This window comes from Phyllobates terribilis, unplaced genomic scaffold, assembly GCF_046119375.1.
Source record: "Phyllobates terribilis strain yellow unplaced genomic scaffold, ASM4611937v1 Scaffold_1__5_contigs__length_1240528914, whole genome shotgun sequence".
In the NCBI taxonomy this organism is placed as follows: Eukaryota; Metazoa; Chordata; class Amphibia; order Anura; family Dendrobatidae; genus Phyllobates; species Phyllobates terribilis.
The window spans coordinates 572,760,389-572,904,567 of NW_027362761.1; the positions used below are offsets into that span (position 1 = coordinate 572,760,389).

Consider the following 144,179-nt stretch of genomic DNA (forward strand, 5'->3'; position numbering starts at 1 on the left):
ATCTGTGAGGCAGGAGAGTCACCATGTCTGTGAGGCAGGAGAGTCACGGTGTCTGTAAGGCAGGAGAGTCACCGTGTTTGTGAGACAGGAGAGTCACTGTGTCTGTGAGGCAGGAGAGTCACTGTGTTTGTGAAGTACGAGAGTCACCGTGTTTGTGAGGCAGGAGAGTCACCGTATCAGTGAGGCAAGAGAGTCACCGTGTCTGTGAGACAGGAGAGTCACCGTGTCTGTGAGGCAGGAGAGTCACCGTGTCTGTGAGACAGGAGAGTCACCGTGTCTGTCAGGCAAGAGAGTCACTGTGTCTGTGAGGCAGGAGAGTCACTGTGTTTGTGAAGTAAGGGAGTCACTGTGTCTGTGAGGCAGGAGAGTCGTGGTGTCTGTGAGGTAGGAGAGTCACCGTGTCTGTGAGGCAGGAGAGTCACCGTGTCTGTAAGGCAGGAGAGTCACTGTGTCTGTGAGGCAGGAGAGTCACTGTGTTTGTGAAGTAAGGGAGTCACTGTGTCTGTGAGGCAGGAGAGTCACTGTGTTTGTGAAGTAAGGGAGTCACTGTGTCTGTGAGGTAGGAGAGTCACCGTGTCTGTGAGGCAGGAGAGTCGCGGTGTCTGTGAGGCAGGAGACATATATCCATGTTTTTCTTAATATCTGACATGAAATCAGAATAAACCTTTCCCGTTTTAGGTCAATTAGGATTACCATCATTTTTAATATTTGCCAAATGCCAGAATAATGAAAGAGAGAGAATGTTTTAAGGCATTTTTATTACTTACTGCAAAGTCAAAAGTTTCCATACATTTCATTAGTATTTGATACCATTGCCCTTAAACTGAATGACTTGGGTCAAACGTTTGGGATCTCCTTCCACAAGCTTCTCACAATAGTTGGTCGGAATTTGGGCCCATTCCTCCTGACAAAACTGGTGTAACTGATCCAGGTTTGTAGGTCGCCTTGCTCGCAGCCTTTTCAGCTTTACCCAGAAATTTTCAATAGGATTGAGATCAGGGCTTTGTGATGGCCACTCCAGAACATTGACTTTGTTATTCTTAAGCCACTTTGTTACTATTTTGTCAGTATGCTTTGGGTCATTGTCCATTTGGAAGACCCATTTCCACCCAAGCTTTAACTTCCTGGCTGATGTCTTGAGATGTTGCTTCAGTATAGCCACATAATCTTCTTTTCTCATGATGTCATCTATTTTGTGAAGTGCACCAGTCCCTTCTACAGCAAAATAACCCCACAACATGATGCTGCCACCCCCGTGTTTCACAGTTGGGATGGTGTTCTTAGGCTTCCAAGCTACTCCCTTTGTCCTCCAAACGTAACGATGGTCATTATGGCCAAAAAGTTCAATTTTAGTTTCATCAGACCACAGGACATGTCTCCAAAAATTAAGGTCTTTGTTCCTGTGTGCATTTGCAAAAATTAACCCGGCTTTTTTTATGTTTCTTTTGGAGTAATGGCTTCTTCGTGGCAGAGTGACCTTTCAGCCCATGTTGATACAGTACTCGTTTCACTGTGGTTATTGACCACCTATTGTACAAGCTTCCGCCATCATCTTCACAAGGTCCTTTGCTTTTGTCCTTGGGTTGACATGCACATGTCAGACCAAAGCACGTTCATCTCTGGGACACAGAACCTGTCTCCTTCCTGAACGGTATGATGGCTGGACATTCCCATCTTGTTTGTACTTCTGTATAAGTGTTTGTACAGATCAACGAGGCACCTTCAGGTATCTTTATATTGTATCCAAGGATGAGCCAGACTTCTGCAAGTCCACAATTCTCTTCCTGATATCTTGGCTGATTTCTTTAGACTTTTCCATGATGCTACACAAAAAAGCAGTGTGTTTCAGGTGTGCATTAAAATACATCCACAGGTGTGTCTCTAATTAACTCAGATGTTGCAAAAAAAAAAACCTATCAGAAGCTTCCAAACACATAACACCATCATATGGGCAGTCCAGAATTGTTTAAAGGCATAGTAATCTTAGTGCATGTAAACTTTTGACTTTGCAGTAAGTAATAAAAATGCCTTTAAACATTCTCTCTCGCTCATTATTCTGGCATTTGTCAAATCGAACTTCCTGGGAAAATTTAGAGTAGATAGTGAACTCGAATTTCAAAACAATTTGCTCATCTCTACTGAATATCCATTAGTGAAAGCACAATTTGTAGAACAGGGACAGCTTTAAGTGGCTGCAAATCTTTAAAGCACTGATTGATTTTTAGGCAAAGCACATTTTTTTAAGAACTATACAGGGGTATTACGTGAAGGTATGGGAGCATTAAACGTCAAACTTGCAATTTAAAGAGGTAATTAGTCCAGCCTACAAAAATTATCACCAACCCAATGGATCCTCATCTCTGGGAGTATCACTATTCGGGGTCACAAATAATCTCCAGAACAGGGTGCCGCTCTGACGATCGGTGGGAGTTAGAGTTAAATGGAGTAACAAGTTGTCGGTAATCCTGAATCTGTCCTTGTTAGATTAAGCCCAGCCAAACTGCGATATTAATCTTGTCATTTATCCTTTTTACCTAAACCTAAGATTTTAGGGTGTCTTATAGTGAGGTAATCAAGGTTATAGTCAGCAAATTTCATAATACAAACTGCATAAGTTACAAAATAGATCTTAGACCTGTTGAGGTTGGTGTGTTTATTGTGAAAATACATGTCAGAATTACTGTATATTGCTAATAACCTCCTAAAATGCTCATTTTAATATGAAATTCTAATTTTAATATTGGGCAAGACAAATTTAGAAAACAATTATACAGCCATTGTGATGTGTATTGTCACAGTAAGTACAACAGCCTCACCAAGTCTAGGATCTATTTAATAGTGCATGCAGTCTGGATCTGCTTTGCTTTTATACCTTTTTTTTTTTTTTTTATGCCATTCTAGTCCAGGTTTACATTAGTAAAATGGGGTGTGGTTTTTCGGACACTGCTTTTCACAGCGGTCTGGGCATTATTCATTGATTGTCATTTTTATAATTTTTTTTTAAAGGGAATAAATTTTACTTTATAAAGTAAGAAAGAGGAGAGGAAAGAAAGTGAAATGGGGAAAATGGAGAGGAGAGGGAAAAAACAAATGAAAAGAAAAAGGGGAGAGAGCGAAAGAGATGAAAGAATAGATGGGAGAAAAAGAGAAGAGAGGAGAGAAAAAGAGGGATGAAAAGAGAAAGAAGAAGGGGGAGTAGAGAGGATAAAAAAAAAGATGAAAGAAAAGGAGGGAGGGGAAAGAATTGGGGCAAACAAAGATATGATTGATGGGAGAAAGACAGAAGGGAAAATATAAGGAAGAGAAGAGGCGACCACAGTGAGAAGAGAGGAATGGAGAGAGAAGAAATATGAAAAAGGAGAAGAGGGGAGACAAAGGAGAAAGTAGAGATGAGAGAAAGGAGAAGAGGGGAGACGAGACGAGAGGTGAAAGAGGGTAAAGAACAGATGCAAGACAAAAGAAGACACAGGCAAGAGACAAGAAGATGGGAGAGCGAAGAGAGACGGGCAAGGTAGAGTGAGAAGAGAGGAAGGAAGAGAGGAGATAGAAGAGGATAAAGAGAGGAGGACAAAGAATAGAGGTCAGATGAAAATAGAGATGAGAGGATAGAGAGTCAGAAGGGAGGAGTAGAGGGAGAGTAGAGAAAAAGGTAAGCAGTGAGAAGTAGAGACGAGAAACGAAAGAAGAGGAGAAAAAAACTTGAGGAAAGACCAAAATAAAGACAAGAGGAGAGAGAAAAGAGAAAGAGGGGAAAGAAAAGAGAAGAGACAGAGCAAGAGAAGTCATACACCAGCAAGAAGAGGAGGAAAGAGGGGAGACCAAAGAGACAAAAACAGAGTGGCAAGAAACGGTGAGAAAAGATGAGCAGAAAGAGGCGGGAGAAAGGAGAGAGGGAGGAAAAAGAAGAGGAGAGATGCGGAAAAGAGGAAGGAGAGAGAGACTGAAGGGAAGAGAAAGGGAGAGAAGGGAGGAGAGGTGGACAGAGAAGAGGGGATAGAAAAGAGAAAGGAGAGATGAGAGACAAAAGAAAGGAGATAAGAGAAGCGGTGATAGAGAAGAGGGATGAAGGAAGAAAGAGGGGAGATGATTAAATGAGAGATGAGACAAAGAGACAGACCGGGTGGGTGGTAAGAAGAGATGAGTGAATGAATCACTGTTGTCGAATCAAATTTGTTGTATATTTCACAAAAACTTCAGATTCAAACAGAATCCTCATTTTTCGTGATCTGGGATCTGGATAGATCTAAAACTATAATAAACGTTTTGTCATGGCAACTTTGATTCAGGTGAATTTTATTTGGACCGAATGACATTTGCCTGCTAATTAGAGTGAATTTTGGGAAATTTGCTCTTCTCCAGCAGAAAGTAGAGATTGGAGATGCAACAGAATTAGCTTCTTTTTTTTTTTTTAAACTCTGCCAAAAGAAGAGGTTAAGCCCACCATTACAAATGGCAGTGCCCCTGCTAACCTAAAAGATACACCATATGGAGGAAAGTATTGGAACACACGTCTTAATCATTAAATTCAACTTTCTTATTTGGCCCCATTGCCCCCGGTGTACAGCCTCCATCCTCATGGCCCCCCAGTGTACAGCCTCCATCCTCATGGCCCCCCAGTGTACAGCCTCCATCCTCATGGCCCCCCAGTGTACAGCCTCGGCCCCCCTGCCCCATAACTGCAGAGTCCAGACCTCCTCTGGTATAACATCAGCACAAATCTCCCCCTCCTCCCCGAGGGCTTCATGGCAGAGCAGCTGAATGCAGCCGTACATCACCAAGCACAATGCTGAGCGTCGGATGGAGTGGTGTAAAGCACACTGTTATTGGCCAACATAAGGCTCTGTAGGCTGTGATTGTGTTCAGTGCAATTTTATTTTGATGTGAACAGGGACATACAGATCCATTAGAGCGAGCACTGCTGCTTTTTATCTGCTCTACATCCATGTCACCTCTATTCATCCTCCTGGAGTTCCCCTCATCCTAAGCAGTTCACCCTCTTTGGTAAAGCTCGCTGTCTCCAGCAGGGTCTTATCCAGCTGCACATCTTCTCCAACCTGCGACCTCATCCCATTACTCCTGAATAAGGAAACATTTACAGATGTATATCGAGAAACAGCGCAAAACCAGTCACTCCATGTGGAGACCGGCGCACCAGCGTCTGCCCAGGAGTAGGTGTCAGGCCGGACACTGAAGGGCCGATGGAAACTGGGAAGGAAAAGGAATCAGGTCTAATGGTAGAGAAAGGAGACAGGACAGGGCAGCAGAGAGTTGTTCTAACAGTTTCTCTGTATAGATTACCTGCCTCATACAAGAATTAGCTCCGGGGGTCCCGCAGAACACAACCCCATATGGAGATGGACTTTGGAGCCGATCTCTTATCGAGGGGGTTAATTTCTTATGGATAATTCAGTATCTACATTATCATATGGTGACAGAAAGGCGGTACTAGGGAGAGATGAGGAGGCAGTACTATCTGTGCCTACAGTACAGGGAGAGACTGGGAGGCAGTACTATCTGTGCCTACAGTACAGGGAGAGACTGGGAGGCAGTACTATCTGTGCCTACAGTACAGGGAGAGACTGGGAGGCAGTACTATCTGTGCCTACAGTATAGGGAGAGACTGCGAGGCAGTACTATCTGTGCCTACTTTATTTTAGGGAAAGATTGAGAAGGAATACGATCTGCTCCTGTATTATAGGAAGAGACTGGGAGGCAGTACTATCTGTACCTACAGTATCATAATGAAAACCTGGGAGGCAGTACCATCTGTATTATAGGAAGAGACTGGGAGGCAGTACTATCTGTACCTACATTAGAGGGAGAGACTGGGAGATAGTATTATCTAACATTATAGGAAGAAATGGGGAGGCAGTACTATCTGTACCTATGTTATTCTAGGGATAGACAGAGAAGGAATACTATCTGCACCTGTACTGTAGGAAGAGACAGGGAGGCAGTACTATCTGTACCTACAGTGTTAGAATGAAAGCCTGGGAAACCGTACTACTATCTGTATTATAGGAAGATACTGGGAGGCAACACTACCTGAAACCAGATAAATATAAAGACTGGGAGGCAGAACCATCTATACCAACATCATTATAGGGACAGACTGGGAGGCAGTACCATCTATACCAACATCATTATAGGGACAGACTGGAAGGCAGTACTACATGTAATATAAGGAAAAAAACTGGGAGGCAGTAATATCTGTTCCTACATTATTACAGGGAGGCAGTACTTTCTGTACCTGCATTACATTATTCAAGGAAAAGAGAGGCGATACTATCTGTAGTTAGCGTTACTTATATTATTCTAACGATAGCACTTTGTATGAGAGACAGTGATATCTTGGGGGGGGGGGGGGGGATAACATTTTTGGGGTTGGGGGGTTTCTTTCTACACTTTTTACTAACGGGTGTTCAGAAGTCTATAACCACAAGGGGGCAGCATTTCCTACAGTCATATACTCCGGCTGACTAGCTGCTGCGGAGGGCTTTCATTGTGCGCGCGGAGGATGGGGGCTGAGACGCGCGCAAGGAGGAGGGGGGGGGGGGTATATTCCACAAGAAGCAGCTTCAAAGAAGTGATTTCATGATGCACCTGCTGTCAATTGTGACACCTGAGAACAATAACGGGGACCCAAAAAATTTTTTTTTTTTTTTTTTTTTTAAATCAATTCTGTCTGGAACCAATATATATAACAAGATGCTCATTAAAGTCCTGAGACACAAAAGTGATTTGGCAAAAGTAGTTCTATTTATTTACAAATGGGCGGAGGCAGATTCCAATAAAACCACAGTTATGAAACTTAACAAAAAAGAGCAACAACAAAAAAAAAAAAAAAGTTTATTTGAGAATTATATTCTGAATGGGACATTAAAACTTTTTTCGGAAAATGCTTCTTGTGGTGACGACCCAAAGTGTGTAACAGCGACTTTCCTCCCGACGTACATCCGCTCAGTGGCTCTCTCCTTTCTTGCCTACAACCTGGAAGGAGAGTCAAAAGAAGTTGGAAAAACATTAAAAAAAAAAAAAAAAAAAAAGGGAACATTAACAAAACAAAGCACATGAAAAAATAAAAACATAAGTTTTGGTTGTAAAGAAAATCCCAGGAGTCCGTGCCTCCTCCTCCTCTTCCTCACTGTCCTGTGACTGGCTGTGAGACAACCAGCTGCAGCAGGAGCCTCCCCCCTCTGCAATAAACATATGCTGGGAGCCAAATCAGGAGGAGATTAACCCTTGTGTTTAGGATTTCTGCCACAAAACAAATGCAGAAAAACCAGACAAAAAGGGTCTAAGGGGGAGGTCGTCTATTACATTTATTTATTCGATTTCTAAGTTTAGCGTTTCTTTAACCCTCTATTACCGCATTTTATAAATGTTCAGATGACCATTTGGGATTTTTAGCTTTTGCTGCTTAAAACATGTTAATTTTTTATTTTTTATTTTTTTTTTTATTCTTAAAAAATAAAAAGTTGTGTTTTTGTTACATCACTTTTACAGAAATCGCATCCATGGGAGTGCCAAGAGGTGCGCCCACACATTGATGACCAATCCCAAAAGGACACACCATCATCTATGAAAAGCTAGAGTATTTTTTACAGCACTTTTGCTTGTTTTTTTTTTTTGGGGGGGGGCTGTTTTTTTTAAATAAATAAATAATAAAAAAAAAAAGTGTTAGCATTTAATAACTACATTTTTGTTGTGCAAAGAAATTATTCCAAATAAATGTAAACCCCTTCATGACATGGTGACTTTTTTTTTGGGATGTTCGTTTTTTTTCTCCTCTTCTTCCAAGAGCAATAATTTTTTTCCAAAGAAAAATTACTCCAGTAATAGCAACAGTCCAAACGATAGCCGGCACCCATATCTTCTGAAAAAAAAAAAATAGATCTTTTTTGTCCCTTTTTAACCACTGGATCAATAAAATGGTTGAACTCAACAGTACAGAAATTAAAAAAAAGAGGCAGAAAATAAATATTTACTGCGCTCTTAGGCAACATGTTTCAGATGTCTCTACATGGTACTTTGTCAAAGGACCATGCAGGTCTGAAACATATAGCCTGTGAGCCTGTTCAACCATTCCTTTAAGAAGATGCAAGTGCCGGGTATCATTTGGACTGTTAGCTCTGTCGACTAATAAGAAAAGTTATGTCAGGATTTTTTTTGTGTGCCAGGCGGTGGTTTTTATTGCTACCATTTTGGATTACATAGAAGATGTTTTGATCACTTTATTTTGCATTTTTCGCGATGTTGTTGTGACCCATAAAAATGTCAATTCTGGATCTGGCGACTCAAAGATTTTCTATTTACTTTATGGATTAAATAACTAACATTTTCCTAAATATATATATATATATATCTATATCTATCTATCACATGTGCAGGAATACCGAACAGACTTTTTTTCTTACGATCTTTTAGTCGCTTTTTATTGCAAAATTTGGGGGAGAAGAGTGGGAAGCAACAGGCGAAAAAAAAAAAAACAATTCTGGGATGTATGTATATTTGGAGTTAAATATTTCTATATTTTTCACATTGGACTTTTGCGGATGTGGCAATGGCAAATAAAAAAAAATAAATAAACTTCTCTCTTAACTTTTGTACTGGGAGAAGGAGGAGTAGTTCATGCTTTGTTTCTAGAAACCGTACGAATTTTTCGTAAAATTTACATTTTAAGGAGTTAAAAAAGTAGCACTTGAGCCGAGATTTCGTTTTACCCAAGTGCCGTTTTGGTAAGCTGGAGCAGAATTTTCCACATCTGAATATTCTTCCTTTTTTGCAAAATATCGAGTGTAATGTGAATGGTTCCCATATCCAACCCCCCCCCTGACTCACCCTCTTGAAGTCGTTCATATTCGTCGCCTGTACGGGGGTCCCAATAAAAGTGAAGTATGTGATTCTTGTCGCCTCCTCGTCACCCTGATTGGACTGGACAAATAGCTGAAAGAAGAATGATTAGCGGCCGGTTAGGAAGACACTGGGGGATAGACGTGATAAATCTGGTGTGAACGCACTTTTGTGGGATCAGGTGGCCGAGCAATAAAAGACATAATTTAATTAGTTCACATATCAATTAGCCGAGCAGATTTCACAGATTTTGCAAATTGGAGCTGTCCTAGCAAAGTCATTCTGGAGCAGCCACCTGTGTGCCGCGCCGCAGAATGGGTTATTTAAAGGCTGGTGGATGATACGGAGCGGAAATGAAACTTAAAAATAATTTATCTATGAGAGCTGGAGCAATGAAGCACGCTAATGAGGCCGACGCGGCCCCGCCAATTAGGAAAAAAAAAGGACCTTCACAGAACGGCCCTTACTGCCCGCAAAGTTTCTGAGCTGAGTTTATATTGTAGAGGATTTTACTAAAATAATAAATAAAAATTAAATCTTATAAATGAAATTAAATAACTACGTCAATTTACCTTGTGGATGTCCATGCACAGTTCCGCCCCCTCCCCCCCCCCCCCCAATGATGATCATTATGAGACCTCAGCCGTCAGTCACCAGGACAGAATCAGAGTTCTTCTGCTGCTCGGTTGATGAAGGTCTCGACACAGTAAGTCAAAACTTTTGACATATCGAAAAAAAGTTTTTGGAAAACTTTTTCTAGAACTTTTGAAAAAAAAAAAGTTGCCAAACCAAAAGGAACAGGTATAAAGAAATAAGCGTTCCTTATCACTCTGATCTCCCACGGCCCCTGTGGTCTCCTCCGGGATTGTCCTGTCCATCAGTGGCCTTAAGGGTCAAGTGACTGAAAGGACGGGGAACCCTCTGAAGTATTTCATAGCAATCTTTTCACACTACCAAGTTATCAAAAGTCTTGGAAGATCCTTTGATCTCAAAATAAAAACTGAAAATTATAAAAAAACTAAAAAATTAAAATGCGGCTTCAGACGACTACAACATTCTACTATACGGCAAGAAGCTGAGATATGGGGAGCTGTTTGTTGCAGACCTCATACTTTAGTCGCCTATGACGTGGAGGAAACTCTTATTTTTAGGGGTTTTTTTTAAACTTGGTAGATCCAAATGATAAAGACCTCGGAGATGTGAAAGTTATGGCGAGACAGCAATGTTCTCTCTATGTCCCCGACAAACAGATATATGTATTCAGCTTCCTGAACCCCACGTTATAGGGTATAAAACGTGATAATATGTCATCACGTAATGATTGCTGGAGGTCTGACCTCGTACACCCCCCACCGAACCCAAAAATTAAAGTTGTGCACTTTTTCACCTTTGGTGAACCGATCCCACCAAGATAAAAGGGATAATTTCCATCCTCAGAAATGGACATTGTTGGTTAGTACTTATACATACAAACAATTTTTCATTTTACTCCTTATTAAAATTTTCAGCCGTTCAGATATATGAAAAACGCACTTTTATTCACAGCTCGTTGCCTTGGAGACAGACCGCCGTTGCTAAGCAGCGAGACATGCGGAGTGTTTACAAACTCTTTACCGGTGGTCGGTCTCCAAGGCAACGAATGAGCTGTAAACAAAAGTGTTAATATCTCAAGAACGGCTTAACACTTTAATAAGCAGTAAATTGCAAAAGGTCTTGTTTTTCCAAGCCCTATTCAACAATAGAGTGTAAAAACTAAAACCTTCTATGCAAGGCATGCTGGGAATTGTAGTACAGCATCAGCTAAAGAGCAATGGAGTAAGATGAAAGATATTCTAAAAAAAAAATAAAATAAAAAAAAAAATTGCTGAAGTGTTACTGACCACGGCTGACTTACCGTTACACTGTTTACGTTCTGGAACTTCACGTAGCGGAGCTGCACGATGCCGTCCTCCTTAATGTCGTCCGCCGTCATCTCCAGCGCTTGGGTCGGTTCGCTCCTCACGGCTTCATCAAAATCCATGGAGCGCGGGAGGTTTATGAAGATTTTTACAAACTTTGGACCTTGACCTGCGGAGAGGAACACTGTTATTTTTAGCTCCATATTCGTTTTCAATCCTCAATCAGATACATTTCAGGACGGCAGAAGTTCCTGCCACAACTCTCCAGAGGATAACCGATCGCAGCAGTCAGACCGCCGGGATGCCGCAGTCACGATAAACAGCAGCATCTAAGGGGTTAACTGCTGCAACCGGAGCTAGCCGTGATCATACCTTCTGATCACAGGGGGGCGATGGGGTTACAGCAGCCAGGGGTTTACTGAAGCCCCCCAGTTTCCATCATGTTTGTACTCCCACTTCATAGGAGGGGGCCATTACTAAAGTATTGGAGTGCAGTGTACAGTTCATCGCAGGGTTCAAGTTCTGTAACAGAACAAATTACAGATCCAAAAAAGAAAATTCAGATCAAAATAAAAAATTACATAAAGTGGAATCCCGAGTGACTGAAGCTGTACTGAGCATGAGCGACCACGGCCCAAGTCACTCTCTATAGCAGCGGTGGTCACACATGCTCAATATTGATCCAAATCAGACATGTAACTTTGGGCTCCCATTCTTGGGATCAGTAAGGTCCTCAGCAGGTTCTCCATAAAAGCTACATCGGCAGACAGGACGGCCGCTTCCTCCCTCCACTGACGCCACACCGGCAGACAGGACGGCCGCTTCCTCCCTCCACTGACGCCACACCGGCAGACAGGACGGCCGCTTCCTCCCTCCACTGACGCCACACCGGCAGAGACTACAGACGCTCCCTCCCCCGCTGATGGCACAACAGCAGAGGGGGCGGCCAGTTCATCCCCCGCTAACGCCACACCAGAGTAGAGGGTGGCCGCTTCCTCCTCCGCTGACGCCACACCAGTGGAGAGTGCGACTTCGGCCCAATTCACTCTCCATAGCAGCAGTGGTCACACATGCTTAACATTAATCCATTCACATACGAAACTTTGGGCCTCCATTCTTGGGAACAGTAGGGTCCTCAGCACGTTCTCCACAGATGATGCAGGACACAGAGGACGGCCGCTTCCTCCCCCACTGGCGCCACACCGGCGGACAGGACGACCGCTTCCTCCCCCACTGGCGCCACACCGGCCGCTTCCTCCCCCACTGACGCCACACCGGCGGACAGGACGGCCGCTTCCTCCCCCACTGGCGCCACACCGGCGGACAGGACGGCCGCTTCCTCCCCCACTGGCGCCACACCGGCGGACAGGACGGCCGCTTCCTCCCCCACTGGCGCCACACCGGCGGACAGGACGGCCGCTTCCTCCCCCAGATGACGGTACACCGGGGAGACAATGGTCATCTCCTCCCTCCGCTGACACCACACCGGCATAGACGACGGCTGCTTCCTTCCTCCCCCTGCTGATGCCACACTGGCAGAGACAACGGCGATTTCTTCGCTCCACTGATGCCACACTGGCAGAGAGAGCAGCCCCTTCCCATATCACATAGGAGACGTTGGCTACTCTCCTACTTTAGGTCAAACAGAAAAAGACAAAGACAGCCATTTCCTCCCTCATTGCAGATCAATGCCAAAAAATCTTAGCAGACAAATAGTTTATGCCTCCGATTGCAGAACTAATACACTGATTATTTTTGCACATGAATGGAACTGGTACTCGAAAAATGAACGACTGAGGCCAAAACGGAGGAAACCAGTGCCGCGTCCCAACCAGTGATACAAGTCAGAAGTGATCTCTACACTTTGTGACACAAGGGCTTCACGTAAGGTGCCGGTGTAATACACTCACCGTTATCTGGACCTTGGAGCTTCATGGAGTACAACTTCACCGGCTGGTTGAAAGCTACAGTAATCAGGAGCTGGGGGGCAAAAATAGAGGGGAAAAATAGATAAGTTTGCAAAAAAAAAAAAAACAGGCGAGACCATAAAATAATCCTGTGACTGACAGAAGAGCAATTTGATTCGCGCTGCCCTGGTCCGGCGTCCAGTCCGCTCCTCCGTGGCAGCCGCTGCTTCTGGCATCCTGGGTGCCTCTGGGGCTCATTATACCCTGAAGCGCGACCCACAATATGGCGTCACAGAGCCTAGTAAGCTCCAGCTATCGGGACGCAGAAGTGAAGACCGGCTGCCACAGAGGAGCGGACCGGATGCCGGACCAGGGCAGCAAGGGTCGACCCTACAGGAATAAAAACACAGCATTTAGCTCTGGACACAATCTATGAAGAATACAGTGCTTTGTCATTATGGCGCTTTGGGTAAGACTTCATGGATGTCCTGTGCCATCCTAAAGCCCCTGATTGGATGACCCTCCGATTCAACCATTAAAGTCTTTGATCGTGCCGTGGTCACTCTTGGCCGTAGCGATCTAAGGAGACTATCCCCTTTCGAAAAACAAGGTTTCCCAGTGACCCAATACCACCATGTGAGAGACAAAAACGAGAAGAAAAAAAAAAACACACCTTGTCAGTAACTCCTTCCTGAGACATGACGTTTGAATCACTGCCTTTTTTTAAAAAAAAATATTGAAAAAAAACTAATACTTTGTGCCGCCATTCCCGATCTATAAAACTAAAATGAATTAACCCCTTCACCACCTTGGGATTTTCTGTTTTGCTCTCTTTCCCAGAGCTATAACTTTTTTTTTTTAATTTTTCCATCAATACGGCCGTGTGAGGGAGAGTTGTACTTTACTTTTGAATGACATCATTGATTTTTACCATAAAGTGTACTGGAAAACAAATTCCAAGAGTGGTGGAATTGCAAAAAAAAAAGTGCAATTATTATTTTTTTTTTTAAACCACGTTCACTGTTCACTATATGGTAAAACTGACCCGCCATTATGATTCTTCAGGTCATTACGAGTTTGCTGATACCAAACATGTACAGGTTCTTTTTTATTTAAGCAGTGACATTTTTTTTAAAAAGTTTGTAAAAAAAAAAAAAAAAAAAAAAAAAAAAAGCGCCATTTTCCGAGACCTGTAGAGTCTCCATTTTTCGGGATCTGGGGCCGGGTGAGGGCTTATTTTTTTGCGCACCGAGCAGCTGTTTTTATTGATACCATTTTGGGGTAGACTCAATGTTTTGATCGCTCGTTATTGCAATGTTGCAGCGACCAAAAAAAATTTAAAAAAAATTCTGGCGTTTTGATTTTCTCTCTCGTTACGCCGTTTACTGATCGGATTAATTCTTTTTACATTTTGATAGATCTCTTGGGGGGGGGGGGGGGGGGTTCTTTTCCAGACCCTGGATTGTCATGCCAAGTCATCAGCGCCCCGCAATCACGTGACAGGGGCGCAGATAGGCGGGGTTCGCAACGCGCTTAAATTGATAGCGGCATTTAACATGTTAACAGCCGCGGATGGATCGCAATTCCACCCGCAGCTGTTAAGGTCACCTGTGGATGTGGACAGGTATGTGCAGATGCCATGTCGTTAGCGCCGCACACCTCCCTACGTGGTGATTTGATAATTCCCTTTAACTGCTCTATTTCCCTAAATGATTGGCCGGTATTGATCGCCATTATCCCTCTTAGGCCGCGAGCTCCATGACTGATAGCAGGTGCTAACTTTTGACAATCACCCTTGTCCAATAGGAATTACAAAGAAGGGTGCACAAATATAGGCTTCCTTCCGCCACATATAAAATGTCTGCACCGTGTAAAGTGCCGCCACTCACCTGCTCATCGCAGTCCGATTCTAGAAACGTCGGATCCTTCCGTAAACAGTTTTCAAACCCGTGCTCGTCGCTTTCATTAAGACATTCACACCCGGCTTTATTAATAAAGGGCATTAAATCCATCTACAAGGGAAAGCGAGGAGCCGAGGTCATCAGAGAAACACGAGGACATAAAAGATCTAAACCAACACAAAGCGGCACAAGCAGCAGATGTGTAACAGCAAAAATCCAGGCATTGCAGCTAAAACAGTTAATTACTGGGGACCCCCCACCACGTAGATCCTACTGATCACTAAAATTGGATTTACACAGGAAGGTGGTGTGTAAAGCGATGTTCATACTAAGCGTTTTCTCCAGCACTTTTTTCTGCAGCAAAACCCGATCTCCTGCCAGGAAGGTTTCTTCAGTATTTGGCTTGTTTTTTTGCTGCGTTTTTTCCACTGTCCTTTAGTCTGTTTATGCATGTACACGGTATATAAAAGTTTAGTAAAAAAAATAAATAAATCAAATCTCAATTTTAATTCATCAGGTTTTGGCATAAAAAAATGCTGCAAAAACCTGATTTTTTCACCACTCATTACTTCTAATGGGTGAAAAACACAAAAAAAAAAACGCTGAAAGAAGTGACATGCTCTACTCTACATAAAAATCATGCAAAGCACAAAATACTGTCGAAATAAAAACCAAGGTGTGTGCATGAGATTTCTGGAATATCAGACTTTGCTGATACTGTAAAACGCAGTAGAAAATTTGCATACAAAAAAAAACAAAAAAAAAAACCACACACTGAAAAAACGTCATGTGTGAACATCGCCTTAATAGTGCAGTAATGAAGCGTTTGTGGTGTCATTCCAGAGTCTATAAGGCTCTGCTGCCTGCTTGGAATGGTGGCAACTTGCACGCTTGACCACCACTTCTATAAAAATCCTCAAGAGAAGGGGGCCGGCGCGGCAAAGGGTAAAAGAACAACAACAACAACAACAAGGGGGGCCGGCGCAGCAAAGAGAAAAACGAACAACAACAAGGGGGGCCAGCGCAGCAAAGAGAAAAACGAACAACAACAAGGGGGGCCGGCGTGGCAAAGAGAAAAACGAACAACAACAAGGGGGGCCGGCGCGGCAAAGAGAAAAACGAACAACAACAAGGGGGGCCGGCGCGGCAAAGAGAAAAAGAACAACAACAAGGGGGGCCGGCGCAGCAAAGAGAAAAAGAACAACAACAAGGGGGGCCGGCGCAGCAAAAAGAAGAACATGGCCATCCTTTGACTCGGTGTAGTTTTGCAACAGTTGGAAAGGTTTAGGTTGGTGACCACCACAACGTGACGCCCCCCTGAGTTTTATCATCATCGTCCTATTACTTACGTAGCCTTTGGGGATATCGGTGTCCTCGTTGTTCCCGGGGTCATTTTCTAGGTGCTGTTTGATCTTATCCTCGAGGCCGGTGGCGTCCGCCCCCTGGTACTGGTCGATTTTCACTTTATTTCGAAAGAATAAAAAGGTAGGTGTTGCCGATATGTTATTGGCTGCAGCTGTACCCTAAAATTTAAAAAAAAATTAAAAAAAAATATTGGAGGCAGAGAAAAGACTAAAATCAGGATTCATAATAAATCAGACAGACAATCACATACAAATCACTAGGGCTGCATTCACAGACACTTCCATTTCTACATTAGTGTAATTTTTTTCTCCAACGTGTCGTTCGTTCTGAATCAGTTTTTTTCTCATCCGATTACATAAACTGAAACAGGTAAAAGGAATTTTTTTATTTTTTTGGAATCTATGGACTTTCACCGATGCAGTTATTAAAAATGGATGGAACAATTAAGGTCAAAGTCTGCCTCCGTTATCCATCCGTTTCATACACATTTCCATAGACTTTAATGGCAGTCAGATCTGCTTTCAGGATTCTCCGGCGCTGGCAAAGCAGGTGGTCACACGACAGCAAGTATGGAATCACGTGTCGCGAAGACGAGGGTGGCCTCGCTCAATTCGCTTGCATTGACCAAGGCCGGACACGTCTAGTCGGAATGTGGCCGGAAGTTTGCAAATCACATAACCCCTTTAAGACTGGTTTCACACATTACACATTTGATTTTGTAGCACTTTACTGCGCCTGCAAAGTAGAAGTGTTTTAATTCAATCTTATCTAAGGGGGTAACGTTTTTCCTTGTGGGGAGTGACAAGCCAGGCCTGACATGTCAGAGTGAGGAGACTTCAGCTATGCGTCCTGTTTTTTTTTTTTAGTTTTTGGAACACCCTGTGAGTCAACGTGTAACACCACCACAGAAGGAAGGAGGAGTTAGAATGGAGGAAATAATGAAGGGTGCTGACATAGGTCTGGAAAATCCAGTTACCGGTTAGAAATTATTTTTCCCTTCCCCACGACAGCACCATGGAGAGATTAGAGGAATGCCTTATGGAGGGACCACTGCTTGCAGGACTTTCCTCCCAAAAGAAAAGTCAGCAGAGCCCAAGTCCAGCCTATAAAAATAAAAAAAAAAAAAGGTGGAAGGTGAGGACCACGTAGCTGCCCTAACCAATCTGCCCAAGAGAGGAATTAGCCTGCTTTGCCCAAGATGTGGACACAGCCCTGGGGGAGTGCGCTTGCAAGTTTCCCGGAGGACCTAGACCCCTTGACGTTTATGCCAGTAAAAATTCCCATTTTGACCCATCTAGCCAGAAACCCTTTTGACACCACCTGGCCTTTGCCCTGAAAGAACACAAAGGGAAGTAGACTTTCTGAAACCACTCATTGATTCTATCTGTTGTAGAAGACACCTCCTTATGGCTATTATTACTAACGGCCTTCAGCTCAATCTCGAGCCATGACGACTTGATGGATGAACGCTCTGTAGGAAGAGATTTTGTGCAAGCCTAGATAAGTCCACCAGGGTCTTCTCCGCCACTATCTTGATTTTATCAAGCCATCGGGTTGCTGGTCTTAGTCTTTGCCTTGTTCCATCTATTCTTCCAACCATGATGTCCTTCTCCAGTGATTGGATACATCATATGAAGAGAGCAAAGTTGTAACTTGGTGATACTTGCTTCGAATGACATGTCTGGCTTGATTTGCTCCAATACTGATTTGTTTATTCTTCATTCCATCCATGGTATTGATATCATCCTTCTCCAACACATTTCGAAGGCGTTGATTCTTCATCATCCAGGTCTAGCATCCATATGTTACTACAGAAAAGACCAAACTATATACGAGCAGTGTCTTCATCGTCAGTGAAATGTTCCTCGATTTGAAGACCTTGTCCAGTGACTTCTTGGCTGATTTGCCCATAGCTAATTTCGCATTGACTTCCGGTGTCGTCGCTGCATCTTGAGCCATCATCGATCTGAATAGGCTAAAGTCCTTTACAACTTTCAATTTGTCGCCATCCATCTCAATTGTATCCCGGTTGTACCTAGAAGTAGTCAATATCTTTGTCAGTTTTGTGTTGAGTAGAAGTCCCCTGCTCAAATTTTTCCAGCTTGGCACTCCGTAAGTCCTTCATTCCATCCACGCTTGTTGCCATCAATGATGTATCTTCTGTGCATTTAATCCCTTCATAACCTGCGCCGTACATGTACGGCGCATATCGTTTCTCCCCCTTTTATGCAGGCTCTGGCACTGAGCCCGCATCTTTCCCAGCACATGACAGCTGATCGGTCGGCGCTCATAGCTAGAGAGCATTTTTTTGCTCTGCAAGAACCCCCTTTTGCCCCATTCATACTAAGACAAAAAAAAAATATATAAAAATATTATATTATATTATATTATATTATATTATATATGGTATCGCCGAGTTCAGAATCACCCGATCAATAAATAAAAAGAATTAATCCGATCGGTAAACTGCGTAAAGACGAAAAAAAAAAAAGAATCAAAAACGGAATTACCGTATTTTTTGGACTATAAGACGCACCGGACCATAAGACGCACCTAGGTTTTAAAGGAGGAAAATAGGAAAAGAAAATGCAAGCAAAAAATGTGGTAATGATGCCCTGTTATTGGGGGGGGGGGGGGGGGGGTCTGCTGCTAACACTGGTATTGGGGTAATGTCCCCCAATTCTGTTAATATCTTCCATCCTGGTATGCATGGCCCCTCCTTCCTGGTATAAGAGGCCCCCATTCCATCCTGGTATGTATGGCACCCTCTGAGCCCCCATCCTGGTATATATGGCACCCCTTGAGCCCCACCACACTGCTTATAAAAAATAAATAAATAAATAAATAAAAAACACCCACTCATACTCACCTCCTCTCTCCTCCAGGGCTGTCCCGCTCTTCTGCCGACACACTCTCACTGTGTGAGCCGCGCATGGCAGGGTGCGCATGGCGTCCCTGCCATGTGCCCTCACACAGTGTGAAATGCTGTGCTGGAATAGTCACTGCTCCCCACGCCGGGACTGTGTGTGTAGGGAGCAGTGACCATTCAGTCTGTTCAATAGCCGGCACAATGAACCGGCAGTGTGGCTCCTGCTGCTGCTCTGCGGTCAGTGTGCCTGTTATTAAAGACCATGAATATTTACTACAACACATGGGAATGGGTTGTAGGGAACATTCATGAGCTTTAACAGCGGGCACACAGACCGCAGAGCTGCAGCAGGAGCCGTGCTGTGGCTCCAGTGTGTTGGCTATTAAGAAAAATTAATATTCATTGCTCTCCACGCCCATGGGCGTGGGGAGCAGGGAATATTCATTTTCTTTAGTAGAGGGCACAGGGTAGGCTGCAGCAGGCGGCTGCTGCCTCCTGTGCACCGCTGATCCCCCGCTGCCGCTCCCCCATACCCACCACCACGCACAGCCATGCATATAGTATTCGGACTATAAGACGCACTCCCCACTTTCCTCCAAAATTTTGGAGGAAGAAAGTGCGTCTTATAGTCCGAAAAATACGTTACTTTTTTTGGGCAGTGCAACATTGCAATAACGGGCGATCAAACCATCATACCTGCCCCAAAACGGTATCAATAAAAAAGTCAGCTCAGTGCACAAAAAATGTGCCCTCACCTGGCTCCAGATCCCGAAAAAAAATGGTGATTTTTTTTTTTAAAAAAAACTTACTTTAGTGAAAACAAACTCAAAAGAGAACCTACACGTTTATTATCTACAAACTTGTAATGACCTGAAAAATCATAATGACACGTCAGTTTTCGCATTTATTTCATGAACATAGTGAAAAAAAAAAAAATTACACTTTTTTTGCAATTTCATCGCACTTGGAATTTTTTTCCTGTTTTCCAGTACACGATATGGTAAAATCTATGGTGTCGTTCAAAATTACAAATTGGCTGTGTAAGGCTGTGTGCCCACTATGCGTTTTTGAAGCGTTTCCGCAGCGGCAATTCTGTTGCAGAAAAGCTTAAAAAAAACGCTTGGTAGAAGGACTGCAATGTTCCCCAATGATAATCCGCATGTGCTGTGCACGTTGCGGAAATTTCTGCTGCGGATCATCATTGCGGAAAAATAAGCAGCACTACCAATCATTTTGCGTAATCGCGGCATTTTCGCCGTCATTGAATCGCTTAATAAACGCATGACTACATGTCCACTTGAGAATATTAAGCGACTCAATGTGCGGATGGTACCCGGGTCTGGAGAAGAGGAGACTCTCATCCAGACCTGAGTACCACAGTACCTGTAAAAAAAAAAAAAAAAATTAACATTATTCTCATCTTCCAATGACCCCCGGTCTCCTTCTCCGATGCCTCTGGTCTTCCCGGTGTCTCGCGGTTGTGTAAAAGGACCTTCCATGACGTAATTTAGTCATGCGACGGGTCACGTGACCGCCGACAGGGAAATCGCATGATCAAAACGCATGCGTTTTTTTCTGCCAGGGAGATGCATAAACGCTGGAGCATTTCTGCATCGTGCGCACTTAGCCTAAGGGCTTTTTTTTTTTTTTTTTGCGGGACACGTTGAGGGAAAAATAAAGTTATGCTTCTGGGAAGAAGGGGAGCAAAAAATGAAAGCGCAAAAACGGAAAAGGGCCGCGGCGTGAAAGGGTTTTGATCGTCCAGCAATTTTGATTCCTTTTTTTCGGCAAGTCCAGCTTCCCTGAAAATAGCTTCTGCATATAAACTGAAGAGAAATGGTGGCCGGATGCAGCCTTGTCTGACGCCTCGCTCTACTTTGAACCATGCCGTGCCGTCGTGTTCTGTACGGACTGTTGAGTGTACAATTCCCTTTCCTTCTCATTCTTGGGGTTATTGCAGAATGAAGGTAGTACTATCTCATGGGACCTATGAAAAACTGAGGCCACTTTAGGGAGAGAGGCTGGGTCAGGTCTAAGTAGGACAATCTGGAAGGAAACTCGTAAAGGGTTGTTTTGTTGATAGGGCCTGCAGCTCTCCAGTCCTTCTGGTTGATGTAAAGGCTTCTAAAAATGAAGTCTTAATGGTTAATATCCTGATTGGGAATTCTGATAATGGTTCGAATGGGGCTCTGGTCAAGGCCTTCAGGACTAGGTTGAGGTCCCAAGGTGGGGGGGGGGGGGATCCATGGCTGATGCAGTATAGTCGAGCGACCCACTGCTGTTAGATTAAAAAGAACCCCCAGGGCCGAGATCTGGACTTTAAAGGGTATTTAAGACCCTTTTCCTACCCCTTTTATAGGAACTCCAGAATGACTGACCAGGGAACCGGGTTATTTTTATAAACGATTTAACCCTGAAAAATGTAGGATTTTTTTTTCAAAATTCTAGCCTAAATATTAGTAGTGATCTTCCTAAAAGTCATTAAAGGTACAGCTTACATTTTTTTGAGAATTCTTTGGCCTCTAAAAGCTCTTGCTCAAACGCCACACCGTCAGATGTAGACCCCTCATGTTGGGATGGAGGATAGGCCCTTGAGAAAGTAGGTTTGGGACTTCTGGAAGGACCCATGGGTCCTCCACTGCCATCACGAGTAGCCACGTGAACCAATGCCTTCTGGGTCAGAAAGGTGCAACTAGTACTATTTTTGCCTGAGCTGTCCGAATCTTCCTCAGCACTATTGGAATTAGTGAGATGGGAGGGTAGGCGTAGACTAACCCCCTGGGCCATTTTTGAACGACTGCATCCACCCCATAGGGGAAATTCCCTTTGGTCTAGGGAAGAAAAAATAAATAAAAATTCCAAAATGTGTTTATTCAGTTTGCAAAACAGGTCCATTAAAGTCTTCCCCCATCTGCAGGACATTTCCTGGCATATTACTGGGTTTAGAGACCACTCGTCCAGAGGTAGTCTGCTTCTAAGTTTTCTTTCCTTTTTAGGTAACTCACTGACAACGACCGAGAGTTTCCTTCATCTAAGGCTATCATCTCCCTTGCTTCTGTCATGAGTTTTTTGGATCTTGTGCCCCCTTGCTGGTTCACATATGCCACTACCGACCAGTTGTCCGACGACACTTTTACGTTGTCTACCCTTTCTCCTGGCAAAGTTCCTAGTAGAGAGAGTTTTACTGGCACTAGTTCTTTCATGTTTGACGATGACTTTTCCAGATTTGGCAGCCTACCCCCTTGGAGAAACTTGCCCTCTGTGTGGGTCTGTACTGATGATTTGGGGGTTTTTATTTCCCATGGGACCCCCCCGGGAGAGGTTCTTTTTTGTAGAGCCACCACTTTAGGGATTCCTGTATAATCCTTTGTAATTCTTAAGATTCTTCCATTCAAGTTCGCTTTGATTCCTTCTCCCTTTCTTAAGATTTCCCACTGAAGTCTACGAAAGTGGACTTAGGTCCAAGTCACCGCAGGAATCCAAGATGTTAAGGATCCTAGTACTGACGTTGCTTTCCTCAGAGTGGTCACCGGGTTGGCGATTATTTCAGATGCTGACTTTCCTTATTTTAGAATCTAGCAATATTGCCAGAAATGTTAGCCTCCATTCTGGGGTGGACTTGGATTTTTTTTCATTTATTAACCACCCCAGCGAGACTAATATTTGACTTGATTTACAGTCCTTCTGCAACCTGACCATGATTTTCCTACTATTAGAAAATAGTCCAGGTATGGGATGAATAAAAGGTCTCTCTCCCTGATAGGAGCTCACATTTCTGCCACCAATTTTGTGAACACCCTTGGAGCCATTGAAAGGCTAAAGGGGAGAGCCTCGAATTGTAAGTGGACTAGACATCCCTGAATGTTGATCGCCACTCATTTGTGGTGCTTCTGAAATATCGGAACATGATAATAGAATCCTGGAGATCTATGGTCGCCATAAAGCATCCCAGAAACAGAAGTTTTACTGCCGACTCAGTTGTTTCCATTTTTTAAAATGTTTTGTTACCAAGAACGGATTTAAATTTTTTAGGTTTAGAATTGTCCTGAAGGATAGGTCCAGTTTGATTCCTAAAAAGAGAAAACTGTAAAAATCCCTTCCTTTGTCTTCCTCTGGGACCGGGGTAAGCACTACCTTCTCTATTAGCTACAAAACTTGCCGTTCTTGGGCCTGTTGACCTATCCTTGAGCGCTGGTCTTCCATGACCATGAACCTTTCTGGGGGGGGGGGGGGGATACCAAACTCTAGCTTTAACCCTTCACCAATGGTGTCCAAGTTCCACTGGCTTAAAGATATATTTTCCGAGGCAGGAAAAAAAAAACAACTTTAAGTCTTCCACCTACCAGGGTTCTGGCGTCATTGTCTCCCGCATCTTTTGGGAAGCCCTGATAAAAATAAAAAAAAACACTATCCCCCAGGGATTTCTTTCCTCTGTTTCTGGACCCTTTCTGGTCCCTTTGTCTCGGGGACACGACTTGTCTTGTTCTTCTTCTATGGTCGAAAGGGTTTTTTGAACTTCGAAATACTGGTTATCGAGAACCCCTTTTTTGAATCTGAAACCTTGTCCAAGATTTCATCTAGGGTTGAACGAAAGAGGAATTTGCCTTCACATGAAATACCACAGAACCTGGACTAAGAATGAAAATCCCCCCGTCCAGTTTTTAAGCCAAGGAGCCCTACTGGCTGAGTTTGAAAAGGAGCATGTGCGTGCCATAAGCAATTGGTCCATCGGACACTTGTTCCTAACCTGGGATTCTAGGTCAGCCTCGGACTGGCTTGGGAAAGGTCCACCAGTAAGGCCACGGCTCCACTATAAGTATTTTTTCTCAGGAGTGGGAGCCAAAACCAGGTGAGGAACAATCCGAGAAAAGGTATAGTAGAAACAAGTCACCAATTCTGCACTTATCACCCACTCCTGGTTTTGTCTCCCACTCCTGAGAAAAAATACTGACCGAATACTAATAGTGGGGCTGTGGCCTAACACTGATTATTGAGGCCCACTGTTAAGCTACTTGCAAAAATAAATAACCTGACACTAGTACACAAATTTATTTTTGCTTCTATACAATATTCATTTGGCTAGCTTGTTTAATGAATGATCGGATTATACCTTTTTCTGCAAATTCTGAATCAAGCGCAATAGCACTACTCATTAGCAGTCCTTCAGAGCGGCCTACCGGAGGATTCTCCTATCCTCCTGGGGGCGAGTCCGAGCCAGTTTCTAGTTGATTAAGCTATACACTATGAAATCTTTCTGTGCAGGTGGCCGCTATGATGGACTTACAGGCTGTCGCCCCCGACTCCCGGGCCTTCTTCAGAACACTTTCTGCTTTCCTTCAACAAACCTGCATCATCAAACGGGAGCGCAGTATTACGGGATACTTTAGACTTGAACATCTATTTTAGGTACTTTATCCCAGATCTCTGAGGCCTCCGGCGCCAAAGGATATTTCCTTTCAATTTCTCTTGGGATGAAAGCTTTGTTCCATTCTTTCTTGATAAGAGAGGCAATGTTTTAGTGGACGGGAAAATGTGCTTACAAACTTCTAGCCTCCCCAAACATTATGTCCTACACAGATTTTGGTTCTTTTAATCTCTTCTACCCTCATTGTTGCTCTTACCGCCTTCACCAGTTTAGCCATACCTTCAGTGGGAAAGCACGGCTGACCCCACACAATCGTCCAAAGGCAAGGACAACGGTGACTGAGTGGAACCCTCCTAGTTCCCCGTCATCGACCTCATCGTCTGGGCCAGAGTTTAATAGGGTTTCTTGAAGACATGCTGGGCCCCATGAACCCCTTTAATGATTTTTTTAATTTCAACCTTCATCAGGGTCTTCACACTTTCCATAAGGGAAGGGCATACTTCTGCAAGGGTTCTTTCACTACAAGCTCAGCATTCCTTATGTTCTGTTTGGGCCTACACCTTCCTAGGCCTGTCTTAAAGTACATATGACAGGCATCAAGATAAAGGAACCCCTGGACTCACCCTACCTGGTGCGGGAACTACCAAGGCCGGCGGTACAGCTTCTTCCGTAGATGGATAGTTGGAATATTCCTCAGGCTAGGATGAAGAGTTATACTCCTCCTGCCGAAAGGACGTCCACCGGAACCAAGAACTGATCTCTCTACTTCCTGTAACCGACTTTCAGAGGAGGCCTGTGGGGAACACCGCGCCATACCAGGCCATGTGTACCCTCCAAGCTCACTGCCATCAGGGAATATTGCTTCCCCAGGAAGACACCACACCATGCCAGGCCATGCATCCCCTTCCAGATCTAAGCCATCAGGAATATTCCTTCCCCGGGAAGACAATGAGCAATGCCAGGCCATGCTCCCACCCAACCCCACCCCCGTTCACCTCCCCCGAAGATGCCCCACCAATTTCCTGCCTCCCAGGTATACACAGCTCCGTACCAGGCCGTGTTCCTCTTACCGGAAGTGACATCTACGACCGCTACACCAAATACGGCTGCGCTCCCGGCTTCTCCTGCTGGGACCAGCCGCCCCAGGTAAGACTTCTCTTTCCCCACGGCAGATGCCGGGGAACTGTAGGTCTCCCTCAAGGACAGGAAACCTCTAAAGCGTAGAGAGGGTTCGCCTTATAAAGCTGTATGCTTTCCTGTTCTTGGGGAGCATCCTCTCCCAGTGCTGCTGTCGTGGGGGAAGGAAAAAAAAAGTCAGCATTTTAATTAATGTGCATATGAAGCTGAAGAGCTATGGTAGATCCGAAGACTGTCACTCCGGCTCTATTCCCTGCCCGTCTGCTGGACTGATGAAGATTCCTTTGCTTGAAGTTACACAGCATACAGGCTGTCAGTCAAGGAGGAGGCAGCGCTGGGACGGAAGAGCTGGAAACAGCCCAGGAGCTTGAAATCTACCAGGAAATAGGGCGCTGAAGCAATCCGGGCCGGGCGCAGACTAGTCCACGTGTACATAGGGGCAGAATATGGGACTGATATCTACAAAGGAGCAAGACGACACTGCCCCCACAGACCTGCCTGTCATATTCATAGCTCCTCGGACATTACCCCTTATGTTCTCCAGTGACCGTCATCGCTGACCCTGAACAGAGGAGCGGGTGACGGGGCAGCACACAGGGGTCGGGCGCAGGTGACTTACTTGGCACTGATGTACATCTACTTCCAGAAAGACGGCCTGCGGATACTTATTGCTCAGCGAGGTGAATACCGGCGCTATCCTCACACAGGGGGCGCACCTGCAAAACAGCAACCGGCAGACGTGACCTCACAACAAAGAGAGAAAACACAGCGCGGACAGCAGACAGGAGGCGCCGCACCAATCCCATCCACTAAGGAGGGATTAGACTAAAGCGTCACCTTATTACTAAGCCGAGGTCAGCGGTGATTCATAGACCTGGTAGTAGTGCATGCAATGTGGAGGCCGTCATATAGCAGTACAGGACTACAACTCCCAGAATACACCACACATGAGGAGATACTGAAACCATCAGTGTACATACATCACTGATCCTGTACTGACCTGAGTTACATCCTGTATTATACTCCAGAGCTGCACTCACTATTCTGCTGGTGCAGTCACTGTGTACATACATTACATTACTTATCCTGTACTGATCCTCAGTTACATCCTGTATTATACTCCAGAGCTGCACTCACTATTCTGCTGGTGCAGTCACTGTGTACATACATTACATTACTGATCCTGTACTGATTCTGAGTTACATCCTGTATTATACCCCAGAGCTGCACTCACTATTCTGCTGGTGCAGTCACTGTGTACATACATTACTGATTCTGAGTTACATCCTGTATTACACTCCAGAGCTGCACTCACTATTCTGCTGGTACAGTCTCTGTGTACATACATTACATTACTGATCCTGTACAGATCCTGAGTTACCTCCTGTATTATACCCCAGAGCTGCACTTACTATTCTGCTGGTGCAGTTACTGTGTACATACATTACATTACTTATCCTGTACTGATCCTGAGTTACCTCCTGTATTATACCCCAGAGCTGCACTCACTATTCTGCTGGTGCAGTCACTGTGTACATACATTACATTACTTATCCTGTACTGATCCTGAGTTACCTCCTGTATTATACCCCAGAGCTGCACTCACTATTCTGCTGGTGCAGTCACTGTGTACATACATTACATTACTGATCCTGTATTGATCCTGAGTTACATCCTGTATTATACTCCAGAGCTGCACTCACTATTCTGCTGGTGCAGTCACTGTGTACATACATTACATTACTTATCCTGTACTGATCCTGAGTTACATCCTGTATTATACTCCAGAGCTGCACTCACTATTCTGCTGGTGCAGTCACTGTGTACATACATTACATTACTGATCCTGTACAGATCCTGAGTTACCTCCTGTATTATACCCCAGAGCTGCACTTACTATTCTGCTGGTGCAGTCACTGTGTACATACATTACTGATTCTGAGTTACATCCTGTATTACACTCCAGAGCTGCACTCACTATTCTGCTGGTGCAGTCACTGTGTACATACATTACTGATTCTGAGTTACATCCTGTATTATACTCCAGAGCTGCACTCACTATTCTGCTGGTACAGTCACTGTGTACATACATTACATTACTGATCCTGTACTGACCCTGAGTTACATCCTGTATTATACTCCAGAGCTGCACTCACTATTCTGCTGGTACAGTCTCTGTGTACATACATTACTGATCCTGAGTTACATCCTGTATTATACTCCAGAGCTGCACTCACTATTCTGCTGGAGCAGTCACCCTGTGAGGTCAGCCACTATGGCCCTGCGATCTGTCACGCACTACTACTCTCAGCATCCCTCCCTCCCCGTAGCTCAGCTTCCCGTCTTACCCTCTCATGGTGAACTTGACCACGCCGAGTCTGGAGCCGACCGCGCTCAGCTCCGGCTGGAATTCCGCGTCTCCGCCGATCACCTTCACCCCCACCATGTTCCCGCACCTCTATCCACCGGCAGCTGAACTCGCTCGTTTCTGCCGCGTCACGCCGGGCCCTGGCTGTTCTTCAGTTCCCACAATGCAAAGCGTTGGAACGCCGGACCACGTGACATGAAGCCTCCGCCGCCATCTTTCTCGCTGGCTGATTTTTCTGGTGAACTTGAATTTGTTCTTCATATAGGCAGCGTCGCTTCTCGTCACGTGATGTGCAGAGGTCACCTGACTTGCGTTTGCGCTGTCTTTAGTGTTTAGGCTTCGGGAAAATGGCGGAGTGGGGACAGAATAGTGCAATGTGATGCCCTGAATCATGGAGTGAGAGTCCACTGCGCTCTATGGAGATGTGATATAGAGAGAGGGGGTTATGTGGTGGCTAGCCCTGCCGTGCAGCGGGTGCATGCACCTCCCACTGAAAAGTCAATCATTTTGTTTCTCTTTTGCAGAACTTCATCCAAAATTATGTTGTTTCCTTTCGGTTATTTTTTTTTTTAACTTTTGCACTGTATTAAAAAAAATAGTAAATGAAAAAATATTTTTTTGGTTTTGTTTCTCAATCTATAATTTAAAAAAAATTTTCTTTCTGCGGAGGTTTATTCATTTTTTTATGGATTTAATTTTTTTATACACCGTATTTGGTATTCACTTTTTTGGGGGGCTTTTTTTTAGCTTTATTGCTTTGTCAATGTCAAATATATATTTATTAAAGTATGAAATTGTACAAACAGCAAATTACAAATACGGCATCATTTTTTATATTATTATTATTATTAATAATAATTTATTTATTATTATTTGTTCTTTTATTTTATTTTTTTTTTTTACAAAACTTTTTTTTTTTACCTAGTTTTTTTTAATCTTTTTCCTAAAAATGGATTTAAAACATAATAATTCAGATTCATTAAAAAAATTAAAAAAAAGTTCACCATTTGGCTTTTACAAGCTCTTTGTTTCCATGCACATTTGCTGGCTGCAGAATGAGTTATCTGAGAATCCATCAGTGAGCTCGTTCTTTCATCTGTCTTTTTCGGAGCTGCTTTATGACCACATCAGTGTTCATTTCAATTGATTATGTAATTATTAATAAGCACCGATTTACAAGCTCAAAGAACGAACTCACTGGCGGATTCTCAGTGAACTCATTCTGCAGCCAGCAATATGCAAGGGACACCAAGTCCATGTAAAAGCCAAACGTTGTGGGGGGGGTTTTTAATGACACCCGATTAAAAACTATTTTTACCCCATATTCAATCATTTAAGTAAAAAAAAAAAGTTGCCAAAAGTGTCCATATTCTTTAAGCGGCTGATCCTTTGATCACACGTATGATAGATTATTACACTCCTTGTATTGTTATGTCATAAACCGCTTATTAAGGTGTATTTCCATAGTGAAAAAAAGTCAAATTTCATGACATTAGTACTGTTCTGGGGGGGGATATTCTCCTTCTGGAGAGCGGAAAGTTGGTGTCGGGAGACTTTATAGGCCGTGCAATGCTCCTCTAGGGGTTTAAATATGATCCCCTGTCAGAGGCCTCTCACCCAGCCAAACAGTTCCCTTGATTTGCACTGATGAGAGACAACCCCCCACCAAACAAGTGTCTGTTTTTTCTTCCTATTATCACCTATTTAAAGGGTCAGTCACTGATTGTTACCTCCACTAGGTGGCACCAAAGTTCGTGTTCTTTTCCTCTCTGATGAATTCACTTGCGTATTTAACCCTTTGATTTTTCCATTTTTTACACTTTTGTTTCTTTGCGGGACGAGTTGATTTTGACCGTAGAATGTCCTGAAAAACACGGGAAAAAAATTCCGAATAGGGTGAAATGGTGAACAAAAACACCGTTGTTTTTTTGGGATTTTATTTGTGCATCGTTCTTTGTGTTATATATAATGACCCGATGTTTCTTCAGATCAGTACGATTACAGCTATTCCAGACTTGCATGACTGTTTATTATTTTGGGGTGGATATGATGTTTCGATCGCTTGTTGCATTTTTTTTTTTTGGACAGAGTTGCAGTGACCAAAATAAAATGTAACATTAAATACCCAGAGGAGCATTGCAGGACATTAAAGTCTCCCTACGCCAGCTCAGCGCTCTCCACAAGGAGAAACGTTCCACCTTGAACCACTTATCAGAGGCCTCTCACTCAGCTAAACCAAATCTCCTTGCTTTGCACTAATGAGGGGCAAACACCCTGAAACACATGTCTGCAAATGGGAGTTTCTGGATTGGCTTCTTATCCTAAGTCATGTAGCAAGGCTCGTTAACCCTTTAAGACAATATCATGTAATGTGATTGCGGGAGTCATCGTATGTGGAGAGCAGCAGATATCGGCTTTATTAAACACATCGCATCTATAACAGACCCGGCCGGAGATGAGCTCCAGCCACGGGTGTTGACTATATAACCTCTGCTTTCAATCTGCTGGTGCATACTGGCTCCCATCAGCGTCCTGAGATCGCGTTGCAATGGCAGCCAGGTACCTGCTGAAGGTCGCATCACTGCTGGAATAGTTTTCTTGAGAAATGTAGTCCTTCTGCTCTGTGCAACCCCACACCCAACACTTGTTGGCAGCTTTATGCCTATGCACAGTGCACACACAGAAAGCTGCCAATCAGTGCTGTGGGCAGGATTATAAAGAGCTCAGCATTCAGAGAACTGCTAGATCTGCAGCAGAGAAAACAGGGATTCTATCATATCAGCACCGAGGAGCCCAGTAAGTGGCCCTATAAAGGTGGAGCCCTGGATACTTGATAGGACACCCCTGCGTTCCCTTAGCGAGGCTCATCATGTGCCTTACCTATATATGATACACAAGGTATATAAGACACCATTTTTGCATAATATTGGGCTTTGAGATTCTCCCTTGTGTCAGAGATGCAGAGCACACAATGCGGAGTTGCTCCATATGACGTGCTCATGCCCCCACGTTATGGCGCTGTTCTATGGGAATGGTTACACTCATCAATACGGTTTATCTTGGTAAGAGAATGAGTGAACCGCGCTGGCACTGCTAACACATCTGACAATTCCAGGAGGCAAATATTATAAATCTTGCAAAAATAATCCAGGAGACCAGATCTTGTGGTGCTCAGGTAATGAGCGTCAACACAGGAGCAAATGACTAGCCCAGGGGATGACTCGGTTACCCGGGCCTTTAGCCTTAAGGAGGTCGCGGTGGTCGGCTCCCGGGCCCGTACTCTGGGGTCTCTCTTTAAAAAGGCGTTGATAGATGTTAAGTTTATAAAAGAGTTTGTGACGCCACCTGTGATTTCTGGTGAGGATCACCAGCGCTGCGCAGTCCACTGAGGCCGGTGATAAGGCAGCTGGATGGTATAGATCCCCACAGGTGGAGCTGGGCCTCAGGGCAGTGTATGAACGGGGATGCGGGACAGAGAGACTACGCCGGGCCGGAGCAAGACCAGGGACAGACATGATAGTCACTTCAGTACCTTTTACTGATGGAAATTCAGGCACTCCCCGGAGCACTGTAGGGTGAAGGGTGTATGTCTGGATCCTCCACAATGAGCAGGTTTTGGGCCTCCTGGTTCTGGCTTCTGCGTAGTAAGTTTCTGACCTGCCTGGTGCTAGGCCTAACTTTGTCTCTGTCCTGCGCTGGCTGACCTTGTGGTAGGGCCTTCGCTTGGATTGCATGCTCCCAACCTATGTGTCTCCTGGCTCTGGTACGTATCAGCACTTTAGCGATCCTGAGACTTGTAGTTCTCCAGGGATTCCGGTTTTATCTTACTGGGTCGTGGAGATCCCGGTAAGCTTCGGACCCGGTGTCCGGTAACTGCTTCTTCGGGGTGAGCCAGTTAAGCTCCTCTGCCCCCTATGAACTAACTCTCTACTCGCCTTCGGCCTACTCGGGCCCTCAATAGGCTACTCACACTAACGGCAGCTTGCCGCGCTTCACCGATCTTATGGCGCCAGCACACCTAAAGCTCACTATTCTGAGCTACAACTGAGCCTGGACTGTGCTCCACTGCAGACTGACCTATTTCTGTGTCTCGCTCTGCAGGAACTCTCTCAACAGACTGACTGAGCTCGACTCTGCATTCAGTTTTGTACTTGCTGAACTCTCCAGAGGAACTGCTTTCTGTCAACTCCAGTCTAGACTGACTGCTGCCTGGCTCCACCTTCCCTTTTCTCTATCCCTAACGGGCTCCCTCTGGTGGTCTGAGGTGGACGGTGGAGATGTGTGAATGGTTATGGGGGCCTCTTGTGGAGGAATCCTTCAATACACCCTTCTAGGATCTGTGATACCAAGCACAGCTGGGCTTCACACAAATTCAGAGGATCGCAGATAGGAGCTAGCGGCACTCGGCGCTTTATTCGCTTAACGCATGAGGAGCACAGACATGGAGGAAAAAACAATGGCAGCGTGATGTTTCGCGTGATCTCATGCTTCTTCCGGCTCTCAATACTTTTTATGGTCTGAATGTTGATCAATCCCCCTCTGGTTGTGTCCTGGGGTATGTAGAAGACCCCCCTGCCTCCGAGCCACATAATCATCCGGTCACTGCGGGCCACTAGTGAAGGATTTGTATCCGTATATCCACTATAATGAGGGTCTGTATATATTTTCTGTACATAGTATTCAGGGGCTGGGTTCTGTTTATTTAGGAGTTCTGGTCTGGAGTCTGTATTTATCTAGGGGGCCTGGTCAGTGGTTTTCTGTGTTTATTTAAGGGGTCTGGTATTGGTTCCGTGTTTATCTACGATGTCTGGTTAAGGTTCCGTATTTATCTAGGAGGTCTAGTCTAGGTTCTCTGTTTATCTAGGAGGTCTGGTCTAGGCTCTCTGTTTATCTAGGAGGTCTGGTCTGGGTTCTCTGTTTATCTAGGAGGTCTGGTCTAGGGTCTGTGTTTATGTAGGAGGTCTGGTCTAGGGTCTGTGTTTATATAGGAGGTCTGGTCTAGGTTCTCTGTTTATCTAGGAGGCCTGGTCTAGGTTATCTGTTTATCTAGGAGGCCTGGTCTAGGTTCTCTGTTTATCTAGGTGGTCTGGTCTAGGTTCTCTGTTTATCTAGGAGGCCTGGTCTAGGTTATCTGTTTATCTAGGAGGCCTGGTCTAGGTTCTGTGTTTATCTAGGAGGTCTGGTCTAGGTTTTCTGTTTATCTAGGAGGCCTGGTCTAGGTTCTGTGTTTATCTAGGAGGTCTGGTTGTTAGAACCTTGCTCTTAGGTTTTTTCCTTTGCTGGTCACATGACCTTGTTGGCCTATTTAATCCTGCTCCGCCCTTCTGGCTTTGCTGGACTTCATTGTATAATTACTTTCTAGCTAGCCTGTGCTCTGTATCTAACTCTGTTAGTTTGCTTGGTCTACGGACCTCAGTGTTCTATATATTTTGTTTGTTTGTCTGTCTGCTACTATTTCTGTTAGGAGGTGTCCCATTTTCCTCCCAGTCCTTAGTACTTGTAGGGATTCCTTCCCCACATCTATAGGTCTCCGTACAGACTAGCTTAGGACTTTAGCAGGTCTGATCGCAGGATCAGGTCCCCTGTTAGATCGTAGGGATAAAGCTGAGTTCTATCGTAGGGACAGATCTCCTCTCTTTCCTTAGCTCTGGTAGCAGAACATAACACTGGTCTAGGTTCTGTTTATCTAGGAGGCCTGGTCTAGGTTCTCTGTTTATCTAGGAGGTCTGGTCTGGGTTCTCTGTTTATCTAGGAGGTCTGGTCTAGGGTCTGTGTTTATGTAGGAGGTCTGGTCTAGGTTCTGTGTTTATCTAGGAGGTCTGGTCTGGGTTCTGTGTTTATCTAGGAGGTCTGGTCTAGGTTTTCTGTTTATCTAGGAGGCCTGGTCTAGGTTCTCTGTTTATCTAGGAGGCCTGGTCTAGGTTCTCTGTTTATCTAGGAGATCTGGTCTAGGTTCTCTGTTTATCTAGGAGATCTGGTCTAGGTTCTCTGTTTATCTAGGAGGTCTGGTCTAGGGTCTGTGTTTATGTAGGAGGTCTGGTCTAGGATCTCTGTTTATCTAGGAGGCCTGGTCTAGGTTCTCTGTTTATCTAGGAGGTCTGGTCTGGGTTTTCTGTTTATCTAGGAGGTCTGGTCTAGGGTCTGTGTTTATGTAGGAGGTCTGGTCTAGGTTCTGTGTTTATCTAGGAGGTTTGGTCTAGGTTTTCTGTTTATCTAGGAGGCCTGGTCTAGGTTCTGTGTTTATCTAGGAGGTCTGGTCTAGGTTCTCTGTTTATCTAGGAGGCCTGGTCTAGGTTCTGTGTTTATCTAGGAGGTCTGGTCTAGGTTCTCTGTTTATCTAGGAGGTCTGGTCTGGGTTCTCTGTTTATCTAGGAGGTCTGGTCTAGGGTCTGTGTTTATGTAGGAGGTCTGGTCTAGGTTCTGTGTTTATCTAGGAGGTCTGATCTGGGTTCTGTGTTTATCTAGGAGGTCTGGTCTAGGTTTTCTGTTTATCTAGGAGGCCTGGTCTAGGTTCTCTGTTTATCTAGGAGATCTGGTCTAGGTTCTCTGTTTATCTAGGAGGTCTGGTCTAGGGTCTGTGTTTATGTAGGAGGTCTGGTCTAGGATCTCTGTTTATCTAGGAGACCTGGTCTAGGTTCTCTGTTTATCTAGGAGGTCTGGTCTGGGTTCTCTGTTTATCTAGGAGGTCTGGTCTAGGGTCTGTGTTTATGTAGGAGGTCTGGTCTAGGTTCTGTGTTTATCTAGGAGGTTTGGTCTGGGTTCTGTGTTTATCTAGGAGGTCTGGTCTAGGTTCTCTGTTTATGTAGGAGGTCTGGTCTAGGTTCTCTGTTTATCTAGGATGTCTGGTCTAGGTTCTCTGTTTATCTAGGAGATCTGGTCTAGGTTCTCTGTTTATCTAGGAGGTCTGGTCTAGGTTCTCTGTTTATCTAGGTGGTCTGGTCTAGGTTCTCTGTTTATCTAGGAGGCCTGGTCTAGGTTCTCTGTTTATCTAGGAGGTCTGGTATAGGTTCTCTGTTTATCTAGGAGATCTGGTCTAGGTTCTCTGTTTATCTAGAAGATCTGGTCTAGGTTCTCTGTTTATCTATGAGGTCTGGTCTAGGTTCTCTGTTTATGTAGGAGGTCTGATCTAGGTTCTGTGTTTATCTAGGATGTCTGGTCTGGGTCTTGTGTTTGCTATGTTTATCTAGGAGGTCTGGTCAAGGTTCTGTGTTTATCTAGGAGGTCTGGTCTAGGTTCTCTGTTTATCTAGGAGGTCTGGTCTAGGTTCTCTGTTTATCTAGGAGGTCTGGTCTAGGTTCTCGGTGTAGTATCGGCATCTCTGCCCCCTGACAGGCAGAGACGCAGTTCCACTCACCGCCACGCTCCCTGCCCGGCGTCCTCTGGCGCTCCTGCCTCTCTTGCTGCCGCCACGCGCAGCTCCCCGGGCACTGTGCTTAAGGCGCGTGCGCGCGTGCTCCCTCTCTCTTAAAGGGGCCGCGCGCCCCATCCTAAGGAGTCCCCGGCCAATGGCCGGAGGACCTCTCATTTAAAAGGCACCTCCTCCAAAATGGAGGTGCCCGTGCAAGTTTGTTGCTCTGTATGCTTTACTCTGCTTCAGCCCACAGGTCCTGCTGCCTGTCTGACTACCAGTCCAGTCCGCCTGACTATCAGTCCAAAACACGTATATTATTCCTTAATGTATTCCACAGTATAATACTTGCTCTGTCATTTTGTCTTGTGGGATATTGATTTATTCATTTTTTTCAGCTTCTTCGTTATTATGTTAATCAGTATACATTTTATTGATTATAAGAATGTAAACATTTCTATGGTTTTCCAATTATTATGATATTAGCTTATATAGCATTAATACTTTGCTTCTCTCTGTTTATTTTTATGATCTTGCATCAGTTGATCTGAAGCCCCTGATGAAACCGCGGTGGGGTTGAAACGTTGGGCAATCATTTATTGGAGAATCATTAAAAGAATTTTTTGGAATTTATACTATTGACTCTTTGTATCTATTTGTGAGTGCCGGAACCTTTTTCTACTTATTTGACTATCAGTCCAGTCTGCCAGCCTGATTACCAGTCCAGCCCGACAGTCTGCTTACAGCCCAGTCCGCTAGTCTGTCTATGGGCTTGGCCAGTCCATTTATCCTGCCCGTCACTTGCCGTGCCTACCTGACAGCCTACCTAGAGGCTCTTGCCCGTCACTTGCCGTGACCCCCTGACAGCCTACCTAGAGGCTCCTGCCCGTCACTTGCCGTGCCTACCTGACAGCCTACCTAGAGGCTCCTGCCCGTCACTTGCCGTGACCACCTGACAGCCTACCTAGATGCTCCTGCCCGTCACCAGCCATGCCTGCCTGACAGCCTACCTATAGGCTCCTGCCTGTTACCTGCCAATCCGTCTGCCCGGATCACCCGTCAAGCCTGCCTGCCGTGCTCATCTGCTGTACCGGTCAGTCCCTGCCTTCTGACCCGTGGGAGTCACCTGCTCTCATACAAGGTCGGTCCCCAGAGTAGCACTTGGTCCCTCTGCTCGGTCCTTCCCTGGTCAAGGAGTCGATTGTGCCGCCGTACGGCCTTGATCGGTCCGAGTTGATACCTATTTACGCCCCTCTGGTCCCTCCTTGCACCGCAGCGCAGAGGTTCCACCACCCGGATCCGTAACACTCGGTTTATCTAGGAGGTCTAGTCTAGGTTCTCTGTTTATCTAGGAGGTCTGGTCTACGTTCTGTTTTTATGTAGGCGATCTGGTCTAGGGTCTGTGTTTATGTAGGAGGTCTGGTCTAGGTTCTGTGTTTATCTAGGAGGTTTGGTCTGGGTTCTGTGTTTATCTAGGAGATCTGGTCTTGGTTCTCTGTTTATCTAGGAGATCTGGTCTTGGTTCTCTGTTTATCTAGGAGGTCTGATCTAGGGTCTGTGTTTATGTAGGAGGTCTGGTCTGGGTTCTGTGTTTATCTAGAAGGTCTGGTCTGGGCTCTCTGTTTATCTAGGAAGTCTGGTCTAGGTTCTGTGTTTATCTAGGAGGTCCGGTCTAGGTTCTGTGTTTATCTAGGAGGTCTGGTCTAGGGTCTGTGTTTATGTAGGAGGTCTGGTTTGGTTCTGTGTTAATCTAGGAGGTTTGGTCTGGGTTCTGTGTTTATCTAGGAGGTCTGGTCTAGGTTCTCTGTTTATGTAGGAGGTCTGGTCTGGGTTCTGTGTTTATGTAGGAGGTCTGATCTAGGTTCTCTGTTTATGTAGGAGGTCTGGTCTGGGTCCTGTGTTTACTGTGTTTATCTAGGAGGTCTTGTCTAGGTTCTGTGTTTATCTAGGAGGCCTGGTCTAGGTTCTCTGTTTATTTAGGAGATCTGGTCTGGGTTCTGTGTTTATCTAGGAGGTCTGGTCTAGGTTCTCTGTTTATGTAGGAGGTCTGGTCTGGGTTCTGTGTTTATCTAGGAGGTCTGGTCTGGGCTCTCTGTTTATCTAGGAAGTCTGGTCTAGGTTCTGTGTTTATCTAGGAGGTCTGGTCTAGGTTCTGTGTTTATCTAGGAGGTCTGGTCTAGGGTCTGTGTTTATGTAGGAGGTCTGGTTTGGGTCTGTGTTTATCTAGGAGGTTTGGTCTGGGTTCTGTGTTTATCTAGGAGGTCTGGTCTAGGTTCTCTGTTTATGTAGGAGGTCTGGTCTGGGTTCTGTGTTTATCTAGGAGGTCTGATCTAGGTTCTCTGTTTATGTAGGAGGTCTGGTCTGGGTCCTGTGTTTACTGTGTTTATCTAGGAGGTCTTGTCTAGGTTCTGTGTTTATCTAGGAGGCCTGGTCTAGGTTCTCTGTTTATCTAGGAGATCTGGTCTGGGTTCTGTGTTTATCTAGGAGGTCTGGTCTAGGTTCTCTGTTTATGTAGGAGGTCTGATCTAGGTTCTGTGTTTATCTAGGAGGTCTGGTCTGGGTCCTGTGTTTATCTAGGAAGTCTGGTCAAGGTTCTAGGTCTATCTAGGAGATCTGGTCTGAGTTCTGTTTTTATTTAGGGGGTCTGGTCTGGGGACTGTAATAATCGAGGGGATCTTATATTGGGTCTGTATTTATTTAGGGGATCTAGTTTAGAGTTTGTATTTATTATTCTGCTCTGGGATCTTTATTTATGGAGTCTGGTCTAGGCATTTATTTACCAAGGGGGATCAGGTCTTGGAATTGTGTTTATTTAAAGATTCTGTGCTCATTTAGGGGTTCTAGTTTAGGCCTATATTTATCAACGGGGTCTGGTCTGGGGTCTATGCTTATTTAGGGAGTCTTTCCCATGGTTTGTGCTTATTTAGAGAGCTAGGTCTAAGGTCTGTGCTTATAAAGCAGTCTTTTCTAGGGTCTGTGCTTATTTAGCGGGACTAGTCTGGGGTCTGTGATTATACAGGGCTTCTGGTCGAGGCCTGTATTTGTTTAGGGTGTCTGCTGTATAAATGAGAAAGGCCTACAACAAGAAATGTCGTTTTAAACAATATTTTTAGATCCTCCTGATGTCCCTCCATACCTACGCCCAAGAGATCAGGATCCTGTCCCAATAAAATAAAAAAAAGGAACACAAAATATTACCAATATCCGCTCTAGGCGGCAAATATTCATTCATTATATATTATTTGTGAAACGTTATATATAAAACCATAATTCTCAGCTATGTACACATAATAAGCCCATAAAAACATGGGATCACAGTATAGACTAGATACAATGGCCCTTATATATGAAGGCCTGTTGCCCATAACAGCCAATCAGATTACTGCTTTTATTTTTAGTCCTGCTTTGAAGCTGAATTCTGATTGGTAAATATGGGCAACACCTCCCGCTCTAGATGTTATATATTAGCATAGAGCCGGCCCATGAGGAGCTTTCAATCCTTTACATATATTACATTTTATTATATTTTGTCCAGCTTAGAAAAGTGTTTACTACCTGGATTTTGACATTTTTTTTAGAATATTTTCTCAGTGTATAAACTATGTATTCTCCATACTTACTAAACTTTTAAAGCCCAAAATTGGGACATATAAAAAGAGGACCTGTCATCAGATCAAAAGTGACCAGTTAGTGCTAATTGTTATGGTCTTTACCAAGGGGGCGGTGCTCTCAGGATCCTCAGGGGCGTGTCTTCAGGCAGCGCTGAATTATAATCCTGTGAGTCATGCATCCTTACTTGTCACACAAGGTGAGGGAAGGCACAAGTGTATAATGACGGAAAGAGGGGGAAGGGAGCCCAAAAACTAGGGAAAGGGGGGAGTGGAGACCCCTAGGCAGATCTAATATCACCCTGACTACCCTATCATCCCTATATAGGTTCCGCACCTATTGCCGAGCAGGAACCTAATCCCTGAATGTCCCTAGAGCTTGGCTCTAGGTAGGGAGGGGATGGGGTGAGCACTAGTCAGGCCCCTCTAAAACTAAAGACAACAAGGTAAACAAACAAAGGAGATACACTTAGCTTGAGCAGACACCAGCGAGATGACACAAACTGTCCTCCAAGGGCACCCAGAGAAGAAATTAGCTGACTACTAGAACTCCAAGCCTGGACAGAGGTACATAGAACTATCACCGGCGACTCTCTGGAGAAACTGAGAGTCTTTTAACTACCAAGAAAGGGTGTGTCAATCAGCAGCAGAAGGTGGAGGTCGCTGCTCGGTCCTAAAGGGAGAAGGATATCACTATACCACAGAGATAGAAGAAACTACTAGCCAGCTGCTAGTGCTCCAAGCCTGGACAGAGGTACATAGAGCTATCACCGGCGACTCTCTGGAGAAACTGAGAGTCTTTTAACTACCAAGAAAGGGTGTGTGTCAATCAGTAGCAGAAGGTGGAGGTCACTGCTCGGTCCTAAAGAGAGAAGGATATCACTATACAACAGAGATGAGGGGATCAAGAAGGCGTTTGCAACGCCAAGCACAGTGACCTTCTAGAGCCGGCTCCAGAGCGACTGTCTGTCACACCTGACATACCGTGACATTAGTAAAGACCATAAAAAGTAGCACTAAATAAAAAGGTGGATATCTCTGGAACCATAAGGTGGATTCTAAAAAAAAAAAAAAGGGGGAATACTCAAGGATGCAGCGGAAATAAAATAAGAACAAAAATTGGTCACTTTAAACCTGACGACAAGTCCTCCCATGGGCGCACTTTAGGGTGGGTTTTGTAATAGCCCTTTCCTCTATAGGTTCAGGTAATAGGCTTGCTCCACTTAAATCGACCCTGTGGGCAAGTATGGATTCTCATTTACATGGGATTCATAGTTGTCCACATACTTTCTTCCTAGTACCTCAGTATATAGACCCTGATCCTGAGAAGGGGACTTACATGCTGAAAAACTCAAAAGAAAACACATTTTTAAGTTGAAATCGTTCCATTGATCGTCTGATCAGTTGCTACCAGCTGTACGTTTTCCCTATAGTGGCCACTGCTGGCCAAATGTAGTATTACATGGTGGGAGCTGTTGATACTTAGTAACTTTCCGATGTGACTCTATAAAATACATTTGCTCCATTATGCTTTGCCCATCAGCATTAACCCTGTGCAATCACTTCCATACGATTCACTTCTTGTGGGTTGAATTTTCCAAGTTCCGATGTAATTCTTCCAAAATATAAAAATATGACCAGTCTATAAAAGTCATTGGGAAAAATATTTGTAATGAAATAACTGGCTCAGCCAGTCCAACATCATAAGGGTGATTTATATACAAAGGATCGAGTCCATGTGGTCAGCCTATACCAGTACTTGACCGGCCAGGTATCGGTAAGGGCCTGTGGGTGATGGATATTGGGGCTTATGGTAGATTCACCGCTTGATCCTCCTTAAACTTCGGAATCTTCTTAAATTCACTCTGTTTCTTTAAGAATAACTGTGCGAGGATGTGGTCGGATGTGGCGTGGAAATAGTCATCCATATCCAGTGTTTCCAGCTGCCAAAATGCATAAATTTGATTAGAAGGTCATATTAAAGGTAACAGGATGAATAATCATAAAAACAGTAAAATAGTCATTACAACATCGCACCTGGTTTCCGGTACTGAAGCCCAGAATCATGAATAAATCCTCATCGCACGTGCTTTTGATGTAATGCTGGGTTCCAATTGGGAAGAAAAACACATCACCAATACCAATTGAGAAGTCCTGGACGGGTTTGTCTCCAACTATTCCAATCTGAGAAATAAAAAACATACAGATACCCTGTAAATGAATCAGGCACAGGCAGTACTGCTCCCTTGTCTCTCCATGTTAATGATGTGAGCACATATAGTACTGTCTTCCTACTTTCTTACTTAGTACAGATAATTTTGCCTTTATGGTTTTCCCTGTAAATGCTGATAGTACTATCTCTTTAAATAATGTAGGTACAGATAGTGCTGCCTTCTCTTCTCACTATGCAAATGATTTAATTACAGATAATATTGCCTTCCTGCTTCTTCCTGTAGCACCCTCATTATGGTCTTCCTGTAAAAGTTTTACAGTAGGTACAGACAGTACTGCCCCTTTGTCTATCCCTGTAAATGATGTAGGCACAGATAATACTATTACCCCCTAACTGTAAATAGAAATGTTATTACCCCTTTGTAAATTATATGCCTACATTTGTCACTATGTCGCTCACTTTAAATTATGTAAATAGAAATAGTACTACCCCTTTGTTTGTCTTTATGAATGATTTTGGTACAGATAGTACTACTTCCCTGTCTCTTTTTGCTTCCCTGATAGCTGATGTAGCTACAAATAATACGGCCTTCCTTTATCTCTATAACTCATTTAGGAAAATATGTATAACCCTATAAATGCTATAGATAGTACAGATATCACTGCTTCTTTGTATCTCTCTATAGATGATATAGGCACAGATAGTACTGCCTCTCTGTCTTTCCTTGTAACTTATGTAGGTACACATAATACTGCATGTTCTGTATAAGATGTGGGCATAGATAATACTACCTCCCCATTTAGCCCTGTAAATTATGTGAATTCAGACAGTACTGCTTCCCTGTATTTCCCTGTAAATTATTTAAGCAGAGATAGTACTGCTTCCCTGTCTCTCCTGTAAATTATGTAGGCACAGATACCCACAATCTCCTTGTCTTTCCCTATAAATGATGTAGTACTGCCTCCCTGTATTTTCCTGTAAATTAATTAATCACAGATAGTACTGCCTTCCTGTCTCTCCTGTAAATTATATAGGCACAGATACCTACAATCTCCTTGTCTTTCCCTGTAAATGATGAAGTATTACTATTAATATTATTATTTATTTTTATAGCGCCATTTATTCCATGGCACTTTTCATGTGAAGAAGGGGTATACATACAAGAACAATTACAATAATCTTGAACACAATGTGACGGCGACTGGTACAGGAGGAGCGAGGACCCTTCCCACGAGGGCTCACAATCTACAGGGGATGGGTGAGGATACAGTAGGTGAGGGTAGAGCTGGTCGTGCAGCGGTATGGTGGAGTGGTGGTTACTGCTGGTTGTAGGCTTGTCGGAAGTGGTGGGTCTTCAGGTTCTTTTTGAAGTTTTCCACGGTCGACGAGAGTCTGATGTGTTGGGGTAGAGAGTTCCAGAATAGGGGGGATGCACGGGAGAAATCTTGTATACGATTGTGGGAGGAGCAGATAAGAGGGGAGTAGAGGAGGAGATCTTGTGAGGGTCTGAGGTTGCGTGCAGGTAAGTACCGGGAGACTAGGTCACAGATGTATGGAGGAGACAGGTTGTGGATGGCTTTGTATGTCATGGTTCATGGTTAGGGTTTTGAACTGGAGTCTCTGGGCAATGGGGAGACAGTAAAGAGATTGACAGAGAGGAGAGGCCGGGGAATAGCGGGGGTACAGGTAGATTAGTCGGGCAGCAGAGTTTAGGATAGATTGGAGGGGTGCGAGAGTGTTGGAAGGGAGGCCACAGAGCAGGAGGTTGCAGTAGTCGAGGCGGGAGATGATGAGGGCGTGCACTAGTGTTTTTGCAGATTCATGGTTGAGGAATGTGCGGATCCGGGAGATATTTTTGAGTTGGAGTCGGCAGGAAGTGTAAAGGGCTTGGATATGTGGTTTGAAGGAGAGTTCAGAGTCCAGGGTTACCCCGAGGCAGCGAGCCTGAGGGACTGGGGAGAGTGGACAGCCATTGAATATGATGGCTAGGTCAGCTGGGGGGTTGAGTGAGACGGTGGAAAGATGATGAATTCTGTTTTATCCATGTTAAGTTTTAGGAATCTAGCAGAGAAGAAAGATTAAATAGCGTACAGACATTGTGGGATTTTGGTTAGTAAGGAGGTGATATCGGGTCCAGAAAGGTAGATCTGTGTGTCATCAGCATAGAGGTGATACTGAAAGCCATGAGACTCTATGAGCTGTCCCAGGCCGAAGGTGTAGATGGAGAAGAGCAGAGGTCCTAGAACTGAGCCTTGGGGGACACCGACAGATAGGGGGTGAGATGAGGAGGTGGTCTGTGAGTGGGAGACACTGAATGTCCGGTCTGTTAGGTATGAAGAGATCCAGGATAGGGCCAAGTCTGTGATGCCGAGAGATGAGAGAGTCTGGAGTAAGAGGGAATGGTCCACTGTGTCGAAGGCAGATGACAGGTCCAGGAGGAGGAGGAGGACGGAGTAGTATCGCTTAGATTTGGCGGTTAGTAGGTCGTTGGTGACTTTAGTCAGGGCAGTTTCAGTGGAATGATGCGGTCGGAAGCCAGATTGTAGGCGGTCGAAGAGGGAGCAGGAGGAGAGGTGGGAGGACAGTTCAGAATGGACGTGTTGTTCCAGTAGTTTTGAGGCATAAGGGAGAAGTGATATGAGGCAATAGCTAGACACGGAGGATGGGTCAAGGGAGGGCTTTTTGAGGATTGGTGTGATTGAGGCATGTTTGAAGCATGAAGTACTGCCTATCTGTGTCTATTGTAAATTATACAGGCACAGATATTACCATCTCCTTGTCTCTCCCTGTAAATTGTCTATGCACAGACAGTACTGCCTCCCTGCCTTCCTGTAGGTTTCGTAGGCATAGATACCACAATCTCCTTGTCTTTCCCTGTAAATGATTTAGTACTATCTCCCTGTCTCTCCTATAAATTATATAGGCACAGATACAACCATCTCCTTGTCTCTCTGTAAATGATGTAGACTCAGACAGTACTGCCTCCTTGTATTTCCCTGTAAATTATTTAAGCACAGATAGTACTGCCTTCCTGTCCCTCCTGTAAAGTATGTAGGCACAGATACCCACAATCTCATTGTCTTTCCCTGTAAATGATGTAGTACTGCTTCTCTGTCTCTGTTGTAAATTATACAGGCACAGATAGTACCATTTCCTGGTCTCTCCCTGTAAATTGTCTATGCACAGACAGTACTGCCTCCCTGTCTTTTCTGTAAGTTATATAGGCATATGTACCACAATCTCCTTGTCTTTTCCAATAAATGATTTAGTACTATCTCCCTGTCTCTCCTATAAATTATATAAGCACAGATACAACCATCTCCTTGTCTCACCCTGTAAATGATGTAGACTCAGACAGTACTGCCTTCCTCCGTCTACCATTAAATTATGTAGGTCCAGATAGCACTGTCATCCTCTCTTTACCGGTAAATTATGTAGATCATCATAATATTGCCTCCCTGTTTCTTTTAGTAAATAATGCAGGTGCAGATAGTACTGTGTTCTTGTATCTCTCTATATGTAATTTAGGCGAAGATAGTGCTGCCTTTAAATGTATATAGCATGTTGTATAATATCACACATATAGATAAAGGGAGTAATCCCCATATGTGTAGCCATTAGTGCAGATGAATGGTCCTGGTGACCATTGTCCCGATCTCCTGCATGGACACTTACTTGGCCACATCCGCTGATGACGTATCCCATCTCATGTGCATTGAAATGGAAATGCGGCTGCCTCAGACCGTTTGACTTTATTCGTAGGGTACCCAGGGTAAGGGTGTCATCATGCTGGAAGACAAAAAATACATGTTCTTAAAAATCCTCCGTAAAAAGGAGAGAGAACTTCTGAAGTTCACCCAGATCCAGACCTTCAACACCAAAACTTCACCTTCACATCAAGGGTGCTAACCACTAAACCACCCTAGACCTCCAGGGATAATAAATATTAACCCATAATCTTCCTAGACCACCATGAATAATAAATAATATTACTACCCATTTTTTTTTTTACGCAAGACTTGGAATTACCTACAGAAGTACTCTAGACCACTAGGACTATTACCAGGACTACAATCAATAACCTCTAGACCTATAGATATTAACCAATAATCACTCCAGACTATCTTAGATAAAAATAATATTACTACCCCATTCTTTACCCGGGACCAGTTAATAACTGTTATACCACTCTGGAATATTATCAGGACTACCATCACTAACCCCTAGACCTCCCAGCTTAATAGATATTAACCAATAATCCCCCTAGGTCATCATGGATAATAGGGATAATAGATAACATTATTACTCCCTTCTTTTTCCTAGACCAGATATTAACTGTTGTACCACTCTTGTCCACCAGGAATATTGCTAGGATTACCGTCACTAACCCTTAGATCTCCCAGGATAATAGATATTAACCAATAATCACCCTAGACTACCATGAATAAAAATAATATTATTACCCCTTCTCTTTACTGTAGACCAAGATTTAACCAGAAAACTACTTTCTAGACCACCAGGAATATTACCAGGATTACCATCAATAACCCTTAGATCTCCCAGGATAATATATATTAACCAATAATCCCCCTAGACCACCATGAATAATAGATAACTATATTACCCACTTCTTTGCAATAGACAGTTATTAACTGTTATAGCACTCTAGACCACCAGGAATATTACCAGGATTACCATCGCTAACCCTTAGATCTCCCATGATAATAGATATTAATTAATAATCTCCTTAGGCCACCATGGACAATAGATAACGATATTACCCCCTTCTTTACCCTAAACCAGTTAATAACTATTATACCACTCTAGACCACCAGGAATATTACCAGGATTACTATCACTAACCCTTAGATATCCCAGGAGAATAGATATCATCCATTAATCACCCTAAACTACCATGGATAAAAAAATAATATTATTATTACCACCTTCTTTACCCTAGACCAAGAATTACCTGAAAAACTACTTTCTAGACCACCAGGAATATTACTAGGACTACTATTACTTACCTTTAGATCTCCCAGGATAATAGATATTAACCTATAATCTCCCTAGACAACAATGGATAATAGGTAATATTATTATTATTATTACTCTCTTCTTTACCCTAGACCAGGTATTGTTACATCACTCTAGACCACCAGGAATATTACCAGGACTACCATCAATAACCCTTAGATCTCCCAGGATAATAGATATTAACCTATAATCTCCCTAGACAACAATGGATAATAGGTAATATTATTATTATTATTACTCTCTTCTTTACCCTAGACCAGGTATTGTTACATCACTCTAGACCACCAGGAATATTACCAGGACTACCATCAATAACCCTTAGATCTCCCATGATAATAGATATTAACTAATAATCCCCCTACACCACCATGGATAATAGATAACAATATTACCCCCTTCTCTACTCTAGACCAGTTAATAATTATTATAGCACTCTAGACCACCAGGAGTATCACCAGGATTACCATCACTAACCCTTAAATCTCTCGGGATAATAGATATTAACCAATAATTCCCCTAGACCACCATGGATAATAGATAATATTATTATTACCCTCTTATTTATCCTAGATCAGGTATTAATTGTTACATCACTCTAGACCACCAGGACGACCATCAATAAACCTTAGACCTTCCAGGTTAATAGATATTAACCAATAATCCCCCTAGACCACTATGGATAATAGATAACATTATTATTACCCCCTTCTTTACCCTAGACCAGGAATTGTTAGATCACTCTAGACCACCAGGAATATTAACAGGATTACCGTCACTAACCCCTGGGTCACCCAATAAAAAATATGCAGTGTAGCACTTACTGAATTGACGGATTCACTGTAGATTTTCTCGGTATCATTAAGGCCAACCCCATTTTTGCGGTAGCGAGCCCACTGTATGGTTCCTCCAGGGAAGATGAACTCTCTAGACCCTGAAATGTACCACATATATAAATATATGCATGAGCCAATCGCAGAGAAACGGTTCCATAAACGTAATAAAGGTGCTGGAAATTTATTCATACAACTCGACTATAATAACGGCAAAAAGGGTAATTGCCCCGGGATCAAAATTTCAGAAGCGTTCAAGGATACCTGGAAATAGTCGAGCGCTGCTCTGAAGTTGGCCATTTTTTATTCTGTTTTTTTGCGACCATCGGGGGATCCAGTGGTGGGATCCAGACCGATTTAACAGTTATTATCTATCCATTTATTAGCGGATAACTTATACAGGTTGGAATACGACTTTTAAGTTTTTAGACGCCTATTACCCCACCCCTCCTTCCCTGCAACACAATGGCGAGGAGCCCATGAATCGTCATTGTTGGAAGCCATAAGCTGAGCTTCATACGAGATCATCATTTTACCCGTATGCTGCAATTCAGTGGTATGGCAGTACGCAGAACAAGCGATCAAGTACAAAATAAAGAAAAAAAAAGTTTTAAAACATATAAAAGAATTTTAAAAATTCAAGTAAATTAAAATAATAATTAAAAAAAAATAAATATATATATATATATATATATATATATATATTTATATATCCATACAGTGGGTACGGAAAGTATTCAGACCCCTTTAAATTTTTCACTCTTTGTTTCATTGCAGCCATTTGGTAAATTCTAAAATGTTCATTTTTTTCTCATTAAAGTACACTCTGCACCCCATCTTGACTGAAAAAAAACAGAAATGTAGAAATGTTTGCAAATTTATTAAAAAAGAAAAACTGAAATATCACATGGTCATAAGTATTCAGACCCTTTGCTCAGTATTGAGTAGAAGCCCCCTTTTGAGCTAGTACAGCCATGAGTCTTCTTGGGGATGATGCAACAAGTTTTTCGCACCTGGATTTGGGGATCCTCTGCCATTCTTCCTTGCAGATCCTCTCCAGTTCCGTCAGGTTGGATGGTGAACGTTGGTGGACAGCCATTTTCAGGTCTCTCCAGAGATGCTCAATTGGGTTTAGGTCAGGGATCTGGCTGGGCCAGTCAAGAATGGTCACAGAGTTGTTCTGAAGCCACTGCTTTGTTATTTTAGCTGTGTGCTTAGGGTCATTGTCTTGTTGAAAGGTGAACCTTCGGCCAAGTCTGAGGTCCAGAACACTCTGGAAGAGGTTTTCATCCAGGATATCACTGTACTTGGCCACATTCATGTTTCCTTCAATTGTCCCTGCAGCTGAAAAACACCCCCATAGCATGATGCTGCCACCACCATGTTTCACTGTTGGGATTGTATTGGGCAGGTGATGGAGCAGTGCATGGTTTTCTCCACACATACCACTTAGAATTATCACCAAAAAGTTCTATCTTCGTCTCATCAGACCAGATAATCTTATTTCTCATAGTCTGGGAGTCCTTCGTGTGTTTTTGAGCAAACTCTATGTGGGTTTTCATATGTCTTGCACTGAGGAGAGGCTTCCATCGGGCCACTCTGCCATAAAGGCCCGACTGGTGGAGGGCTGCAGTGATAGTTGACTTTGTGGAACTTTCTCCCATTTCCCTACTGCATCTCTGGAGCTCAGCCACAGTGATCTTGGGGTTCTTCTTTACCTCTCTCTTCAAGGCTCTTCTCCCACTATTGCTCAGTTTGGCTGGACGGCCAGGTCAAGAAAGACTTCTGGTGGTCCCACACTTCTTCCATTGAAAGATTATGGAGGCCACTGTGCTCTTAGGAACCTTGAGTAATGCAGAAATTCTTTTGTAACCTTGGCCAGATCTGAGCCTTGTCACAATTCTGTCTCTGAGCTCCTTGGGCAGCTCCTTTGAGCTTATGATTCTCATTTGTTCTGACATGCACTATGAGCTGTGAGGTCTTATATAGACAGGTGTGTGCCTTTCCAAATCAAGTCCTATCAGTTTAATTAAACACAGCTGGACTCCAATGAAGGAGTAGAACCATCTCAAGGAGGATCACAAGGAAATGGACAGCAAGTGACTTAAATATGAGTGTCTGAGCAAAGGGTCTGAATATTTATGACCATGTGATATTTCAGTTTTTCTTTTTTCATAAATTTGCAAAAATTTCTACATTTCTGTTTTTTTCAGTCAAGATGGGGTGCAGCGTGTACTTTAATGAGAAAAAAAATGAACTTTTTAGAATTTACCAAATGGCTGCAATGAAACAAGGAGTGAAAAATTTAAAGGGGTCTGAATACTTTCCGCACCCACTGTATATATAAAAAAATAATAATAATAATTTAAAATAAAAATAATTAAGAATAAGAAAAAAATAAATAAATAAACACATTTGGTTTTACCACGTGCACAAAAGTCATATCCACCAAGATATAAAGTTCTATAACCCGTACTTTAAACACTGTAAAGCAAAAAATTACAATTAAAACACCAGTTCCCTCCAAAAAAAATAGTAAAAAGCAATCAAAATGGTGTTTGTACCCCAAAATGAGATCCTATAAAAAAGTTAGCTCCATACCTTAAAAAGAAAGAATCATTCACAAAGTTGAAAGATAAAAAAAAGTTTTTGTGGAGTCGTGAAAAATGGCGAAAATAGAAAAGTTATGGTTTTTGAAAGACGGGGAGGAAAAAACAAAAGCGCAAAAATATATTTTAAAAAAACTGTCCACGGCAAGGAGGGGTTAATGCGGGTCCTAACACAGTTTATAAAGTTTTAAAAAGTTAGAAAAAGATACATAGACGTTTAAGAGGACGACCTGACACAAAGTCACTGGAGATGCTCCGACATGAGCTGCTCATGGCCCAGAATATCCTGAAGAAGGTGAACTAAGGAGAAGAAGGTTTATCAGCCCCCACATTTGGGGTGAACAGTGTAGGATATGTTCTGTACCACTGCCGCCGGTACAGAATGTGTGTCAGCGGTTTCGTGAAAGGTGAGACAATATTACATGAAATAACCCAACATCTGCTTCTTTTCATCTAAGAAAAGAGAGACATTCACATTTTCCAAGAAATGTAGCAAAGAAAATATTACAACACATGACCTCGACCTCCATCAGTCTAAGGATAAAGCACATTTAAGTTATGGGCAAAAATAATAATAATTATTTAAAGGGATTGTCCAGTTTGGAAAACTCATTTTTATATTCCCAATTAGGGAATTCTGAGTTAATAGAGAAGGATTTGTCTGTTCAAGATCATCATCTCATGGCCAGGCTGGCAAGTGATTCCAAAGAGCATCTCTCTCTCTGGAGGACCTATCCTGTTCTGCATTGCTCGGACAACCCACTGATGTGAATAGTGTAATACTTAATTTCTCCTGCGGTGTCACTGCAGGGAAGTTAAAGACTTAATACCAGGTATGCCCAACGATCACGCCTGATCAATGAGATCAGGTGTTATGAAGGGACCCTCTTAATATGTTGGGAGAACCCTTTTAAAGTACAATTCAAGCCTTTACCTTTTAAAATAAAAAGAAGAAAAAACACCAAAAACCCCAAAAACTCAAACACTGCGGGTAACTCACAAGGACCCCCCTACTTATTGTTGGCTACTTACTGTGACGACCCGAGTGAAGACCTGAGAGACCAGACCCAAGTGAAGACAGAACAGACCCAAGTGAAGACCTAAGAGACCAGATCCGAGTGAAGACCTGAGAGATCGGAACCAAGTGAAAACCCAAGAGACTAGACCCGAGTGAACAATCAAGAGACCAGACCCAAGTGAAGACCTGAGAGACCAGACCCAAGTGAAGATCTGAGAGACCAGACCCAAGTGAAGATCTGAGAGACCAGACCCAAGTGAAGACCTGAGAGACCAGACCCGAGTGAAGACCCAAGAGACTAGACCCGAGTGAAGACCCAAGAGACCAGACCCAAGTGAAGTCCTGAGAGACCAGACCCAAGTGAAGACCCGAGAGACCACACCCGAATGAAGACCCGAGAGACCACACCCGAATGAAGACCCGAGTGACCAGACCCGAGTTAAGACCCGAGAGACCAGACCCAAGCTAAGACCCGAGAGACGAGACCGGAGTGAAGACACAAGAGACCAGACCGGAGTGAAGACTCAAGAGACCAGACCCGAGTGAAGACCTGAGAGAAGACCCAAGAGACCAGACACTAGTGAAGACCTGAGAGACCAGACTCTAGTGATGACCTGAGTGATGTGGTTTGGGAGCAGGAAACATACAGAATTACAGTATAAAAACATGATTTTTTTTTCCAAAAATAGCACCACACCTATCTATAGGTTATGTCTGGTACTGCAATAAGTTTTTTTTTTTGTGAGACTGATTTGCAACTCCACAAACATTCTGTAGGCATGTGTGGTGCTGATTTTTTTGTTTGTTTGTTTTTTTAAAAAAAATGGGTAGTCCTCTTTCAAAAACCTTTTTCCCATAAGTTCAGTTTCCTTTAATAAAATAAACTGAGTTTTACTTTCCCTCCCTGGGTCCAGCGCTTAGGTTCCGTTATTTGGCTGTAGCGTTGACTTCACATCAACATTGCTGCATCCAATCACTGAGCTCTGCTGATGAAGAGGCACAAGCCGTTGAGCACAGTGATTGTCTGCAGCGGTGTCAACGTGGTAATCACTGTAGCAGCCAAACAACAAAGACTACGGCTGCACCAGAGACTCAGTATTAGAGCTGGGAGGGTAAGTAAAGCACAAATGTGTTTTGTTTGTTTTTACGATAATTGAGCCTATAGGAAAATGTTTTTTTGAAGGAAGACAACGCCTTTAACACTATTGACGTGTCTCAGCTTAGATTTCCGCCAGGTTGTTGGTGTGCCCATTTCTTGTAGACGCCAGGCTGAGGTGGGTACTATCGAGAATATTTGGTGAATCGGCTAAAGGATTAAGCACATAGTTGCCAACAATCCTGAATTTACTAGAACTTTGAAACATTTTTGGAAACAATCATACAAAATTTGGGCCAAAAATTCCACAATAAATCCCACCCAAAAATAGTAACATAGTAACATAGTTTTTAAGGTTGAAGGAAGACTAAGTCCATCTAGTTCCACCCATAGCCTAACATGTTGATCCAGAGGAAGGCAAAAAAAAAACATGTGGCAAATACTAAGCTCCACATTGGGGAAAAAAATTCCTTCCCGACTCCATACGACAATCAGACTAGTTCCCTGGATCAATGCCCTATCAAGGAATCTAGTATTTATAACCTGTAATATTATACTTTTCAAGAAAGGCATCCATGTCCTTCTTAAATTTTAACAGTGAATCCCTCATTACAACATCATGCGGCAGAGAGTTCCATAGTCTCACTGCTCTTACAGTAAAGAATCCGCGTCTGTGATTATGATTAAACCTTCTTTCCTCCAGGCGTAGAAGATGCCCCCTTGTCCCCGTCCTCAGAGTAAAAAGATCAGTAGAAAGGTCTTTGTACTGTCTCCTCATATACTTGTACATAGTAATAAGATCACCCCTAAGCCTTCGTTTTTCCACAGTAAATAACCCCAAGTGTAATAACCTGTCTTGGTATTGCAGACCCCCCAGTCCTCTAATAACTTGGTCGCTCTTCTCTGCACCCGCTCTAGTTCAGCTATGTCTTTCTTATACACCGGAGACCAGAACTGTACACAGTATTCTAAGTGTGGTCGCACTAGTGACTTGTATAGAGGTAAAATTATGTTCTCCTCATGAACATCTATGCCTCTTTTAATGCATCCCATTATTTTATTTGCCTTTGCAGCAGCTGCCTGACACTGGCCACCAAACGTGAGCTTGTCGTCCACCAATACACCCAGGTCTTTTTCAGTTACAGTTTTGCCCAGTGTTTTACAATTAAGGATATAATTATACATTTTATTTCCTCTGCCCAAGTGCATTACCTTACATTTATCCCCATTAAAGCTCATTTGCCATTTATCATCCCAAGCTTCTAGTTTACATAGATCCTCCTGTAATATAAAATTGCCCTCCTCTGTATTGATTACCCTGCAGAGTTTAGTGTCATCTGCAAATATTGAAATATTACTCTGTATGCCCCCTACAAGGTCATTAATAAATATGTTAAAAAGAAAGGGGCCCAATACTGACCCCTGTGGTACCCCACTGTTAACTGAGACCCAGTCTGAGTGTTTTCCATTAATAACCACCCTTTGTTTCCTATCACTGAGCTAATTCTTAACCCACATACATATATTTTCCCCTATCCCCATTGTTCTCATTTTATGTATCAACCTTTTGTGTGGAACCGTATCAAAAGCTTTTGAAAAGTCCATATACACAACATCCACTGCATTTCCTTGGTCCAGTCCAGAACTTGCCTCCTCATAAAAACTGATCAGATTAGTTTGACAGGAACGGTCCCTCGTAAACCCATGTTGATATTGGGTCATGAGGTTATTCTTCTTCAGATACTCTAGTATATAATCTCTTAGGAAACCCTCCAGGATTTTACCCACAGTAGAGGTTAAGCTTACTGGCCTATAATTTCCAAGTTCGGTTTTTGTCCCCTTTTTGAATATTGGCACCACATTTGCTATACGCCAGTCCTGTGGTACAGACCCTGTTATTATGGAATCTTTAAAGATCAAAAATAATGGTCTATCTATGACGTTCCTTAATTCCTGCAGTACTCGCGGGTGTATCCCATCCGGGCCCGGGGATTTGTCAACTTTAGTGATTTTTAGACGCCGCCGTACTTCCTGTTGGGTTAAGCAAGTGACATTTACTGGAGAATTTTTGTTATCACTAATCATGTTTTCGGTCATGCGATTTTCTTGTGTAAATACGGTTGAAAAAAAATCATTTAGCATATTGGCTTTTTCCTCATCCTCATCCACCATTTCACCCAGACTATTTTTAAGGGGGCCAACACTATCATTTTTTAGTTTTTTACTATTTATGTAGTTAAAGAATATTTTGGGGTTATTTTTACTTTCTCTGGCAATGAGTCTCTCTGCCTCAATCTTTGCTGCCTTGATTTGGTTTTTACATAATAGATGGCCCGGCTTAACTTTGACCATTCGTAGATGAGAATGGGGTAGATCTCAAAAGACCCACAGGAAGCATTTACATTTAGTATAGGAGATATTTACCCTTCAAGTCGTAAAAATACTGCCAGACTTTGGAGTCACTGGACTGGACATAGCTGGCGTTCTGGATCAGTTCCACCAAGTTTTTGGGGAGATTTATCGCTTGATCTTCTTTCGGTTTCTTGAAGGTTCTGATGAAATTTACGCCACCTTCTGGCTAAAAAGTGTAAAAAAAATCACATATTATTATCAACTAGAGAAAGTCACTTCAAAGTAAGCTGCACATGTGACACAGAAGTCGGTAATAGGAGATATGGTCCTCTATCTCTAGATTATCCTGCCACATGTGCAACCGATGCAGCAGCAAGAAAGGGGCACAACTGCCACCCGAAAAGCAGCTACTGTCTATTGGATGGCATGTAAAGGACTGAGCTAATGAATTTCATGGACCATAGAGACATAAAGGGGGTTCTATGATGAGCTATTGGAAAGTAAGGGACCCATCTACTCTTCTTATACAGTGGTCCATCTACTCTTCTAGTACAGGGGCCCATCTACTCTTTCATGACAGGGACCCATCTACTCTTCTTATACAGGGGTCCATCTACTCTTCTAGCACAGGGGCCAATCTACTCTTCTAGCATAGGGGCCCAGCTACTCTTCTAGCACAGGGGCCCATCTACTCTTTCATGACAGGGACCCATCTACTTTTATTATACAGGGGTCCATCTACTCTTCTAGCACAAGGACCCATCTACAGATTTTGTACAGGGGTCCACCTACTCTTCCAGCACAGGGGCCCATCTACTTTTTCATCACAGGGACCCATCTACTCTTCTTATATAGGGGTCCATCTACACTTCTTACACAGGGACCCATCTACTCTTCTAGCACAGGGGCCCATCTACTCTACTTATACAGGGGCCCAGCTACTCTTCTAGCACAGGGGCCCATCTACTCTTTCATCACAGGGACCCATCTACTCTTCTTATATAGGGGTCCATCTACACTTCTTGCACAGGGGCCTATCTACTCTTCTAGAACAAGAACTACAAATTTTGCACATGGGCCCACCTACTCTTCTAGCACAGGGGCCCATCTACTCTTCTTGCACAGGGGTCCATCTACACTTCTTGTACAGGGGCCCATCTACACTTCTTGCACAGGGGCCCATCTACTCTTCTAACACATGGGCCTATTTATTCTTCTAGCACAGGAGCCCATTTACTCTTCTTGTACAGGGGCCCATCTGTTGTTCTGTCCCAAGGACCCATCTACAATTCTTGCAGAGGGGCCCATCCACTTTTTTTGCAACATGGCCCATCTACTCTTCTTGCACAGGGACCAATCTATTCTTCCATTACAGAACCTATCTACTCTTCTAGCAAAGAAGCCCATCTACACTTTTTGTACAGGGGCCAATATACTCGTCTAACATAAGGCCCTATTTACTCTTCTAGCACAAAGACCTAGCTACTCTTCTTGTACAGAGGCCTATTCACTCTTCTAGCCCAGAGGACAATATGCTCTTCTATCACAGCAGTCCATGTAGAGGGGCCCATCTACTCTTCTAGCACAGGGGCCCATCTAGTTTTCTAACAGGGGCTGATCTACACTACTTGCAAAGGGGCCCATCTAGATTAATAGCACATGGGCCTATCTACAATTTTTGCACATGAAATAATGTACGTTTTCTAGCAAAGGGGCCCATCTACACTTCTAGCACAGGGACCCATCTACAGATTTTGTACAGGGGCCTACCTGCTCTTCCAGCACAGGGGAACATCTACTCTTTCATCACAGAGACCCATCTACTCTTCTTATACTGGGGTCCATGTACTTTTCTAGCACAGAGCCTATCTACTCTTCTAGAACAGGGGCTCAACTACTGTTCTAGCACAGGGGCCCAGCTACTCTTCTAGCACAGGGGCCCAGCTACTCTTCTAACATATGGGCCTATTTACTCTTCTAGCACAGGAGCCCATTTACTCTTCTTGTACAGGGCCCATCCGTTGTTCTATCACAAGGACCCATGTACAATTCTTGCAGAGGGGCCCATCCACTGATTTTTCAACATAGCCTATCTACTCTTCTAGCACAGGGACCAATCCACTCTTCCATTACAGGACCTATCTACTCTTCTAGCAAAGAGGCCCATCTACACTTTTTGTACAGGGGCCAATATACTCGTCTAACACAAGGGCCTATTTACTCTTCTAGCACAAGGACCTCGCTACTCTTCTTGTACAGGGGCCTATTCACTCTTCTAGCCCAGAGGACAATATGCTCTTCTATCACAAGAGTCCATGTACAGTCATGGCCAAAAGTATTGAGAATGAGACAAATAGTAATTTTTCCAAAGTTTACTGCTTCATTTTTTGTAATGGCAATTTGCATATACTCCTGAATGTCAAAGAGTGATCAGCTTAACAGCAATTACTGTACTTGCAAAGTCAATATTTGCCCAGAAAATGAACTTTAACCCCCAAAACACATTTCAACATCATTGCAGTCCTGCCTTAAAAGGAGCAGCTAACATCGTTTTAGTGATTGATCCATTAACGCAGGTGTGGGTGTTGATGAGGACAGGGCTGGCGATCAATCAGTCATGATTAAGTAAGAATGACATCACTGGACACTTTAAAAGGAGGCTGGTTCTTGGTATCATTGTTTCTCTTCAGTTAACCATGGTTATCTCTAAAGAAACACGTGCAGCCATCATTGCACTGCACAAAAATGGCCTAACAGGGAAGAGTATCGCAGCTACAAAGATTGCACCTCAGTCAACAATCTATCGCATCATCAAGAACTTCAAGGAGAGAGCTTCCATTGTTGTCAAAAAGGCTCCAGGGCGCCCAAGAAAGACCAGCAAGCGCCAGGACCGTATCTTAAAACTGTTTCAGCTGCGGGATCGGACTACCAGCAGTGCCGAGCTTGCTCAGGAATGGCAGCAGGCTGGTGTGAGTGCTTCTGCACGCACTGTGAGGCGGGGACTCTTTGAGCAAGGGCTGGTTTCAAGGAGGGCAGCAAAGAAGCCACTTCTCTCCAGAAAAAACATCAGGGACCGACTGATATTCTGCAAAAGGTACAGGGAGTGGACTGCTGAGGACTGGGGCAAAGTCATTTTCTCTGATGAATCCCCTTTTCGATTGTTTGGGACATCTGGAAAACAGCTTATTCGGAGAAGAAGAGGTGAGCGCTACCACCAGTCTTGTCTCATGCCAACTGTAAAGCATCCTGAAACCATTCATGTGTGGGGTTGCTTCTCAGCCAAGGGAATCGGCTCACTCACAGTCTTGCCTAAAAACACAGCCATGAATAAAGAATGGTACCAGAATGTCCTCCAAGAGCAACTTCTCCCAACCGTCCAAGAGCAGTTTGGCGCCCAACAATGCCTTTTCCAGCATGATGGAGCACCTTGCCATAAAGCAAAGGTGATAACTAAATGGCTCATGGAACAAAACATAGAGATTTTGGGTCCATAGCCTGGAAACTCCCCAGATCTTAATCCCATTGAGAACTTGTGGTCAATCATCAAGAGACGGGTGGACAAACAAAAACCAACAAATTCTGGCAAAATGCAAGCATTGATTATGCAAGAATGGGCTGCTCTCAGTCAGGATTTGGTCCAAAAGTTGATTGAGAGCATGCCAGGGAGAATTACAGAGGTCTTGAAGAAGAAGGGGCAACACTGCAAATATTGACTTGCTGCATTAACTCATTCTAACTGTCAATATAACCTATTGGTACTCATAATATGATTGCAATTATATTTCTGTATGTGATATAAACATCAGACAAACACTAATAAAAACCAGAGGCCAGCAGATCATGTGAAAATATAATTTTGGTGTCATTCTCAAAACTTTTGGCCATGACTGTACACTTCTTGCACAGGGACCCATCTACTTTCTAGTAGGGGGGCCCATCCATTTCCTAACACAGGGGATCATCTATACTACTTGCAAAGGGGCCCATCTAGATTGATAGCACATGGGCCCATCTACAATTTTTGCATATGAAATAATGTACTTTTCTAGCACAGGGGCCCATCTACACTTCTAGCACAGGGGCCCATCTACACTTCTAGCACAGGGGCCTATCTACACTTCTAGCACATGGGCCCATCTATAGTTTTTGCCAGGAAATCATCTACTTTTCTAGCACAGGGGCCCAACTGCACTTCTAGCAAAGAAAGAGGCCCATCTACACTTCTTGCACTGGGATCCATCTACACTTCTAGCAAAGGGGCCCCTGTGCTAGAAATGCAGTTATCTACTTAAAAAGGTTTTCCAATACTTTTTAGAGTGTACAGAGGAAATAAGCCCTTATAGAAGAAAAAATGAAGAAAAAAAAACACTTCTGTATTCCTTAACCCCTCCCCCATCCTGCTCAAGCACAGCCGCTCCAATGGTCTCCATTGCAATTACCAGTCACCTGACTGTAGCGAAAAACCCCTTTAAGGCCAGGGTCACATGGCCGTCGATTCTCTCATGCGAGAGAATTGGGGTCGATTATGCAAATATTCTCGAATCAAACTCTTTCAGAGTTTGAGCCGAGTGAAGCCTTAGTGTGATCTGATTGTTTCTCATGAAAGAAACACAACACAAGTGCGAAGATGGAGAACTTAATATCTCCATCTTCTCCATTGTGTGAGTCTGTGGTAATTAGACTGCACAGGTTATAAAATGAGAAGGACTAATTAAAAATATCTTTATTAGAAAAAGTTTAAAAACTAGATATCAACCACAAGCGCCAATAATAAAGTCCAGATCCAAGTGAGGTAAGGCCACCTTGTCCTTACTGACCTGTTGGTGCAGTTGTCCCAGTAATCATCACAAATACTGAACATGCCCAAAAAACACACAAGGTACAAAACACACCTTAGTGACCGGCTTGTGGTGACCGTAAACTGTACAAATAGGGATCCACTCTCCACTAGAGATTATCGTGTCAGTGCGTGATGATGACGGTTTTTGTTTGTACCTTGATTCAGGAGCAGCAATCCTCCGTCACAGCATTCAGTGAATATACAATGATTGCTGGCGGGACCCCATTAACCCTATCGCTCTGTGGAGCACCGTATGTCTTTTCTCGGGCTAATTATTAGGCTATGTTCACACACGTTGGGTTTTGCTGCGTATTTTGCAGCAGATTTTTATGCAAATTTTCAGCTGCGTCTTGCAGCACCAGCAAAGTCTATGAGAAACCCGAACTCTCTGTTCACACATCTTGATTTTTTTTCTTTGCTGCGTATTTTGTTCCTTGATTGGGTTTTTGGAAAATAGAGCCTGTCACTTCTTTCAGCGTTTTTTCACCCATAGGAAGTTATGCTGTACATAAGAAGGATGCCATTAATTAGTGCCATCCTAAGGCTATGTTCCCACATGTTGTGTTTTTTTTTTACATCAGAAATCAGCTGCAAAACTGATCTCTGGCGGGGAATCAGCTGCGGCAAAAACGCTGGTTTTGCTGCGTTTTTTGGTGCGTTTTTGATGCGGTTTTTATGCGTTTTTTTCAATGTCCTTCTGTCTCTATTTATGCATGTACATAAAGTTCTGAGAAAAAAAAAAAAAGAACCCCATTCTATTTTGCCATCAAAAACTCTGAAAAAAATTTACCTGCGTTTTTTCAGTGTTTTTTTTGCTTTCACCAACCATTACTTTCTATGGGTGAAAAAAACACTGAATGAAGTGACAGGCTCTATTTTCCAAAAACCCAACCAAGGAACAAAATACGCATCGAAAAAATTAAAAAAAAAAAAACAAGATGTGTGAACAGAGAATTCTGGTTTCTCATAGACTTTGCTGGTTCTGCAAAACGCAGCTGAAAATTTGCATAAAAATCTGCTGAAAAATACTGCTGAAATACCCAACGTGTGTGAACATAGTTTGATAATTAGCCTGGGAAAAGGCATACGGTGCTCCGCAGAGCGATAGGGTGAATGGGGTCCCACCAGCAATCAGTGTATATTCACTGGATGATGTGACGGAGGATTGCTGCTCCTGAATCAAGGTACATACAAAAACCGTCATCATCACGCACAGACACGATAATCTCTAGTGGGGAGTGGATCCCTATTTGTACAGTTTACGGTCACCACGAGCCGGTCACTAAGGTGTGTTTTGTACCTTGTGTGTTTTTGGGCATGTTCAGTATTTGTGTTGACTACTGAGACAAGTACATCAACAGGTCATTATGTTGACCTGTTGTGAGCAGACAGAGCCGCAGTGTAAAGCATGGGGGAGGGGAGAACTACAACGTGAGCCTTTAGGGCGGTGGGCCGTTTTGGATTACCTCACCCGCACTATTGGCACTGCAATATAGATCCATACAACACAGACTTAACATAGCTGCTCTATAGTGCCTCCATATGGTGCCATCATGTGTACCGATACATGTAAAGTTGCATAAAATAACACGCAGTATGAGGTACAGTATGAGGTCTATATCAGTATATGGACACTGCAAAAAGAATCCATACAACACATATCTGTAGTATGGCTACTGCATAGTGCCGCCATATGGTGCCTTCTTGTATACCTGTACATAAATACCTGCAAAAAATGGCGTATATTAGGGAACACATAGTAACATGGGGATATGTTAATTTTCTGGAGCCTGCAAGGTGGTATGTGGTTTTCATAGAATACATAGTGCTGCCATATGGTGTCTCCATATACACCTGTACTTGAATATGTACAAAAATCCCATGTAGTAGTCACACAGAGGCACAGTATGGGCTCCAGAGTATGATCGGCACTGCATTATGGGTTCACATAACACAGATTTAATATAGCTGCTCTATAGTGCCGCCATATGTTGCCTTTATGGGCTCCTGGACATGAAAACCTGAATAAAATAAAACATGGAGCTACGGTGTGGGCACCATATACTGATGGGAACTGCAATATTGACATATATCTGTAGTAGGGCTGCTCTATAGTGCCGCCATATAGTGCCATACATACCTGTAAAAAATGACATGTAGTGGGGAGAATATAGATGCAAAGGGGTATAGTATGGGCCCATCATAGTCTATGGGTACAGCTTTATATCATAAATGTAATATGGCTGCTACTATATCCATAGTGCCGCCATATGGGGCCTCCCTGTATATACATAAAATGGCATGCAGCGGGGGCACAATGGGCACATGGAGGTCCCATATGGGTCACAAGCAGACTGCACAGATGTAATATTGCTGCTCAGTATTAATGGTCTCATCTGACAACTGACCTTTAACGACCTTGCAGCTATGTCTTCGGGTGTCAAGTAAAACGCGTCGTCCACATCCAGGGTGCTGAGCTCGTCGTGCGTGGTGAAGAAGAGGACAAAAAGACAGTCGTCATCTCCCACGTTCTTCACCCAGTGCAGAGTGTTCTTCGGGAAGAAGATGACCTGTCCGGCCGTCACATTGTAGGTGGTGACTTCAACGCCGCCGTCGTCTACTACGCCGATCCACGCCTTGCCCTACAACGTGCATAAAGCCATCATATGGATGAGGAAACAGCGGCTAATAATCACTTGTCCTCACCATAACACAGGACGGTCTTACCTGCACCAGGAAGCCATGCTCGTTGGCATTGAAGTGCCAGTGTGGGGCCCTCAACCCTTTACTGAGGATCCTTAGTGTCTCCAAGGTCATTTTAGATCGATGTTGATTGATGCTGGCACCGAACTGCATCTCCTTCACATTGGCATAATCTTTGGGGTTGTCCCTGTAGCGGGCCCACTGGATAGCGCCTCCTTCAAATTCAAAAACCTTAAAAAAAGAGAGAAGCTGAATGTTATATGACCGATCATTATACAAGTAGTGAATGTCATCGTCAAAAAATATACATTTGGACAAAGGTCAATACAGTCTTCTAGGTCAGTCTCCTATTAGTGGTGTGAACATGTCAATATCCACAAACACCACAACCAGGAAATGGCCTGAGGGTCTCAACACCCATCTATGTGAGGATCTCACCACTCATCTACGTGAGGGTCTCACCACCCATCTATGTTAGGGTCTCACTACCCATCTATGTGAAGGTCTCACCACCCATCTATGTGAGGGTCTCATCACCTATCTATGTGAGGGTCTCACCACCCATATATGTGAGGGTCTCACCACCCATCTATGTAAGGGTTTCACCACCCATCTATGTAAGGGTCTCACCACCCATCTATGTAAGGGTTTCACCACCCATCTATGTAAGGGTCTCACCACCCATCTATGTTAGGGTTTCACTACCCATCTATGTGAAGGTCTCACCACCCATCTATGTGAGGGTCTCATCACCTATCTATGTGAGGGTCTCACCACTCATCTATGTGAGGGTCTCACCACCCATCTATGTAAGGGTTTCGCCACCCATCTGTGTAAGGATCTCACCACCCATCTATGTGAGGGTCTCACCACCCATCTATGTGAGGATCTCACCACTCATCTATGTGAGGGTCTCACCACCCATCTATGTTAGGGTCTCACTACCCATCTATGTGAAGGTTTCATCACCCATCTATGTGAGGGTCTCATCACCTATCTATGTGAGGGTCTCACCACCCATCTATGTGAGGGTCTCACCACCCATCTATGTAAGGGTTTCACCACCCATCTGTGTAAGGGTCTCACCACCCATCTATGTAAGGGTTTCACCACCCATCTACGTGGGGGTCTCACCACTCAACTATGTAAGCATCACACCACCCAACTATTTGAGGGTGACATCACCCATCTATGTGAGAGTCTCATCCACCATCTATGTGAAAGTCTCACCACCCATTTGTCTCGGGGTCACACCTCCCACCTATCTCAGGGTCACACCACGCATTTTTCTTATGGTCACACCACCAATCAATCTGAGAGTCACACTACCCCTCCATCTGAGGGTCACACCACTCATCTGTTTGAGGGTCACAACACTCATTTGTCTGAGGGCTACACCACTAATTCATCTGCGGGTCACACTACTCCTATGTCTCGGGGTCACACCAACCATCTTAAGGTAACAACAAACATTTTTGTGATGATCAAACAACCATATTTCTGATGGTCCCACGACCCATCTGTCTGAGGGTCGATCCACCTATCAATTTGAGGATCATACCACAGAAGTTTCTGATTGTCACGACACCCATCCATCTAAGGTTCACAACACCCAACTGAAGGTCACACTAAACCTCTTTGTGATGATCTAACAACCCATTTTTCTGGGGTTTCCTCCGCCCGTCTATCTGATGGTAACAACAACTGTCTATCTGAAGGTCACACCACCTGTCCGTCTGAGGGTCCCACCCCCATCTGTCTGAGGGTCACACCACTCATCTTTCTGAGGATCACACCACCTGTCTGTTTAAGGGTCCCCCGCATCTGTCTGAGTCACATTACAAATCTTTCTTATAGTCACACTAGCCATCTTTCCGAGTGTCACAGCACCTGGGGAAGAGTAAAGAAGCATAAGAACTGTTGTCTTCCTTCTTTTATAGACATGGCTGACTTCGCTTTAGATGTTAAGGGCCCCAACAAGAGAGCGGGAGTCACAAGTTAGAAGAACTCCTTGTCCATCTTACCCCTACACATTTTGGTATTTTTATAATTTTGGAGTCACAGTGGACGAGGAACGTGTCGTGGACTATGTTTTCATCGATTTCATCAAAACTATAAAGCCCATAAAAGCCGACAAGTGTAAGGACATCTCCCTAAAACACAGCACACGTACATTTCTACAATCTGCATGGATGAAATTAGAAAAACATAAGTACACGGCTAACGTAATTTTGGTGACAGAAGTGTTTTCATAAGGTCATGAAATAACATTACAGAGGTTTGTGTAAGGGCAACGTATGTCTAGAAAGAAGGCAGTGTTCACATAGGTGATGACATAATGTTTCACAAGACAAGTCCTCGATAGACCCCTGATACTGCTAGATATATATATGGAGGCAAAGAAAGGGGGGAAAAGAGAAAGAGTAAAAGAGAGTAAGGAACAGAGAAAAAGACAAAAAATAAAGAGAGAGAAAGAGAAAGAAAGAAAGAAAGAAAGAAAGAAAGAAAGAGAACGAAGAAGAAAGACTAAGAGTAAAAAACAAAGAAAGGTTAATTAAGAGAAAGGGAGAGAAAGAAAAATAGAAATAAAGAAAAATAGATATAGAGAGCAAAAGAGAGAGAGAGAAATAAAGAAAGAAATGAGAGAGAGAAAGAGAGAAAACGAAAAAGAAAGACTAAGAGAGTAGAAAACAAAGAGAGGTCAATTAAGAGAAAGGGAGAGAAAGAAAAATAGAAATAAAGAAAAATAAATAGATATAGAGAGCAAAAGAGAGAAAAAAAAAAAAAAGAATGTACTTGAAAGGGAGAAAGAAAAGAAAGAGCGGAAGGAAGGGTGAAACAGATGCTACATAGAAGAGTTCATGATTTTTACTCTCGTTGAAGGGGTATTTTGCCAGATATACAGAATACTTAAATGATAGATAATAGATAGATAGATATTAGATAGATAATAGATAGATAGATAATAGATAGATAGATAGATAGATGATAGATAATAGATAGATAGATATTAGATAGATAATAGATAGATGATAGATAGATAGATAATAGATAGATAGATATTAGATAGATAGATGATAGATAATAGATAGATAATAGATAGATAGATGATAGATAGATAATAGATAGATAATAGATAGATAGATATTAGATAGATAATAGATAGATGATAGATAGATAGATAATAGATAAATAGATAGATAATAGATGATAGATAATAGATAGATGATAGATAGATATTAGATAGATAATAGATAGATGATAGATAGATAATAGATAGATAATAGATAAATAGATAATAGATAGATAGATAATAGATAGATAGATGATAGATAATAGATGATAGATAATAGATAGATGATAGATAGATGATAGATAGATAATAGATAGATAATAGATAAATAGATAATAGATAGATAGATGATAGACAGATGATAGATAGATAATAGATAGATAATAGATAGATAGATATATAGATAGATAATAGATAATAGATAGATAATAGATAGACAATAGATAAATAGATAATAGATAGATGATAGATAGATGATGAATAATAGATAGATATTAGATAGATAATAGATAGATAATAGATACATAGATAGATAATAGATAGATAGATGATAGATAGATAATAGATAAATAGATAGATAATAGTTATGAGATAGATAGATAATAGTTATGAGATAGATAGATAAATATAGATTAGATAAGAGGTGTAGAACATTCCTCACAGTAGTTGTCTTACCCTGGACATTATTTTTGTCTGATTTTCGGGTCACACATCTATCGGACATTTATTGTACATCATAAAAATATGCTAGAAATGTCGCAGACAGAGCCACCCTTTCCCACCGTGCCTTCACAATATGGTTCCTGGTGGTCTTTTTAGCCCAGAAGTCTTACTTGTCTTGATTCTCACCAGCTGTGACCTTACCTTACTTTTACTGACTTGACTCAAGAAGTAGAAGCGTGGCTCGGGGGCAGTGGTGGTGGTGGAGCTATTGGTGCTCTGCGGGGGTTTACCCATCCCGGGGGCAGAAGGATTCATTACCGGTTGAGACGTCCCCTGACCAATTTGACCCAGATATACCAGACATAGGATCAGCACTCCGATCGCAGTGGTAATGAGACAAGCCAGGAAGCAGACCAAGAAAATTTTCATCAGAGAGCAAGATTTCTTTTCTTCCTGCAAGAAGAATACAGAATAATGATAATGTCCTGGCCGGAGTCTTTAGTTGTTGTGTCCTGTAATATATTGAAGCCCCCACTGGTCCTTGGTATGAAGGGTCCTGGCTAGTGTTGAGCGAATTTGTTCGGCATTTCAAATTCGGGTTCGTGTTCGGGGTTCCGGCTTGTTCGCGCCAAAAACTCGTCTCCGCCCATGAACACCCCTGATTTGCCACGCTGTCACACAGATTTTTTGGCGTGAACAAGCCGGAACCCCGAACACGAACCCGAATTTGAAATGCCGAAGAAATTCGCTCAACACTAGTCCTGGCATTTTGCTTATAGGTCAGTATTTTCAGTTTCTGGACTAATTCTAGATTACATTGAACATTTCAGAATGCACCCATTTCTGATAAATCACACCCTTTCCTTAAAGCCACACCCACTTGTCTAATGATATGCAAAAAGTTTACTGTGGTATTGCATTATACAGCACAAGTGATCAGGCCAAAGCAGGTGCAAGTCCCCTCCCTATAGGGCGTAAAAAATTGTAAAAAAAAAAGAAATTTATATAAATAAAAAAATCATGCGCCCCTCTTTTCCCCCTTCAATAATAGAAGAAAAAAAAGTAGATAGATAGATAATAGATAGATAGAGATAGATAATGCAGAACAAATTGAGGTAGCACACCATTTAGAATAAATAGAAGAGGTGATTTAATCGCCCATTGGGGCTCAGCGACGTTTCACTTCAATTGAGAACCTTTTTCAAGCATTTTTCTAGATAGATAGATAATAGATAGATAATAGATAGATGAATAATAGATAGATGATAGATAGATATATAGATAGATAATAGATAGATAATAGATAGATGATAGATAGATGATAGATAGATAATAGATAATAGATAGATAATGGATAGATAGATAATAGATAGATGATAGATAATAGATAGATAATAGATAGATAGATGATAGATAGATAGATAATAGATAGATAATAGATAGATAGATAATATATAGATATTGATAGATAGATAGAACAAAAGGTTAGGCTACAATATGAAATTGGTGGGAGGAGATCAGAGACATTGTGAGAAAATATGATTTAGTGACTATTAGACACATGGACCTTCTATCACATGTAGCTGGAAAATCAATAAGAGAATTGTAACCCTGCTTGGGATAAATTAATCCTCGAAAAATGAATGAACCATGTGCGCCTAGAAAGATAGATGCTGGATGTGTTTAGTACTTACATGCTTATATTCCTGGTAGATTGTCTGTAGACTTTTATTGGGATATGTTCTCTGCACTCCATCCTCCTGCAGCTCGAACCCTGGGTTGTCCATGTTGTCGGACGCTGAGTTGTCGGGCTGCAGCCGGCGCTCTGTGCTCGGTCGGTGCTCTGTGCTCGGTCGGTGCTCGGTCGGTGCTCGGTCGGTGCTCTGTGCTCGGTCGGTGCTCGGTCGGTGCTCGGTGCTCTCTGCCTCCTCCAGGCACCGCACAGCTTTTATAGCTGCTGCACAAGGAAACAAGTGCTGCAGGGACGGCAGGTATGAGGCAGGGGGTGCAGGAGGTGCGGGCAGGTCACCTCCAGAGCCGCAGTTCCTCAATAAAGAACCTGTGACTCAGCCTCATCTGTCTCAAAATACAACCGGAAAACTTAAGAAATTCAACTTTCTTCACTCCATAAGAAATGAGCTATTAGGAGGAGTGTGTACATAGAGGGGTCAGAGAGAGCAGCCCCTGCAGCCTCCCCCAGAGATACCCTCCACTGTGCCTGTGTATACCATGTACACCACATACAACATGTACAGGCTGATGTTCATATTTATATTGCAAAACAGGATGAATCTGCTACATCCTAAGAAATTTGCATCATTGCATCCTGTAATCATAGTCTGTGTATCTTATCTGTCTATTATCTATCATGCATCATTATTCCACATTCACGAGAATATATATAAATAGAGTTGAAACCAGAAGTTTCCATACACTATATAAAAGACACATCTCCATGTTTTTCTCAATATCTGACGTAAAATCAGAATCCATTTTTCCCGTTTTAGGTCAATTAGGATTACCATAATTTTTAATATTTGCCAAATGTCAGAATAATGAGAGAGAGAGAATGTTTTAAGGCATTTTTATTACTTACTGCAAAGTCAAAAGTTTCCATACATTTCATTAGTATTTGGTACCATTGCCCTTAAACTGAATGACTTGGGTCAAACGTTTGGGATCTCCTTCCACAAGCTTCTCACAATAGTTGGTCGGAATTTGGGCCCATTCCTCCTGACAAAACTGGTGTATGTTATGTGGCGCCCCTGAGGGTTCAGTCGCCACAGGGGTACTGCACCTCAGACCGAGATGTGGTATCTCCTCTCCGAGGTAAGGGGGGAGCACCTCTCAGGACTACAACACTACACCTCTCCCACCTGAAGGGGGCTTATATGCACCAGAGTTCTGCCCCAGCCGGGATAAGAGGAGATGGGGGAAACCAAAGATAGGGGGAACCAAGTAGTGGGAGAGGGTGGAGGACACACTTTAGGTTACACCACAAAATTTATATTTAATAAACAGCCATCTTGGGCTTATGGTCTTTTGATTGTGATCTTCATCACTGAACGTGGCTTTCTGTGTGAACCTGCAGCTGATTGAGGATACACGGTCCTCGTCCTCTGGCCTTGAGGCGAGGAGCGGGCTAGAGTTAACGGCTGTCTCTACCCGGTCAAGGTCCCTACCTATGAAGGCCTGGAGGGGAGCAGAGGAGACAAGCTCCACGGGCAAAAGGATCCCAGGGGGATGCTGACAGAGCGGCATACGCCACCTGTCCTCACTATTCTGGCCTAGCCAGAGGGACTCCTGCTGCAAAAGAGGTACCGGCCCCCGATATCTGACCCTGTCACTTTAAGTCTTAGTCAGAGAAGCCCGGAGGCTCAGAGGATCCCACCGGGTAACGGACGGAGCGGAGTTGCCACCCGTACCCTTGTTCTGTGCATAGTCCAGAGGGAGACCCAGCCTTGTAACACGCGCCACATACGGGCAGGAGAGGACCTAGTGGGAAAGTCTAGGAACACTCTGGTGCAGGGGTCCTGATTGTTGTACCCGAACTACCCGCAGTGTGCTGAACCCCTTCCTGGTGGCCGCAGCGCGCCGTGAGGAGCAAGGAGAAGCCTTGCACCTGACACCTAACAACGTGAGTAAAGCTTGGAAGACTGCATCTGTGGCACCCCAGGGGTCTGGTTTTCCACAGTAATGTAATGTTATGTCTGAGAGCAGGTGGGAGGTCCTTTGGTCAGGGATCCTGTGCATGCCACACCTCCTGCCCAGTCTTGGGAGGGGAAGAACTTCCCCTGTATAAACCCTGGGCTGAGGCAGGGTTAGTCAGTCAAGGAGAGTAGAGACAAGAAACAGTCACAGGAAGAAACAGCAGAAGCTCAGTGGGAGCAATACTACTACAAGTCAGGGGCTGGCAGCTGCAGAGCTCGCCCTGACTGAGAAGCTTTCTTACCGGACCAGGCGTCCGAGGCTGTGGGGACTAACTCTTACCCAGCAGCAGAAGCCGATCGGCAGGGGATTTCAGGTCCTCAGGCCCAGAAACCCGAAGGCACGGTCACACGCGTGGGACCAGCACCGCCATCGTGGAGCGGAAGCCATTAGAAGGCCCCGAGTCACCGGCCATACGGGTGAGCACCACACGGTACACTCAGGGACGTGGGCTACTTATATCCGCTTCTAGCAAGGTAGCCAGAAGAGTACAGTCAGTTTGGGAGGCCTACAACTCCGCCTGGCCAGGGGAGATCCCATCTGCTCAAGGACTGACCAGGCCCCGTTCACTAGCAAGTACTCCGGGAGGGTCTATCGTTGTTACCAGTAAAGACCCTGAATTACACCGCACCGTCTCTGAGTGGTTCCTGCTACCCCCATCATCCACATCTGCTGCCCTGAGGCCATACCCCTCCCGTTGGGGGTTATACCATCTACGCTGCACCATCCATCCACCGGCCTCAGCGGACTGTCTTGCAGCGGCAGCTCCATAGCTGCATTCAACGGGTGGCGTAGTCGTCCTACATCTACCGCTGTTACATCGCCGCTCAGTTTGACTCCCTGGGCACGGACCGGGTCACCGCCACGAGACTACAACCCTCAAGAGATCCGGCTCCGGGTAAGCTCCCGCGTGCGCAACGCAGCGCGACACAGGCCCAGGGGCGCGTCAACTTTGGCGTAGTCGGCAGGATTTCGTGCCCGCAACCACCGGGTACTGCGTGCCTGAAAAAGAGACTTTTCAAACTTACCTGTGGTGAAGATTCCCGCCATCCGGCGCCATCTTCAGCCTTCTTCCCGCCATCGGTGAAGTTTCCCGCCATCCGGCGCCATCTTCTGCCTTCTTCCCGCCATCCGTGGAGTTTTCCCGCCATTGGACGCCATCTTGAGGACGCCGCGCGGGAAGAAGAGGGGCGTGGACTCCGAAAGCGCGCGAGAACTGAAGCCCCGCCCCACGTCCGGACGTTGCGTAAGGTCCTGGAAGGAGCCCAGCAGACGCCGACGTCACAGGAGCGCGACGGAAGGTCCTCAACCCTGACGATCCACTACGGAGCCGCGGCCTACGGAACAGGATCATCGCAAGGTAGGCCACGGTCCACTAGGGGGGAGGAAGATGTCGGATACGGAGGAGAGCTTCACTGCCTCAACCCCCGCCAGCGCTACCGCTGCTGCAGTTATGCCCTTCACCATGCCCTATATCCCGGGAGCAGCTTGGCTACCCCAGTACTCAGGGGAGTCACATACCCTGCATGACTTTAGAGAAAAGCTGGATAGCCTCTTCCAGGTGTACCCCCTCACAGAAGAGCAAAAAGTGAGCATCCTGGTGGCCCAACTAACCGGGGCAGCCAAAAGGGAAGTAAAATCCTGGCCACCTGGGAGGAAGACTGTCGCAGGGATACTAACCCGGCTGAAGGACACCTTTGATACCCGCACCTCAGCCGAGATTAAGCTTAGATTCTACGGGTGCAAGCAGCGAGCGCATGAGAGTATAAGGGACTATGCACTAAACCTACAAGAGGCCCTGAGGGCCATTAAGCAGACCGACCCTGATGGAGTGGGAAACGAGGACAGGCTGTTGACCGAACAGTTTATAGAGGGACTGTATTGTAATACCCACCGAACCCAGTTGCGGGCAATGGCCTTACAGGATCCCCATCTGGGCTTTGCACAGTTCAAGGACAGAGCCATCCGGGTGCTCCGAGAACCGGCACCGGGTGGCGTTGTGACCCACAGGCGCCCAGCTAGCACTTACCACCAGGAGGCGGCGCCCTTGTCGGCAGGGCCTGTGGGAGCTGATGCGCAGGCTTTGGACAATGACCCGGCTCCAGACCTACACCATCAGGTCCAAGAGCTAGCTAAGAGCGTTGCTGCGCTAACCCGAACTGTGCAGTCTTTACAGGTTTCCACCCCAGGGAAGATCCAGCTGGCATCCGGACCGGAGGACATCCCGTGGCGTCGACCAAGGAGGACCCCACCGGCCAGAGGAAGACCCAGTGACCGATACAGCGAGGACGGACGACCCATCTGCCGCCGCTGCAATCAACCTGGACATATGGCAAGGTACTGTTCTTTAAACGGGCACAACCTGGGGTAAAGGGCCAACCCCCAGGAAAAAGATCACCAGGCCCATCGAACTGGCGCGACAGATATGTGGGAGGACGTCCAGTCTTGCCTGTGGTACTGGATGGCATTCCCATGAGTGCCCTACTGGACACCGGGTCACAGGTCACCACCATCCCGTACGTGCTCTTTAAGCAGTACTGGAATGACTCGGATATTACCCGCTACCCTGACGACGACTTGAGTATCATCGCCAGCAATGGCCAGCCCGTGCCACAGATCGGATTTAAAGAGGTGACCATCAAAATCGGTAGAGTTGAACTGGCAGCACAGGGACTGATCATTGTAGATATTGACAAACATGAGAGTCACCCAAAAATAACTCTAGGAACTAATGTAATTGAAAATTGTCTTGCAGAGGTGATTTTCCTTTTACAGCAGGTTGCCAAGAACGCCAGCTCCGGCGAGCAGCGGGTGCTCCAGAAAGAGATCCGGTCACTGATGCGACGGCAACAGGTGGAACTCTCCGGCGGTGAGATTGGTAGCGTAAGAATGTGTGACCCTTTTCCTATTGCCATGCCCCCAAAAAGTGAAATGATGATTTGGTGCCGGGCAGCTATTGGTCTGAGAGGTAGAGATTACCAGGCAATGGTAGAACCAGTTTACTCAGACAGTAGGCCCACCATTTTGACAGCACGGGGGGTGGTCAATGTACGCCATGGGAGGGTGCCCGTTCGCATAATCAATATCGGGGAGAGGGAAGTGTACCTGCCCCGGTATGCCACGCTAGCCAAATTATATACCATCAACCAAAACTCTATACAGTCTGTGGAACCCTTGCCTCCATCTCACCCGGAGGAAGGTAACGGCTCTAAGAAAGTAATGGAGGATTGGTGTCAGCAACTACACTTGGGAACTGACTCCACTCCCTCCCACCAGAAACAGGGAGTCTACCGGGTGGTTCAAGAGTATGAGAGAGTGTTTAGTAAACACCCGTTAGACTTCGGGCGAGTCAAGGGGGTAGAACACCGCATCCCCACGGGAGATCATCCTCCCATAAAAGAGAGGTATCGACCCGTACCCCCTGCACATTACCAACACGCCAAGGGGATGCTTAGAGACATGAAGGAGGCTGGGGTAATCCGGGATAGCTGTAGCCCCTGGGCAGCCCCACTAGTTTTAGTCAAAAAGAAAGACAACACTATGAGGATGTGTGTAGATTACCGGAAAATCAACCGTATCACACACAAGGATGCATACCCTTTACCAAGGATAGAGGAGTCTTTGGCTGCTTTAAGATCTGCTAACTTCTTCTCCACCTTGGATCTCACTAGCGGGTACTGGCAGGTTCCTGTAGCAGAGGCGGACCGGGAGAAGACCGCATTCACCACCCCGATGGGACTTAGCGAGTTCACCTGCATGCCGTTCGGACTCTGCAATGCTCCGGGAACCTTCCAACGACTAATGGAGTGTTGTCTGGGCCACAGAAACTTCGAGACGGTCCTGTTGTACCTGGACGATGTCATCGTATATTCCAAGACGTATGAGGACCACCTGAAACACCTGGCGGAAGTGTTCGAAGCTCTGGCAAGTTACGGCCTAAAGGTGAAACCCTCCAAGTGTCACCTCCTGAAACCAAAGGTGCAGTACCTGGGACACGTGGTGAGCGCTGACGGAGTGGCTCCCGACCCTGATAAGATCACCGCAATTAAGGAATGGCCAAGCCCCTCCAGCGTAAAAGAAGTGCGGCAGTTCCTCGGGTTGGTAGGCTACTACCGAAGGTTTATTCCCGGTTTCACCAAAAAGGCAGCACCTATGCAGGACCTCCTGATAGGCCAGTCCCGGAAGGCCAAGAACCAGAAGCCGCCCTTCAAATGGGAGGAGCTGGAAGAAGAGTCCTTCCGCCAGCTGAAGATGGCCCTCACGGGGGACGAAATCCTGGCGTACCCGGATTATAGCCAGCCCTTTATTCTCTACACCGACGCCAGTAACATCGGGCTAGGAGCCGTACTGTCCCAGATCCAGCAGGGGAAGGAACGAGTAATCGCCTACGCCAGCCGAAAACTGCGACCCACCGAAAGGAACCCCGAGAATTACAGCTCATTTAAGTTAGAGTTCCTGGCCGTAGTATGGGCAGTCACCGAGCGCTTTAAGCATTACCTCGCTTCTTCCCGGTTCACCGTGTACACGGATAACAACCCGTTGACACACCTGGACACGGCAAGACTCGGTGCCCTGGAGCAGAGGTGGATGGCCCGTCTGTCCAACTACGAGTTCACAATCAAATACCGGGCAGGACGCTCCAATACCAACGCGGACGCCCTGTCCAGGATGCCCAACCTGCCGGACGGAGGAGAAGATCCGGAGGGACTGGAAGAAGTTGAACTCCCTGCGTTCCACCATCATGGGACTATCCAGTATTCCCACCGGGTAAGGAGTAAGCAGGCTGCTACGTTGAACCCCTTACCCCACTACAACTGGGCGGAAACGCAAGACAGCGACCCTGCCGTCCGACTGGTGAAGGAGATGCTGACTCGGCCGGAGGCTCGCCTTGAACCAGACGCTCCGGAGGAAGCCAAACAACTATGGGCAGAGAAGAGTCGACTGTTCCTTTACAAAGGGAAGTTGTGCCGCAGAATGGTTAACTCCCGGACGCATGAATTACTCTGGCAAGTAGTGGTGCCACGAAGAGACGCAGCCATGGTGATGGAGGCATACCACGACGGAGCTGGACACTTCGGGTGGAAGAAGCTGGAGTTCCTGCTGCTCGAGCGGTTCCACTGGGTAGGCATGAGGGGAACCATCGAGAAGTGGTGCAGAGACTGTGGCCCGTGCAACCTGAGAAGGAAGGACCGTGCCAGCCAGAAGACTCCCCTGCAGTCCATCGTCACCCGGCAACCGTTGGAACTGGTAGCCTTGGATCATGTAAAACTGACCCCAAGCAGAAGTGGCTACGTCTACGCGTTAACCATCGTGGATCATTACTCCCGGTTTCTGGTTGTCGTCCCCGTCAAGGACTTAACGGCTCAAACAGCAGCTAGAGCCTTCCAGCAGCACTTTTGCCGTCCACACGGGTACCCGGACCAAGTGCTGACGGACCAGGGACCTGCCTTTGAAGCGGAGGTCTTCCAGGAATTCTGCAATCTGTATGGCTGCCGGAAGATAAGGACGACACCCTACCATCCGCAAACTAATGGACTTTGTGAGAAAATGAACCAGGTGGTAATGGATCTTCTAAAAACGTTGCCCCTGGAAGAACGCAGTCTGTGGCCTGAGAAGTTGCCCGATCTGGTGGACCTATACAACCACATCCCGGTAGGTTCCACCAACTGTACCCCGGCTTACCTAATGAGGGCAAGACCTGGTAAGTTACCTGTTGACCTGGAAATGGGAGTCCTGACACCCGAGGACACTTCACCAGAAACAGACTGGGACACAGAGAGGCAGCAGCAGTACCGGAGAGTACAGGAGAGCGTGGAGCGAAGTCTCTGTCAGGCTAGGGAAAGACAAGAGAAAACTTACAACCAGTATGCTCCCGCTGTTCCCCTGGTACCCGGAGAGCAGGTCTTGAAGAGGAAGAGACGGCTCCACAAGTTGGATGACCAGTGGGAGAAGGACCCGTACACCGTACTGCCCTCAAGCCACGAGAACCCGAAGGTTTGTACCATCAGTAAAGACGGAGGGGAAACCACAGCCATTGTATCCCGGGACCACCTGAAGAAGTGTCCCGAACAACTGAGGAACCCTGAAGAGGAACAAGAAGACCATCGACCCGTAGAGGAAAGGGAAGATATGGTTAGTACTGTGCTCGGGGACTTCCCTCGGTCTTGGACTCAAGTCAATGGTGCAGTTGTGGTACCCGTACTCACCTTCCTCCAACCAGCATCCCAAGCACCTACGGAGCAACAGGTAGAGCTGGAAGAACAGCCGGTCCAGGAGGCAGAAGACTCCACACAAGCAGGACAGGAGGATCAACCCTCTGCTTATAGTGAGCCTGCCGTACCCCTAGTGAGACAAAGAGCCGGTAGACAGCTGCCCAGTTTACCCTTGACAGCTCCTACACCCTGTAGTTCAGGGCCAGACAGTCAGCTCCGTAGGTCCACTAGGGCCACTAGAGGCCAGTTACCCGCACGCTGGAGGATTTGAAGTGTATAAATTGTTTTATTTATGTTTATCTGTGTATTGTTGCTTGTGTATAATTTTGTGTTTCCAGTTATTTTTAGGAATCCTTGGTGGATTTACCGGGAATCCTTGTACATAGTTGGAGCGTAACCCAGGATGGACTAGAGACTGTTAAGGACTCGGGGTAGGACAGACCCCTACCTGGTTACGTCTCCCTGTTTTGGTGAAATGGACACCTTGCTTTCTTCAAAGACTACACCCGGTTATGGACATGCCGTGACCACCTTTATGTGTTTCTTCTTATTGTACTATTATTGTTGTTATATCTTGTTATGTTTTTTCTAAAATATGTTTAGTCCCGGAGTACTAAATTTCACTAGGGGGGAATGTGGCACCCCAGGGGTCTGGTTTTCCACAGTAATGTAATGTTATGTCTGAGAGCAGGTGGGAGGTCCTTTGGTCAGGGATCCTGTGCATGCCACACCTCCTGCCCAGTCTTGGGAGGGGAAGAACTTCCCCTGTATAAACCCTGGGCTGAGGCAGGGTTAGTCAGTCAAGGAGAGTAGAGACAAGAAACAGTCACAGGAAGAAACAGCAGAAGCTCAGTGGGAGCAATACTACTACAAGTCAGGGGCTGGCAGCTGCAGAGCTCGCCCTGACTGAGAAGCTTTCTTACCGGACCCGGCGTCCGAGGCTGTGGGGACTAACTCTTACCCAGCAGCAGAAGCCGATCGGCAGGGGATTTCAGGTCCTCAGGCCCAGAAACCCGAAGGCACGGTCACACGCGTGGGACCAGCACCGCCATCGTGGAGCGGAAGCCATTAGAAGGCCCCGAGTCACCGGCCATACGGGTGAGCACCACACGGTACACTCAGGGACGTGGGCTACTTATATCCGCTTCTAGCAAGGTAGCCAGAAGAGTACAGTCAGTTTGGGAGGCCTACAACTCCGCCTGGCCAGGGGAGATCCCATCTGCTCAAGGACTGACCAGGCCCCGTTCACTAGCAAGTACTCCGGGAGGGTCTATCGTTGTTACCAGTAAAGACCCTGAATTACACCGCACCGTCTCTGAGTGGTTCCTGCTACCCCCATCATCCACATCTGCTGCCCTGAGGCCATACCCCTCCCGTTGGGGGTTATACCATCTACGCTGCACCATCCATCCACCGGCCTCAGCGGACTGTCTTGCAGCGGCAGCTCCATAGCTGCATTCAACGGGTGGCGTAGTCGTCCTACATCTACCGCTGTTACATCGCCGCTCAGTTTGACTCCCTGGGCACGGACCGGGTCACCGCCACGAGACTACAACCCTCAAGAGATCCGGCTCCGGGTAAGCTCCCGCGTGCGCAACGCAGCGCGACACAGGCCCAGGGGCGCGTCACATCCATTGCCTCCAGTTCCTTATTTCAGCGCGACACCACACCGCACCACCCACTACGACCCCCCTCATCCGTCTTCTCTGCCCTGAGGCCCTGCTCCGCCTGTGGGGAGTAGTACCATCTGCAGCTGCCGTGCCATCTCGCCTCAGAGGACTGAACGCAGCGCTGGTGGAGGATCACCAGAAACCACAGGTGGCGTAGTCATTTAATCCACTCGATTACCACTGTCCCTCCTAGCCCTTATTTTTGATTGTGACAACCCTGGGCACGGGCCGGGCCTAGGCCACGACTGCATCCACCTTCCACCTGGAGGCCCGGTTCCTAGTACCCCCATCTCTCAGGGTGAGCTAGCGAGTAGCGAAGTAGGTGTCAGAGTTATGCTCGCGCCCGGACTGACTGGCGTGAGCTTGATTAGTGATCCCACTGGACCATGAACCGAGGAGTGCCTGGAGGGGCGTAACTAAGTATTAACTTAGTCCACCCAAGGTCACACGGCGACTCAGTCGACTCCGTGAACCAGGGAGGAACCGAGCAGAGGGACCAGGTGCTACTCCAGGTCAGACCCCGGTCACAGCTGTTGACCCACAACGGGGAATGCAGGAACAGGCAGGTTAGGCTGGCATACAGACAGGTGGATACTGGCAGGCACGGCTGGTATGATGACAGGTGGGTATTGGCAGGCACGGCTGGTATGCAGACAGGTGGGCACTGGCAGGCACGGCTGGCATGCAGACAGGCGGGCACTGGCAGGTAGGAACGCAGGCAGGATAGGGACCAGTACAGACTGGGACACAGGAACAGAGCCGCAGGTGCGGTGGACAGCAGAGCGAAACCGCAGATGCGGTGAACAAGCAGAGCAAAGCGAAACCGCCAATGCGGTGAACAAGCAGAGCAGAGTGGAACCGCAGATGTGGTGAACCAGCAGAGCAGAGCGGAACCGCAGGTGCGGTGAACAAGCAGAGCAGAGCGGAACCGCAGGTGCGGTGAACAAGCAGAGCAGAGCGGAACCACAGGTGCGGTGAACAAGCAGAGCAGAGCGGAACCGCAGGTGCGGTGAACAAGCAGAGCGGAACCGCAGGTGCGGTGAACAAGCAGAGCAGAGCGGAACCGCGGGTGCGGTGAACAAGCAGAGCAGAGCGGAACCGCAGGTGTGGTGAACAAGCAGAGCAGAGCGAAACCGCCAATGCGGTGAACAAGCAGAGCCGAGCGGAACCGCAGGTGCGGTGAACAAGCAGAGCAGAGCGGAACCGCGGGTGCGGTGAACAAGCAGAGCCGAGCGGAACCGCAGGTGCGGTGAACAAGCAGAGGAGAGCGGAACCGCGGGTGCGGTGAACAAGCAGAGCGGAACCGCGGGTGTGGTGAACAAGCAGAGCAGAGCGGAACCGCGGGTGCGGTAAACAAGCAGAGCAGAGCGGAACCGCGGGTGCGATGAGCAAGCAGAGCAGAGCGGAACCGCAGGTGCGGTGAACAAGCAGAGCAGAGCGGAACCGCAGGTGCGGTGAACAAGCAGAGCAGAGCGGAACCGCAGGTGCGGTGAACAAGCAGAGCAGAGCTGAACTGCAGATGCGGTGAACAAGCAGAGCAGAGCGGAAACATAGGTGTGGTGAACAAGCAGAGCAGAGCGGAACCGCAGGTGCGGTGAACAAGCAGAGCAGAACAGAGCAGAAGGTGCAGGCAGACAGGACAGGGCTCAGTTCACATGGAACAGACTGGAAAATACAGGAAGATAGTTAGAACACAGGAGGTAGATACGGAGGCAGTGAAACGGGACAAGCAGAACCAGATACACACAAGGTACTTACAATGAAGTAGCGAGGGGACACAAAACTCACAAACAGAAGTACAGAGACAATGAGTTGGAGTTAGGTGCAGGTTCAGACACTGCAGGAAAAGGGAAGGTTCGAACATAGAGACAAACAGGTAACGGGCTAGGACACTGATCAGACAGGAACTGAACCAGGAACAAGATACAGGAACGAGCCTGGGAACTCAGCCCCCAGGGTGGCGGAAACAGACTAGAAGTCACAGATACAGGCAACAGGCCTGGGTATACAGCCCCCAGGGTGGCGTAACAGACAAGATAAAAGGACAGGACCTGGCAACTCAGTTGCACAGAACACACTAAATGAAAGTGTTGCTCAGGCACCCCCTAATGGGTGGAGGGGGTTTAAGTATCCAGTGACTCACAGCAATAGGCTGGGGAGGCATTAGGAGTGCGCACACAGTAACTATAAGAATCAGGCAGTAGCCACGCCGCCGCCCTAAGCAATCAGACAAGAGACACAGCAGGTACTGGAGCAAAGTGTGCAGCCTGGATTGATAGGTAAGATGGCGGTCTTGCATGGTGGGAGGTGGTAAGCCACGCTAGCACGCCGCCAGGGATGTTACAGTGTAACTGATCCAGGTTTGTAGGTCGCCTTGCTAGCATCATTTTCAGCTTTGCTCATAAATGTTCAATAGGATTGAGATCAGGGCTTTGTGATGGCCACTCCAAAACATTGACTTTGTTATTCTTAAGCCACTTTGCTACCATTTTGGCAGTATGCTTCAGGTCATTGTCCATTTGGAAGACCCATTTCGGCCCAAGCTTTACTTCCTGGCTGATGTCTTGAGATGTTGCTTCAGTATTGCTACATAATCTTCTTTTCTCACGATGCCATCTATTTTGTGAAGTGCACCAGTCCCTCCTGCAGCAAAACAACCCCACAACATGATGCTGCCACCCCCATGTTTCACAGTTGGGATGGTGTTCTTAGGCTTCCAAGCTTCTCCCTTTTTCCTCCAAACGTAACGATGGTCATTATGCCTAAAAAGTAAAATTTTAGTTTCATCAGACCACAGGACATGTCTCTAAAAGTTAAGGTCTTTGTTCCTGTGTGTATTTTCAAACATTAATCTGGCTTTTTTATGTTTATTTTGGAGTATTGGCTTCTTCCTGGCAGAGTGGCCTTTCAGCCCATGTTGATACAGTACTCGTTTCACTGTGAATATTGACACAATCTTACCAGCTTCCGCCATCATCTTCACAAGGTCTTTTGCTTTTGTCCTTGGGTTGATATTCACATGTCGGACCAAAGCGCGTTCATCTCTGGGACACAGAACCCATTTCCTTCCTGAGCGGTATGATGCTGGACATTCCCGTCTTGTTTGTTCTTGTGTACAATTTTTTGTGCAGATGAACGAGGCACCTTCAGGTATCTTGTAATTGTACCCAAGGACGAGCCAGACTTCTGCAAGTCCACAATTCTCTTCCTAATATCTTGGCTGATTTCTTTAGACTTTCCCATGATGCTACACAAAGAAGCAGTATGTTTCAGGTGTGCATTAAAATACATCCACAAGTGTGTCTCTAATTAACTCAGATGTTGCCAAAAAACCTATTAGAAGCTTCCAAACACATGACACCATCATATGGGCAGTCCAGAATTGTTTAAAGGCAAAGTATTCACAGTGTATGTAAACTTTTGACTTTGCAGTAAGTAATAAAAATGTCTTAAAACATTCTCTCTCGCTCATTATTCTGGCATTAAAAATTCTGGTAATCCTAATTGATCTAAAACGGGAAAGGTTTACTTTGATTTCATGTCAGATATTGAACAAAAACATGCATATGTGTCTTTTTATATAGTGTATGTAAACTTCTAGTTTCAACTGTATATATACAGGGTGGTCCAAAAGTAGGTGGACAGAAAGTGTAATAAGGTTATGAAGGGGGAGATTTATCAAACATGGTGTAAAGTGAAACTGTCTCAGTTGCCCTTAGCAACCAATCAGATTCCACTTTTCATTCTTCACAGACTCTTTGGAAAATGAAAGGTGGAATCTGATTGGTTGCTAAGGGCAACTGAGCCAGTTTCACAGATCTAGTTTTCACAGATAGATCTCCCCCAAATCTGTTTTCTTTTCAGATAATTCAGATAACACATAATGGCAAATAATTTAAATACAGATCAAAGAAAATGGATTTTAACAGAGTATTGGAAATCTCAAAATGCTGAAACCGTTAGAGCAAATTGGGTTGAAACATTTGGTACTCAAGCCCCAAAGAGACAAACCATTTACCGCATTCGTGACAAATTCAATGCCACTGGCTCAATCCTTAATGCTCCAAAAACTGGTCGACCCAAAACAGTCTGTACAGAAGATAATAAACAACTTGTTGCTGAAACATTTGTTCAGAGTCCAAAAAAGTCCACAGAAGAGCCTCTTTGGAACTGGGAATTTCATGAGCTTCTATCATGCGAATCCTGAAATCTATTGGGTGGAAAGCTTATCGTCCACGTCTAATTCATGGTTTATTGGAGGATGATCCAGACAGGCGGCTGTAATTTAGTGAGATTATGCTTAACGAAATTGAAGAAAATCCAGTAATTTTAGATAACATTATGTGGAGTGATGAAGCTTCTTTCAGATTCTCTGGCCATATTAACAGACATAATTGTATTTACTGGTATAATGAGAACATGCATTTAACATTGGAGCTAAATGAGCCTGGTGTCAATGTTTGGGGTGGTATTTCAAGTTTTGGTGTTTTAGGACCAATATTTTTTGATGGCACAGTCACAGGAGATAAGTATCTCGAAATTCTAATGAACCAAGCTGTTCCCCAGTTACAGCAACAGCCTAATTCAAATGATCTTTATTTCCAACAAGATGGGGCCCCTCCACATTATTCAAGAGTGGTCCGCGAGTATCTTGATGAAACATTTCCTAATAAATGGATTGGCCGAAGAGGCCCACTTGATTGGCCGGCATGTTTACCAGACTTGATCCCAATGGATTTTTTCTTTTGGGGAGTACTCAAGGACAAAGTTTATAGTCGAAAACCAAAAAGTGTCAGTGATTTGAAAGATTACATAAGAGATGCATTTCAAGAAATTAATACCCAAAGAGACTTGTGCAAAAAAGTTTGTCGAAGCGTAAGAGGCGACTTCAAAGCTGTGCAAATTGTAATGGAAAACAGTTTAAGCCCCTGCGCTGATAAAATTGAAGGGCTTTTGTATTATTGTTCAGAATAAAATGTAATTGTCAATGTTATGCTTGTGTTAGTAAATATAATTTTATATATAAATCAAAATAAATGTTATTATTTTCTGGCCACCTACTTTTGGACCACCCTGTATATGTATATATTATTTATTATTAGTAGAGCAGCACAGTGGCTCAGTGGTTAGCACTGTTGCTTTGCAGCGCTGGGGTCCTGGGTTCAAATCCCTCCAAGGACAACATCTGCAAGGAGTTTGTATGTTCTCCCTGTGTTTGTGTGGGTTTCCTCCGGGTTCTCCGGTTTCCTCCCACATTCCAAAGGCATACTGATAGGGAATCTAGATTGTGAGCCCCAATGGGGACAGCGATGATAATGTCTGTAAATTGTTTGAATTGTAAAGAGCTGCGGAATATGTTGGCGTTATATAAATAAAAATATTATTATTATAGCGCCATTTATTCCATGATAGTTTACATGTGAAAAGGGGTATAAATAATGAAAAACAAGAAGGATAATCATGAAAAATACAAGTCGACGACTGGTACAGGAGGAGAGAGGACCCTGCCCACGAGGGCTCACAGTCTACAAGGGATGGGTGAGGATACAGTAGGTGAGGATAGAGCTGGTCGTGGAGCGGTGTTTACTGCAGGTTGTATGCTTGTCATATATATACACTGCTCAAAAAATTAAAGGGAACACTTAAAACAACAGAATATAACTCCAAGTAAATCAAACTTCTGTGAAATCAAACTGTCCACTTAGGAAGCAACACTGATTGACAATCAATTTCACATGCTGTTGTGCAAATGGAATAGACAATAGATGGAAATTATTGGCAATTATCAAGACACACTCAATAAAGGAGTGGTTCTGCAGGTGGGGACCACAGACCACATCTCAGTAGCAAAGCTTTCTGGCTGATGTTTTGGTCACTTTTGAATGTTGGTTGTGCTTTCACACTCGTGGTAGCATGAGACGGACTCTACAACCCACAGAAGTTGCTCAGGTAGTGCAGCTCATCCAGGATGGCACATCAATGCGAGCTGTGTCTGTCAGCGTAGTGTCCAGAGGCTGGAGGCGCTACCAGGAGACAGACCAGTACATCAGGAGACGTGGAGGGGGCCGTAGGAGGGCAACAACCCAGCGGCAGGACCGCTACCTCCGCCTTTGTGCAAGGAGGAACAGGAGGAGCACTGCCAGAGCCCTGCAAAATGACCTCCAGCAGGCCACAAATGTGCATGTGTCTGCACAAACGGTTAGAAACCGACTCCATGAGGGTGGTATGAGGGCCCGACGTCCACAGATGGGGGTTGTGCTCACAGCCCAACACCGTGCAGGAAGCTTGGCATTTGCCACAGAACACCAGGATTGGCAAAGTCGCCACTGGCACCCTGTGCTCTTCACAGATGAAAGCAGGTTCACACTGAGCACATGTGACAGACGTGACAGAGTCTGGAGACGCCGTGGAGAGCGATCTGCTGCCTGCAACATCCTTCAGCGTGACCGGTTTGGCAGTGGGTCAGTAATGGTGTGGGGTGGAATTTCTTTGGAGGGCCTCACAGCCAGAGGTGCTCGCCAGAGGTAGCCTGACTGCCATTAGGTACCGAGATGAGATCCTCAGACCCCTTGTGAGACCATATGCTGGTGCGGTTGGCCCTGGGTTCCTCCTAATGCAGGACAATGCCAGACCTCATGTGGCTGGAGTGTGTCAGCAGTTCCTGCAAGATGAAGGCATTGAAGCTATGGACTGGCCCGCCCGTTCCCCAGACCTGAATCCGATTGAGCACATCTGGGACATCATGTCTCACTCCATCCACCAACGTCAAGTTGCACCACAGACTGTCCAGGAGTTGGCGGATGCTTTAGTCCAGGTCTGGGAGGAGATCCCACAGGAGACCATCCACAACCTCATCAGGAGCATGCCCAGGCGTTGTAGGGAGGTCATACAGGCACGTGGAGGCCACACACAATACTGAACCTCATTTTGACTTGTTTTAAGGACATTACATCAAAGTTGGATCAGCCTGTAGTGTGTTTTTCCACTTTAATTTTGGGGGTAACTCCAAATCCAGGCCTCCATTGGTTAATAAATTTGATTTCCATTGATGATTTTTGTGTGATTTTGTTGTCAGCACATTCAACTTTGTACAGAACAAAGTATTCAATGAGAATATTTCATTCATTCAGATCTAGGATGTGTTATTTCAGTGTTCCCTTTATTTTTTTGAGCAGTGTATAAATATATATATACACTTTTTTTGTTACATAATGTATGTAGACTTACTACATGAAAGTGATGGGAGTTCAACAACAAAAAATGACTTTATCTAGAGCATTAAAGGGAACTTGTCAGGTCGCCCGTGACTCCAGAACCACCAGCAGTTGTGTCTGCATATGTAAACACTCTGCCTAACAGTCCCTGTATTACAATTGGGGCGTTAGTGTTCCCTTTAAGTATTTAGCAAAAATGCAATTTCTTTCCTCGGCAGAGTAACACTTCTATCTGTTGCTTCTCCCTGATGTAACTTTCCTCAGAAATCTTTCTCAATGGTCCAGACAATGACTGGGAAACTTTTGTTCCTTTTCTTCCATGGTGACTTGACTTTGAGATGTTTGAGGCTTTCTTGACCCTTTTCCCATCCTTCCCACAGCTTCTCCATAGGATGGAGATTGGTGTTACTACTTGGCCGGTTCTTTTTGTGGAGCATCACTGTCACGATGAAGGACCACTTTCTGCTAAGCTTCTGGCAGATACTCTCACATTACCTACAAGAACTCATTCATGGTAGATCTCCAACACCAAGTTTTACACTGCTGGCATCACCTTCTTAGAGTTTCTTTGGTTTTTGACAGTCATATCGTCTGGTGTGCCATTTCTCCAGAAGACCATCAGAGTACTAGACCAAGGTTATTGGAAAATGGGTTCTCATGGGTGACCCTCTTTGGGTCTCTTGGTACCTGGTTGGTTCCATCAAGATTGTCTAAACTGGATCATTTAAAGGTGAATCGCCACCTTCATTAGGTCATTATCAAGTCTGATATTCTGCCCTGATTAATTTATTAACTCCTTCCTGACATCCACCGTACATGTACCAAGCATTTAGGTTGTGGGTGTATGAAACAAGTACTGGAGCTAAACAATTTGACCTGCAAAAAACAAGCCCCCATATGGTTTTGTCCACGAAAAACAAAAAAAAAAAAGATATGTCTCTTGGAAGAAGGGGGAGGGAAAAATGCAAACCTAAAAACTAAAATAGGCTGCAACGGGAAACATTATTATAATATACATTAATATCTTTATAGCAGTCAAAACTTTATTTTTGTGATACAGAGCTCTAAATCCCCCTGTACAGACATAACATGCTGATTACCTGCAGCCACCACTAGATGGAGCTCACCGCAAACAGATTCTACATTCATCTCAATAGTAACCCAGTATTCAATAAACTCCTGAGCTCCCTCTAGTGGTAGCTATAAGAATCCAACATTTTAGCATTTTATCTATGTTTATAGAGGTTTTTTTTTTCAAGCCTTGTCTCAGAAAATCAGTAAATAATTACATTATTTCATATTTAGAGAAAAAAAAAACACCACCGAATTGTTTCCAAAGGTCATTAGTAAATTAAATGTGTCACTTTTACAAATAAATACGCAGTTTCCCAAATTTGGAAGACCCTTATCATTTTATTATTCCTTTGTCAGAAGATTTCAGGAAACAGTGTCCGTAACCATAAGATGGAACGTGTAGATAGCTGTGGTATAGGAAGAAGTCCAAAGGTGTCGATGGTAAATATCTTGGGCTATGTTCACACGCAGCATTTTTGCAGAACTGAATACAGGAGGTGTAGCCAGCGCCCTTTGAAATTAGCTACTTAGCATCTGATGGTAAGAGTGTTGCTCTCGAATTATCTTTTCAAGGCATGAAAACTTTTGCAACCATTTCTTTTTTAATTCCAGTAATGCATCTAAAATGCAAAAATGAAACAACTTTTCAAAGTCTTTAAAGCAAAAAAAAGTCTTCCACCGTTTTGGGTATTCATCTAATAATCAAGAGAATGCCAAGAGTGTGCAAAGCAGTCATCAAAGCAAAAGGTGGCTACTTTGAAGAACCTAGAATATAAGACATATTTTCAGTTGTTTCACACTTTTTTGTTAAGTATATAATTCCACATGTGATAATTCATAGTTTTGATGCCTTCAGTGTGAATGTACAATTTTCATAGTAAAGAAAATACAGAAAAATCTTTAAATGAGAAGGTGTGTCCAAACTTTTGGTCTATACTGTATTTAACCTGCATAGTGGAAAAAAGTAAACCAAATATTGGAAAAATTGCTGTTTTTTTGTTCATCCTACCTCCAAAAATCCAGAATCAAAAGTGACTAAAAATCATACATACAAAGATGTAAAAAATAGCAACGCATCCGATAAAAAAAAAGTTCTCATACTGAACCCTGAGTCACATAACCAAAGCAGCCTGTGACTTACCAGAGCCAAAATCTATCTGTTCAGCGATAGTTTTTATCTGTATCTGTGTCTTGAAAAGGCAGATACAGTTAAAAGCAGTGTCTGCCTTGTGATTCCCTCCAAGCCCAATTGCAACCAGGATTGTTAACGCCACCAGGTACAAGTCCTCTGAGCGGTGCTAAAAAAAAATAAAAATAAAGCATAGTTGAAAAAAAAATTAGAATTAAAAAACGTAAAATTTAAACCCACTTTGCCCAATCCAAAAAGAATAAATAAACATATTTGGTTGTGTTTTCACTATAAAACTTCAATGTTTCAAAATATTAATTTTTTTAACCTGTTTGATAAATGCAGAAAAGAAAAAAAAAATCCAGAATATAGCTTTTTTTCAGTCACCTTGCCTCTCACATTGGTTGAATAAAAAGCAAACAAAATGTGTTATGTAACCCAAAATGGTACCAATAAAAACTACAGCTCACCATGTAAATGACAAGCCATCATACAGTTCCATGAACAGAGAAAATAAAAAAAATGTTACGGGTCTTAGAAAAGAGTGACACAACCAATTTGTGAATTTTTCAAAAGCAGGGTGTTATGCACGTAACTCTCTCATACACAGGTAACGGGAATAGTTAAGCCGAAAACACAGAGAAGCCACACCCGCACTCTACTGGTCCCTGTACAGACTAGACAATCTCTAGCCGCACAACCAAAAACACCTCCTCGGACTTAGCTCCCTAAAAGGTCGTCAAGGTGTTTCTCGTACCTCCTGAAGAACCAGAGGGAAGGCCGCTGTGTACAGCTAATCAGGAGAGAGAAAATGTGCAGAGGGATACGAGGACCCAGGGTGAGAAAACTTAAAGCATGTGCACAAAGGGGAAATAAAAAGAATAATAAATGAAACAAGAATAAACCCCTACCAACCTAACTGAGGAGAAAGTAAAGGTGCTGAGAAGAAAGACAAACAAACGCACAGCAGAAATATGTAAATTGTTTGCCTAGCTGGGAAAATCCCTTTGCTGAAGAGCAGGAACTCCTTAGCACTAATTCACTTAGAAGTATAGCCAGCAAGGAAGTGTAGTGAAGGCAGAATATATACACTAACGAGTAAAAGGGTAACAATGTTTTGAACTTTTGACTTTCACGCTCCATATCTCACCATCCACTATTGCTTCAAACGTGAGACTACCATCATTTTATAGACAATCGTCTTGGCTATCTCATACGTAAATTTGACTATTTATCATATGATTAGTTATGCAAATTCTAGGCATGTCACTGCATTGTTACTGTTTTGCTCCTGGTGGTGGAAACATTTTTTTCTTCCTGTATACTACAAATTACAACCTGTTCTCATATTCCATAATAGCTCAGTGTGTTATTAGGTTGATTCCCAAGTGAAAGGTCACTGGTTCGAATCGAGGAGCCGCCATGAAGACGATGTGCCAAGAAAAGAGGAACTGCATCATCCAGTTAGTCGATAACGGTTTCTCAACCTAGAAAATTGCCAAACTGCATCATGTGACCGCCTTGACAGTTGGAAGAATACGAAATAAAGTCCGTCCATCCATTCAAAAGCCAAGATATGGACGTCCAGGCAAAATATCAGTCAACAAGTCAGCTCATCACAAGGTCTATCAGTTCTTGTGCAACAAACACTGCAGTGGAGGTGGCACGTATGCTTTGTAATAGTGAGATCACAGACATACATGCAAGCACCGAGCGATGTACATTACATAAGTCTTGAATGGTGGCCCAAAAAAAGTTGAAGAAGCCTCGACTTCAATATCGTCATAAGAAGCGTCAGCTCGAGTTTGAAAAAAAGTACAAAAAGTGAACAGTAGAAGATTGGAAACGGGTGATTTGGAGAGATGAGACAAAAGTCAATAGACTAGGCTCTGATGGGTGCAAATGGGTCTGGAAGAAACAAGGGAAAAAGGTGCTAATGGATCAAGAAATTGAAGGAACTGTCAAGCTCGTTGGAGGAAGCCTGATGATATGGGGTTGTTTCACAGCCAAAAGCATTGGATACTTGACCAGGATCGATGGCGGTCTCAATGCTGAGCTATATGTGAGTATCCTACAAGGCGAGTTACTTCTTACACTCGAGTATTATGGGTATGAAAAGGACGACATAGTGTTCCAGTAGGATAACAACCCCAAGCATACCTTGAGATTGGGGAAGAAATGGTTCAATGACCCCAGACCTCAACCCAATCCAACACTTGTGGGTAGAGTTGAAGAAAAAGCTGTATACACACCCAAGTGAAGCGACCAGTATGCACCAAGTTTGGGAATGTGTAGAATAGACCTGGGATCAGATTTTGATCGAGACATGTTTGAATCTGATTGAGAGCATGCCCAGAAGAATTCAGGCAGTGTTGAAAGCGAAAGGTGGATTTACAAAATAATGAAAATTAAAATTTAGATTTTTAGGAGCAAAACAGTAACAATGCAGTGACATGACAAGAATCTGCATAACTAATCATATGCAAAAAAGTTGCAAGTCAAATTTATGTATGAAATAGCTGTAATCCACACGCCCAGGCTGAGTGGCGTGTGCGTGTATATGTAGTGATTCCACTGGACCGTGCCAGAGAGTGAATGCCTGGAGGGACGTAACTAAGTATTCACTCGATCCGACCAGGGTCGCACGACGGCATACGACGCCAGTGCACCAAGGAGGAACCGAGCAGAGGGACCAGGTGCTACTCCAGGACAGACCCCGGACACGGCTGTTGACCCACACAGGGGAGTACAGGAACAGGCAGGTTAGGCTGGCACACAGACTGCTGGGTATAGGCAGACACAGCTGGTATGCAGACTGGCGGATGCTGGTAAGCACAACTGGTATGCAGGCAGGGAGGTACTGGCAGGTACGACAGGTTGTAGCACCGAGTGGATAGGACCCAGTACAGAACTCAGGAACAGAACCGCAGATGCGGCGGACAAACAGCAGAGTGAGGCCGCCCAGAGCGACGAGCAAGAGCAGAATAAGACGAGACCGCCTGGAGCGGTGAGCGAGAGAAGAGCAGGACAAGGCCGCCTGGAGCGGTGAGTGAGAGAGGAGCAGGACGAGACTGCCGAAGCAGCGAGCAAAGGGTCAGAGCAGAGCGAGACTGCCGGAGCAGCGAGCAAAGGGTCAGAGCAGAGCGAGACTGCCGGAGCAGCGAGCAAAGGGTCAGAGCAGAGCGAGACTGCCGGAGCAGCGAGCAAAAGGTCAGAGCAGAACGAGACCGCAGACGCGGTAGACAGGGCTGAGCAGAGCAGAACCGCAGACACGGTAGACAAGGCTGAGCAGAGCGAAACCGCAGACGCGGTGGACAAGGTGTAATGCACACGCCCGGACTGACTGGCGTGTGCGTGTTTATGTAGTGATTCCACTGTGCCATGAACCGGAGAGTGCCTGGAGGGGCGTAACTAAGTATCTGCCCGATCCGACCAAGGTCGCACGACGGCATACGCCAGTGCACCAGGGAGGAACAGAGCAGAGGGACCAGGGTCTACTCCAGGTCAGACTCCGGACACGGCTGTTGACCCACACCGGGGAATACAGAAACAGGCATACTAGAGCACAGGCTGGGTAGGGTCCAGTACAGACTGGGAGACAAATTCGAAACCGCAGACGCGGTGGACAGGGCAGAGCAAAGCGAAACCGCAGACGCGGTGGACAGGGCTGAGCAAAGCGAAACCGCAGACGCGGTGGACAGGGCTGAGCAAAGCGAAACCGCAGATGTGGTGGACAGGGCAGAGCAAAGCGAAACCGCAGACGCGGTGGACAGAGCTGAGCAAAGCGAAAACCGCAGACGCGGTGGACAGAGCTGAGCAAAGCGAAACCGCAGACGCGGTGGACAGGGATGAGCAAAGCGAAACCGCAGACGCGGTGGACAGGGCTGAGCAAAGCGAAACCGCAGACGCGGTGGACAGGGCTGAGCAAAGCGAAACCGCAGACGCGGTGGACAGGGCTGAGCAAAGCGAAACCGCAGACGCGGTGGACAGGGCTGAGCAAAGCGAAACCGCAGACGCGGTGGACAGGGCTGAGCAAAGCGAAACCGCAGACGCGGTGGACAGAGCTGAGCAAAGCGAAACCGCAGACGCGGTGGACAGGGTTGAGCAAAGCGAAACCGCAGACGCGGTGGACAGGGCTAAGCAAAGTGAAACCGCAGACGCGGTGGACAGGGCTGAGCAAAGTGAAACCGCAGACGCGGTGGACAGGGCTGAGCAAAGCGAAACCGCAGACGCGGTGGACAGGGCAAAGCAAAGCGAAACCGCAGACGCGGTGGACAGAGCTGAGCAAAGCGAAAACCGCAGACGCGGTGGACAGAACTGAGCAAAGCGAAACCGCAGACGTGGGGGACAGAGCTGAGCAAAGCGAAACCGCAGATGCGGTGGACAGCGCTGAGCAAAGCGAAACCGCAGACGTGGTGGACAGGGCTGAGCAAAGCGAAACCGCAGACGCGGTGGACAAGGCTGAGCAAAGCGAAACCGCAGACGCGGTGGACAGGGCTGAACAAAGCGAAAGCGCAGACGCGGCGGACAGGGCTGAGCAAAGCGAAAGCGCAGACGCGGTGGACAGGGCTGAGCAAAGCGAAACCGCAGATGTGGTGGACAGGGCAGAGCAAAGCGAAACCGCAGACGCGGTGGACAGAGCTGAGCAAAGCGAAAACCGCAGACGCGGTGGACAGCGCTGAGCAAAGCGAAATCGCAGACGCGGTGGACAGGGCTGAGCAAAGCGAAACCGCAGACGCGGTAGACAGGGCTGAGCAAAGCGAAACCGCAGACGCGGTGGACAGGGCTGAGCAAAGCGAAACCGCAGACGCGGTGGACAGGGCTGAGCAAAGCGAAACCGCAGACGCGGTGGACAGGGCTGAGCAAAGCGAAACCGCAGACGCGGTGGACAGAGCTGAGCAAAGCGAAACCGCAGACGCGGTGGACAGGGTTGAGCAAAGCGAAACCGCAGACGCGGTGGACAGGGCTGAGCAAAGTGAAACCGCAGACGCGGTGGACAGGGCTGAGCAAAGCGAAACCGCAGACGCGGTGGACACGGCAAAGCAAAGCGAAACCGCAGACGCGGTGGACAGAGCTGAGCAAAGCGAAAACCGCAGACGCGGTGGACAGAACTGAGCAAAGCGAAACCGCAGATGCGGTGGACAGCGCTGAGCAAAGCGAAACCGCAGACGCGGTGGACAGGGCTGAGCAAAGCGAAACCGCAGACGCGGTGGACAAGGCTGAGCAAAGCGAAACCGCAGACGCGGTGGACAGGGCTGAACAAAGCGAAACCGCAGACGCGGCGGACAGGGCTGAGCAAAGCGAAACCGCAGACGCGGCGGACAGGGCTGAGCAAAGCGAAAGCGCAGACGCGGTGGACAGGGCTGAGCAAAGCGAAACCACAGATGTGGTGGACAGGGCAGAGCAAAGCGAAACCGCAGACGCGGTGGACAGAGCTGAGCAAAGCGAAAACCGCAGACGCGGTGGACAGCGCTGAGCAAAGCGAAATCGCAGACGCGGTGGACAGGGCTGAGCAAAGCGAAACCGCAGACGCGGTGGACAGGGCTGAGCAAAGCGAAACCGCAGACGCGGTGGACAGGGCTGAGCAAAGCGAAACCGCAGACGCGGTGGACAGGGCTGAGCAAAGCGAAACCGCAGACGCGGTGGACAGGGCTGAGCAAAGCGAAACCGCAGACGCGGTGGACAGAGCTGAGCAAAGCGAAACCGCAGACGCGGTGGACAGGGCAAAGCAAAGCGAAACCGCAGACGCGGTGGACAGAGCTGAGCAAAGCGAAAACCGCAGACGCGGTGGACAGAACTGAGCAAAGCGAAACCGCAGACGTGGGGGACAGAGCTGAGCAAAGCGAAACCGCAGATGCGGTGGACAGCGCTGAGCAAAGCGAAACCGCAGACGCGGTGGACAGGGCTGAGCAAAGCGAAACCGCAGACGCGGTGGACAGGGCTGAGCAAAGCGAAACCGCAGACGCGGTGGACAGGGCTGAACAAAGCGAAACCACAGACGCGGTGGACAGGGCTGAGCAAAGCGAAACCGCAGACGCGGCGGACAGGGCTGAGCAAAGCGAAACCGCAGACGCGGTGGACAGGGCTGAGCAAAGCGAAACCGCAGATGTGGTGGACAGGGCAGAGCAAAGCGAAACCGCAGACGCGGTGGACAGAGCTGAGCAAAGCGAAAACCGCAGACGCGGTGGACAGCGCTGAGCAAAGCGAAACCGCAGACGCGGTGGACAGGGCTGAGCAAAGCGAAACCGCAGACGCGGTGGACAAGGCTGAGCAAAGCGAAACCGCAGACGCGGTGGACAGGGCTGAACAAAGCGAAACCGCAGACGCGGTGGACAGGGCAGAGCAAAGCGAAACCGCAGACGCGGTGGACAGGGCTGAGCAAAGCGAAACGGCAGACGCGGTGGACAGGGCTGAGCAAAGCGAAACCGCAGATGTGGTGGACAGGGCAGAGCAAAGCGAAACCGCGGACGCGGTGGAGAGAGCTGAGCAAAGCGAAAACCGCAGACGCGGTGGACAGAGCTGAGCAAAGCGAAACCGCAGACGCGGTGGACAGGGCTGAGCAAAGCGAAACCGCAGACGCGGTGGACAGGGCTGAGCAAAGCGAAACCGCAGACGCGGTGGACAGAGCTGAGCAAAGCGAAACCGCAGACGCGGTGGACAGGGCTGAGCAAAGCGAAACCGCAGACGCGGTGGACAGGGCTGAGCAAAGCGAAACCGCAGACGCGGTGGACAGGGCTGAGCAAAGCGAAACCGCAGACGCGGTGGACAGAGCTGAGCAAAGCGAAACCGCAGACGCGGTGGACAGGGTTGAGCAAAGCGAAACCGCAGACGCGGTGGACAGGGCTGAGCAAAGCGAAACCGCAGACGCGGTGGACAGGGCTGAGCAAAGCGAAACCGCAGACGCGGTGGACAGGGCAAAGCAAAGCGAAACCGCAGACGCGGTGGACAGAGCTGAGCAAAGCGAAAACCGCAGACGCGGTGGACAGAGCTGAGCAAAGCGAAACCGCAGACGTGGGGGACAGAGCTGAGCAAAGCGAAACCGCAGACGCGGTGGACAGGGCTGAGCAAAGCGAAACCGCAGATGTGGTGGACAGGGCAGAGCAAAGCGAAACCGCAGACGCGGTGGACAGAGCTGAGCAAAGCGAAAACCGCAGACGCGGTGGACAGAGCTGAGCAAAGCAAAACCGCAGACGCGGTGGACAGGGCTGAGCAAAGCGAAACCGCAGACGCGGTGGACAAGGCTGAGCAAAGCGAAACCACAGACGCGGTGGACAGGGCTGAACAAAGCGAAACCGCAGACGCGGTGGACAGGGCAGAGCAAAGCGAAACCGCAGACGCGGTGGACAGGGCTGAGCAAAGCGAAACCGCAGACGCGGTGGACAGGGCTGAGCAAAGCGAAACCGCAGATGTGGTAGACAGGGCAGAGCAAAGCGAAACCGCAGACGCGGTGGACAGAGCTGAGCAAAGCGAAAACCGCAGACGCGGTGGACAGAGCTGAGCAAAGCGAAACCGCAGACGCGGTGGACAGGGCTGAGCAAAGCGAAACCGCAGACGCGGTGGACAGGGCTGAGCAAAGCGAAACCGCAGACGCGGTGGACAGGGCTGAGCAAAGCGAAACCGCAGACGCGGTGGACAGGGCTGAGGAAAGCGAAACCGCAGACGCGGTGGACAGGGCTGAGCAAAGCGAAACCGCAGACGCGGTGGACAGGGCTGAGCAAAGCGAAACCGCAGACGCGGTGGACAGGGCTGAGCAAAGCGAAACCGCAGACGCGGTGGACAGAGCTCAGCAAAGCGAAACCGCAGACGCGGTGGACAGGGTTGAGCAAAGCGAAACCGCAGACGCGGTGGACAGGGCTGAGCAAAGCGAAACCGCAGACGCGGTGGACAGGGCTGAGCAAAGCGAAACCGCAGACGCGGTGGACAGGGCAAAGCAAAGCGAAACCGCAGACGCGGTGGACAGAGCTGAGCAAAGCGAAAACCGCAGACGCGGTGGACAGAGCTGAGCAAAGCGAAACCGCAGATGTGGGGGACAGAGCTGAGCAAAGCGAAACCGCAGACGCGGTGGACAGTGCTGAGCAAAGCGAAACCGCAGACGCGGTGGACAGGGCTGAGCAAAGCGAAACCGCAGACGCGGTGGACAAGGCTGAGCAAAGCGAAACCGCAGACGCGGTGGACAGGGCTGAACAAAGCGAAACCGCAGACGCGGTGGACAGGGCAGAGCAAAGCGAAACCGCAGACGCGGTGGACAGGGCTGAGCAAAGCGAAACCGCAGACGCGGTGGACAGGGCTGAGCAAAGCGAAACCGCAGATGTGGTAGACAGGGCAGAGCAAAGCGAAACCGCAGACGCGGTGGACAGAGCTGAGCAAAGCGAAAACCGCAGACGCGGTGGACAGAGCTGAGCAAAGCGAAACCGCAGACGCGGTGGACAGGGCTGAGCAAAGCGAAACCGCAGACGCGGTGGACAGGGCTTAGCAAAGCGAAACCGCAGACGCGGTGGACAGGGCTGAGCAAAGCGAAACCGCAGACGCGGTGGACAGGGCTGAGGAAAGCGAAACCGCAGACGCGGTGGACAGGGCTGAGCAAAGCGAAACCGCAGACGCGGTGGACAGGGCTGAGCAAAGCGAAACCGCAGACGCGGTGGACAGGGCTGAGCAAAGCGAAACCGCAGACGCGGTGGACAGAGCTCAGCAAAGCGAAACCGCAGACGCGGTGGACAGGGTTGAGCAAAGCGAAACCGCAGACGCGGTGGACAGGGCTGAGCAAAGCGAAACCGCAGACGCGGTGGACAGGGCTGAGCAAAGCGAAACCGCAGACGCGGTGGACAGGGCAAAGCAAAGCGAAACCGCAGACGCGGTGGACAGAGCTGAGCAAAGCGAAAACCGCAGACGCGGTGGACAGAGCTGAGCAAAGCGAAACCGCAGATGTGGGGGACAGAGCTGAGCAAAGCGAAACCGCAGACGCGGTGGACAGTGCTGAGCAAAGCGAAACCGCAGACGCGGTGGACAGGGCTGAGCAAAGCGAAACCGCAGACGCGGTGGACAAGGCTGAGCAAAGCGAAACCGCAGACGCGGTGGACAGGGCTGAACAAAGCGAAACCGCAGACGCGGCGGACAGGGCTGAGCAAAGCGAAACCGCAGACGCGGCGGACAGGGCTAAGCAAAGCAAAACCGCAGACGAGGTGGACAGGGCTGAGCAAAGCGAAACCGCAGACGCGGTGGACAGGGCTGAGCAAAGCGAAACCGCAGATGCGGTGGACAGAGCTGAGCAAAGCGAAACCGCAGACGCGGTGGACAGAGCTTAGCAAAGCGAAACAGCAGACGCGGTGGACAGGGCAGAGCAAAGCGAAACCGCAGACGCGGTTGACAGGGCTGAGCAAAGCGAAAACCGCAGATGCGGCGGACAGGGCTGAGCAAAGCGAAACTGCAGACGCGGCGGACAGGGCTGCGCAAAGCGAAACCGCAGACGCGGTGGACAGGGCTGAGCAAAGCGAAACCGCAGACGCGGTGGACAGGGCTGAGCAAAGCGAAACCGCAGATGCGGTGGACAGAGCTGAGCAAAGCGAAACCGCAGACGCGGTGGACAGAGCTGAGCAAAGCGAAAGCGCAGACGCGGTGGACAGGGCAGAGCAAAGCGAAACCGCAGACGCGGTGGACAGGGCTGAGCAAAGCAAAAACCGCAGACGCGGTGGACAGGGCTGAGCAAAGCAAAACCGCAGACGCGGTGGACAGGGCTGAGCAAAGCGAAACCGCAGACGCGGTGGACAGGGCTGAGCAAAGCGAAACCGCAGACGTGGTGGACAGGACTGAGCAAAGCGAAACCGCAGACGCGGTGTACAGGGCTGAGCAAAGCGAAACCACAGACGCGGTTGACAGGGCTGAGCAAAGCGAAAACCGCAGATGCGGCGGACAGGGCTGAGCAAAGCGAAACTGCAGACGCGGCGGACAGGGCTGCGCAAAGCGAAACCGCAGACGCGGTGGACAGGGCTGAGCAAAGCGAAACCGCAGACGCGGTGGACAGGGCTGAGCAAAGCGAAACCGCAGATGCGGTGGACAGAGCTGAGCAAAGCGAAACCGCAGACGTGGTGGACAGAGCTGAGCAAAGCGAAAGCGCAGACGCGGTGGACAGGGCAGAGCAAAGCGAAACCGCAGACGCGGTGGACAGGGCTGAGCAAAGCAAAAACCGCAGACGCGGTGGACAGGGCTGAGCAAAGCAAAACCGCAGACGCGGTGGACAGGGCTGAGCAAAGCGAAACCGCAGACGCGGTGGACAGAGCTCAGCAAAGCGAAACCGCAGACGCGGTGGACAGGGTTGAGCAAAGCGAAACCGCAGACGCGGTGGACAGGGCTGAGCAAAGCGAAACCGCAGACGCGGTGGACAGGGCTGAGCAAAGCGAAACCGCAGACGCGGTGGACAGGGCAAAGCAAAGCGAAACCGCAGACGCGGTGGACAGAGCTGAGCAAAGCGAAAACCGCAGACGCGGTGGACAGAGCTGAGCAAAGCGAAACCGCAGATGTGGGGGACAGAGCTGAGCAAAGCGAAACCGCAGACGCGGTGGACAGTGCTGAGCAAAGCGAAACCGCAGACGCGGTGGACAGGGCTGAGCAAAGCGAAACCGCAGACGCGGTGGACAAGGCTGAGCAAAGCGAAACCGCAGACGCGGTGGACAGGGCTGAACAAAGCGAAACCGCAGACGCGGCGGACAGGGCTGAGCAAAGCGAAACCGCAGACGCGGCGGACAGGGCTAAGCAAAGCAAAACCGCAGACGAGGTGGACAGGGCTGAGCAAAGCGAAACCGCAGACGCGGTGGACAGGGCTGAGCAAAGCGAAACCGCAGATGCGGTGGACAGAGCTGAGCAAAGCGAAACCGCAGACGCGGTGGACAGAGCTTAGCAAAGCGAAACAGCAGACGCGGTGGACAGGGCAGAGCAAAGCGAAACCGCAGACGCGGTTGACAGGGCTGAGCAAAGCGAAAACCGCAGATGCGGCGGACAGGGCTGAGCAAAGCGAAACTGCAGACGCGGCGGACAGGGCTGCGCAAAGCGAAACCGCAGACGCGGTGGACAGGGCTGAGCAAAGCGAAACCGCAGACGCGGTGGACAGGGCTGAGCAAAGCGAAACCGCAGATGCGGTGGACAGAGCTGAGCAAAGCGAAACCGCAGACGCGGTGGACAGAGCTGAGCAAAGCGAAAGCGCAGACGCGGTGGACAGGGCAGAGCAAAGCGAAACCGCAGACGCGGTGGACAGGGCTGAGCAAAGCAAAAACCGCAGACGCGGTGGACAGGGCTGAGCAAAGCAAAACCGCAGACGCGGTGGACAGGGCTGAGCAAAGCGAAACCGCAGACGCGGTGGACAGGGCTGAGCAAAGCGAAACCGCAGACGTGGTGGACAGGACTGAGCAAAGCGAAACCGCAGACGCGGTGTACAGGGCTGAGCAAAGCGAAACCACAGACGCGGTTGACAGGGCTGAGCAAAGCGAAAACCGCAGATGCGGCGGACAGGGCTGAGCAAAGCGAAACTGCAGACGCGGCGGACAGGGCTGCGCAAAGCGAAACCGCAGACGCGGTGGACAGGGCTGAGCAAAGCGAAACCGCAGACGCGGTGGACAGGGCTGAGCAAAGCGAAACCGCAGATGCGGTGGACAGAGCTGAGCAAAGCGAAACCGCAGACGTGGTGGACAGAGCTGAGCAAAGCGAAAGCGCAGACGCGGTGGACAGGGCAGAGCAAAGCGAAACCGCAGACGCGGTGGACAGGGCTGAGCAAAGCAAAAACCGCAGACGCGGTGGACAGGGCTGAGCAAAGCAAAACCGCAGACGCGGTGGACAGGGCTGAGCAAAGCGAAACCGCAGACGCGGTGGACAGGGCTGAGCAAAGCGAAACCGCAGACGTGGTGGACAGGACTGAGCAAAGCGAAACCGCAGACGCGGTGGACAGGGCTGAGCAAAGCGAAACCACAGACGCGGTGGACAGGGCTGAGCAAAGCGAAACCGCAGACGCGGTGGACAAGGCTGAGCAAAGCGAAACCGCAGACGCGGTGGACAGGGCTGAGCAAAGCGAAACCGCAGACACGGTGGACAGAGCTGAGCAAAGCGAAACCGTAGACGCGGTGGACAGGGTTGAGCAAAGCGAAACCGCAGACGCGGTGGACAGGGCTGAGCAAAGCGAAACCGCAGACGCGGTGGACAGGGCTGAGCAAAGCAAAACCGCAGATGCGGTGGCCAGGGCAAAGCAAAGCGAAACTGCAGACGAGGTGGACAGAGCTGAGCAAATCGAAAATCGCAGACGCGGTGGACAGAGCTGAGCAAAGCGAAACCACAGACGCGGTGGACAGAGCTAAGCAAAGCGAAACCGCAGACGCGGTGGACAGGGCTGAGCAAAGCGAAACCGCAGACGCGGTGGACAGGGCTGAGCAAAGCGAAACCGCAGACGCGGTGGACAGGGTTGAGCAAAGCGAAACCGCAGACGCGGTGGACAGGGCTGAGCAAAGCGAAACCGCAGACGCGGTGGACAGGGCTGAGCAAAGCGAAACCGCAGACGCGGTGGACAGGGCAAAGCAAAGCGAAACCGCAGACGCGGTGGACAGAGCTGAGCAAAGCGAAAACCGCAGACGCGGTGGACAGAGCTGAGCAAAGCGAAACCGCAGACGTGGGGGACAGAGCTGAGCAAAGCGAAACCGCAGACGCGGTGGACAGGGCTGAGCAAAGCGAAACCGCAGATGTGGTGGACAGGGCAGAGCAAAGCGAAACCGCAGACGCGGTGGACAGAGCTGAGCAAAGCGAAAACCGCAGACGCGGTGGACAGAGCTGAGCAAAGCAAAACCGCAGACGCGGTGGACAGGGCTGAGCAAAGCGAAACCGCAGACGCGGTGGACAAGGCTGAGCAAAGCGAAACCACAGACGCGGTGGACAGGGCTGAACAAAGCGAAACCGCAGACGCGGTGGACAGGGCAGAGCAAAGCGAAACCGCAGACGCGGTGGACAGGGCTGAGCAAAGCGAAACCGCAGACGCGGTGGACAGGGCTGAGCAAAGCGAAACCGCAGATGTGGTGGACAGGGCAGAGCAAAGCGAAACCGCAGACGCGGTGGACAGAGCTGAGCAAAGCGAAAACCGCAGACGCGGTGGACAGAGCTGAGCAAAGCGAAACCGCAGACGCGGTGGTCAGGGCTGAGCAAAGCGAAACCGCAGACGCGGTGGACAGGGCTGAGCAAAGCGAAACCGCAGACGCGGTGGACAGGGCTGAGCAAAGCGAAACCGCAGACTCGGTGGACAGGGCTGAGGAAAGCGAAACCGCAGACGCGGTGGACAGGGCTGAGCAAAGCGAAACCGCAGACGCGGTGGACAGGGCTGAGCAAAGCGAAACCGCAGACGCGGTGGACAGGGCTGAGCAAAGCGAAACCGCAGACGCGGTGGACAGAGCTCAGCAAAGCGAAACCGCAGATGCGGTGGACAGGGTTGAGCAAAGCGAAACCGCAGACGCGGTGGACAGGGCTGAGCAAAGCGAAACCGCAGACGCGGTGGACAGGGCTGAGCAAAGCGAAACCGCAGACGCGGTGGACAGGGCAAAGCAAAGCGAAACCGCAGACGCGGTGGACAGAGCTGAGCAAAGCGAAAACCGCAGACGCGGTGGACAGAGCTGAGCAAAGCGAAACCGCAGATGTGGGGGACAGAGCTGAGCAAAGCGAAACCGCAGACGCGGTGGACAGTGCTGAGCAAAGCGAAACCGCAGACGCGGTGGACAGGGCTGAGCAAAGCGAAACCGCAGACGCGGTGGACAAGGCTGAGCAAAGCGAAACCGCAGACGCGGTGGACAGGGCTGAACAAAGCGAAACCGCAGACGCGGCGGACAGGGCTGAGCAAAGCGAAACCGCAGACGCGGCGGACAGGGCTAAGCAAAGCAAAACCGCAGACGAGGTGGACAGGGCTGAGCAAAGCGAAACCGCAGACGCGGTGGACAGGGCTGAGCAAAGCGAAACCGCAGATGCGGTGGACAGAGCTGAGCAAAGCGAAACCGCAGACGCGGTGGACAGAGCTTAGCAAAGCGAAACAGCAGACGCGGTGGACAGGGCAGAGCAAAGCGAAACCGCAGACGCGGTTGACAGGGCTGAGCAAAGCGAAAACCGCAGATGCGGCGGACAGGGCTGAGCAAAGCGAAACTGCAGACGCGGCGGACAGGGCTGCGCAAAGCGAAACCGCAGACGCGGTGGACAGGGCTGAGCAAAGCGAAACCGCAGACGCGGTGGACAGGGCTGAGCAAAGCGAAACCGCAGATGCGGTGGACAGAGCTGAGCAAAGCGAAACCGCAGACGCGGTGGACAGAGCTGAGCAAAGCGAAAGCGCAGACGCGGTGGACAGGGCAGAGCAAAGCGAAACCGCAGACGCGGTGGACAGGGCTGAGCAAAGCAAAAACCGCAGACGCGGTGGACAGGGCTGAGCAAAGCAAAACCGCAGACGCGGTGGACAGGGCTGAGCAAAGCGAAACCGCAGACGCGGTGGACAGGGCTGAGCAAAGCGAAACCGCAGACGTGATGGACAGGACTGAGCAAAGCGAAACCGCAGACGCGGTGGACAGGGCTGAGCAAAGCGAAACCACAGACGCGGTTGACAGGGCTGAGCAAAGCGAAAACCGCAGATGCGGCGGACAGGGCTGAGCAAAGCGAAACTGCAGACGCGGCGGACAGGGCTGCGCAAAGCGAAACCGCAGACGCGGTGGACAGGGCTGAGCAAAGCGAAACCGCAGACGCGGTGGACAGGGCTGAGCAAAGCGAAACCGCAGATGCGGTGGACAGAGCTGAGCAAAGCGAAACCGCAGACGCGGTGGACAGAGCTGAGCAAAGCGAAAGCGCAGACGCGGTGGACAGGGCAGAGCAAAGCGAAACCGCAGACGCGGTGGACAGGGCTGAGCAAAGCAAAAACCGCAGACGCGGTGGACAGGGCTGAGCAAAGCAAAACCGCAGACGCGGTGGACAGGGCTGAGCAAAGCGAAACCGCAGACGCGGTGGACAGGGCTGAGCAAAGCGAAACCGCAGACGTGGTGGACAGGACTGAGCAAAGCGAAACCGCAGACGCGGTGGACAGGGCTGAGCAAAGCGAAACCACAGACGCGGTGGACAGGGCTGAGCAAAGCGAAACCGCAGACGCGGTGGACAAGGCTGAGCAAAGCGAAACCGCAGACGCGGTGGACAGGGCTGAGCAAAGCGAAACCGCAGACACGGTGGACAGAGCTGAGCAAAGCGAAACCGTAGACGCGGTGGACAGGGTTGAGCAAAGCGAAACCGCAGACGCGGTGGACAGGGCTGAGCAAAGCGAAACCGCAGACGCGGTGGACAGGGCTGAGCAAAGCAAAACCGCAGATGCGGTGGCCAGGGCAAAGCAAAGCGAAACTGCAGACGAGGTGGACAGAGCTGAGCAAATCGAAAATCGCAGACGCGGTGGACAGAGCTGAGCAAAGCGAAACCACAGACGCGGTGGACAGAGCTGAGCAAAGCGAAACCGCAGACGCGGTGGACAGGGCTGAGCAAAGCGAAACCGCAGACGCGGTGGACAGGGCTGAGCAAAGCGAAACCGCAGACGCGGTGGACAGGGCTGAGCAAAGCGAAACCGCTGACGCGGTGGACAGGGCTGAGCAAAGCGAAACCGCAGACGCGGTGGACAGGGCTGAGCAAAGCGAATCCGCAGACGCGGTGGACAGGGCTGAGCAAAGCGAAACCGCAGACGCGGTGGACAGAGCTGAGCAAAGCGAAACCGCAGACACGGAGGGGACAGGGCTCTGTTCACACGGAACAGACTAGAAGGGAAAGGCAGAACCAGATACCCACAGGGTACTTGCAGAGAAGTAGCGAGTGGACCACAAACTCACAAACGGAAGTACAGTGACAACGAGCAGGAGTTAGGTAAAAGTTCAGACTCTGCAGAAAAAGGGAAGGTACGGACATAGAGAAAAACAAAACAGGCTAGGAGAGTATTCAGACAAGAACAGACACAGCAGCAAGATACAGGAGCGGGTCTAGGTATGCGGCCCCTAGAAGGCGGAACGAACCGGCAGGAGCGAGTTCACACAGGCCTGGAAATACAGCCTCCAGGATAGGCAGAAGACAACAGGCTAGAAGATAATACAGACAGGACACAGTTCAGACACGGGAACTGATACCGAAGGCAGGAAACATAAACGGGACCTGGCATATCAGTGACCAAAGGCCAACTGACAGAACACAATGCTCAGGCAGGGATTCATTGGAGCAGCTGGGTTAAATACCAGATGACAGACAGCAATAGGCTGAGGACGCACAAGGGGTGTGCCTGCAGCAGGTACAAAAAGCAGGAAGTGATCGGGCGCTGCCCTTAAGCAGCAGACACAGAGGCAAACAGACAGCATGGAGGGAAGCCAGGCTAGCAGACTGGACTGGAGATCAAGTGCGCGCTCTTGCACAGTGGGAGATGGACCACTATGCAAGGACGCCTCCAGGTATGTTACACAAGGCAGAGCAGAGCAGAACCGCAGATGCGGTAGACAAGGCAGAGCAGAGCAGAAGCGCAGACGCGGTAGACAAGGCTGAGCAGAGCAGAATCGCAGACGCGGTGGACAAGGCTGAGCAGAGCAAAAACGCAGACGCGGTAGACATGGCTGAGCAGAGCAGAACCACAGAGACAGTGGACAAGGCTGAGCAGAGCAGAACCGCAGACACGGTGGACAAGGCTGAGCAGAGCAAAACCGCAGACGCGGTAGACAAGGCTGAGCAGAGCAGAACCGCAGACGCGGTAGACAAGGCAGAGCAGAGCAGAACTGCAGACGCGGTAGACAGGGCTGAGCAGAGCAGAATCGCAGACGCTGTGGACAAGGCTGAGCAGAGCAAAACCGCAGACGCGGTAGACATGGCTGAGCAGAGCAGAACCACAGACACAGTGGACAAGGCTGAGCAGAGCAGAACCGCAGACGCGGTGGAAAAGGCTGAGCAGAGCAAAAACGCAGACGCGGTAGACAAGGCCGAGCAGAGCAGAACCGCAGACGCGGTAGACAAGGCAGAGCAGAGCGAAACCGCAGACGCGGTGGACAGGGCTGAGATAAATCGCCGAAGAGGTAAACAAAGACAAAGCAAAGGTGACAGGGCTCTGTTCACACGGAACAGAAAGAAAGTCAGAACCAGATACACACTAGATACTTGCAAAGAAGTAGCGAGAGGACTCCAACTCACAAACGGAAGTACAGCGACAACGAGAAGGAGTTAGGTGCAGGTTCAGACACTACAGAAAAAGGGAGCAAACGGACATAAAGGCAAAACAGATAAGAAACTAGGAGACAGTTCAGACAAGAACAGTTACTGCAACAAAATGCAGGAACGAGCCTAGGTAAAGTCAAGTGCTGGTTCAGACACTGCAGAAAAAGGGAACAAACGGACATAAAGACAAAACAGGTAGGAAGCTAGGAGACAGTTCAGACAGGAACTGTACTGCAACAAATACAGGAACGAGTCTGGGTATGCGGCCCCCAGAGGGCGAGACGAACAGGCTAGGAGCGTGTGCAGACAGGCCTGGAAATACAGCCTCAGGAAGGCAGACGGACAGCTGGCTAGAGGGCACAGACAGGACACAGTTCAGACACGGGAACTGATACCGATAGGCAGGAAACATAGACGGGACCTGGCATGTCAGCGACCAGAAGCCAACTGACAGAACACAATGCTCAGGCATGGATTCCAGGGAGGAGCTGGGTTAAATACCAGGTGACAGACAGCAATAGGCTGAAGACGCACAAGGGGTGTGCCCGCAGCAGCTACAAGAAGCAGGAAGTGATAGGGCGCCACTCTTAAGCAGCAGAAACAGAGGCAAGCAGACAGCATGGAGGGAAGCCAGGCTAGCAGACTGGACTGGAGATCAAGTGTGCGCTCTTGCACAGTGGGAGATGGACCACTATGCAAGGACGCCGCCAGGTATGTTACAGTACCCCCCCCCTTACGCCCCCTCTTCTTCAGGCCTGCCAGAATGTTCCGCAGGGAATTCGAGGGCCAATCCTTCACTTCAAGGAGATCACTTCCACTGTCCACAGGAAAACTGGTCTTATCTGAGTAGCTAGGATGCTACCTCCTATCCAGCCATCCTCAGCAACAGACGAAACGGGTGGAGTACCAGGAAAAGCACACAAGGAAGTCTCTCTCCACTTATTATCAGGTAGCACCCCAGAGGGTTCAGGAGACAACTGGAAGTCCTCCGCCGGGTTGGAGGGGTGCAGAGACTCGGGGGTAACCTCTGCTTCGGGGTACATCTTGTCAAGCTCACAGGATGAAATGGGCGAGGTATCAGGTACAAGGTGTAGAAAAGCCACTGTCCCTTTGTTATCTGGTGGTACCTCGGAGGATTCAGGAAACAACTGGGGGTCCTCCGCCGGGTCGGAAGAGTGCGGAGACTCGGGGGTAACCTCTGCTTCGGAGTACACTAGGTCGGACTCGCTGGAAGAAGCGGGCTAGGTATCAAGTACCGAGTATAGGAGAGTCCCTGTCCATTTGCTATCAGGTAGCACCCCGAAGGGTTCAGGAGACAACTGGAGGTCCTCCGCCTGGTCGGAGGGGTGTAGAGACTCGGGGATAACCTCTGCTCCGGAGTACACTAAGTTGGACTCACTGGAAGAAGCGGCCGAGGTATCAGGTACCGAGTATAGGAGAGTCTCTGTCCATTCGCTATTATGTAGCACCCCGAAGGGTTCAGGAGACAACTGGAGGTCCTCCGCCTGGTCGGAGGGGTGTAGAGACTCGGGGATAACCTCTGCTTCGGAGTACACAAGGTCGGACTCACTGGACGAAGCGGGCGAGGTATCAGGTACAGAGTATAGGGAAGACTCTGTCCATTCGCTACCAGGTAGCACCCCGAAGGGTTCTGGAGACAACTGGAGGTCCTCCGCCTGGTCGGAGGGGTGTAGAGACTCGGGGTTAACTACCGCTTTGAGGTACCCATTGTCAGGCTCACAGGACGGAGCGGACGAAGTATCGGGTACCGGGTGTAGGGAAGTCTCTCTCCATTTGTCATCAGGTGGTATCCCGGAGGATTCAGGAGGCAACAGGGGGTCCTCCGCCAGGTAGTAGAGATGCACAGACTCGGAGGTAATCACTGCTTCAGAGTACCCTTGGACAGGCTCACCGGTTAAAGTAGGTGAAGCATCAGATACCGGGTGCAGGAAGTCCTGTGTGGATTCTAGGTGGGCAGAAGTCTCTTCGGGCAGGAGAACTGGTGCGCTACCCACGCACATTACCCGTCGGGGCTGCTCCGGGATACAGGGAAGTGAAGCTTCAGCAGGGACTTCAAGGTTGGGGTCAGGAGGTCTTTGGGAGGACAGACCCTGGCGTGACGGCTTGCCTCTACGCCTAGCACGTCTGGACTGCCTCTTGAGGTTGGGAGAAGTATTCCGGAGAGCGTAGTCATCCTGTGTGGATTCTGGGTTGGCAGTAGTCTCTTCGGGCAGGAGGACTAGTGCGCTACCCACACACATTACCCATCGGGGCTGCTCCGGGTTATTGGGAAGTGAAGCTTCAGCAGGAGCCTCCGGATTAGGGTCATCGAAGACCATTAGAAAGGCCACCAGGAAGGCCATTATGTCCAGGACGATAGGATCCTGTGCGTCCCATAAGGGGGTGATCCATTTCAAGGCATCACCCGCTAGGTAAGACATCATGAATCCCACCTTAGCCCGATTGGTGGGAAAACAAAGAGGGTAGAACTTGAAGTGTAGCATGCATTGCTCCACAAATGCACTACTCTGTCTTGGATCCCCATAGTACCGTGGCGGATCCGCAGGAACGGGTGCAGAAAGCTCCATCTGGATGGGTGCGAAATTCGCCAGGAACTCAGCTAGTAGCAAAAAAGAAAATAAATAAATTTCTTCTAGATGCACATATTCGCTGGAAAAGGTCTCAGAGAGCGAAGGCCGTGGGGCTCAACGGGAACCATGGCCTGAGCATGCTGTAATGCACACGCCCGGGCTGAGTGGCGTGTGCGTGTATATGTAGTGATTCCACTGGACCGTGCCGGAGAGTGAATGCCTGGAGGGGCGTAGCTAAGTATCCACCCGGTCCGACCAGGGTCGCACGACGGCATACGACGCCAGTGCACCAAGGAGGAACCGAGCAGAGGGACCAGGTGCTACTCCAGGACAGACCCCAGACACTGCTGTTGACCCACACAGGGGAATACAGGAACAGGCAGGTTAGGCTGGCACACAGACTGCTGGGTATAGGCAGACACGGCTGGTATGCAGACTGGCGAATGCTGGTAAGCACAACTGGTATGCAGGCAGGGAGGTACTGGCAGGTATGACAGCTTGTAGCACCGAGTGGATAGGACCCAGTACAGACTGGGACTCAGGAACAGAACGCAGATGCGGTGGACAAACAGCAGAGTGAGGCCGCCCAGAGCGGCGAGCAAGAGCAGAACAAGACGAGACCGCCTGGAGTGGTGAGCGAGAGAAGAGCAGGACAAGGCCGCCTGGAGCGGTGAGCGAGAGAGGAGCAGGACGAGACTGCCGAAGCAGCGAGCAAAGGGTCAGAGCAGAGCGAGACTGCCGGAGCAGCGAGCAAAGGGTCAGAGCAGAGCGAGACTGCCGGAGCAGCAAGCAAAGGGTCAGAGCAGAGCGAGACTGCCGGAGCAGCGAGCAAAAGGTCAGAGCAGAACGAGACCGCAGACGCGGTAGACAGGGCTGAGCAGAGCAGGACCACAGATGCGGTAGACAAGGCTGAGCAGAGCGAAACCGCAGACGCTGTGGACAAGGCTGAGCAGAGCAGAACCGCAGACGCGGTGGACAAGGCTGAGCAAAGCAAGACCGCAGACGCGGTAGACAAGGCTGAGCAGAGCAGAACCACAGACGCGGTTGACAAGGCTGAGCAGAGCAGAACCGCAGACGCGGTGGACAAGGCTGAGCAGAGCAAAACCGCAGACGCGGTAGACAAGGCAGAGCAGAGCAGAACCGCAGACGCGGTAGACAACGCAGAGCAGAGCAGAACCGCAGACGCGGTAGACAAGGCTGAGCAGAGCAGAATCGCAGACGCGGTGGACAAGGCTGAGCAGAGCAAAACCGCAGACGCGGTAGACAAGGCTGAGCAGAGCAGAACCGCAGACGCGGTGGACAAGGCTGAGCAGAGCAGAACCACAGACGCGGTGGACAAGGCTGAGCAGAGCAAAACCGCAGACGCGGTAGACAAGGCCGAGCAGAACCGCAGACGCGGTAGACAAGGCAGAGCAGAGCGAAACCGCAGACGCGGTGGACAGGGCTGAGATAAATCGCCGAAGAGGTAAACAAAGACAAAGCAAAGGGGACAGGGCTCTGTTCACACGGAACAGAAAGAAAGTCAGAACCAGATACACACTAGATACTTGCAAAGAAGTAGCGAGAGGACTCCAACTCACAAACGGAAGTACAGCGACAACGAGAAGGAGTTAGGTGCAGGTTTAGACACTACAGAAAAAGGGAGCAAACGGACATAAAGGCAAAACAGATAAGAAACTAGGAGACAGTTCAGACAAGAACAGTTACTGCAACAAAATGCAGGAACGAGCCTAGGTAAAGCCAAGTGCTGGTTCAGACACTGCAGAAAAAGGGAACAAACGGACATAAAGACAAAACAGGTAGGAAGCTAGGAGACAGTTCAGACAGGAACTGTACTGCAACAAATACAGGAACGAGTCTGGGTATGCGGCCCCCAGAGGGCGAGACGAACAGGCTAGGAGCGTGTGCAGACAGGCCTGGAAATACAGCCTCAGGAAGGCAGACGGACAGCTGGCTAGAGGGCACAGACAGGACACAGTTCAGACACGGGAACTGATACCGATAGGCAGGAAACATAGACGGGACCTGGCATGTCAGCGACCAGAAGCCAACTGACAGAACACAATGCTCAGGCATGGATTCCAGGGAGGAGCTGGGTTAAATTCCAGGTGACAGACAGCAATAGGCTGAGGACACATAAGGGGTGTGCCCGCAGCAGCTACAAGAAGCAGGAAGTGATCGGGCGCCACCCTTAAGCAGCAGAAACAGAGGCAAGCAGACAGCATGGAGGGAAGCCAGGCTAGCAGACTGGACTGGAGATCAAGTGCGCGCTCTTGCACAGTGGGAGATGGACCACTATGCAAGGACGCCGCCAGGTATGTTACAATAGCCAAGATGATTGTCTATAAAATGACGGTAGTCTCATGTTCAAAGCAGTAGTGGATGGTGAGATATGGAGCCTGAAAGTCAAAAGTTCAAAACATCGTTACCCTTTCGCTTGTCAGCATATAGCCCAACCGAGAATGTGATAGGGCAATCAGAATGAGACAATGGGAAACACCTGAAGAGGAAAAAATCCAGAAAGGAAAAACAAAGGCAATAGGAACCAACAGCATTAGGGCAGGGAAGAAAAGGGCAATAGCTTAGCAGACAGGAGAACCAACCACGGAGCAAGAGGTCACTGGATCGAATACCCAAACCGAGCCATAATATAGGGACTATATTAGCCTGTATAAAAGCCAAGGAAGGGAATGCAGCAGCCACTTTGTGGTAAATTTGGATAATTAGAGGAGGTCAAAGCTCACAGCTTAGCCGTAGAGCTGGGAAGAGAAAACCATAAAACACTGAAGAAACAGTACAGATAAGTGTGACAGCACAGCCGTGAGGAAAATTAGTATTCACACCCTTTATTCCTGGCCGTTAGTTTTACCTGAAATCAATCACCATGAAAAATGATCCTGAGCTGCTACAATGTGTGGAATAGAAAAGAGACACAGACACCACAGAGGAAATTATTATTTCTGAAGTCACCTTCACTCCTTGTAATAAACCGACAAATGGGTGGTGCTCTGTATGTTAATGAGGCATCTAGGAGTCCTATTGTAATATTTTTCAGAGATTAGGAGTCCGGGAAATGCATTACAATACAGAGCACGGATCGTTTGTCAACTTACTCCAGGAGAGTGAAAGTGAATTCAGAATTAAAGGGGTTGTCCACCCATGATTTTTTTTTTTTGCAAGAATGACACAGAAAATTAAAAAAATAAAATAAAATAAACACTGCATACTTAATAACCAATTTCCCACTGCTTGGTGGTTTCCCTTCCAGTCTTTGTGCATCCTGTTCTGGTCATATGGACATGTGACTGCTGCAGCCAATCACTGGCTACAGTGATGATGCATTGAAGCCAGTGATTGACTGTGGCAGTCACATGCTCATCTGATAGGAAGAAAAAGCATAAAGCAAAAGAACCCAACAAAAAGAAGAGAGACATGGAATCTGTAAGATGAATATATATTATTATTTTATTTTTCAGAATTCTGGATAATTAAAAAAAAATTCAGGGTTAGACAATCCCTTTAATAAATACTTTTTTTGCACTTTATTGAGGATAATTTACCATGACTGTCATAAAAAAAACACCATGGAGTAAAATCCACCAATTTTAATTTTTAAATGGTGAATCTGATGTTAAATCAAAAAAGTCACATTTTGCTGCAATATGATTTGCACAAAAAATTGAAAAAAGTTGCCCCTCCCCCAATTTTTTAAAATGTATTTATTTTTTAACACCAGGATATAATACATTCTCTGTATATGTATGGAAAATAAAAATCCCCGGGTGCTCCATATCAATATTATTTATGACTTCTCATTTGCATGAAGGTGTTTGACCTTGGCCGTGGTTACATGTGAGGCAAGCCATTGTGAAAGATCTTTATAAAGATGCAGAAGAGAATGATCTGATCCGGAATGTGCACAGTTAATGACTCTACAAGTGAATTCCCCATATATTACCTTCTAAGCTCGAGCACCATGACAATGCAGGATCACATTAGATCAAAACTATAGTTTTTTATTTTACAATATAATTTAGACAACGTTCAACAATCTACAGTAATCCCACAGTGCAGAAATCACAATGTACATTATGGCCTTTGGGTCTGAGTCTTAAATGGTAAGTGTCAATTCAGCAAACTTCCCTCCACCTTGACAAAAGCCCCAGTTCCAGCTGCTGAAAATCAGCCTCAAAGCATAATGCTGCCTCCACCATGCTTTACTGTGGGTATGATGATCTTTTGGTGATGTGTGTTAAATTTGCACCTTTTAGAATTATGGCCAAAACGTTAGACCTTGGTCTCATCAGACCATAACACGTTGTCACACATGCTTTTGGAAGACCTGATGTAGGCCTCTTGGCAGCCTCCCAGACCAATTTTCTTCTTGTCTTTTCATCAATTCTTGAGGGACGTCAAGTTCTAAGTAATGTCACTGTTGTGCCAAATTTAAGCCACTTCTTGATGACGTCTTCACAGTGCTCCATGCTATATATAATGCCTTGGAATTTATTTTGTATCCTTCTCCTGACTGATAACTTTCAACAATGAGATCCCTTTGCTGTGTTGTAAGCTGTTTATAGATCATGGCTTTTCCTGTAAAATGCAACTAAGAAAATGTCAGGCAAATGTCAGGAACATCTAAACTCTATATGAGGGTAATCAGAATCACTGTAAAAGATGACGTCCATGTACTGACTACTATATAACATGAGAGTAAATGTGAATGGCTAATTCTGAACACTACCACATCTCCAATTATAAGAAGGTGTTCACACTTATGCTACCACATTATTTTAGTTTTGTTATTTTTATTTTCTTCCTCAAAATGATTTCAGTTTGTTTTTCAATGGATTTGTACACATTATGGGCAACTTTAAAGGTGGAAAAAGTTCCGAAATGATTCTTCTTGGTATCATTTTTTAACATGACAAAACCTGGTATTATAATAGGGGTGTGTAGACTTTTTTATATCCACTGTGAGTCTGTAGAGAAGGGAGAGGGAGGGTGAGCAGAATAATGGAGTCACAGACGCATACAGAAAGTACAGCTGCTTTCTAGTAAATATTTTTTTACATGATCTAGTCTCTACCCACTAGCTCAGAGATGACTGAAAATTACATTTACGGTATGTGCACGTTTCAAAATATAACATTTTTTAACCCATACAATAAATGCAAGAAAGAAACAACTTAAAACTGAAAAAAAAAAAATTTCAATCACCTTGTCTCCTACAAAAGGTTGAATAAAAAGTGATCAAAATGTGTTAGGTAACCAAATATGGTATCAATTAAAACTATAGATCACAAGTCCTCATACAGTTCCAACAACAGAAAAATAAAAAAAGTTATGGGTCTTAGAAAATAGTAACATAACCAAAACTTTTTTTTTTTTTTACAAAGTTCTGAATTTTTCAAAAGCAAAGATTATCATAGCCTGTATGAAAGTGAATCTGGATAAATAGAGGAGGTCACATTTTGCTAGAATATGATTGTACAAAAAAAATCCCCCCCCCCCAAAAAAAAATATATTTTTTTTAACACCAGGATATAATGCATTTACTTGTATGATTCATGGAGTGGAGAATAGAAATCCCCGGGTGCTGAATATCAATATTATTTATGACTTGTCATTTGCATGAAGGTATTTGACCTCGGCCGTCTTTACATATGTGATGTGAGCCATTGTGACAGATCTAGATAAAGATACAGCGGAGATTGATCCAGAATGTGCATGGTTAATGACTCTACAGGTGAATTCCCCATATACAGTATTTCCTTCTAGGCGCAAGCTCCATGTCACTGTAGGATCAAGTTAGATCAAAAACATGGATTTTTTTTTTTGGGGGGGGGGGGGATCACTGTGATTTCAGAACTGTCCATCAATCAATAGCATAAGAGAGTATAAGAAGCTCTGTAATATATTTTATAAGAGAAATATGCTTGTTTCTCCACTTATGAGCCACTTCTCATCCCCCTTCCTTCCTGAACTAATCATTCACTCTGAAAAACTGCTAAAATCCATTTTTCACAATTCAAGATCGACTACCAGCTCACGAAATGATTAGATCATAGATGGCTATTTAAATCTGTAGAGAAGGGAGAGGGAGGAGGAGCAGAGTAATGGAGCCACAGACACACAGAGAAGGTGCAGGTGCTTTCTAGTAAGTGTTTATCTCACTCCAGTGCTGGATTCACAGCTACACTGCTCAGTGCTGCTGTATATTATCCTCCTGCTTCTGAACATGTGCTAAATAGAGACAGGAGAGCAGGAATCCCTCATGTCTGTGTGTGATGTGAATAGGAGACATCATAGCAGTTAGACTGCACCCACCAGCTCAGAGACAACTGAAAATTACAGGCAGAGCATGCAGAGGGGAAAACAGGTGAAAAATAAAGAATAAATCTAAAATTTGATTGATATATATATTTTTCCTTGCATCTTTTGAGCTGTGGTGCAGTTTTTTCAGCATTTTTGCTGCATTTCTTTACCCATTCAAATGAATACATAAAAAAGATGTATAAAAAAATGTCCCAGATGTGCTAGTCTCTGAGCAGTCTGTGGACCGCCCTGCGGCAGTCTTAAGCCAAGGCACACAAAGATATCTCCTTTGTGAAAAAAACAGGTTTTGCAAAGTGGTGGGCAAGCCAGAAGGATCGAAGGGACAAGAATCCCAAATAGCCATCCATAAAAAGTCCTTGTGCCCATTGTGTAACCTACCAGTAGCCCCATTGGTACAAAAGTCTCTACAATGTGGGCAGCGAGCCCATGAATAGACTTAATTAAAGGGAATTTGTCAGCAGGTTTTTGTTATGTAATATCAGAGCTCCATGATGTAGGGAATCTAATTCCAGCGATGTGTCACTTACAGGCTGTGTTCATAAAATAGGTGTTTTATCAGCAGGAGATTATCATTACAGGACTAGGTGTCAAGCCACACCCCCAGCACTGATTAGCAGCTTTCAGCCTATGCACAGTGCACACAGAAAGCAACCAATCAGTGGTGTGGGCGGAGTTATACAGAGCTCAGCATTCCGAGCTCTGCTTGATCTGCAGCAGAGACAATCAGGGTTACTCTCTGTATTCTGCTTTATTTTGGAGTCGCAAACAAAGCGAACCACAGTCCTGGTGATTGTCCTCCTTCTCGGAGAACATCGACTCCTCGTCACATCACCAGCTGAATTGGCTTCAATGCATTTTTATGAAAAATGTGAAACTTTTTGTGAAGTTGAAGCAGCCAGGTGTGACCGTGATCATTTGACTTGCTTACAAGCTGAAGAAGACGCCATTACCCCAGCACAGATGTCGGCTCCTTGTTTATCCTCAGCATGTTACTCACCATAATAAAAATGAATTGTTTGCCTCATTGTTCCTTATTGTAGACTTCGTGGCACCAGAAAATGATGAAACTCATAGCAAACAAGTAATTGTGATACATCGGATCAGAAAGTGGATCAAAGTGTGGCCAGTCTGCGGTGTATAAGTTATCCTCGAGATAGGTCATCAATAGTGTTGAGCGAGCACTAAAATGCTCAGGTGCTCGAAGCTTGGGCCGAGCTCACCGTGATACTCGGGTGCTCGACCTGAGCAACGAGCCCAATGTTAGTCTATGGGAGACCCGAGCATTTTTGCGGCGGCACCCCCGGCAGTCTGTAGAAAGCCTAAAAAGTGCCCAAAACGATAGTGACAGTGCTCAAATGACATGGGGACAGCATGGGGATCGCCCCAGGAAGCATTTCTGACCCCCAGGTCACTGCTGTCAACAACGTGGTCAGAGGTATAAGGCTGTGTGCCCACGTAGCATTTTTCAAGCGTTTTTGATGCGGAATTTCCGCAGCGTAAACGCTTGAAAAACGCTTGGTAACACGCACCCCATGGTCCCCAATGGGATTCCGCAAGTTCTATGCACATGCTGCGGATTTTTCCGCAGCGTTTATGCTGCGTTCAAAAATCCGCAGCATGTCATTTAATTTTGCGTTTCCGCAAGCAGAATTGCCTTTGTTCAATGCATAAAAAACGCAAGGCAATTCCGCATGTGGAAAACGCGTGATAAACGCGCGAAAAAAGCGCGATAAACGCGTGCGGAATTCCGCATGCGTTTTTCCGGGAGAGGACTTGCATTTATGCAGCAGAAATTTTCTGCTTCATAAATGCAACGTGGGCACATAGCCTTAAGCCACTTTTACGGGCTCACAATAAAACGTTCAAAAACGAAACTGAAACTGCTTTCCTGTGAAATATGTTAAGGAAGTTCCTTTCCAGGGTAAAGACTTGTGTATAAGGTAAAATAAATAGCCAAAAAAAAAAATACTCCTCCACACCTTGGGCTATGTTCACAAGTAGCATTTTTTATGCGTTTTTGTACTTTTGTATTGCTTTCAACCGTGACAAATGCATTCACCAGGAAATGTCATTTTAACATTTTACAACCTTATCTGGCCATGTGCTGTGTGACACATGCATAAAGTGCTGAAAAGACATGGGAACACCATGGGGAAGACCCCTGGAAGCATCTCTGACACCCAGGTCACTGCCTAAAAGTGTGCCCATCAGAAGTGATCCTTGCCGCATCAGAAGATGTAGACTTGCAACTATCCCCGTGCAAGTTCTTGTCCCAGGGCAGTGTTCAATTGTACCTCCCCCATTACTTGCAATGCAAGCGCAAATATGCAGCCAACCACCCACCCACCCCCAGGCTGCAATACCATACTGCTTGCTTGCACTTGAAATTGGGCCTTTTATGCATGTGGAGGCGGAATCTGGCCACCACGTCATGGCTGCGTTGGCGGCCTGGAATCCATACTCAGTCCCCAGCCGCCCGGCGGCCGGGTGTCCACACACGGTCACCAGCCGCCTGGGGGCAGCCGGGTGTCCATAAACGGTCCCCAGCCGCCCCTATTTCTCCTTGGAACATCCCCCCCACACACTTTTCTTAGCCTGGCCTGCTTTAGGGCAGCATTGGACGAGCCCACCAGAGAACCAGACTCCTCCGGTGGGCCCTGGCTTCTCCATCAGGGGAGTTGAGAGTGCCAAGATGAGGAGCATGATGATGATGATAGAAGTTAGCGTCTGCTTTGTTTTCTTGGAATGCAAGCACATGTTTGTAGTAGCGGCTAGGCCTGAGGTGGTCAGCGTTTTGGCGCATATCCTACCTCCTCCGAGGATTGCTGGATGTTTTCCTGCTACTATCCCAGTTCTATGACTCCCGTTAAAACAAAGCTTCAGGTGATAAATGATAGATGAGGTGGTGGCAAAGGAGAAAGAGCAGGAGGAACAGGGACCATTCACATCAATATCAGGCCAGTCAACCACATATGTCTTGTAGGATATGTTTCTGTAACAAAAGGAGCAGTTCGGCTACACAGTTATAGGGCATACAGTGAGTGCAATGCCTACCAAAAATTTCGAGGCACTCCAATGCCCCTTGGAAATGACATGGAGGTCAGAGGGCCTTAACTAAACCGTTTTTTCCATTTATAGCAACTGGGTCTCCTGTACACTGTTGGCCTAAGCAGTGAATGGAAGGCTTTCCAAAAATTATGAGGAATTGCAATGCCCCTTGAAACAGACGTGGATTACAGCGTACTTAAAACCTTCTACCCATTATTGGGGAGTGGGTCTCCCTTAGTTTTCGCCTTTGCATTGAAAAGCAAAAGCTGACTAAAATTAGGAGGAAATGCAATGCCCGTTGGAAGAGTCGTTGGAATTAGAGGTAATTAAAAACAACATTTCAATGCCCATTGGAAGAGCTGTGGAGTTCAGAGTGGCTTAAGAAGATGCTTTTAATGCCCCTTTGAAGAGACGTGGAGGTCACAGTAGCTTAACAAGACAGTTTTAATGCCCCTCGGAAAAGACGTGGAGGTCCCAGTAGCTTAACAAGACGGTTTGAATGCCCCTTGGAAGAGACGTGGAGGTCACAGTAGCTTAACAAGACAGTTTTAATGCCCCTCGGAAGAGTGGTGGAGGTCGCAGTAGTTTAACAAGACGCTTTTAATGCCCCTTCCAAGAGCCATACAGTACAGCATCTTAAAAATATTATTCCCATTATTGGGGAGTGGGTCTCCCACAGTCTTTGCTTATGCCTTCCAAGCAAAAGCTGACAAAAATAAGGACGGAGGAACTTTCAATAATGGCAACATGGATGATGGTCACCCTGGTGGTATAGTGGTGGTGGAGGCTGAGGATAAGAAGAAGAACATAAAACAGCCGAAATGAGGAAGCGTATACCCATGTGTGGGTGTGAAGCGGTGCATGTGAATATATAATTCCCCCAGTGACACTAAAAACACGCTCCGATAACACGCTAGCGGCAGGGCAGGCCAGGACCTCCAAGGCTTACAGAGCGAGTTAATTTCAAGTGTCCAGCTTGGATACCCAATTATTAAAAGGCACAGAGGAATCACGGAGGACGCTGGTATGGTCGGCAAGGTACTCCCTCACCATCTTTTGAAACTTTCCACTCCTTGTGAGAGTACCCCGCGCCTCAGGGCCTGTAAGCTGGGCGGGTCTCAGAAAACTGTCCCAGAACGTTGACAGTGTTCCCCTGCCTCTGCTGGATTGGAGTTGCCTCTCTCTCGCTTGTACGCCTTGGTTGGTCAACGAACTGTGACCTCTGCCGCTAGCGTGTTCAGATGGGAATTTTTTTAAGAGTTCTGCAGCAAGGGCCTTCTGGTACTGCCCCATTTTTGTAGACCTCTCCACCTCAGGAATAAGAGAGTGAAAGTTCTCCTTGTAGCGGGGGTCTAAAAGTGTCACCAACCAGTAATGACTGTCACCCAACATTTTCACAACGCGAGGGTCACGGTTAAGGCAGCGTAACATAAAGTCAGCCATGCGTGCCAGACTGGTAACGGGCAAGACTTCCGTGTCCTCACCAAGATGACGACTGACCATGCTCTCCTTCTCCTCCTCCTCCTCCTCCCCCCTGTCCTCAGGCCACCCACACTGAACTAACAGTATGACAGTTGTACAGGTACTACCGTCTACAGCGCATGACACAAGCTCCTGTTCTTCCTCCTCCTCCTCTCTCTCATTGTCCCCCAATGCACGTTGGGATGAGATGAGGCTGGGCTGTGTGTAATCGACCGCTACGGCTTCTTCATCCATCTCATCATACTCTGGCTGCAATGCCTCCTCTTTAATTCTCTGCAGAGAGCGTTGCAAAAGACAGACAAGTGGAATGCTGACGCTAATGATGGCGTCATCGCCACTCACCATCTTGGTGGACTCCTCAAAGTTTGTCAAGATGGTACATATGTCAGACATCCAGGTCCACTCCTGAGGTCTTATGTGTGGAGTCTGACCGGAATATCGACGGCCTTGTTGCAGCTGGTACTCCACAACTGCTCTCTTCTGCTCACAAATCCTTTGTAATATGTGGAGGGTAGAGTTCCAACGTGTGGGGACATCACACACCAGTCGGTGTGCCGGAAGCTGCAAACGCTGCTGCAACACAGCAAGGGCGGCGGAAGCTGTAGCCGACTTGCGAAAATGAGCTGACAGGCGGCGTACTTTCACGAGCAGATCTGGCAACTCGGGGTACAATTTAAGAAACCGCTGAACCACGAGGTTAAGCACATAAGCCAGGCATGGTATGTGTGTGATCTCGCCTTGCCTCAGAGCCGCCACCAGGTTACGGCCATTGTCACACATGACCATGCCTGGATGTAGGTTCAGCGGTCTCAGGCGCAGATCTGCCTGCTCTTTCACAGCTGTCCACAACTCACAAGCAGTGTGAGGTTTCTCACCTAAGCTTATGAGTTTCAGCACAGCCTGTTGCCACTTGGCGGAGGCAGTACTGCAGTGCTTCCAGCTTGTAACTGATGTGGTGATATCTGAGATGGAGGCTGAACATGAGGAGGAGGAGGAGGATGATGCGCAGGAGCTGTACACTGTGGGGGCAACTCTGACTGACATAGGGCCTGCAATCCTCGGTGTGGGGAGGATGTCTTCCGTCCCAAGGTCCGACTGGGTCCCCGGCTTCCACTATGTTTACCCAGTGTGCCGTCAGGGAGATGTACCGTCCCTGGCCACAAGCACTTGTCCACGTGTCCGGTGGACTCTCCCAGTAACTGTGTTGTTGAGGGCACGGCAGATGCTTTGGGACACGTGCTTGTGTAGTGCGGGGATGGCACACCGGGCAAAATAGTGTCGGCTGGGGACAGAGTACCGAGGGACGGCCACCACCATAAGGTTGCGGAAGGATTCCGTCTCCACCAGCCTAAAAGGCAGCATTTCCAACGCAAGAAGTCGTGAAATGTGCAAATTTAGGACTGTGACCTGTGGGGCGTTAGCTGCGAATTTCCGCTTTCGTTCAAAGGTCTGGGATATGGACAATTGAACGCTGCGGTGGGACGTGGACGTTGATGCTGTTTCTTGAGAAACTGCCATAACAAGTGAAGACTGAGAGGAGGGGGCATCTTTGCATGCAGTATGGACAGGGGATTGCCTTGCACACACAACAGGGGGTTCTATTGCACGCACAACAGCGGAAGAAGCAGTGGTGACACCCGCTGACACTGGTCGTGGACCCTGGGGTTCGCCCCACAAAGTCGGGTGCTTTGCTGCCATGTGCCTGATCATGCTGGTGGTGGTCAAGCTGGTAGTTTTGTCACCCCTGCTGATGCTGGCATGGCAGGTGGTACAAATGGCCTTTTTGGGGTTATCAGCAGAGTCTTTAAAAAAATTCCTGACTCTGGAAGACCTACAGGTTGTACTGGCAACGTCCCTCGTGTTGGTGTTACGGGGAACTGTTGCCTGCCTTCTGTGTGCGGCCACCACACTGCTTCTTCCTGCCTGTTGGGGTACTCTGCCTCCCTCACCCTGTGTGCTGCTGGCCTCGCTCTGCATGTCCTCCTGCCATGTTGGGTCAGTTACTAGATCATCCACCACCTCCTCCTCTTCCACTTGCGCACCACGATCCTCCTCCTCACTTCCTGGCAATTGTGTCTCGTCATCGTCCACCTCTTGTGACAAATTGCCAGCGTTGACTTCCTGTGGCCGTGGCTGTTCAAATATTTTGGCATCGCTACATGGGATCTCCTCTTCCACCACTTCAAGCGGAAATGGACCAGTGAACAGCTCTTCAGAGTGTCCAAGTGTGGGATCAGTTGCTGTCTGATGACACTCGGCATGGTGGGAGGAAGGAGCATCAGGGTGAGGAGGAGTATGTGGTCGAGACTCACGGCTACTAAGAGCTGACCGTGTGGAAGACAGACCGGAGGTGGTGGTGCCCAGGTAACTGGAAGTATTATCTGCTATCCAATTAATAACCTGTTCACACTGATCAGTTCGCAATACTGGTGTTGTTCTGTGCTTCCCTAGTAATTCGGTCAAGAAGTGGGAGCGAGAAGATGTGGCTGTTGGTTGTGGCACATTTTCACCATGGCCACGGCCCCGTCCTCTGCACGCACCATCACCAGAACGTCCAGTTCAACGTCCCTTGCCACGCGCCTTGCCCACTGTAAAGGAAGTAAAATAGCTTACACTCGCACTATCAATGGAAAAAGGGTAATAAAAAGTAGATTAGAACCGTGGAAGAGGAAAACCACAGTTCTATTTCTCTGGCCTACACCCGACTCTTTTAAACAATCTGAACAATCAGGGAGAAACTATTACTGTTTTTCGTTACGGAAAAAATACCAAAAGCTGAATAATAGAGATTTTTTACCGTGGAATGGCAAAACCACAGTTATTGTTTACTGGGGTATACCAGAAAATTTTAAATAGATATATTTGCGGCTGAACAGTGAGCGACACACTCAAACTGTTTTTTTTTTAGGTAAAAATGGCCCAAAAGTGGATAATACAGAGATTTGACCCGTGGAACTGCAAAACCACACTTGTATTTCTCGGGCCTACACCAGACTATTTTTAACAGATATATTTGTGTCTGAACAATCAGGAGACACTACTGTTTTTCTTTACAGCAAAAAATGCAAAAAAGCAGGATAATACAGAGAGATTTGACCTGTGGAACTGCAAAACCACACTTGTATTTCTCGGGCCTACACCAGACTATTTTCAACTGATATATTTGTGTCTGAACAATCAGGAGACACTACTGTTTTTCTTTACAGCAAAAAATGCAAAAAAGCAGGATAATACAGAGATTTGACCCGTGGAACTGCAAAACCACACTTGTATTTCTCGGGCCTACACCAGACTATTTTCAACAGATATATTTGTGTCTGAACAATCAGGAGACACTACTGTTTTTCTTTACAGCAAAAAATGTAAAAAAAAGCAGGATAATACAGAGATTTGACCCATGAAACTGCAAAACCACACTTGTATTTCTCGGGCCTACACCAGACTATTTTCAACAGATATATTTGTGTCTGAACAATCAGGAGACACTACTGTTTTTCTTTACAGCAAAAAATGCAAAAAAGCAGGATAATACAGAGATTTGACCCGTGGAACTGCAAAACCACACTTGTATTTCTCGGGCCTACACCAGACTATTTTCAACAGATATATTTGTGTCTGAACAATCAGGAGGCACTATTATTTTTTTTTTTACGGCAAAAAATGCCAAAAGCAGGATAATAGAGATTTTTTACCGTGGAACAGCAAAACCACAGTTATAATTTACTGGTGTATACCAGGCTTTTTTAAATATATATATTTGCGGCTGAACAGTGAGCGACACACTCAAACTGTTTTTTTATTAGATACAAACGGCCCAAAAGTGGATAATACAGAGGTTTGAACCGTGGAACTGCAAAACCACACTTCTGTTTCTCTGGCCTACACCAGACTATTTTCAACAGATATATTTGTGTCTGAACAATCAGGAGACACTATTATTATTTTTTTACGGCAAAAAATGCCAAAAGCAGGATAAAAGAGATTTTTTACCGTGGAACAGCAAAACCACAGTTATAATTTACTGGTGTATACCAGACTATTTTCAACAGATATATTTGTGTCTGAACAATCAGGAGACAATACTACTGTTTTTCTTTACGGCAAAAAATGCCAAAAGCAGGATAATAGAGATTTTTTACCGTGGAACAGCAAAACCACAGTTATAATGTACTGGTGTATACCAGACTATTTTCAACAGATATATTTGTGTCTGAACAATCAGGAGACACTACTACTGTTTTTCTTTACAGCAAAACATGCCCAAAGCAGGATAATAGAGATTTTTTTACCGTGGAACAGCAAAACCACAGTTATAATTTACTGGTGTATACCAGACTATTTTCAACAGATATATTTGTGTCTGTACAATCAGGAGACACTACTACTGTTTTTCTTTACAGCAAAAAATGCCCAAAGCAGGATAATAGAGATTTTTTACCGTGGAACAGCAAAACCACAGTTATAATTTACTGGTGTACACCAGACTATTTTCAACAGATATATTTGTGTCTGAACAATCAGGAGACACTACTACCGTTTTTCTTTACGGCAAAAAATGGCAAAAGCAGGATAATACAGAGACTTGACCCGTGGAACTGCAAAACCACACTTCTATTTCTCGGGCCTACACCAGACTATTTTCAACAGATATATTTGTGTCTGAAAAATCAGGGAGACACTGTTAGTTTTTTTCTTACGGCAAAAAATGCCAAAAGCAGGATAATAGAGATTTTTTACCATGGAACAGCAAAACCACAGTTATAATTTACTGGTGTATAACAGACTTTTTTAAATATATGCAAAACCTACAAAAGACAAAAAATATATCTCATACCCTACCATCATTATATATAAATGTAGAGCAAAGTTGCATATGAAATATAGGGTACTTAGTGAACTATTTTTGATAAAAAAAAGTATACAAGCCGTCCCACCAGCGACAAGGTGACCCTAAATTGGGACGGTCCTACACTGTCTATATTAAAAACCTTACTGTATATCAAAGTTGGAATAATGCATATAAAAGGGTAGACAAATAGAACCGGTTCTATTTGTCTACCCTTTTATATGCATTACTTCAACTGCAACTTTGCTTTACATTTATATATAATGATGGTAGGGTATGAGATATATTTTTTGTCTTTTGTAGGTTTTGCATCTTTTTGCTAGTGTGAACATGCTCCTATTTCTTGCATGTGTACCATCTTAGACCTCAGTTCACATTGCTTGGTTTTTTAAAATATATATATTTGCGGCTGAACAGTGAGCGACACACTCAAACTGGTTTTTTTAGATACAAATGGCCCAAAACTGGATAATACAGAGGCTTGAACCGTGGAACTGCAAAACCACACTTCTGTTTCTCTGGCCTTCACCAGACTCTTTTCAACAGATATATTTGTGTCTGAAAAATCAGAGACACGCTTTTTTTTGGGGGGGGGGGGGGGGGACACCAATAGGTTAATAAGACGGGTATTTGTACAGTGTGAAGGAGGAAAAAAAAAAGAGGATTTAGATGAAAGAAAAAAGGATTTTTCCTGGCCCCCGAGACCTGGAGCTAAGTCCCGCAACAGGAGCACACAGGACTGTAATGCAGCGTTTGCTGGTATAACCCCACTGCGTCTCCTATACAGCCTGCCTGCCTGCCTGATATCTGGGATGGATATTAGTCCTGAGAAGGACTGTTTGTTTGATCTGGCAGGCTTTACAGACCCTACACTAACTATTTTGCAGTATATATCTCTCCCTAACTCAGCAGCGCTGTCCCTACACTGTCTAATCCGGAGCGACTGTGTCCAAGATGGCGGCGCCCGGTTTTAAATACTCCAGGTGACGCTGTGCGGCCAGCCAATCACTGTAATGCCCACAACCAACATGGCTGCGGCATTACAGTGACTGGCTGGCAATCCCTGCATGTTCATTGGCTCTGTAAAGAGCGCCAAACATGCAGGGCGGAGACCGAAGCTCCCGCCCGAGTAACCCGGAAATGCTCGGTGCTCGCCGAACATTCCGAGTAGCGTGATGCTCAGGCGATTACCGAGCAGTGTCGAGCATGCTCGCTCAACACTAGTCATCAATATCAGACTGATGGGGGTCCGACTCCCAGGATGCCCACCTATTAGATATGTGTAGCTCCTGAAGTACATATTGTACAGAGGTGGAGCGCCGTGTGGTGGCCGTTCTCAGTACTGCAGCTCAGATCACATTCACTTCAATAGGAGCTGAGCTGGCCTCTTTGTACAGAGATGATCAATGGGGTTGTCAGACCGCTCCTGATCTGATATTGATGACCTGCGGGTGAGTCATCCATGTCTAACCCACTAATGTCACCAAATTTTAACTGGCCGGACATCTAATGTGTACAGGGGGCAGTTGATTAGCCAGCCAGCCCCCTTCCCACGTCCATTACCTGTAAGCTCCGTAAGGAGCAGGAAACCTTACACATGTGAATATATTGATTTCCTTCTTTAGGATCGATCACATCAGCCCTGTTATCATCTATATTGTACATACCGTCCCGCGGAAATCTCGCTTCTTAGTGATGAGGACAATGATAATGCAGGAAACAATGTAGATATTACACAACAGCCAAGTTTTATGTCCTTTATAAAAACCGGATAAACACCTTTCACAACATTGCCACCTCTTATCAGCGACCCACAGATAAGACTAATGAGGAGCAGGTATTTATGGTGTCGTTACTTCTGGTGACAACTCTGCTGCTCCCACACGGAAATCAAAATGCACAATGGATTTTTTTTATTGGGTCAGGTGTATTATTTGAGCACCTGAACGTAATAGATGGAGGAGGGTCCCCGTCACCCCTCTGACCTGCCCCCGTGTAATGGTGCACTTTCATTGAAGTAGCTGCTCAGTAGTTGCAAGGAAGTTGCATCTACCCCAACAAAATCAACTCAATTAATGCAGGACCTGTGACGGTTAATTTGGATATGGTCATTGCTGGACCTCGAGCAACATGATCGTCCGCTTTCTCTCCAGTGATGCCGTTCTTTACAGTCTTGCATATGGTCAGTTCTTGAAGGTCATGTGTTGGAAGCAGGAAAAGTGAGCAAGCGTAAGGATGTGAGCGACTGTGACAAGTTCAAGATCGTGATGGGTAGAAGTCACAGCATCTCCAAAATACAGGTCTACTGGGATGTTCCCGGTATAGGACATCTTGTGGGGTGTTCCCGGGATACGACAGAACATGTGGGGTGTTCCCGGTATACTGCAGGTCTTGTAGGGTATTCTCAGTATACGGCAGATCTCGTGGGGTGTTCTCAGTAGACAGCAGGTTTAGTGGGGTGTTCCCGGTATAGGACAGATCATATGGTATGTTCTCAGAATAATGCAGGTCTTGTGGGGTGTTCCCAGAATACGGCAGGTCTTGTGGGGTGTTCCCGGTATTTTTCAAGTCTCGTGGGGTGCTGCCAGTATACAGCAGGTATTGTGGGGTGTTCCCGCTATTTTTCAGGCATTTTGCGGGGTGTCCCAGTATTAAGCAGGCCTTGTGGGGTGTTCCCAGTATATGGCAGGTCTTGTGGGGTGTTCCTAGTATACGGCAGGTCTTGTGTGGTGTTCCCAGTATATGGCAGGTCTTGTGGGGTGTTCCTAGTATATGGCAGGTCTTGTGGGGTGTTGCCAGTGTATGGCAGGTCTTGTGGGGTGTTCCCAGTATATGGCAGGTCTTGTGAGGTGTTCCCAGTATATGGCAGGTCTTGTGGGGTGTTCCCAGTATATGGCAGGTCTTGTGGGGTGTTCCCAGTATATGGCAGGTCTTGTGGGGTGTTGCCAGTGTATGGCAGGTCTTGTGGGGTGTTCCCAGTATATGGCAGGTCTTGTGAGGTGTTCCCAGTATAAAGCAGGTCTTGTGGGGTGTTCCCAGTATATGGCAGGTCTTGTGGGGTGTTCCCAGGATATGGCAGGTCTTGTGGGGTGTTCCTAGTATATGGCAGGTTTTGTGGGGTGTTCCCAGTGTATGGCAGGTCTTGTGGGGTGTTCCCAGTATATGGCTGGTCTTGTGGGGTGTTCCCAATATACAGCAGGTCTTTGTGTGGTGCTCCCGGTATACGGCAGGTCTTGTGGGGTGCTCTCGGTATACGGCAGGTCTTGTGTGGTGTTCCTGGTATACAGCAGGTCTTGTGGGGTGTTCCCAGTATACAGCATGCATTGTGGGGTGTTCCCAGTATATGGCTGGTCTTGTGGGGTGTTCCCAGTATATGGCAGGTCTTGTGGGGTGTTCCCAGTATATGGCAGGTCTTGTGGGGTGTTCCCAGTATACAGTAGGTCTTGTGGGATGTTCCCAGTATACAGCATGCATTGTGGGATGTCCCGGTATTTTTCAGGTCTCGTGGTGTGTTCCCAGTATAAAGCAGGTCTTGTGGGGTGTTCCCAGTATAAAGCAGGTCTTGTGGGGTGTTCCCAGTATAAAGTAGGTCTTGTGGGATGTTCCCAGTATACAGCATGCATTGTGGGGTGTCCCGGTATTTTTCAGGTCTTGTGGGGTGTTCCCAGTATACAGCATGCATTGTGGGGTGTTCCCAGTATACAGTTGGTCTTGTGGGGTGTTCCCAGTATACAGCATGCATTGTGGGATGTCCCGGTATTTTTCAGGTCTCGTGGTGTGTTCCCAGTATAAAGCAGGTCTTGTGGGGTGTTCCCAGTATAAAGTAGGTCTTGTGGGATGTTCCCAGTATACAGCATGCATTGTGGGGTGTCCCGGTATTTTTCAGGTCTTGTGGGGTGTTCCCAGTATACAGCATGCATTGTGGGGTGTTCCCAGTATACAGTTGGTCTTGTGGGGTGTTCCCAGTATACAGCATGCATTGTGGGGTGTCCCGGTATTTTTCAGGTCTCGTGGGGTGTTCTCAGTATAAAGCAGGCCTTGTGGGGTGTTCCCAGTACAAAGTAGGTCTTGTGGGGTGTTCCTAGTATATGGCAGGTCTTATGCTTTGTTCCCAGTATATGGCAGGTCATGTGGGGTGTTGCCAGTATAAAGCAGGTCTTGTATACAGTAGGTCTTGTGGGATGTTCCCAGTATACAGCATGCATTGTGGGGTGTCCCGGTATTTTTCAGGTCTCGTGGGGTGTTCCCAGTATATGGCAAGTCTTGTAGTCTTGTTTCTGGTATTTTTCAGCCCATGTGGGTTGTTCTTTATATATTGCAGGCCTTGTGGTGCGTTCTCAATGCCCCCCCCCCCCCAAAAAAAAGAGGAAAAAAAAGCCAGCTAGCCGTATCTGCTTGATCCCTCACACAGGAAGAAATTGATTCGATGCAAATCATATTTGTGTTGAATTTTAGGAAATTTGCTCTATTCAGTGATTTCAAACAATTTGTGATTCGATTTGTGTGATTGACGAAAAATATTACCCAAAGCATCAGAAAAAGAAGGATCACGTGGACTCTTGCGCGTCTGCATCGGCTTCCCCATGATACCTTGCAGCTATCACAATAAATAGTAAAGATGAACGGACATTATTGAAGAGCACTTATGATTTCCAGGTTCGGTTACGTTTCTCAAGTGCTCAGCGAGTCCGGTTCATATATAGTTGCCTGGGGTAGGTTATTTGTTCCAATGGCACATTGTTAGGTACGTTATTAAACATTTTGTGGTTCGACAGATTGTAGGAGAGAGCAGTACCAGACTCAGGACGTCCTATATCCTTCCAATCGCTGTCACATCTGATATATTGGGGTGGATTGTGCGGATTCTTAGGAGGTCAGGTTGCTCAGAGAGGTCTTTTACATTAATTTCTTTGGGGTTAGGACATGCGTCAAGTGGTTGCACCTGGAAGCGGAGGATTGATGTTAAGGGATGTGGTCGTTTTGGAGAATTCCATGAAGATCTGAATAAAATAAATGTACAGTGGGTACGGAAAGTATTCAGACCCCTTTCAATTTTTCACTTTTTGTTTCATTGCAGCCATTTGATAAATTCTAAAAACTTCATTTTTTTTCTCCTTATAGTACACTCTGCACCCCATCTTGACTGAAAAAAACAGAAATGTAGACATTTTTGCAAATTTATTAAAAAGAAAAACTGAAATATCACATGGTCATAAGTATTCAGACCCTTTGCTCAGACACTCATATTTAAGTCACATGCTGTCCATTTCCTTGTGATCCTCCTTGAGATGGTTCTACTGCTTCATTGGAGTCCAGCTGTGTTTAATTAAACTGATAGGACTTGATTTGGAAAGGCACACACCTGTCTATATAAGACCTCACAGCTCACAGTGCATGTCAGACCAAATGAGAATCATGAGCTCAAAGGAACTGCCCAAGGAGCTCAGAGACAGAATTGTGGCAAGGCACAGATCTGTCCAAGGTTACAAAAGAATTTCTGCTTTACTCAAGGTTCCTAAGAGCACAGTGGCCTCCATAATCCTTAAATGGAAGAAGTTTGGGACCACCAGAAGTCTTCCTAGGCCTTGCTGTCCAGCCAAACTGAGCAATTGTGGGAGAAGAGCCTTGGTGAGAGAGGTAAAGAAGAACCCCAAGATCACTGTGGCTGAGCTCCAGAGATGCAGTAGGGAGAAGGGAGAAAGTTCCACAAAGTCAACTATCACTGCAGCCCTCCACCAGTCGGTCCTTTATGGCAGAGTGGCCAGACAGAAGCCTCTCCTCAGTGCAAGACATATGAAAGCCCGCATAGAGTTTGATCAAAAACACATGAAGGACTCCCAGACTATGAGAAATAAGATTCTCTGGTCTGATGAGACGAAGATAGAACTTTTTGGTGATAATTCTAAGCAGTATGTGTGGAGAAAACCAGGCACTGCTCATCACCTGCCCAGTACAATCCCAACAGTGAAACATGGTGGTGGCAGCATCATGCTATGGTGGTGTTTTTCAGCTGCAGGGACAGGACGACTGGTTGCAATTGAAGGAAACATGAATGTGGCCAAGTACAGAGATATCCTAAATGAAAACCTCTTCCAGAGTGCTCTGGACCTCAGACTTGGCCGAAGGTTCACCTTCCAACAAGACAATGACCCTAAGCACACAGCTAAAATAACAAAGGAGTGGCTTCAGAACAACTCTGTGACCATTCTTGACTGGCCCAGCCAGAGCCCTGACCTAAACCCAATTGAGCATCTCTGGAGAGACCTGAAAATGGCTGTCCACCAACGTTCACCATCCAACCTGACGGAACTGGAGAGGATCTGCAAGGAAGAATGGCAGAGGATCCCCAAATCCAGGTGTGAAAAACTTGTTGCATCATTCCCAAGAAGACTCGTGGCTGTACTAGCTCAAAAGGGGGCTTCTACTCAATACTGAGCAAAGGGTCTGAATACTTACGACCATGTGATAGTTCAGTTTTTATTTTTTTAAAAATTTGCAAAAATGTCTACATTTCTGTTTTTTTTCAGTGAAGATGGTTGTGCAGAGTGCACTATAAGGAGAAAAAAATGAACTAGAATTTACCAAATGGCTGCAATGAAACAAAGAGTGAAAAATTTAAAGGGGTCTGAATACTTTCCATACCCACTGTAAGTCAGATAGGAGAATATCCGGCAGAGATACGGGGTGTGGGTACAATCTCTGAGGTCGCAGTGGTGGCGGGGACGTCTAGTGAGGGACATTGTACGGTGAGAGGAGAAGGGGCCCCTTTTACGTACACAATTGGGCACCGCTCCTGGCGCTAAGTGCCGGGAGTCAGCTGTAAGAATCAGCAGACACCCAGCGGCGATCTCGCCAGAACAACCTCAGTGCGGACGCGATAGATGAGACCTATCTATACACTACCGTTCAAAAGTTTGGGGTCTTTTAGAAATTTCATTATTTTTGAAAGAAAAAGACATTTTTTTTCAATGAAGAAAACATTAAATGAATCAGAATTCCACTCTATACATTGTTAATGTAGTAAATGACTATTCTAGCTGCAAACATCTTGTTTTTATTGCAACATCTACATAGGTGTATAGAGGCCCATTTCCAACAACCACCACTCCAGTGTTTTAATGGTACATTGTGTTTGCTAACTGTGTGAGAAGGCTAATGGATGTTTAGAAAACCCTAGAAAACCCTTGCACAAGTATGTTAGCCCAGCTGAAAATGGTTTTGCTGATCTGAGAAGCTATAAAATTGACCTTCCTTTGAGCTAGTTGAGAATCTGGAGCATTACATTTGTTTGTTCTATCAAACTCTCAAAATGGCCAGAAAAAGAGAACTTTCATGTGAAACTCGACAGTCTATTCTTGTTCTTAGAAATGAAGGCTATTCCATGCGAGAAATTGCCAAGAAACTGAAGATTTCCTACAATGGTGTGTACTATTCCCTTCAGAAGAGAGCACAAACAGGCTCTAACCAGAGTAGAAAGAGAAGTGGGAGGCCCCGCTGCACAACTGAGCAACAAGACAAGTACATTAGAGTCTCTAGTTTGAGAAATCGATGCCTCACAGCTCCTCAACTGGCAGCTTCATTAAATAGTACACGCAAAACGCCAGTGTCAACGTCTACAGTAAAGTTTTATGGACAGACGAATCAAAGTTTGAGGTGTTTGGCTCACACAGAAGAACATTTATGAGAACCAGAACAACTGAAAAGATGCTGGAAGAGTGCCTGACGCCATCTGTCAAGCATGGTGGAGGTAATGTGATGGTCTGGGGTTGCTTTGGTGCTGGTAAAGTGACAGATTTGTACAAGGCAAATGGGATTTTGAATAAGGAAGGCTATGACTCCATTTTGCAACGCCATGCCATACCCTGTGGACATCGCTTGATTGGAGCCAATTTCATCCTACAACAGGACAATGACCCAAAGCACACCTCCAAATTATGCATGAACTATTTAGGGAAGAAGCAGGCAGCTGGTATTCTATCTGTAATGGAGTGGCCAGCGCAGTCTCCAGATCTCAACCCCATTGAGCTGTTGTGGGAGCAGCTTGACCGTATGGTACCCAAAAAGTGCCCATCAAGCCAATCCAACTTGTGGGAGGGGCTTCAGGAAGCATGGGGGGAAATTTCTCAAGATTACCTCAGCAAATTAACAGCTAGAATGCCAAAGGTCTGCAATGCTGGAATTGCTGCAAAGGGAGCATTCTGTGACGAAAGCAAAGTTTTAGGGGAGAAAATTATTCTTTCAAATAAAAATCATTATTTCTAACCTTGTCAATGTCTGGACTATATTTTCTATTCATTTTGCAACTCATTTGATAAATAAAAGTATGAGTTTTCATGGAAAACACAATTGTCTAGGTGACCCCAAACTTTTGAACGGTAGTGTATGTACCTGGTCATTAAGGCCCAGGCCACAGGAACATATATCGCGTCAGAAAGGGGTTAATAACCTCACTGATAGCAGCCGAGACAGTGAGTGCTGGGATTTCTTCATACTCCAGACTGAATAAATGCAGATATTTCTCTGTGTGACTGGAGCGGTAGTGTGCATATGCAAAAGCTGCTCTATTCACTGCCTATACAGACCCAATAGTCCAGCAAGCTTCAGAGCAGCCCTTACAAGAGCTATAGAAAAAAAAGTTTGTAAGCGCTGCGCTCCTAGCCTAGAAGATTGGCCACCTCTGATAGACTATAGCGGTGGTCGGTAGTTTAAAGGGAATCTGTCAGCAGGTTTTTGCTACTTTATTTGAGAGCAGCCTGATGTAGGCAAAGAGACCCTGAATCCAACGATGTATCACTTAGTTTACTCGGTGCAGCCGTTCTGATACAAATCAAAGCTTTTCGATTTTGCACTGAAGCAGAGCTGAGAAAGCTAACCCCGCCCACACCAGGCTCTGTATATACAGTGTCCATAGACAATGAGCTGCCTATCACAAGAAGGGGCGGAGTCGGTACAGCTCCTGGTGCTAAATCATTCATTGTAAGCAAACAAAACCTCAGAACTTGATAAGAGAGGCATCACTGAAATCTGTGTTTTAACCCCTAAAGCATGCAGTCTTCAGATTACATAGCAAAAATCTGATGGCAGAATTCCTTTAAGTAACGAGCAGTAAACTATAGAATGAAACATTCTTGAAAACGGAGACGATTTTTAATAAAAAGGTAAATTGCAAAGTCGATTGTAAAAAAAAAAAATAAAAAATAATAATCAAACACTTTGTAATTTTAACTATTTAAGAAGAAACATCCTCTTTAACATTAAAGCTGACGGTTCACAATGGTGTTTACCCATTTTTGTCTACTATTCTTAAGAAGTGATATTTTGTGCATCCAAAGAAACGTCTTTGCTCTTGCACCTTTTTGGAACAACAGAGTATGTATTTCTCCAAGAACACTTGTAATAATGGTATAAAAATAAAATATATAAAAGAGTGAAATAATAAAATAATGATTAGAAATATAAAGTAACACTGGGCGCTCCGCTATGTCCGCAGTCCCGGCAGATCGTCTTCCTTATTCTTCAGGTTACAGTCTCCTACGAGCTCCTTGAGCCGGGACAAATGGTGCAGAGCCCTGGAGGGGGGAAGAGAGCAACACAGGAGACATTAAGGCTCCAGCAAAAACCTGGAACTAACCTGAACCTGCGGGGTGCACAGGAGATCCTTATTTATATTATATACTGCAATGCTTTAGTATATAGTAAAAGTGATCAAACAATCGCAGTATTAAGCCCCCTAAGGGGACTAAAAAATATAAGTGAGATGTAATAAAAAAAAAAATGAAAGTGTTTAAAAAAAAGTAAATAAAAAAAAAAATAAAAGTTTTGAATCTCCTGAATTTTTCCAATCTGAAAATAAAGACTGTAAAAAGCATATATTTGGTATTTCTGGGTCTATAAAAGTCTAATCTATCAAATTAAACAAACCAATAAACAGTGAAACGGTAATATAACCTGTAAGCAGTGCAAAAAAAAAAAAATTGCCTTTTTTAGTGATTGCACCTCACCCCCAAAATATTGTATGTATGCCAAAATGGTACCAATAAAATTTTTAGCTCATCATCATTTAAAAAAAAAAAAAAAAAAAAAAAAAAGCCTAAAAGCTCTCACAAAACGGAAAAAAATGGGTCTAGTAAAATAGCAATATAAAGATTTTTTTTTTTTTTTTACAAGGTTTTGAATATTTTTTTGAAAGGGGTCAGGATATTGAATACCTTATAGATCGATGGGATTCCGACTGATGGGACCCCCGCACTGATCGCCAGAATGGATCGCCAAACTGGAGCGGCAGTGTGCATGTTCTACCACCGCTCTGGGCTGCGAGTGCTGCGCTCGGTTTTCTCTGGCAGTCTCATGGAGAATGAATGGTGCGGGTGGTGGAGCATGCCCCCTTCTAATGATCAGTGGGGACCCCAGCTGTCGGACTCACAGCCGTCTATCAGTTGTCATGTATCATAACTTCTTCTCACAAATCAATACCTATAAAAAATAAAAATATATAAAGTATATAAAGATGTATAAAACATGTGGAATTATATACTTAACAAAAAAGTGTGAAACAACTGAAAATATGTCTTATATTCTAGGTTCTTCAAAGTAGCCACCTTTTGCTTTGATGACTGCTTTGCACACTCTTGGCATTCTCTTGATGAGCTTCAAGAGGTAGTCACCAGAAATGGTCTTCCAACAATCTTGAAGGAGTTCCCAGAGATGCTTAGCACTTGGTGGCCCTTTTGCCTTCACTCTGCGGTCCAGCTCACCCCAAACCATCTCGATTGGGTTCAGGTCTGTTGACTGTGGAGGCCAGGTCATCTGGCGTAGCACCCCATCACTCTCCTTCTTGGTCAAATAGCCCTTACACAGCCTGGAGGTGTGTTTGGGGTCATTGTTCTGTGGAAAAATAAATGATGGTCCAACTAAACGCAAACCGGATGGAATAGCATGCCTCTGCAAGATGCTGTGGTAGCCATGCAGGTTCAGTATGCCTTCAATTTTGAATAAATCCCCAACAGTGTCACCAGCAAAGCACCCCCACACCATCACACCTCCTCCTCCATGCTTCACGGTGGGAACCAGGCATGTGGAGTCCATCCGTTCACCTTTTCTGCGTCGCACAAAGACACGGTGGTTGGAACCAAAGATCTCAAATTTGGACTCATCAGACCAAAGCACAGATTTCCACTGGTCTAATGTCCATTCCTTGTGTTCTTTAGTCCAAACAAGTCTCTTCTGCTTGTTGCCTGTCCTTAGCAGTGGTTTCCTAGCAGCTATTTTACCATGAAGGCCTGCTGCACAAAGTCCCCTCAACAGTTGTTGAAGAGATGTGTCTGCTGCTAGAACTCTGTGTGGCATTGACCTGGTCTCTAATCTGAGCTGCTGTTAACCTGCGATTTCTGAGGCTGGTGACTCGGATAAACTTATCCTCAGAAGCAGAGGTGACTCTTGGTCTTCCTTTCCTTGGGAGGGTCCTCATGTGAGCCAGTTTCTTTGTAGCACTTGATGGTTTTTGCAACTGCACTTGGGGACACTTTCAAAGTTTGCCCAATTTTTCGCACTGACTGACCTTAATTTCTTAAAGTAATGATGGCCACTCGTTTTTATTTACTTAGCTGCTTTTTTCTTGCCATAATACAAATTCTAACAGTCTATTCAGGAGGACTATCAGCTGTGTATCCACCAGACTTTTGCACAACAGAACTGATAGTCCCAACCCCATTTATAAGGCAAGAAATCCCACTTATTAAACCTGACAGGGCACACCTGTGAAGTGAAAACCATTTCCGGTGACTACTTCTTGAAGCTCATCAAGAGAATGCCAAGAGTGTGCAAAGCAGTAATCAAAGCAAAAGGTGGCTACTTTGAAGAACCTAGAATATAAGACACATTTTCAGTTGTTTCACACTTTTTTGTTAAGTATATAATTCCACATGTGTTAATTCATAGTTTTGATGCCTTCAGTGTGAATGTACAATTTTCATAGTCATGAAAATACAGAAAAATCTTTAAATGAGAAGGTGTGTCCAAACTTTTGGTCTGTACTGTATATGTATAAAAAGATGTATAAATACATATATATGTGTATAAAAAGACGTATAAACAAATATATATATTCGTATAAAAAAAGATTAGATAGTGTAAAATTGTGTTTGGATTTTTTTTTCCCCCCCATCATTTGACAGCACCCCCGGAAAATGAAAGGTTTTCAATCAAAACTACAACTTGTCCCACAAAATAAAAGCCTGCATACGGGTGCAGCAACGGAATGATAAGAAAAATTATGGCTCTTGGAAGAAGAGAAGAAAAAAAATAAATAAATAAGGAAAAATGTAATTTGTCTCCTTCATTATGTGGTTAATACTTGGAGAGACCAGAACTTACTTTTGTAGGGACTTATTGACTGGAAAGATCTCTTGGTCCACCTTCTGGATTTCAGATTCTACTTCTGTAGAAATCTAATAAAATAAAAAAAAAACAATGTTATTTGAAGGTAATAAAGGATTTCATTACTGTAATTTACTCAGTTGATGTCCCTGTGACTAAATTAATAACTTGCGGCCATAAACTTGCGTGGGTCAATTGTGCAAGATAATGTCAGGTCTGTTTCCTCATTCCTACCATCCAATAACGAGCTCCTCATTGTTACCAGGGATGACACATTAGATTAAGGGCTGCTTCAGACGTAGGTAAAACTGTCTGTTCAAGGGTCTCCTGACGAGAACTCAACATCCTCATATATGCTGATGAAGCGGTCGGGAGACCCCCGGACAGTCTGGTTTTTGCTCGGACTGAATTTCACGGATGTCTGCATGAGCCCTTAGGATGACCTTAATCAACAGGACTCGTTGACCATTGTAAGTTTTAATGATTTAATATATATTTTAAGCCCCCACATAAATTAACCCCATAAAGACCAAGTACAGTAAATTTGTGGCTTGTGGTCTTCAGTTTTAACCCTGTCACCATAGTAAATTTATGGCGCAGAAAACTAGCAGGAGCAGGTCCGGTGTCAGACAGCCAGGGACCCTTGGGAGAAGACAGAAGCCGTTTATTCCCACTTCGGTTTTCTATTTTGCCGGCTGACAATGCTTCTAGCGATCATTTTACTGCCTCGTCTCTGCCAGCATAACAGAGGTGGGCAGATTTGCTATGCAAGTGACTACTGTAATGGGATGGTTTCCCCTGCAACTAAAGTTTCTATGGATGCCCCAGTTACAGTGGGAAAAAAAAAAAAATCAATAAAAGTGAAAAAAAATATATATATTATATTATATATATATATATATATATATATATATATATATATATATATATATATATATATATATATATATATATATATATTTCCCAGAGATCTTTGATAGTCCCTAGGGGAACAAATTATGTAATAAATATACATATATAAAATATCTACAAGGAATAAAAAAGAAAGTATTAAAAAGTCCCCACTTTATTTTTTATTTTTTAAATAAATCTGCTTTTTTCATATAAAATATATCTTATAATATACAGTGGTGTGAAAAAGTGTTTGCCCCCTTCCTGATTTCTTATTAACATTAGACAAATATAACACAAGTAAACACAAAATGCAGTTTTCAAATGAAGGTTTTTATTATGAAGGGAAAAAGAAATCCAAACCTACAGGGTCCTGTGTGAAAGTGATTCTAGCCCCCTTAAAACATAAATTAACTGTGGTTTATCCTATCTTTGAGAAGACGGGTTCAATTTTCCTTGCCACACACAGGCCTGATTACTGCCACACCTGTTCTCAATCAAGAAATCACTTAAATAGGACCTGCCTGACAAAGTGAAGTCGACCAAAAGATCCTCAAAAGCTAGACATCATGCTGTGATCCAAAGAAATTCAGGAACAAATGCAAAACAAAGTAATTGAGATCTATCAGTCTGGAAAATGTTATAAAGCCATTTCTAAAGCTTTGGGACTCCAGCGAACCACAGTGAGATTTATCCACAAATGGTGAAAACATGGAACAGTGGTGAACCTTCCCAGGAGTGGCCGGCCGACCAAAATTATCAAGAGAGCAGCGACGGCTCATCCAATAGGTCACAAAAGACCCCACAACAACATCCAAAGAACTGCAGGACTCACTTGCCTCAGTTAAGGTCAGTGTTCATGGCTCCACCATAAGAAAGAGACTGGGCAGAAATGGCAGCATAGCAGAGTTCCAAGACTAAAACCACTGCTGAGCAAAAAGAACATAAAGGCTTGTCTCAGTTTTGCCAGAAAATATCTTGATGATCGCCAAGACCTTTGGGAGAATAATCTGTGGACTGACGAGACAAAAGTTTAACTTTTTGGAAGGTGTATGTCCCATTACATCTGGTGTAGAAGTAACACAGCATTTCAGAAAAGGATCATCATACCAACAGTAAAATATGGTGGTGGTAGTGTGATGGTCTGGGGGTGTTTTGCTGCTGCAGGACCTGGGAGACTTGCTGTGGTAAATGGAACCATGAATTCTGCTGTCTACCAAAAAATCCTTAAGGAAAATTTCTGGCCATCTGTTCGTGACCTCAAGCTGAAGCGCACTTGGGTTATACAGCAGGACAATGATCCAAAACACACCAACAAGTCCACCTCTGAATGGCTTACGAAAAACAAAATTAAGACTTTGGAGTGGCCTAGTCAAAGTCCTGATCTTAATCTGATTGAGATGCTTTGGTATGACCTTAAAAAGGCGGTTCATGCTCGGAAACCCTCCAATGTGGCTGAATTACAGCAATTCTGCAAAGATGAGTGGCCAAAATTCCTCCAGAGCGTTGTAAAAGACTCATTGCAGTTGTTGCTGCTAAGGGCCCAACCAGTTAGGGGGCAATCACTTTTTCACACAGGGCCCTGTAGGTTTGGATTTCTTTTTCCCTTATTAATAATAAAGACCTTCATATAATGCATTTTGTGGTTACTTGTGTTATCTTTGTCTAATACTTACATTTGTTTTGTGATCTGAAACATGTAAGTGTGACAAACATGCAAAAGAATAAGAAATCAGGAAGGGGTGCAAACACTTTTCAACACCACTGTATATGTAACAAAAATCCCTACAAACATTAGGTAATGCACACGACTTTAGTGTGAAACGTGAAGGATAAAAAAAAATAAACAAAAAGTAGTAAATAAATAAAAATGGCTGATTTCTATATTTTTGTCTCCAAAAAATAGATAAATACGGTATATATTTATATTACACAGTAGTTTACATGTGGGGGACAAACAAAACATCACTAAAAAAATAATAATACAATTTTCCCCATATAAAAAAAGCCTCAAACAGCCATGTCAGTTTTTAGAATAAAAAAGTTCATGGCTGCTGAAAAGCAGAAAGTAGAAAAAATTGGCCTGATTCATGATCATTAAAGAAGTTGGTGGCCTAGCAGTAGGGGTCCTGCACGTGGCACTGTTATCGGTGCCGGCGCCGGCCAGAAGTCCCTACCTGCGGTGCTTGGCCGCCAAGAAAGTGGTCAGAACTCAATGATGTTAGCAGGACCAGCTGAACATCTGATGTGTATGGGGGTCTCCTGACTCTTCCCTACAGATGATGTCGGGGGAGAGAAGCCACTGACAGAGGAGTCTGATAACGGCTTACTCCTCCCTGCCTGTTGAAAACACATGGACGCTTGGCTGAGCTGAGCACTCGTGTATGGGGGGAGTCAGGAGAAATATCTGTCTGCTGAACAAAGGTTTGGCTGACTGCTCCCTGATGTGCATGGCCGGCTTTACACCACAGGTCATTATGGGACCCTCGTGCAGATAACGAGGCGGCCGCTCACTTTTTGGATCTCCTGCAGATGCTCGGAGCCCGTTTCTTGACTGATATTTTGCTGGAAGGCTTGCAGATTGAAGAGCATGTGCTTCAGAGCCTCCACCGGGCCGTGGTGATTCCCTCCGGAAAAAGGATTTGCCTGAAAGATATTAGAAACACACAGAAAGCTTTTATATAGGATTTGTCGACTTTGGACAATCGCTTTTTGATAGTAGGGTCCCCCAAAAATAATGAAGTCCCCCTCCAATCAACTGTACATTGTAAAGTAACCAGACAAGTTTGTAATTTCACAGCTGCGCCACCACTGGGGAAATGCAGCATGACATGGTAAGCACTAAAGGTAGCAGGTTATATATTTGGTGGCGGTCCCAAATAAGGGGACAGAGCTGGAATATCCTGCTATTCCCTATATGATTTTTTTTTACTTCACTTCCTGTGACATTTCATTTGAGAGAAGTCTCAAACCGGACATTATGGAAGGCTGGGGCTGCACTCACTTCTCTGCGGCGTATATCACCCCTCCTGGAACAGAATGTCATCAGCGATAGAAGCAATGTGAGTGACAGCTGCACCCCACCCTGATGATAAGTAGTTTTGCGGGCGGTCAGATAAGCTGTGGGGCAGCCATAGGGTCTCTCACCCTGCATCTATCACTGCCCCCTAATAGCGTCTCCATTCCCAGTAAGAAGCTGTAGCCGGTGGGGGCAGAAGAAGAGTGCCAGCGCCTTAGTCACTTCTCCCACAGGTTCTATCAACCCCATGGATTCAGGCAATCTTCAGAGGGCGGTGATACAAGAAACTGTAGTAAGTGACTGCAGCACCAGCCCCTGATGACGTCCTGTTCCTGGAGGGGTGATTGCCACTGCAGGTAAGCGAGTGCAGCCCCAGCCTCCTGTGACGTCCTGTTCCAGGCAGGGGAAGTGAGGTCCCATTTCAGACTCCTCTCAAACAAAACGTCACAGGAAGAGAAGTAAAAAAAACACATTTAGGGAATAGCAAGAAAGGTAAAAGTGTGGGGAATCTTTTAATAAATCAAATGACAAAAGTACTTAGGGCATAAAATATACATTTATAAAGGACATTTTAGGTATTGGACCACAACTTTAAGATATTCCCCCTCCCAAAAATCCAAAGAAAGAAAAAAAAAATCATCACGGTCTTGATGAGCGCTGCCAGTTAGCATGAGCATGTGGATGTGGACTATGCGTTTCGGGGCCGGTCTGGCTCCTTCATCAGGTTCATCTTGAATTTTCTGGAAGAAGCCAGTCAAAGCTCGGTGACAATCCCTATGTGAGCTGAGAAAACATCTAATTTCTTTTTTTAAGAGGGACGGGATAGTCATAAGAGCTAAAAAGCAGAAGAAACTGCAAGGCTTTTTTTTTACTGAGAATTTTAGGAGGAAATTCTACGAAAAAAAACCCACCTCTACAAGATGAAACTTACCGTGTTCTCCTGCTGGACACAGTCTTTAAGGAAATCCTCCCCAAGATTTGATTTTAAAGCCTTGAGCCCTTTATTTTCCTCATTTTCACATAGGACTTGGACAGGAGACTTGCTGACAATGATAATTAAACGGTCACTGCTTTATAAAACTTTCCATGAATCAATAGTACAAGCGAATATAAAAAAAAAAACAACAACAACTATTAAGTGTTTTATCTCTTCCTGTGCTGGATTCACAGCTACGCTGATCAGTACTTTTGTATAAATGTCCCCCATGCTGCTTCTGTCCAATCTATCAGAATATATAATAATTTGACGCCATTAACAATACACGTCAATACTTTTGTATGGCAAAATAAACACTCTCGTCGGGCTACAATACGGAATATGGCAGCTATTTAGTGTTTTATCTCTCTCAGTGCTGGATTCACAGCTACACTGCGCAGTACTTTTGCATACTTCCCCTCATGCTGCTGCCAAAGGTTTTCAAGCAGAAAACCACTTCAGGAAATGCTGTTTTCTTTTTTTCAGAAGCTTTTTTTTGTTAACATTTTTTAAGAAGTTCTCTTTAAACTTTTTTTTTAGCATTTTTTTCCCCAAGAACAATTTTCATAAGGTTTCTTTTGAGTGTGGGGACAATTCTCCTACATTTTTTTTTTCTTTTAAAAAGTCCATTAGGCAATTAATGAATAAAGTGCGAGCATTTTTAAAGTTGAAAATGCTTAAAAAAAATGTTCAAAAAGAAACCCAGGCATCCGGTCCGGTCACTTTATTTAACTTTTGGAAACCTGAAGGGGATAAAAAGAAAAACGCTCAAAAGCCTGAAGGTATAAATTGTGAGTCGTTTTACAATACAAGTGAATAGGAAGATTCTAGCAAGTGTTTTCTGAGCAATTTTTTGACCATTTTTTCAGAGCAGACTTGTTTGAAAAAATGCATAAAAAAAAAAACCATTGTGTGAACATAGCCTAAGTGTCTGGCTGCGGCTTGTTTCCCTCTCCCCAATTAACATGCACCTCGGCCAAAATGTATGGCTACAGGAAGGTCAGGGGTGTTGGTGGACTCTGGAGATCCCAAGGGCACTGGCAGAGAGGGACAATTGTGATGGATGTAACTTAAAGGGTTACCACCATTATTAGAAGTTGGTTGGGGTCCCATTATTGGGGTGTTCCCCGATCCCTCTGAAACGCCCCATCATACCAGAGAGGTGGTCGGGAAAGAGCTCTCCCACTCCACTCGTTGTCTATAAAACGGTTGATGTCAAGTATAGCACACAGCTTTTTTTTCTGGGCCCTGCTCCAGTCCTGGGGGGGCATTTTAGCTCCCTTTTATCTGGCTCGGAATTTAAAGGGAATAGCCCTTTAAATAAAACCATGTGGTTGGGTGAGGCTTGCGCTGCGATGGTGGGAATATCTTACTAGGAGTAGGGGACTCTTTCCCAGGACCGCTCGGCCTCCAGGACGTCTTCGGTTCGGGGGCTTTGGTTATGATGTGGAGGCTGCTGGGACAAGTCTTTGTGCGCGGCGGCGCCCCCTGTCTGTTCAGATATCGCCTCGGGATGACCTATAATGAAAGAATAGAACAAGTTACGATGAAAGTTTGACTAGCAAAGTGTGACAGGAAGGAGGAAACGTCTGCTGCCAGGAGGAGCGGAGGGGGGATGCTTACTTTTCACCAGCGTATGGAAATGCTGCATGATATCCAAATCAGAGCGCGCAGAAGACTTTACCCTTTCTGTGAAAATGCTGGAATTAACCAGTATGTCACCTCGCTGGGCAAAACGTTGCGATGGCGAGTCAGATGGGTGATTGGGAATATTAGTGAAGGGCGCATCTCTGCGCATAGTCCAGCGGCTGTCCACATCACCTAGAAGTCCGTGGTCCCTTAACCAGAGGGGATATTTAATGTCCGGTATACTGGAGACCCCTGAAACCCCCAGCTCAGACTTGTTACTGGTTAACCAGCGAGGGTAGGCCTTATAAAGCAGAGGATGCGCAATATTGTAAAGTCCAGAGTAATTTTCTCGGTCCGGATGACTTTTTTCTTCCCGCCTCTGTAGGTCCTGAGAGCGGAGTCTGTGGTCTCGAAGATCCAGAGCCGAGACATCCATCGCTCTGAGAGACGAAGGGGTTAACGGAGAAGCTAGAGCCGTCACGCGAGGAGAGAATCCGAGTTGTTTTTTCAGGTTTTTTCTACGTTTCCGCTCTTGGGACGCTTGAGAAAAGGGCAGCGACCCGTCGGGTGGGAAACCAAGGAGGTCGTCCGTGGTCAGGCTGAGCAGGTCGGGATCGGGAGCCGAGTATCCGCTCCGCGTCAGGGACCGTGTGTGACAAATCGAGGGATGTGCTACAAACAGGAAAAAACAAACAAAACAATGCTTTGAGAACCAGAACATTTTTGATGGCACAGTTCACATTACCATAAAACGTACTGAAAAAAAAAAAAGAATTCTAATTCGCCACGTAATTCCTACAATATTGCTCGAGCTTTGTCGTTTGTATTCAGTAAGCGGCGGATATCACCCGGTGGGTCTACAGCGATAGCTAATGTATAGTATGACAGACAAAATTAATATTCTGAGACCCAGAGCCCTATTTTTTTTTTTCCTTTGATAACGCCGGTTGACATCTGCAGTTAATCTTGGTAGCATTTTAGGTTACGTACGAATTTTTGTTCGCTTTTTATTTACTTTTTTCTTGGGGGTCAGGACAGGTTATTTTAACTTTTTTTTTTTCTAGGCATTTTATTTTTTTCCGGACAGGAGATACCAATTTTTTTTTTTAAATACTTTTGAACAATTTGTTGACAATTTTTTATTTTTTTTTTGTTATTATTCCTACTAGGGGACCTGATCCTGCAATTCAAGGCATCAAACGAGTATCTGGAGGAAAAGGTTAATAAATTTAAAAAATAATTTAATAAATGTATAAATACTTTCAAAGATGGTCCAGGCCCCCCCCCAAAAAAATGATTGAGGGATGTATAGAGCAATATGGCCGTCAGGACCCCTTAGTCCTCTTTTACACTGTGTTCAGTGGCCCCATCGAGGTTTATGTGCCAACAGGGCCATTGACTATAATGGTGCTGACAGAGCGAATGTGCGCTCTACCGTGCATCATTTTGGTTGTACAGGTCTACTGTAGGCGGACACCCAGACGTAGGTTACCTTCCTGAATAGCAAATCTGCAATGACGCATCACTTCTTCCCAGTATGACTGGTTAGCAGACTGGGAACACTGGGTGATGCCACCTCCAGACGCACGTCCTATGCCCTCACTGCCTTACGTACCTCTTCTCCTTGGAGTTGGGAGTGTTGAGGACGGGTGGACGGTGATCCTTCCGGTGCTGGCCGCCTCATAGTCCACAATGTAGTCCTCCAGGGCTCTGGATGCAGAGTCGTACAGTCGGTCCTTATACTGTATGGAGGCCGGGGGTCGGGCGGCGTCACTACGACTGTTACTCCCCAGACTGCAGCTGGCCAGGAGCGAGGAAATGGAGATGGACGAGTCCGGGGAGCGGGATCCGGCCATTTCTCCAAGGACATGTCAGTGCCTGTCATACGGAAAAATAAGGATATGTGTCATGAAATGTCCAGCGCCCACATCCCTGAGGGGCAGTCAGTGCCCTTCCGTGCAGGAGACCCCTCATTCTCTGCCGCAGCTGTGCTGCCTAACTCAGAGCATTACCCCAATGCTGCCGTCGGGGTCAGCAGCAATTCCAGAGGTCAGGCCCCTACTGTATGCTCTCCCTGTGATTGCATGTTTTTCCTCCGTCCTCCGGTTTCCTCCCACACTCCAAAGACATACTGATAGGGAATGTAGATTGTGAGCCCCAACGGGGACAGTGATGCTGATGTCTGGAAATTATTGGTGCTTTATAAGCGAGTAAACTAAATAAATAAAAAAAACAAGCTCACTGACGAATTCTCGGTTAACTCATTCTGCAGCCGGCAATGGACAGTTTAACGCAAAAGGTGCAACATTTGTTATGAAACCCAATTGCAAAAATGTTTTTTAGTCCCCAATAAAGACATTTAAGTAAAAAAAATGTCCCTAAAAGTGGACAAGCCCCTTGTCTGGGATTTAACCCCTTTACAACGTGGTAATAGTATGCACCACGTCGTCGCCCCCGGTTCAGCGCGGGCTCATGTCAGCTGATTTATACAGCTGACATGTGCCCGCTACAGCCGCGGGTGGAATCGCCATCCACCTGCGGCTGTTAACTAGTTAAATGCCGCTGTCAATCTCTAACAGCGGCATTTAACAACGCCGCGCCAGAAGCGCGTCACTGACCCCGCCCATCGGTGACATAATTGTGGGTCACCGATGGGTTGGCATGACAACCCGGGGTCTGCAGGAAACCCCTGTGGTTGTTATGTCCAGATTGCTATAAGCGCCGCCTAAAAACTTAACTCTTTAGGTGCCAAATACTTTGATTAGTAATATCTCCACAACAACGAGGTCAAATTAAAAAAAAAAGGTTTTATTTCACTCTTTAAATCCTTTTTTTTGGCATAGTGAATGAAATATGCGATGAGAATGTACAAAACAGGCAGGGCCAGAAGATCTCACCCATGATTCACCTTCTGGATTTCTTGCAGGATGTGTGTATGGAGGAGGAGGGAATGAAGGAATGACTCGGATCCTGGAAATATAAAGTCTTTATGGAAAAGCCCTTTAACTATGCGAGAGTCCCAGCTGTGAACTGACGACCAATCACAGGACACGAAACTAAGTCAATCAGCCAATGAAAACGCACGAACAAACATTCAGCCAATCACGAGCACACACACACACACAGGCACCAATCAGAATCAAAGATCCAAGGCAGAAAGCTTTTAAACCAATCAGATACGCCTGCAGGCACAAACCAGCCTATCAGATCAGAGTACAGTAACGCTTCTGAAAGTTCCTCTAGTTCGCCGTCAGTTAGAGCCGGGGCCCGGTACCTGGGATAGTGGCCGTTACTCAGCAGCACGGAGCTGTCAGCCGCCGCCCGTGTCTCCCTCCATCCTCCGCCGCCCGCACTAATCCATCATCCACAGGCGGCTCTCCAGCTCAGCTCCCGCCTGACGCCTCACATCTGCAGAGGCACAGCACAACCAGACAACGCGATATTCTTCCGCGTATTTGACCCGGCAGCGTGGCGGAGGGATATCAGAGAATTGAGTTCCAGTTTCGTGCTGTAATGATAGTGCTCAGACTGTCGGGAGCGGTGTGTGCCAACTAATGAACAGCCGTGTATCTAAGCCTCGTGTGATACTGTCTGCTGAGCCGTGTATCTAAGCCTCGTGTGATACTGTCTGCTGAGCCGTGTATCTAAGCTTCTCATGTGTGATACTGTCTGCTGAGCCGTGTATCTAAGCCTCGTGTGATACTGTCTGCTGAGCCGTGTATCTAAGCTTCTCGTGTGTGATACTGTCTGCT

At 46.3% G+C, this 144,179-nt stretch overlaps 3 protein-coding genes across 3 annotated transcripts; all 3 read right to left on the bottom strand.

The window, feature by feature from the left end:
* Positions 1-6,737: 6,737 nt before the first annotated feature.
* On the bottom strand, positions 6,738-27,901 carry TXNL1 (thioredoxin like 1). The gene is made up of 8 exons (XM_073655094.1): positions 27,644-27,901; positions 25,915-26,011; positions 15,909-16,082; positions 14,548-14,670; positions 12,662-12,731; positions 10,748-10,920; positions 8,842-8,946; positions 6,738-6,990 (listed from the first exon to the last, which is right to left on the bottom strand). Exons 1-8 carry the CDS (start codon positions 27,739-27,741, stop codon positions 6,961-6,963), a joined length of 870 nt encoding a protein of 289 aa, XP_073511195.1. The 5' UTR covers positions 27,742-27,901; the 3' UTR covers positions 6,738-6,960.
* A 7,365-nt stretch (positions 27,902-35,266) lies between these two features.
* DYNAP (dynactin associated protein) lies at positions 35,267-67,272 on the bottom strand. The gene is made up of 9 exons (XM_073681227.1): positions 66,708-67,272; positions 65,215-65,466; positions 61,302-61,508; positions 60,983-61,216; positions 53,807-53,960; positions 46,651-46,760; positions 44,468-44,581; positions 40,657-40,803; positions 35,267-40,562 (listed from the first exon to the last, which is right to left on the bottom strand). The coding sequence occupies exons 1-9, from the start codon at positions 66,798-66,800 to the stop codon at positions 40,428-40,430; spliced, it is 1,446 nt and encodes a 481-aa protein (XP_073537328.1). The 5' UTR covers positions 66,801-67,272; the 3' UTR covers positions 35,267-40,427.
* A 63,618-nt stretch (positions 67,273-130,890) lies between these two features.
* CUNH18orf54 (chromosome unknown C18orf54 homolog) lies at positions 130,891-143,885 on the bottom strand. Its single transcript, XM_073681238.1, has 8 exons — positions 143,702-143,885; positions 142,043-142,305; positions 140,422-141,099; positions 140,172-140,316; positions 138,754-138,865; positions 137,318-137,449; positions 133,910-133,983; positions 130,891-131,106 (listed from the first exon to the last, which is right to left on the bottom strand). Exons 2-8 carry the CDS (start codon positions 142,281-142,283, stop codon positions 131,016-131,018), a joined length of 1,473 nt encoding a protein of 490 aa, XP_073537339.1. The 5' UTR covers positions 142,284-142,305; positions 143,702-143,885; the 3' UTR covers positions 130,891-131,015.
* Between the last annotated feature and the right edge of the window lie 294 nt (positions 143,886-144,179).

Excerpts from the sequence above, each read along its gene's own strand:
- TXNL1 (XM_073655094.1), bottom strand. The coding sequence starts at position 27,741 with ATGGTGGGGGTGAAGGTGATCGGCGGAGACGCGGAATTCCAGCCGGAG. Across the intron at positions 26,012-27,643 it reads GTCAAGTTCACCATGAGAGG|GTGCGCCCCCTGTGTGAGGA; the intron begins GTAAGACGGGAA and ends GCTGTTTTGCAG. Across the intron at positions 8,947-10,747 it reads AGAACGTAAACAGTGTAACG|CTATTTGTCCAGTCCAATCA; the intron begins GTAAGTCAGCCG and ends TTCTTCTTTCAG.
- DYNAP (XM_073681227.1), bottom strand. The coding sequence starts at position 66,800 with ATGGACAACCCAGGGTTCGAGCTGCAGGAGGATGGAGTGCAGAGAACA. Across the intron at positions 46,761-53,806 it reads GTATTTTTACGACTTGAAGG|GGTCTAGAGAGTTCATCTTC; the intron begins GTAAATATCTCC and ends GGTACATTTCAG. Across the intron at positions 44,582-46,650 it reads ACAGTGAATCCGTCAATTCA|CATGATGACACCCTTACCCT; the intron begins GTAAGTGCTACA and ends TTTGTCTTCCAG.
- CUNH18orf54 (XM_073681238.1), bottom strand. The coding sequence starts at position 142,283 with ATGGCCGGATCCCGCTCCCCGGACTCGTCCATCTCCATTTCCTCGCTC. Across the intron at positions 137,450-138,753 it reads GTGTCCAGCAGGAGAACACG|GCAAATCCTTTTTCCGGAGG; the intron begins GTAAGTTTCATC and ends AATATCTTTCAG. Across the intron at positions 133,984-137,317 it reads ATCTGCAGGAGATCCAAAAA|ATTTCTACAGAAGTAGAATC; the intron begins GTGAGCGGCCGC and ends TTATTTTATTAG.